At 40.9% G+C, this 135686-nt stretch overlaps 1 protein-coding gene across 1 annotated transcript; it reads left to right on the forward strand.

Annotated features, from left to right (window-relative positions):
- The first annotated feature begins 13602 nt into the window (after positions 1 to 13602).
- olfml3b (olfactomedin-like 3b) lies at positions 13603 to 44963 on the forward strand. Its single transcript, XM_039747287.1, has 3 exons — positions 13603 to 13794; positions 40165 to 40450; positions 43794 to 44963. Exons 1-3 carry the CDS (start codon positions 13690 to 13692, stop codon positions 44576 to 44578), a joined length of 1176 nt encoding a protein of 391 aa, XP_039603221.1. The 5' UTR covers positions 13603 to 13689; the 3' UTR covers positions 44579 to 44963.
- Positions 44964 to 135686: the final 90723 nt, after the last annotated feature.

Consider the following 135686-nt stretch of genomic DNA (forward strand, 5'->3'; position numbering starts at 1 on the left):
AGCACATCCATAGTGTAATGCGGCCACCTCCATGCTTCACCATATGGATGGTATAAGACAGGTGATGAGCACTGCCTGGTCTTTGTGGCACATGTGGCTCTGCCATAAACATGTGATTGATGGAGTGCTGTTAAGATGTTTGATCTTCTGATAGGTTCTCCAATCTCAGCAGAGGATTTCTGAAGCTCTTTTAAAGTGACCATTGGGTTCACAGTTTGGCAGCCAACTCTAGGAAGAATTCTGGTTGTTCCAGACTTCATCCATTTTACAGTTATTTAGGCCATGTTGTTCCTGGATACACTCAAAGCTTTAGAAATGGTTTTATCCTTTTGCTCTGATCTACTGTATGTCTCACCACAATTTTATCAGAGAGATCAACAGAGAGTTCCTGAACTTTATCGCTTGTTTTTGTCCTGATATGCAGTTTAAAAAGCGGGACATTGCCTTCACAGGTGTGTGCCTTTCTATATGATGCCCAATCAATTCAATTCAGACTGCCACAGGTGGAATTCAATCAAGTTCTAGATACATCTCAGGGAAAACAAACAGGATGTGCTTGACCATAACTTGGAGTACCAGAGTAAAGGGTCTAAATACTTGAATGAGTGATTGATTTCAGTTTCTGATTTTTATTCAATTTGCAAAGTTTTACACTTTGTCATTATAGGCTATTTATTATAGGCTTATGAGCAAAAAATGTCAAATTTATCTATTTAAAATAAAATATATATGACTCAATAAAGTGTGCAGTAAGTAAAGATGTTTGAATACTTTCTGTATCCACTATATTAACACCCTTCTTGGCATCCTGATTTGTTCTTAAAAGACTCTTCATTTATTCATTTATTCAGTTTTCAGTCATGACAAGGTGCCATTCAAGTATACTATGCAAATATCTAGGCCAAAGTCAACTGAATTTGACACATCAAACAAAATTGCTAAACTAAAATCAAGTGAGAAAGCTTCTTCTTCTTCCTCTTCATTTTTTCCCACATCTATGTAAAGCATAGCGGGCGGAGTGGTGGTAATCGGAAGGTTGCTGGTTCAAATCCTGTAAATGCCAAAAGTGACTCTACTTAATTGGGACCTAGAGCAAGGCCCTTAACCTGCAATTGCTCTGTCCTAGGGTATGACGTTAATCTGCATCCAGCCCTGCATACCTGCAGGAAAAACCTGGGGGTTTGTAGCAGAATTGGCACTCCAGGCACCATTAAAAGACTCACACTATTCCACTCCATCTGAACTAGTGTGGTGCTGAGGTGTCACCTGCCACATGGCTGCACTCGGTCCTAATCTGGGATCCTGAGTTGGTTTGTCATGTAGTGGGTGCGGCAAGGCACTGTATCGGCGCATGCTCCTAACCTTTCCTCTATGCCATGCTTGCCATGTACTTGATCAATCTTCTCCAAACAGCTTGGTCCTGCATCTCTTCTCCAGTCAGACCCTTTTCCTTCAAATCTTCTGTTACTTTATCCACTTTAACCTTTTTCTTCCCTTGCACATCCATTCCCCTCACTCTTTTGCCCACGTATTCATTGGCTCTCCTCAGCACATGTCCATACGACTTCACCTTTTTTCCTGTACTTTTTTAGATATCTCTCCCACTTTCTTTGTACTTTTGATGGTCTAGTTTCTTTTTTCTGTCCTTTTTTCTTTGTAGCTCCATACATCTTCTCAACATTCACATTTCAGCCACATCTAACTTCTTCTCCTGTGCTTCCTTTACTGGTCATACATTATTGCTGGTCTCACCACTGTATTAAAAACCTTACCTTTAACAATCAAAGAATCATAATCAGAATGCACAAGCAGCAAATTCTGCAAACAGTTTGATGCAGGATCAATAGTGCAAGAAACATTTAGAGGTTTAATCCACAGAGTTGGAAGAAGTGAATCCCTAGGTTATCTGGGCTATAGAGGCTCACAACCTCTGGGGGACATGCTCATAGCAACCGAACAATGTGTCCCTGACAACAGAAACAAACAAAAAAAAAAAATGGCACCATAAAATAAACAAATCATGATGTTAATGAAATTGAATAAAGCTTGGAATAACTAAAGAGCACAACTTAATGATAATTCCAAACCTGCATTATTTTTATGTTAGGAAGTATACCTCAGAATGTATAGAAAGAATTATTTAAAGCACAAAATGGTCATAACCTGCCATGTTATAACATATGCCAGGTATTTACATTAAATGTCAAATATCCAACTTATGTTTCTAATGTTTGGATATTTTAAGTTTAAGTTGGATATACACAATGTGTGTAAGTGAAACTTTTGTCAAGTAATTTGGAAATTAGCCATATAAGAGATACATTTGTGATATAAGCTGGCTATTTTATATTTATTTATTGCTATTTACTCTGAACATATGGCATATAAGTATGTCATTTGTCACTAGAGCTGGATATGTATCATTTAACTTGGTTCTTTGTCATTTAAAGTGAGCAATCTTTCAAGTTTGATATTTGATATATATTATGAGGCTCTGCAGAGAGTGGTGTTGGTCAGCAGAACAAATCACAGCGTGTGCACTCAGTAACTTCTAGGGCATCTACACAAAGCGATGGTGAACCAGGGCTAGGAAACCTATCCATGGCACCAGCCATCTTAACAATACCTCTTTGCTGTTAAATGGTCAGGCCCGCTGCCTAAAGTCCTTAGAGACTGAGGAGGAGCTTCTGTCCACAGTCCATCCACATGTGGAATACAGAAAGTATGCACCCCTAAGGTGGCACAGGTGGAAATTCCAAACCATACAGCTAGAGATAGGTGGGTCATGGTCACTCAAGTTAAAGGGTGCACACTGTCTGGTGTGGGGTGTCTGGTTAAAAGTTTCTGGGACTTTTTGGGGCATTCTGAAAGTTCCCTGAGAGTCCCGTATGTAAGCACAGGTGTCCACAGACCTAACTTGCCATGCTATTGTGGGGACTTTTAATTGCTGACAGAAAAATATTTGCCTGTTTGCTCATGTAATCTTTTGGGAAAAGTGCCCCTGACATGGTTTCCATAATCATTATGTTGGTAGTGCTTAGCGTAGTTGGATGAGGTACATTGGCTAATAGAAACTTTATGTATTTCATGTGCTTATTTGATTTTATCGTTATATTTAATTCATTAGCTGATACATTAGTTGAGTCTAATAAGAAGACATATAACAAAGTTTACGTCAGCTTCTTGTGGTTTAACAAGTACATTGAAATAGACTTGCAGAATTTTCAAGGCCTGAAAAATGCCTGTTCACTCACCATCTCTATGCAGCCTGACAGACCTTGACCAGTTTTTCAAAGTACAATGGGAAAAAAGAATGTAACATTAAAATTAGCAAAGCTGACGGAGACCTGTGCATAGAGTGACTTAAGATGTCTGATACTGTCAACAATGCAGTTACTAAATACTGACTTGAACAGACTGAATAATTAAGTGACCTACTGTTCTCTGTTTTATATTTGTAATTAGTTTGATCACTTCACAGAGACTTGACAATAAAGAGTCTTCTTTTCTGTTGATTAGTGTCAAGAAAGCCAAATGAAACCCACTGTAATTCAATATTGTACATCAAAAAAATGGGGATGAATTCTTTTTATGTGTGCTGAACTTTTTCTCTAATGATTTTGGGCATACCTGGCTAAAAATACCAGTGGCTGTCCTACAAGAGAATGGAGAGAAGAGCATTTATTTTCCTTCTCCGCCCTGACGGTACTTTTCGAAGTCCCAAATACAGTAGCTTCCTGGATCAATTAAAAACATCTCTGCTGCAGCATCAGACAGAAGAGAATAAAACAATGTATTATAGCAAACAGTAGTGCATTGTTATGGTATTAATGTGTGCTTTTTGCTCACTCCCAAACCAAAAGTAAAACATTTTGGAACACACCCAGACCTACAAAAAAATAAGTTATGAAACTGATCCGAGAAACATATTTTTGGGTGGTCTTCAGCTGGAACCCTGGGTACCTGATCTGATGTTGGGGTGAGTAAATGTTGATGTAACAAGAATAATTCATTGATTAATGTTAATCAATCAGTTAATTAATAATCAATTTTGTCTTTGGCAATGGCAGTAATCCACCTTAATAAAAGGATAAGTGTCCGTGTGTCTGTCAGAGTGTCTCTCTCTGTTTTTTACGTTGCTGCCATTTCAAAAGATGGTGCATCACAAACATTAGCACTGTTTTTATGAAACCCATACCCAAATGAAGACGACAGGGGACACCCGGACGGCTTCCGGGTGCGCAGCGGCACTTCCGCCACACTGGGCGTGGCTACGGAGGAATGCCGGGAAGCAGCTGGAGCCCATCCGGGTTCCTATTTAAGGGACCGCCTCCCTCCAGTCATTGGAGGAAGTTGGGTGGAAGAGAGACGGAGCTGGAGAGAGGATTGGAGGCGGCCAGAGAGGCAATTTGACTGTGAGCCCTGGACTTTGGGGGAACGGTGCTGGAGGCACTGGGAAGTGCACTAATTGTAAATATATTGTTAATAAATGTGTGTTGGGTGAACTTACGATGTCCGCCTGTGTGTGTCCGGGCCAGCGTTCACAGTGGCGTAGTCGGCAGGATGCTCCACCTGGGACAAGGTGGGGACCTGCGAGAAAAAAAAATAATTCTGTGGACGGCCCGGCGCAGCAGCGGACCCCACACACTTGGCGCGGGAGCGGCACGTCGCACAACCCCGCGGGAGCGGTTCACCCCACGGACCGCTGCCGGTCCGCATTATGGCCAAGCTTCCCAGGTGCGGAGGAAGGATAATGGGCGTTGCTGGAGTGCAACGGGCTCCTGCGAGCACGTCGCGGCAGAAGGTGCCCGGGACGGCAGGCCACCTAGCGAGGCCATGCCGGGGACGTTTCCCCGGACAGACAGGACCCGGGAGGTAAGTTCCCTGCTTTCTGGCAAAGGGCCATGTGGGCCCGTGTGTGTTTTTTCTTCGACAGGCTGGGGCTACCCGGATCCTTGTCGTTGGCAGGCGCCTGTCGAACCGCTGCACCTCATTAACGCAGCAGCAGCTGGGAGAGCTGCTGAGAGGGAGACGCTGCAACCCGAAGAGCCAGCATGCCGCCGCACTGGGGAGGAAAGAGCCAAAATGGTTGCGGACCCGATGTCCCTCCCGCTGACAGGCACGGGATTGGCCGGTGTGTCTTGTGTGCCTGCCAATGACGGTACAGAGGCGGGACCAAAGAACGCCAGTCTCGTGCCGAGGAGAGACCCGATTGGGCCAGAGGGAGTGGCCCACAGGAGGCAGACGACGAGTGGGGCTGATCGACAGGTAAGCCCACCGATGTCTGTCTCTCTGTTTTCGCCAGCGGCTCGGCGTGAGCCGGAGGAGTCCCTTCAGCCCGCCGAGCCGCCTTTGTTGCAGTTGCTGGGTGCTCTTGTCATCCGGTTGGAGCAGCTGAAGGGGAAGGCAGTGGCATCGGGAGAGACGCCGTGTGAGACGGAGGATCAGCACGACGCTGGAGCCTTTGGCCGACAGGACACCGCGGGGAAGGTAGGTTATCCCATCCCCGTAAAGCATAAGGGGGGATTTGCCGAACATGGCCGTGACTGTGTTAAGGAAGACCGGCGACGAGTAGGCGATTTCCCAACAGCGGACGTGGCGGTGCAGACTGCCGGTGGAGCGAGGAGAGCGAGTACACAGGGACTGGCAAAACAGTGGCTGTTAAGTGCCCTGGGTCCTAGCGCCCTGCGCTCCAAGCCCGCGGCAGTCTCCCGTCGCTCTGCAGGGACGCAGACGGGGCCGGATTTCAGCTGTTGCCATGCTCAGACCCAGACCGTCAAGGCGTCCAAGAGGAGAAGGAGGAACCGAGGGGTGAATGCCGGTTCCTCCGACAGGAGAGGACGCGACGCTGGGTGCGCGCGTCCGGTGAAGGGCCGTCCTCTGTGGAGGCAGAGGGAAAGCCCTGGGCAGCTGGACGAGCCGCCCGCGAGAGCGGTTCTACTAACACCAAGAGGATGGGCATGGAACCTACGGTGGAGGAACCAAACAGGCAAGTCGTGGGCTGTCGGTGGGGGGAAGAGCGCTGCCGGTACGGAAACCGGTGGGACGCTCGGTGCGAGTGTCCCGGCAGTGCTACTGGCCCTCCCTTTCTCTTTCACAGGACCGAAGCCCCGACGAGCGCTGGGACCGACGCCGTGTGGAACCTGCCCTCCTGGCAGATCCGTGGGAGGGATCCCCGCCGGGAGGCCGATGGTGCCCTGGCTGGCAGGGACGGTGGGGGCGAGAGCGGCGCAGACCAAGGGGCACGTTGGCGTCGGAGGGGATGCCGAAATAAGATGTCCCAGGGTGCCGTGTTGGACCCTGGGGACATAGTAGGACCCTCTCTGGGAATGTGCTGCCCTTTCGGGAAGTGCTGCTCTGACCCAAGTGTCTTTGCTAGCGGTGGGGCACTGTGGCACCGGGGCGGGAGCCCAGCCGGGATGCCCAGGAGGACCGGAGGAGGGCTTGTGCCTCCACCAGACCGCGAGGGGGCGTCCGCCCTGGTTATGTTGGGGGCCTCAGGTAAAGGGCTTGGAAGCCCAGCCCTGTAGGGACCCATGGCTACTGCCAGGCGGCGCCCCGGTGCCTGTAGAAGTCTGGAGCCCAGCACTTCCGCCACACCAGGAAGTGCTGGGGGGAAGAAGACAGGGGACACCCGGAGGGCTTCCGGGTGCGCAGACGGCATTTCGGCCACACTGGGGTGTGTCTTCAGAGGAGTGCCGGGAAGCAGCTGGAGCCCATCCGGGTTCCTATTTAAGGGACCGCCTCCATCCAGTCATTGGCGAAAGTCGGGTGGAAGAGGACGGAGCTGGAGAGGGGACTGGAGACGGCCAGGAGAAAGGCACAAGAAACTGTGAGGCCTGGACTTTGGGGGAACGGTGCAAGAGGCACTGGGACGTGCACTGACATTATTGTAAATAGTGTGGAAAATAAACGTGTGTTGGGTGTATATAAGATGTCTGTCTGTCTGTGTCCGGGTTCAAGTCCACAATATGTATTGACATTTAAGACAGGACACAAGAAAGATCAACATATAACACAGAAGAAGCTGGATGCTTACTGGCTATTTGACACAGATAATTAGTTTTATGATACCAAGGCTCTAAAGTTGTACAGTGCTGTGTGGAGTTGAATGTGCTTGCTCCTAGTTCAAGTGGACAAGTCTTCTTGTGTTGAAGTGCACTCTTGTTGTTTGCTACATGGCTCTTTGTCTGTCTGTGGTGGGGTTGCCTTCCTTCCTCCTCACTGTGGCCTCTTCAACTTCATAGAAAAAAAGAGTTCATCATTCTGGCACAAGAGTACAGGCACTGAAATTCACGTCTTGTAGTAACGCTGCTTCTCAGACCGGATTCAGTCTCTGGATGCCCTAAAAAAAACTTTCCAGAAGCGGTGTCACTTTATATATCTGGCTGAACACAATGTCTAATTTCTTTGGTTAAACAAACCAATCACTCCAGGTAGCTGGTTCCTTCCCAGTTTACAGTATAAGTGCTATGTCATTGGGCTCTTACGTTATGAGAAAAATATAACTACACATATTGTTATAAGCCAAATAACTGATCACCACCCCTACCCTAACCTCCAAACATGCAAGAAGCTCCCTATTAGTCAGCAATGCTTCTCTACAACAGCCAGTCAGTATTGGTTCCAGAAGAATCTAGTCACCATATTTATAGACATAGTGAGTTCAACACAAGTGTTTAGAAATTGAATTATTGCCACTTTTTTGTTCTTTATTTCACCTTATACAGTTTCTTGTACTGTATTAGGAATTTGTTTGTTTTCTCATAACCCTTGGGGTCAGCCATTGTACTGCACCCCTGGAGTACTTGCAGGTTAAGGGCCTTACTCAAGGGCTCAGCGGAGTAGGATCCCCTTTGGCAGCAATAGGAATTTGAACTGGGAATCTTCCGAATACCAGCACAGATCTTTAGCCTCAGAGCCATTACTTTACACAAGAAGAAAATCAAAAAATTGAACAACACTTAACTGTGGGAAACTTCTTGGGCAGAGTTACTTGTGTCAGCAGCAAAAAACATCCTGCCAAGTGGAAAGCAGAGAGACAACTGATTGCTGTGGAGTTTGATAACACAAATACACAAGGCTTTATCATATTAGATTAGACTAGATTATACTTTATCTGTCCTCAAAAAGAAACAAAAAAGAAGTGAATATATATTGTAAAAATGACAAAGACAATATCATAAAGGTTTGGGGTTTATTGCCCCGTATACTGTAATAAAAACCAAGGTCAAATATTTCAACAAAATCATAACACATGGAAGGGCGGGTAGGTGGACAATTTAGGAAGTTGGACCAGAAATTAAGAACTTGGGATGCTGGGAAAACGTGGTGCTGGATGGGTGGATGAGGTCATCAGATGGGGACCAGAGGAGAGAAAGGGACCCAGAAGTGTTGCATTTCTTGGAGTTGTCCGGGGAGGTTTATGGTGGCAGTGCTTCTTCTTTTCTATGAAAACAGAGAGAGAGACAGAGAGAGAGGTTAGTACCCGCCATTGTCCCCTGGCACGACTTGTTGCATTGTGCGTCATGTCCTTAAGCTGCTCCCTATGCGCTCGTGCGTAACAATATATATAATAACACAAATAGCAACAACCTAAAACACACAAAGTAATCATTTCAGTTGCTGAGTCAGCCACAGTGATGTAACTTACTTTGGTGGGCAGTAATATACATTTCAATATCTTGATCAAACATTTTAGTTTTAATTGTATTGTGCTCGCTTTTTTGCCATTGCACATTCACAAAAATTTCCAGTGCCCCTCTTGCTTTTTCTGCTCATACTGATGAATGCCATCCAGCACTAAAATAGCATCCTTCTATATAAAATCGGTCGGGATTGTCCTTCCGTCCGGAGTTTCACACACCATTTTGCAATGCACGATGGGATTTGTAGTTTCGTTTTTCCAGGTAAAAGATGATTTTCTACTCCAGACTGTGCGATATCTTCTTCCTCTTTCTTACTATATAAAAGCGGTCGGGATTGTCCTTCCGTCCCATGAGTGGAAAGCGTAGCGGTATTCTGCTTATCACAGACTTACTACTTGCAGCTTGCGGTACGAAGCAACATGATGTGAGCAGAGTTCTGGTGCTCCCATCGTTCTCATTATGTCTCTGGAAATAATTAATGTTTATGGAGTACAAATGCCTCACCGTGTAGTAAATATCAGGGGGGTTTAAAAGGGCGACCTCAATATAGAAAAAAAGGTTAAATTTCATCACAAAAAAACAGAAACTACGAGTATTAAAGTAATACCGCTCAAATGCAATATAACCAAATTAATGAGTTTGTATAAAATATCAAATTGATCTACATATTGAATTGCCTTAAGAAGTGGTCAACTTAAAAGTCGGTCGCCTTAAAAGGCGGGTCAGCCTAGTCTGAAATAAGAGGTGTAAGCCAGCTCTGCTCAGTACCCAAAATGGCACAGTACCTGAACTTTCTATGACTCGCTTTGATATATAACAGTTCAAAGAACTTATGTTAATAGAACATTTCTCATTATAGGAAGTCAGGACAGGTCTGAATCCTTTCCACCTTACTTTTATGTTTGCTCCTGATCTTCACCTCTTTCATCTCCAGACAAGCTTGTAACTTTTATCCTTGCTCCGGATATTCGCCCTTTCACCCTTTTCATTTTCGGATGAGCAGCTCTTCTGATCAGGTGCAACAGGCCTCTTTAGTGTTACCAGGTGAATAAGGGAATGTTTAATATAACCCACTTTATATTCTTTAGATCTCTTATATTCTCAGATGTTATATATGTAGGCAGCCATCAGATCTTTTATGCTTACCATTTGACATTTCTCAAGTGTGCAGCTTGTCTTAGAGGCAATTGAGGTAGGCCGGTGCATGGGTCTGCATTGACAGCAGTATCTCTTCTGCTTATGTTTAAAAATTAATGTAGAAATGTAGGATAACACACCAGATGCCAAATCTTGACATTATTAATTAATAACAATTAAGTACATTAAAAACATTAATAATTCTAAATAAAAAAGAGAGCTTGTGTAAAGGCTGCTGCTTGGCATGATAGATATATGCATAAAAATGGGGCACAAAGTACAGAGAACAGAGTACAGTGGAACCTCGATTCACGAACGTCTCGGTACACGTACAAATCGTTTTACGACCAAAAAGTTCGCCAAACTTTTGCCTTGGTTCAGGACCACACACTCGGTATACGAACAAGCCAGTTTCTCTTTCAGTTTGTACATGTTCAGTCTCTCCCTGTGCATTTCCTGTGCAGTGAGCGAGCAAGAGAGTACGACACACACACACAGGTACGGGAGATAGAGACACACACACACAGGCGTGCGAGAGAGGCACCCACACACAAAGGTGCGCGAGAGAGAGGCACCCACACACACAGGTGTGCGAGAGAGAGGCACACACACACAGGCACTCCAGGCCCGTGAAAGAGAGACACATGCACACACGAAAGAGAGAGCAAGCGAGCGAGATAGAGGGAGGGCTGGATGCATAAGGTAGAAAAGGCTTGTTTTTGTTTTCAGTTCTGTTTACAGCGATCGGTTCATTGCGTGCATTGTGGCAATGTTACTTTTCTTGGTGGTTTATTAAATTACGGATTTTTTAAATGTTCATTTTTTTCCCTGTGCTTAAAACTTATTAAAAAACTGTTTTTAGCGAGCAGTTCCTAACACTATAGCGTGAACTATTGCAATGTTTAGTTTTCTCTGTTGTTCAAGGTTTTCTCAGTGTTATTCAATGTTTTTACATTTAGTTTACTATTACGCTGTGCATTCTATGGCATAATTAACTATATTTGTGCTTAAAAACTAAAAAAATATATATTTACATACAGTTTGTATGGTCTGGAACGGATTAATTGTATCTACATATTTACAATCCTATGGTGGAAATTGCTTCGGTTCACAACCAAATCGGTTTACGACCAGAGTTTTGGAACAAATTATGGTCGTGAACCGAGGTTCCACTGTATATCTTTCAAAAGACATTAAAGTAATAATTATTAGTACATGATGTAAGCAGCAAAAAGCTTTTGTTTACAGTTCTATCAATTGTTTATTGATTAGTAGATTATAATAATAAAATATTCTAATAAAAAAAATCCTGCGACGAGACAAGACTTTTTGGAAGTCCTGCAAGTTGAGACTTTGGCCATGAGATGTTTTCAAGTCATGTCCTCCTCGCATCCATCCATAGAAAACCATGCACACGGTACTCTCACCTCTCATTTGTGTGAATGCTTTTGACAGACACAATTCTTGCTCCGACGAGATTAGACATTTCATCATGAAGGGTTATCAACAGTAAAAATGAGTACACGGGCAATCCTAGAACCGAGAAATGATGAAGTCAAACCAATGATGATCAAAAATGATGATTGGTTACACTGCAAATTGGTTAAATGTGTATCAATAGACTATGATGAAACAGTTGGTGGTGATCGTGTGGAAGATGAAAGCATCAACTTACAATATTCCAAAGAATATCTACAACCAATAACACTGTCCTGTCTTACACTGCCCAAATTACTGTTGAAAGAAGGATGTATCCAAGAAAGGTAATGTAGTAAATCTTCCCTGGACAACATTAGACCACAAAGGAGATCTTGAGATGCCATTTGTATTAAAACGTTAACAGTTTCCCGTTAGAGTAGCTTTTGTAAAGACAATTTACAAATCTCAGAGCCAAACATTTGAAAAATTTGTTTTATTTAATACAGAGAAAGAAACAAAATTCAATCACGTGCAGTTATACGTGGCATTGTCTTGATGAAAGTCCAAACACAGAATCACAATTCAATGCGATATTGCTGAAAATTTAATAAAAAAATAGTTTTTACTTAAGTTTTACAGTAAAAGTATAAGTTTAAGCATGTTAATTTCAAAGCCAAACATAACAAAATTGTATTACGCAACGAATAACTATCGCAACATGAAACATAATTTACATTTAAATGATTGCGTTTTAATATTTTTTAATATGGTTAATTACTTGCTGTAATGTAAAATAGTTAGTAAATTGTACATCTGCATTCCCATATGTGAGCGACAAAACTGCAAAGAGGCTAGCACGGAGTACAAGCACGGGAGTTGGCGAGTGAAGAGAGCAGGGGGCAAAGCCACCTAGTTGCGGTTAAAAAAAGTATTATTGCTGAAGTAATAAGACTAAATTGATTTAAACTGAGGTATTTATGGTTTTCCTTCGTCTTGGCTTTCTCATCATATATTTTTCTGTAAGCACTTACAGATGGACATGTGAGAAGCACATCTCTTAAAATAAAAGCATTATCCATCTTTGCATTTTGCACCTACTTGTCCAGTTTAGTATTGTGGGAAGCCAGTGCCTTTTTCAGCTAAAGTGAGTGCAAGTTGGAAGCTGGAAGAGACACCAGTACATTGCATGGCATATTCACATACACACACGTACACACACCCCTGCACACTTGGAGGTTACAGTATGCTTATGTTTCATAACACACTAATGAAGCCTCACCTGGAGTACTCAATGCAGGTTTGGTCTCCAGGCTGCAAAAAAGAAACAGAAATATTAGAATAACTTTCAGAGGAGAGCGACTAAACTGATTACGGAACTACAAAGTGTGAAGAGAGAATGAAGGGGGAAAACCTCACTTTAAGCAAATAAATGTAAATAGATGCCTTGATTAAAGCAAGAACACTGGGACATAGTTGGAGACTGGTTAGGGGGTAAAATACATACAAACATTAGAAAGCTTTTCTTCACACAGAGAAACAGAGATGCATGAAATAAATTATCAAGTTATGTGGTAGATAGTAGCACTTTAGGTACCTTCGATTTGTTTCACTAGGTGAATAGGATTGACAATCTTTGTTGGGCCGATCAGTCTGTTCTTGTTATAATTTTTCTAATGTTCTACTGATGGCATCCTAATGGCGTTGGTGCAAACCATCGTCTATCTGTACTCCAGAATAACCTAATATAGTAAAAATGCTCATGAGAAATATTCCAGTGAAGTATTCCCCTTAAAAATGACATCAAAGATTATTGCATATTTTTCTGAGGGACACATACTAGCAGGGCTGAAAGTGAGTAAAAGAAGCCAAATGGCTGACAAGCTGAACTGCCAGTTACAAAAGTGAAGATTCATCTTCTAGCTCATCCCCTTGATGATACTACACAAGGCACATAACTGCATGGCATTTTGTGTTGATTATAGAAACATGCATCCTGTGTTTGCTCACATGAGTTGTTGGCATGAAAGGTACTATATACTGTAAAGATTGGAGATTGTCAAAACATCTCTGTCCATGTATACTAACGCATAATTTATAGCCCCTCTCACTTTTCCCTCTGAGTATTCCTTCACTTTATGAAGTTTATTTCCTCTTTAGTTTTGTTTATTCGCAATTGAACATCTTCTGGGACTCCATTAGCTGCATTCTTTCTGTGTGGCGTCAAGGAGGCAGCCAAGTCAAGAAAAACAAATCCACCATGGCCCAGGACCTGCCCACTGCTCAAAAATAAAGCTGGGCAGCAATGCCAGATGTTATAGCCGCTCCGCCTCTTCCTAGGAGCAGATGTGACCTCAACAGGAGGAGGAGGAGGAGAAGGAGGAGGAGTAAGAGGTCTAACTTACGGACAGCCAGCCCAGAACATACTGTGGCCTGTTTCTGACTGACCGACTGACTGTTCTCCTCTTCCATCACTGAGCTCAGCACCATGGCGCTAAAGCAGGCCTTCTTCCTTATCACCTTCTTGACTCTGACCCATGGCCAGCAGCAAGCACTGCTTGATTATTTGGAGAGGCGATTGCTAGCTATTGAGGTAAGTCCGGTCGGTCCTGCATAGAGGGTTGGCATGAAATCTCATGTGTAGTCCCCAGAGGACTAACTCTAAAAGCTGCGTAGCATGGTTCACTGTGAGGCCAGCGTCACTCAGTACCGGTACTTTGAGACTTCACAGATTTTTTGAATTTGTTTGTTGGTCTGCTGCAGGGTCATTCATAATGACTCGTCTCAGTTTCCATGGATTCCTACTGCGCCATAGACTACAATCTCCCCCACCATTGTCTTTCTGGAGGTTTGCATGTGGCTCTCATCATTTAATCACATGACTTGCCAAGCTAAACGGTATCATGTTGCACCTCTGGTGAGGAATGCACCTTACTATTGCCTGACTTCTTCTGGTTTTGATTACTGGACTTTCATCTGAGAAGTAAGGCATATTTTGCTCAGTACTGCATTCTGTTGGAGCATGGCAGGAAGGGGTGGGGGAGGCAGCTAAATTCCAGTCAAATTGCTTTGAATAAAAAAGAAATGCAAGCAAGCCAGATTACTTGTTCCTCTTGCCACCCCTTCTGTATCTGTTAATCTAATGAAATGCCTGTCATGCCATCATACACATATGGAAACAGACAAACATGTTGAAGAGCACTCTAACGCTTTAGCATGGAAGATCTGTGGTAGGTAGACACTCTAGAGGTACATATGGACACCATTCATCCACCCATCTATCCATCCATCACTTTTCTAGGCTGTTCAACAAGCTCAGGGTGATGTTGGCAACAAGTTACATAGAACAGACCAAACTTTTCCCCTAGAAAACTCTCACATGTCTCTTATGGCATTTCAACTCATTCCAAGATCATCTGCATAATTTGCTCCCTCTTTATGATGTCTCCTTCCAGCTGGCCATGTTGGGTAAAAACTGGAAGATGCCCAGGGCAGTGGTTCTCAACCAGAACTCCGTAACTAACTAGGGAGCCTAAGTAAACTTTCAGGGAGCCACAAAATGACTGAAATATTTATAAATTGTTACAAAATTTCAAATCATTAAAAATCAAGCTATAGAAGGTTAAATTTATCTTTTTAAATTGTACCACTTCATCAGTATCCAAAATATATTACACACAGCACACCATGACTGTTTGTTTTGCCAAAGACCCCCTTTAACATAGACTTCATACATTCACCGGTCACTTTATTAGCACCAGGTTGGACCTCTTTTGCCTTCAGAACTGGCATAATTCTTTATGGCATAGATTCAACAAGATGTTGGAAACATTCCTTAGGGATTTTGGTCTGTATCGACATAATACCATCACGCTGTTGCTGCAGATTTGTCACATGCACATTCATGAAGGTGGCGCAGTGGGTAGCGCTGCTGCCTCACAGTTAGGAGACCTGGGTTCGCTGGCTGGGTCCTCCCTGCGTGGAGTTTGCATGTTCTCCCCATGTCTGCGTGGGTTTCCTCCGGGTGCTCTGGTTTCCTTCCACAGTCCAAAGACATGCAGATTAGGTGAATTGGTGATTCTAAATTGTCCTTAGTGTGTGCTTGGTGTGTGTTTGTGCCCTGCAGTGGGCTGGCACCCTGCCGTGGGTTTGTTCCTGTCTTGTGCCCTGTGTTGGCGGGATTGGCTCCAGCAGACCCCTGTGACCCTGTAGTTAGGATATAGCAGGTTGGATAATGGATGGATGGACATCCATGATGTGAATTTCCCATTCCACCAAATCGCAAAGGTGCTCTGTTGGATTAAGATCTGGTGACTGTGGGGGCCATTTGAGTAGAGTGAACTCATTGCCAGGTTTGAGATGATTTAATCTTAACATGGAGCGTTATCCGGCTGGAAGTAGCCATCAAAAGATCAGTACACTGAGGTCATAAACATATAAACATGGTCAGAATCAATACTCATGTAGTCTGTGGTATTTAAACAATGTTCAGTTGGTACTAAGGGGACTAAAATGTGCCACAGCATTATGCCACCACCACCAGCCTGAACTGTTGAAACAAGAGAGGATAGATCCATGCTTTCATGTTGTTGATGCTAAATTCTGACCCTACCACCCGAATATCACAGCAGAAAATGAGACTCATCAGACCAGGCAATGTTTTTCCAATTTTCTGTTGTCCAATTCTGTTGATCCTGTGCCAATGGTAGCCTCGGCTGCCTGTTGCCTGGGAATGTCACAAAAGTGTGGTCTCCTGCACCTATAGCCCATTTGCTTCAAGGCTCAACATGTTGTGCCTTCAGAGATGCTCTTCTGCATACTTCAGTTGTAACGTGTGGTTATTTGAGTTACTGTTGCCTTTTTATCAACTTGAACCTTTCTGGCCATACTCACACAGTGAACTGCTGGTCACTGGAGATTTTCCCTTTTTGGACCATTCTCTGTAAACCCTAGAGATGGTTGTGCATGAAAATCCCAGTAGGTCAGCAGTTTCTAAAATCCTCGAACCAGCCCGTCCGGCACCAACATCCATGCCACATTCAAAGTCACTGAAATCACCTTTCTTCCCCATTTTGATGTTGTTTGAACTTCAGCAGGTCATCTTGACAATGTCTACATACCTAAATGCACTGAGTTGCTGCCATGTGATTAACTAATTAGATATTTGCATTAACAAGGACTTGAACATGTGTACCTAATAAAGTGGCCAATGAGTGTAGGTTGTATCTGTATGAAGTATAATTTAGCTGGAATATATTTACACCTGCCATGAAAATGTTTCTCTGGTGTTTGCTCACGTTTATCTGCACAACACAGTGCACTGCAGCTACTAGCCTGTAGTTAAATGGCACCAAACGTACAAGGGGGTAAATATCATGATCTGTGTATTGGAGTCCTCACATATTCTCAAAGTCCACTGGGGTACCATGGAGAAATATAGATCAAGAGCCACTGGCCTACAATACATTCTTTAACTGATGCCTATATTATAGTTATTACACATGGATGGAACAACTTCTTTCCCCCTAGATCTCCCCAGTTTATCTGGACCACTCCTAGCTCTCATTGAACATTTTCTGGACCAGGGTATCATCTCTGAAAATATCTTAGATGTAGTCTACTTTACCTGTTCATGTTTTTTTTTTTTAATTTGTATTAGAGCAGTTCCTGAAGGGTTCGCCTCCATCTTAAAATCATAATTGTCATTTCCTGGCAATGACAATTATTTTGGAGTTACCTGAGGCCATTCAAGCCTAACCATTAGTACAGAAAGACAGTAATTGCAACACACATCTTTTTAGTAATATTAAAAAGGGAAGTTTACAAGGGGATGTTATAGTCATGGGGTACTTTAACTACTTGCAAATGGCAGAGCATAAGACCAGGAATTTTTAGAAGAGATCAGTAACTGTTTTTTTAGCACAGTATGTTAAACCTCCAATGCTAGGTTAAACCTGTCTAGATTTAGTTTTTGGTAATAATCAGGGTGTAGAGGTGATTGAACCACTAGGGTCAAGTGACTATAATATAATTAAATTCACATTGTACATTGTTTTATAAGAGAACAGATGCAAAGACTAAAATTGTTAAGTTTATCTTTGATAGGGCAAATTTTTAGCAAATGAGGAAATGTCTAAGGAGGATAAACTGGGATAAGCTTTTAAGTGTGCAGACAGTCAAGGAGCATTGGAACAGGATTAAAAATGTTTTACACATAATGCAGGGCAGGTACATACATAAAGTTGGAATTAATTGGAAATTTAAAAAACTGCAGTTGGTTAATAAAGAGTTAAAAAAGAAGCTGCAAAAGAAAAAAAAACAGCTGTATAAAGTGTATAAGACTAATAACTCCAAAGTGAATCATTGTGCGAATGAGAACATGAGGGCAACCATTAAGATGGATATCAGGGAGGCTAAAAGATAGTTGCAGAGGAATAAAGCAAATAAGGCAAAAGATAACCCTAAGAGATTCTTACAGCATTTTAGTAGTAAAAGAACAGTCAAAGAGGACGTGAAGTGCATCATGAATAGTAAAGGGGAATTAAAAGATACAGACAGTGAAATAGCGGACACTCTAAACTTGCATTTTTCTGAGGTCTTCACAAGTGAGGAAATGGATAACCTCTCAGTGGTAAATGGGACTACAAAAAAGGTTCTAAGTGATTTAGAAATTTTAGAGGGAGAAGTACTGCTCAGATTAAATAGGCTGAAATCAAACAAATCTCCAGGACCAGATAATATTTCTCCTTGAGTTCTTAAGAAGGCTAATGAGTACATATATAAACCTAAACAGTACACTGGAGAAATTCAGAAAGACTGGAAAATGACAAGTATTCAGATCCAAGCAATTATAGGCCAGTAAGCTTAATATGTATCACAGGACTATTAATGGAAGGAATTATTAAGGATAAAATTGAAAAGCACATGGCAATAAGTTCAGAAGAAGCAACAAAAGAATATGGTCAAAGTGGAGTTTATGATATTATTTATGTTGACTTTCCGAAGGCACCTGATAAGGTGCTTCAAACTAAAAGTAGTGGGGGTTCAGGGTGATGTTTTTAGATGGGTGCAGAATTGGCTCAGACACAGGAAGCAGAGGGTGATGGTGCGAGGAACCTCATCAGAACTGGCCGATGTTAAGAGTGGTGTTCCACAGGGGTCAGTGCTAGGGCCGCTGCTGTTTTTAATAAATATAAATGATTTAGATAGGAATATAAGTAAGAAGTTGGTTAAGTTTGCAGGTGATACCAAGATGGGTGGATTGGCAGATAATTTGGAATCTGTTATATCATTACAGAAGGACTTGGATGAAATATAATGTCAGTAAATGTAAAGTTGTATTATCGTGGTATTTCCCTCCACTTGCCCTTTTACCTGTTTCCTCAAGGGTAAGGATCCTCGTCAAGTTCGTTATCGAGTTTGGTCTACTGTTGCACTTTAAGATGAACACACACACACACATAGATAAACACACACACAGACCCTAACCACAACAGTGCTCCATGAATGACACACACACGCTGATTAACCCTTAGCACTTTAAACCACACAAGTGCTATAGGAATAACAGCCTGTCATTCAGCACTTCAAGAGACTTACTTATTTTCGGCACGAACAACAATACGATGTTTTAGTGATATCTCAGACCTAAATATTACTTTTGGTCTACAAGAATACATTTAAACATACAAAGACTCTGCACTCTTGACTATAGGCCATTCATCAGCCAAGAATACCTTCTTTCTCATATTTGTTCCTTCTGTTGAGTATAACGCTCTCACTCTCAGCCATATAAACCTCGCAGCACAGAAATAATGGCAAAAATCCGGCTGTCACCAAGTGCTCAAAGAAATCTAACTTATTACTTCAATCACTTTAGACATTAAGACAAAGCATTGAAAGTTAAAAGCAGCATGGTATTTATTACAAGAATAATAATAATACCACAAGAACAAAGAATACTAGAAAATAGGTAGTGATAGGAAAGTCTGAATATATATAGTCTTTAGAAAAAGCTTACGAAAAAGTTACAGATGACAAGGATGAATGTCCAAGGGAGGTGTTTGATTTAGCAATCGATGTTCACGATGCCTTTCTGACGACCAGGGCCGTCTTCGTCCGTTCCTCTTCTTCTTCTCACTTCTTCGCCCTTTGCTTCTCTCTTCTTGCTTTCCAAACCAAGGCATATTTATTATGAAATATCAAGCCTTGGTTTCACAACACATGCACCTGATTGGCTGGCTGTCCAAATGATTGATGAATTAATTCACTGTCCGTTTTCCCACACAACAAAATCTTTGATGTGCTCTGAGGTATCAGTAGTTCTTCCTGTCCCAGGCTATAAAGCAAATTGTTGTTCCAGATGTCCATCCATAAAGTAATCACTAGCCTGAGGTATCAGCTCAGCATCCTTTCCCAGGCTATAAAACCAAATTAGCACGAAGCTATGAACAAGGTTTATAAAAGTAAGGTGTAAGGGAAGAAAACCTGCTTTAATTTGTCATAGTTCATCTGTTGTCTTGTCTTGAACAAAATATAATGGAAACCAAAATGTACAGATTTTATACACCATAACAAAAGTATTACACATAGGAAGTAAAAATGTTAGGTTTGAATACACAATGGGAGGCCTGAAAATCGGGAGTATGCCTTATGAGAAGGATTTAGGAGTTGTAGTGGAATGTATGATGTCAACTTCTAGGCAGTGTTCAGAAGCCATTAAGAAGGTAAACAGAATGTTAGATTATATAGCACAATGTGTGAAGTACAAGTCCAAGGAGGTTATCCTCAAGCTTTATAACACACTGGTAAGGCCTCATCTTGAGTACTGTGTGAAGTTTTCGTCTCCAGGTTACAAAAAAGGACATAGCAGCACCAGAAAAAGTCCAGAGAAGAGCGACTAGGCTGATTTCAGGGCTACAGGGGATGAATTATGAAGAAAGATTAAAAGAGCCAAGCCTTTTTAGTTTAAGCAAAAGAAGATTAAGAGGTGACATGATTGAAGTGTTTAAAATTATGAAGGGAATTAGTACAGTGGCTTGAGAACGTTATTTTAAAATGAGTTTATCAAGAGCTCATGAACACACTTAGAAACTTGTTAAAGGTAAATTTAGAACAAACCTTGGGACGTTTTTCTTTACACAGAGATCCAAAGACACTTGAAATAAGCTAATAAGTTCTGTATGGTACATAGTAGGACTTTAGGGTCTTTCAAAACTAGACAATGTTTTTTCAGAAGAATGAAGTGGACTGGACTGGTGAGCATTGTCAGGCTGAATAGCCTATTCTCATCTAGTTTGTTCTAATATTCTGAAGGTCTAATATGACAGGATGCCTTTTGTACTTGTTAATTTCCTGATCATTGTGAGTCACCACAAACATACAGGGCTGGGCCCAAAAAAAGAAATCCCAACATGAACACTGGCCGCTCCAGAATCCAATAAGAGTCAGGGAAATTATGAAATGACTTTGCCATGGAGAGTCTGTCCCAACTCAGTAAAAGTCTATGTAGAATTATATATAGTCCATCTATGTCTTGCGGTACTAGTAGGAGTGTGTATCTGAAGGTGTCTTCTAATGGACTGATTTCCATTCAGGGTTAACTTTTCCTTGTAGCTGGTTCTTCTGTGATAGACTCCAACTCCGCATAGCCCTATAATGGAGTTAACAGGCTCAGTTTAGAATATGTATGGAGATTAGCCACACATGTACTGCATATATTTCTAACTCTACTGTAAGAGAAGTCTAGGCAACAGAGGTGAACTAAACAATTCACAAAAAATTGAATTTCCAGCAAAATTCAGTGTTTTGCTTCACAAAAAAGTTTGCAGAATAAATTACATTTCACTTACAGCAAAATTCATGCCACTCACACAAGACAAAGTGCTTCAATGCATTAATTCCACAAATGTCTGCCTGTCATGTAGAATTTAAATAACAATTTCTAATGGAAAAAACAAATCAGCAAGCATTTATTTCTTCAACTAGGAAAAGCGGATAGGTAATGGCGGTTGTCAGCAGTGGTGACTTTTTGCGTACTGAATTTGCCTGTAGAGAAAACTCAGTAATGTGCACAAAGGTGTTTTGGTGTGTCTTCATGTGGAAAATATAAAGCATCTCACATTTTTAAAAAAAAGAACTGTACTCTTCCATGGTGATATGAACAGGATGCATGCAAAAAAATGCAATTTACCAATGGAATTAAAAGAACACAAGTGAACACAGAAGTGTGAACAAGGCTTTAGGGAGTAGTATATCTTTTTTGAACCCTAAAAAATGTAAAACCACCCAAAACTCTAGTAATTTTGTGATACTTTATGCATATTGACGCTCGGCTGTTCTACTACTCATCATTACTTGTCATTAAAGCTTCTAGATAGATAGATAGATAGATAGATAGATAGATAGATAGATAGATAGATAGATAGATACTTTATTAATCCCAAGGGAAAAATTCACATAATCCAGCAGCAGTATACTGATACAAAGAAACAATATTAAATTAAATAGTAATAAAAATGAAAAAATGAAAAAAATAGAAAAGCAGACAATAACTTTTGAGTAATGTTAGCATTTACTCCCCCTGGTGGAATTGAAGAGTTGCATAGTGTGGTGAAGGAACAATCTCCTCAGTCTGTCAGTGGAGCAGGACAGTGACAAAAGTCTGTCACTGAAGCTACTCCTCTGCCTGGAGATGACACTGTTCAGTGGATGCAGTGGATTATTCATGATTGACAGGAGTTTGCTTAGTGCCCGCTGCTCTGCCACAGATGTTAAACTGTCCAACTTTACTCCTACAATAGAGCCTGCCTTCTTAACAAGTTTGTCCAGGCGTGAGGCGTCTTTCATCTTTATGCTGCCACCCCAGCACACCACCGCGTAGAAGAGGGCACTCGCCACAACCATCTGGTAGAACATCTGCAGCATCTTACTGCAGATGTTGAAGGATGCCAACCTTCTCAGAAAGTATAGTCTGCTCTGACCTTTCTTACATAGAGCATCAGTATTGGCAGTCCAGTCCAATTTGTCATCCAGCTGCACTCCCAGATATTTATAGGTCTGCACCCTCTGCACACAGTCACCTCTGATGATCACAGGGTCCATGAGGGGCCTGGGCCTCCTAAAATCCACCACCAGCTCCTTGGTTTGCTGGTGTTAAGGTGTAAGTGGTTTGAGTCGCACCATTTAACAAAGTCTTTGATTAGCTTCTGTACTCCTCCTCCTGCCCACTCCTGATGCAGCCCACAATAGCAGTGTCATCAGCGAACTTTTGCACGTGGCAGGACTCGAGTCATATTGGAAGTCTGATGTATATAGATTGAACAGGACCGAGAAAGTACAGTCCCCTGTGGCCCCTGTATTGCTGAACACAATGTCAGACCTGCAGTTCCCAAGACGCACATATTGAGGTCTGTCTGTAAGATAGTCCACAATCCATGCCACCAGGTGTGAGTCTACTCCCATCTCAGTCAGCTTGTCTCTAAGGAGCAGAGGTTGGATGGTGTTGAAGGCGCTAGAGAAGTCCAAAACATAATTCTTACAGCACCACTGCCTCTGTCCAGGTGGGAGAGGGATCGTGTAGCATATAGATGATGGCATCCTCCCTCCCACCTTCTCCTGGTATGCGAACTGCAGAGGGTCGAGGGCGGCGGACCTGTGGCCTCAGGTGGTGAAGCAGCAGCCGCTCCATGGTCTTCATCAGATGTGACGTCAGAGCAACAGGCCGGAAGTCATTCAGCTCACTAGGACGTGATACCTTTGGGACAGGGTGATACAAGATGTTTTCCAAAGCCTTGGGACTCTCCCCTGTTCCAGGCTCAGGTTGAAGATGCGCTGTAGAGGACTCCCCAGTTCCAACGCACAGGCCTTCAGCAGTCGTGGCGATACACCATCTGGACCGCTGCTTTGCTGGCACAAAGTCTTTCAGCTCTCTGCTCACATGGGCTGCTGTAATTGTAGGTGGGGATGTCTCACCTATGCTGGTATCAGCAGAAGGATGGTTGGAGGATGCAGTACCGAGGTGAGAGTGGGTTAGTGATCAAACCTATTAAAGAAGTTGTTCATTTGGTTTGCTCTCTCCACGTCTGTCTCGATGGCTGCACCCGCTTCGAGCTGCAGCCAGTGATAATCTTCATCCCATCCCACACTTCCTTCATGCTGTTGTTCTGCAACTTCTGCTCCAGCTTTCTCCTGTACTGCTCTTTCACCGCCCTGAGCTGGACTCGAGTTCCTTCTGCACGCTTGAGCTCATGCTGATCACCACCTTTAAAAGCCCTTTTCTTCTGGTTCAAAAGGCCCTTGATGTCACTTGTAACCCATGGCTTGTTGTTAGCATAGCAGCGTACTGTTCTTACTGGAACTACAATGTCCATACAGAAGTTGATGTAATCAGTTGTGCATTCAACAGCCTCTTCAATGTTCTCACTATGTGACCCAAGCAATATATCCCAGTCTGTAGTTCCAAAGCAGTCTCTCAGAGCCTGCTCTGCCTCAGGGGACCACTTCCTGAATGAGCGTGTGGTTGTAGGTACGCCCTCACTCTTGGTTTGTAGTGAGGCTGAAGCAGAACCAGGTTATGATCTGCTTTCCCAAGCGCAGGCAGCGGGGTGGCGCTGTATGCGTCTTTAACGTTTGCATACAGTAAGTCGATAGTCCTGTTTCCCCGGATGTTACAATCCACATACTGGGAGAAGGCAGGTAATGTTTTGTCCAGCGTTACATGGTTAAAGTCTCCAGCGATTAGCACAAGTGCCTCAGGGTGCTGCGTTTGTAACTTAGCAACTGCGGAATGGATGATGTCACTCGCTATCTCCGCGTTCGCTTGAGGGGGGATGTAAACAATAACAACAATCACATGTCCAAACTCTCTGGGCAAGTAATAGGGACGCAGACTTACGGCCAACAGTTCGATGTCCCTGCAGCAAGTGGAGATTTTAACGTTTACATGTCCTGAGTTGCACCACTTTGTATTGACATAGAGAGCGAGTCCTCCTCCTTTCTTCTTCCCACAGGTACTTGCGTCTCTGTCCGCTCTAACTGTGCTAAACCCGTAAAAAATCCATGTCAAGTAGTAAAAATAGTAAAACGTGTCCAGGGAGCAATTCCACATAAAAGAAAGTGGTAGAAGTGATCAGTGAAATAGAGAAATAGAGAAAAAAAACAGATAAAAAGGTAAAAAGATAAAGTCATACACGGAGCTGCTGGAAAGGCTGCCACTCGGATGCGGCACCGGAAATGAGTATGAACTGCATTAACATTTAAGGGACAGACATACATATTTATGTAAAAAGAGGGATTAATGATAGAGAGACACTGGAGGCGACTGAAGGGTTGTAATGAAGATAACAATTTATGTTTTTTCAATTTATTAAATAAGATGTGTGATATTTGATTTGTTTGTATTTTATTTTAGGAAGATGTAGCTTTTGGGTAATGCACTGTATGTATTTAAACAGGAGTTTAGCAAAAAGGTTTGGAGGAAGGCAAATGCAGTCACAGGTAGCTCTGACTGACAGGATTAATGCCGTAGTGCTGTCCGGGGATGAGGGGAGAAACTGCAGAAGACAAGGTGCAAAAGCCAGCAAGAGAAGTAAAGTTTTAGAGCATGGGGTGGGCTAAGGTTGAGACCATTTTAGAAGAGGGGAAACGGAGAGGAGAAAAAGGGAACCATTAATCTGTTTTTCTTTTGAACAAGCAGCAAAACAAATTTGACGGGAATAACAATGTGTTTTTAGATTGTGGGACACATTTATGCATATAGATAAGAATTTTAGGAATGTTATCCAAATGTAAATCAAATGTAAAAAATGGAGCTCTGTCCTTTATTAGAATGTATATTTTTAAGCTCAGATAAACTAACCAGTGTGCATATACGTGAAAGATAATGTGATATAGGCATTTGGGAACTTTGTTAATTAGCTTAAAATGACTTTACCGACAGGCAGCGAGACCAAGGGAAATTCTCAGTTATTCATTTTTTGACTGATATCATCTTCCAAAAATAGCCTTCAAGCCAGGGTGTAAAAGAAATCACCTTTATTGGCTTGACACAGACTTAGTACAGCTTATAAAGGATAAATGCAGTGTGTTTTGGTTGGAGAACTGAGTGATATGAGAATTTTAAATAGCTATAATGGGGTGTACATGTACATAAAGAATAATAATTTAGCCATTTCCAGTATTAACATGTCCATAATTAAATAACGATCCTTAGAGGTGAAAGTGCCTTTTGTGAATACTTTTTCATGACAAAATAAGGGTGGGTGGCTGTGTGTTTTAATAGACAAACATCCGCTGTTTTAAGAGTGAAAATGACAGGCAGACATGAACACTGAAGGAGAGTATAGGGATGGTAACTTACATAAAGTCAGGATGAGAGACAGACATGCTGGGAAACTAAGGTGACTAGATTTTCACCAAAAGAATTTGGAATGGGTGTGAGGATTGTGTAAAGGGGACGACTGGGGTGTATCATGGTTTTACAAGACTATATACAAACACATTTACACTGGTCATGCATATGGCAACAGCAAAGGATAAAACCAATCCAATACGGCCTTCCACGCCACTCATATGATAAAGTATTATATTGTTTATGTACTTTAAACACCCCTTTGTGCAGTTGCTGGAAGCGTATTGCCATGTTGCAATACCATCTACAACTATTTTTACGCTGCTTGCACATACGATAACTCAATAGAATTAGAAAGCCATACACAGCCACTCAGATTGTCTGAAGTATTTTTTTTGCACTTCAGTCAACATTTTACACATGTCAAAAATAACAATGACACAGATTTTTATGTTAAATTCAGTTTGAGCTTTTACGGATTGTGTTACTGACAGCTGCAATGTGTTTTAGCAAGAATGAATTAAAAAATATTCTGACTTAGAAGGAAGTGCCTGGCTGGACGTCCACCGTCTAGTGGAGGAAGTTCTTTTATCACTTGATGCAATTTTATGCAGTGTGCGTTTATCCTGCTATAACTTCTCATGGAAATAACTGCGTTCAATTCCAAAATTAACATGGACAAATAACAATTCCGTCATTGGGGTAACACCCAAGCAAAAATGTTCTGGCTGTCATACACTATTCATTAACAAAAAGACACACTAAATTGGAACAGAAGTTCAAGGTAGATGCAAAACAACTGCATAGACTCAGATTGCATATTGAAACTTATAGTTTTCTTTTCAATTTCATGACAAACATCTGCACATTCATCAACAATGCCTATATTTTCTTTATTCTAGACAGAAATATAATGAATTATTTCTTTTTCATTAGCCCATTAATTAAATTGTGTTTTCATTAGCTACAGCTAGACAGGAGATTTTTGAATGGAAATGGTAAAAGGCCATGCCAGAATGCTTTTAGAAGACCCACTCCCACTTATGTGATTCCTCAAATGAACAGCTCCAGTGGTCCAGATATTTAACAAAGTTTGAATAAAAGCTCTTGACAGGACTGTAATATTCTTCTGTCATAATATTTCCACCCTTGATTAAAATATCCAACTGTACCTTTACACGGATGGTTGCAAACACTCTAAGGTTGTGAATAAGCAGTGTAACCTCTCTGTCAATTATGTCCTTTCACTGAATAATCTCCCCTACTTTGTGAAATGCTCTGTAACAAAAGAAATCCTTAATTTTACGCAAGGTTCACATGCCATTTTTTTTCTAAAACTGCGGGGCATTTGTCTTGAGAAAGAAAGTATGCTTTCTGTATATGTGAAATATTCATTCAAGAGTTGGTCTGAGAGAAAGAAATGGTGTACTGCCATACTACTGTATATATTTTTTACATTAGAGATGTTTATGGTCATATTCACTACAATAGCATAGTGAAATTCTTGTGACACAGTTGCAGTAATGTACAGTATAAATGAATACAGTAAATAAATAAGAGTAGCAGAACATAAATAAATAAACCAATAAACACACAGGAATTGTGCACAGTATAATTACACATAAATCAGCAGGTGGGTACAGTACTCAATGCAGGGCCGGTAGGGTCAGGTTATTAGGAGTTCAATGATCTCATGGCCTCTGGAAAGAATCTGCCCCTGAAGCAGGAGGAGTGAGTGGTGATGCTCCAGTAGCACTTCTCAGAAAGAAGAATGGAAAATAGAGGATGGGATGGATGGCTCTCATCAGAGATGATGGATCCAGCTCTCCTCAATCATAAGCTGTACTGACAGCCCTTTGGAGGAGTTTGCAATTCTGGCAAGTCTGGTTATGAATCCACATCGTGATGTATCCAGTCAGGATACTTTCAATAAGGCAGTAGTAAAAATTCACTTGTATTTTGGTTCCTACCCCAAAGCTCTTTAGCTTCCTTATGAAAAATAGCTTTTCCTGGGCCTTTTTGAGCAGGTTGGTGGTGTTGGCAAACTATGAAAGGCAATTGGTGATCTGGACACTCGGGAACCTGAAACTGCTAATTGTCTGGACAGGGGTACTGTTGATGAGGTCTTACACTCAACAATGACCTCCTTTGTTCTGTCGACATTCAGGGAACAGTTGTTGTTGTCGTATCATACAGCCAGGATTTTTACCTCCCTTCTGTAGGCAGCTACATCATTGTCACTAATGAGGCCAATCACAGTGGTGTTGTCCATACACTTAATGATGCTGTGGCCCTCATGCTTTGCTACACAGTCATAGGAGAATTGACTTATAGCAGTGGGCTCAAGCAGAAGACTTGTGGAATGCTAATGTTAATGAACAGCATGAAGGAGGTATTTTTGCCAGTCCTCACTGACTGAGATCTATTTCATAGGAAGTCAAACACCCAGCCACAGACAGGGATGCTCAGATCAAAGTCTCTGAGCTTTAGCATCAGGCTGGAGAGCACATTGGTGTTTAAAGAAGAGCTATAGTCAATGAACAGCATGCCGATATAGATGTTTTTCTTTTGCAGATGTCCCAGAGCACCGACCCAGACGAATCTTTAAAAATTACATACTCTACCTGCGTAAAACCACAGAGGCCTTTCAGTTCCTCAACATGAACAGTGTAGATAAGGAAATTCTGATTAAATTAAAACAGATTAACTATACTTTATTAATCTCAAGTGGAAATTCACATGCATGCAGCAGCAAAAACATAAAAATAAGAATACAGACTCACAGGAAAGATAATACAGGCAATCAATCACTCAATCAATTAATCAATCTCTAAATAAAAACAAACAAGCAAACAAACAAATAAATTAATAAATGTATATTGTTTAGATATTTCAAAATGGTATATCAAAATAAACTTAATGAGTGCCCTGGGAGGAAGCATTGAAATGTCTGATAACACTGGGCAGAAAAGACCCCCAGAGGCGCTTCTTAGCACACTATGGTGGAATGAGCCTGTGGCTAAAATTGCTCCAGGACAGTGCATCCTGGTAGGGATGGAGGGTATTTTTCATGACTTCATCCAATTTTGCCATCATCTTCTTTTCTCCAACTGCTTCCAGTGTGTCCAGGGTTCACCCTGTGATGGCAGTCTTTCCTGATAAGTTTATTCAGGCATTGTGCGTCTTTTGAGATTAAGTTGCTTCCCCTGGAGACTGCAGAATAGAACACCACACTGGCTACTATGGACTGGTAGAACATTTTCAGCAGCACATGTCAAAAGACCTGAGTCTCCTTAGGAAATGCAGTCTGTTGTTGCCCTTCTTAAACAGTGCCACTGTGTTGTCAGACCAATCCAGTTTGTTGTTTACATGGACCCCTAGGTACTTGTAGCTCGGCACCATTTCCATGTCCTTCCCATTGATGATGACTTGTCCCAGAGGCTCCTTCACGTGCCTAAAGTCCACCACCAGCTCTTTTGTCTTGCTGATGTTGAGTTGCAAATTATTGTTTCTGCACCACAAGACATTGTCCTCCACAGCCTTCCTGTACTCTGTCTGTCTCGTCTCCAATATTAATTCAGTCTATGATGGACATCTGAAAATTTTTGTAGATGGGAAGCGCTGGTATTGTGCTGGTAGTCCATTGTGTACAGGGTGAACAGGAGCGGTGACAGGACAGTTCCCTGAGGTGTTGCAGTATTACACACCATCATTTCTGACACACAGTCCCTCAGCCTCACAAACTGCTGTCTATTAGTCAGGTCCTCCATGACTGAGGAGATTGTGGGGACATCAAGATGCAAAGCCTTGAGCTTTTTACTCAGGCAATAAGGCAGAAAGGTGTTAAAAGCACTGGAAAAATCAAAGAGCATTATCCTGATTGTGGTGCCGGCTTTGTCCAAATGGGAGTACGCTCTGTGGAGCATATACCCTCTAGATGAGAACATCTTCCATGCCCATATGTATCTGATAGGCAAACTGCAGAGGATCCAAATGCTCTGAAACCAGGGGCTGTAGCTGTTTTAGGACCAGCCTCTTAAAGGTCATCATGATGTATGAAGTACGAGCAACTAATCTGAAGTGCTTGGGATCCTGGAATTAACTTTTTTTGGTACTGGGACCACACATGATGTTTTCCACAGCAGGGGAACTTTCTGCAAATTATGTATACTGTGTATCCACAACAAAATACTCCACATCAATTGGAAGACTCTCCATGGCTGTACTTATTTGGCTGACACCTTTATCCAAGGTGACTTACAACATTCATGATACAACTGGTTGCCTTTTGTTTGCTTTTCCATTTGGAGCACAGGCCAGTCAACTTGCTCAGGGTTCCACAGTGTCAGTAGAAGAATTTAAACACCCAACCTCAGGGTTTGAAGCCCAAAGCCTTAACCACTACATCACACTGCCTCCAAGACAGTTCTGTATAATGTGTGCAGCACAAACAACACTTTTTAAGTCTTTTCTCATCTTTTCCTGCTGTTTTTTCCAGGCATTATTCCATCCAGCTCGTCTCACCACATAAAATGGTCTTATCATTGTCTGCACAAAATCCTGCAATCTTTTCACTAATAGACAATTTCTCAATCGCTTTATATTCTTCTTGAAAATCTGTTGTTTCTTCAGTCAGAGCAGAACATTCCACTCAAGCTTCACTTGAAAGTAAAAAATAACGTAATAACAAATAACAGGAAAAAATGTAAAAGCCTTTCAGAAGATCAAAAGATTTTGTGCATTTGTACTAAGACTAACAAATGAATATCACTCTTAATATCAAAATACTCCTTTCACTGACATGTTAGTTAAAATATTGCAAATCATAGATTCCTATTTGGTACATGCAGAAGTAAACTTGGGATTGTAGACTTTTTGGATTAGTTTGGCCAAACAGTCACCAGATCTGAAGCTATGTCCTTGAGCCTTTGGATAGTTCCAAACAGAACATCCATTGCATACATTTTGATGGCTTCAGGATTATACTTTTTAAGAAAAAAACTTTTAGGTGGTGAAGGGGTGTGAGAGATAGTTGGCCAGTCAGGGACATAGGATGATTAGGGGGCCAGAATGACTAGGCCATTATGGGTAATTTAGCCCGGACGCCAGGAAACACTATACTCTTTATGAAGGATGCCCAGAGATCTTTTATGACCAGAGAGAATCAGGACTTCAGGTTGTATGTCTCATCTGAAGCAGGGCAACATATTTGCAGTACTGTGTTCCCATCACTGTGCTGGAGCATTGGGAGCCAGAAACAGATTACAGGGTAAGTGCGCACTGATGGCCACACCAACACCTGTTACAGCAGCAACCCTAGGTTTTCCATTATGATCTCCCATCTAAGCACTGTCCAGATTCGATATATATATATATATATATATTCATAAATTCAAATTCTTTCTGTAAGTTCTTCATTAAAAGAGCCCAAATATTTAGTTATATTAATAGACTAGCAAAATACCCACGCTTCGCAGCGGAGAAGTAGTGTGAGAGAAAGAAAAGGAAATATTTTAAAAAAACGTAACATGATTGTCAAAGTAATTGTTTTGTGACTGTTATGAGTGTTGCTGTCATCAAGTATTTGATTATCATTATTTCTTTCAATCAGGTTCGTATTTGGAGGATGTGTTGTGTTCAAGTTACATTCCGTGTTTGTCAACCGTTGTAAAGATAACAGGTTTCATTCATCGAAGTGTTCACTACCCAAAATACGGTACGGTACTCGTGAATCTACGATGTTTAACAGGCATTCCCGGTAATAAGTTGTGGATTTGCCTGCAAATATTTAGTGGCAGCGTGTCTATGAACTTGATTTAAACTTAAGCTTTATATTTGATATTTCTACAAAGGCTTGTTCAGCATCAGAGGGTTGTTCCTTTCTTACTGCATCAATAAACAGCTCGTCTTCCTCTTTATCTGAGACATCACACACTGCATGCATGTGTTTACCTTTCCCAGTCCTGCAACTTTAGTGAAGTGCTTCAATTTACCACATTTTTCCTTTAGCTGGACATTGACTTTTTCCACCGTGAGCTTTGTTTCTGCAGTAGCTGCACTTATGAATATGCTTGTATGCGTCACACGCTTCATATTCTTTTGCTGCCTTCTCAATTGTGTAATGCGTTTTTTGTTCAGCGCTCTTTGGAGCTCTTCCTTGTTCCCTGCGTACTGCGTTCACAGTCAGTTCACGTGAGCCGCTCGGAGTACATGCATAGAAGCTTCTCAGCTGTGCTTGTGCTATCTCATGCGATCTTGCGATGTCCACGGCTTTATTTAATGTTAGCTCAGACCTGGCACTTAAAAGTTTCTCTCGCACTTTTGCTGAGTTTGTGCCAAACACTATTCTATCCCTGACCATCTCATCTTCATTTGCATAAGCACAGTCCTTCACCAGCAATTTTAACTCTGTTACAAAGTGATGAAAAGTCTCGTTTACTCACTAAACTTGTATCTCAACAACAACAACAACAACATTTATTTATATAGCATATTTTCATACAAAAAATGTAGCTCAAAGTGCTTTACAAAATGAAGAATAGAAAAATAGAAGACACAATAAAAAATAAAAATAAGTCAACATTAATTAACATAGAATAAGTAAGGTCCAATGGCCAGGGTGGACAGAAAAAACAAAAAAAAAACTCCAGAGGCTGGAGAAAAAAAATAAAATCTGCAAGGATTCCAGACCAAGAGACCGCCCAGTCCCCTCTGGGCAGCGTGATCTCGCGAATATCGTATTCGTCTTAGGCATGACAAACGACTCTTAGCGGCAGCGTATCTATTGGATTGCTGCTGACAGACGGCCTTATATGGGCAGGCACTCAATTACGTGAGAGGCCTGGGTATGTGGGATGCAATATAGGCAGGCAGCCAACTACGTGGATTGCGTGGGATGGGGGACGCAACTCCGCCTCACACGGCGACTGAGCTGTAGGCTATGGCCATATATATGTACGTAAGTAGGATTCAGTTATGACCGTTACATGTAGAATTTCGAAATGAAACCTGATTAACTTTTGTAAGTAAGCTGTAAGGAATGAGCCTGCCAAATTTCAGCCTTCTACCTACACGGGAAGTTAGAGAATTAGTGATGAGTGAGTGAGTGAGTGAGTGAGTCAGTCAGTCAGTCAGTCAGTGAGGGCTTTGCCTTTTATTAGTATAGATTAAGCATGTGGATAAAGCAAGACATCTCAGGCACTTGCACAGTTTCCAAGTTTGGAAGCTTTGCTTAATAAATGCAGAATATCTGATTAGAATGGTATTTTTTGTTCCTAAAGCAATGTGTTCTTTCTTGAATGACATTCATGCTGCCCTGGCAGCATATGTCAGTGAACTGAGAAATAAGTTATATTTAAAATATGGAACAAATGAGTTGGGACACCAAGATTTGGCAAAAAATGTGGAACTGCCTTGGAAAATAAGAGACATCAGGTCACCCTAAGGGGAACCGATTTACACTCTTGTAAGGAGTGTAATGACAGGGTGACATGAACACAACATTAAAATAGAGGTTCAACTTCTGATATACTCTACATTTATGGTGTGGGATGTATGCTGGGTTAGACGGGTGTAAAGGGGGGCAAAAGTGTACACACTTACAAGGGGGACAGACAAGATCAATGAAGAAAGGAGAGCGGAGGGACATCAACTTACAGCACTTACACACAGTGCTGAGAAGCGTCAGCATATACAGACTTACTGGGGGACAGAAATACACACACACACACTTATAAGGGAACAGACAAACATGAACAATGAATGAAAAGAGAGTGGAGGGAAACTTACTTACCTGCAGTCTGGGTCGGTGGTGTTGGTGGAGGTGAATGTCAGACATACACACACACTTATAAAGGAAAGAAGGAGAAAGACGGACAAACATGAACAATTATGGAGAGAGATGAGGGACACTTACCCAGAAACACTGGGGGGCATGTAAGGATAGGAATAGACAGAAAAGCTGTACACAGACCTTCGAGTGGAGGAGCACAGGGGCAGCTATGTATCTAAACAGATGTTATTCACTTCAGTCATTTTTATATAGTGTTATTCCTAATGGACATTACTGCAGTATAATTTGTCTTGTTTATCCACAAGGTTTTTGCTCAATTATCTGATCTTTCATGCATGTTGAATAAATTAGATGGCACAAATACTGGGTCCCCTACTGCTTGTTAACAGGTCTTCCTTCAAGATCTCTAACAGGAAGGGGGGATGCAGACTGCTCTACTGATAACTGTCATTTTCTTTTTTCTTTTTCCTTGCACTTTTTCTACTTCTGCTAACAAACAAATCTCCAATTAGTTCTCCTTATTACCTGCAATTTGTCCTTCAGAATTTCTAGGCAGAATCCCGTTGTCTGTCTCATCTTGAAAATAAATATTGCATTAATTATATGGATAATTGTTTCAATTAGTCATAAAAATGAATGCATATGAGATCATTTTTGAAATTCTGCGTTTTAATAGATTCTTGCTTATCATGCATGTTGGTCGGACATGCAAGTAAGAATTTCACTGTACTCTGCACATGTGTCAGTATTACTACTATGGCTACTACTGCTGCTGTTTAATATTGCATGAATGTATTATCCAATAATAGTTGATAAGAACAATGAAATTGTGAAATTCATTGGTCCATTTCCTGAACCCACCTGCTACGTGAGCTAAGCCAGAAATGTGAGCTTGCATAACATCGATCTATTATCCAACCCGCTACCTCCTAACTACAGGGTCACGGGTGTCTGCCGGAGCCAATCCCAGCCAACACAGGGTGCAAGGCAGGAAACCAACCCCAGGCAGGGTGCGCACACACACCAAGCACACACTAGGCATAATTTAGAATCAAAAATGCACCTAACCTTCATGTCTTTGGACTGTGGGAGGAAACCGGAGCACCGGAGGAAACCCATGCAGACACGGGGAGAACATGCAAAGTCCACGCAAGGAGGACCCGGGAAGCAAACCCGGGTCTCCTTACTGCGAGGCAGCGGCACTACCCACTGCTCCAGCATGCCACCCTTGCATAACATTCACGCATTTATTTCCAAGTCCACTAATTCCACCTCGAGTTCTCAAGGAGGCAAATCCCCTCCTGAATGGGCTCAGTCTTAGTAGTAGTGGGAAAACTTACAGTGGCCATTTTGTGCAAATTGTGTTAAATAGAATAAAAAAACATTGTGCACAGTTGTTGGACTGGAAGGTAACCCATTATCTGGAATACTGAGGCAGCTGATCCAGCCCAAAATATGCTACCATGACACCAATGTAAAAATTGTCTATTTTAAGATTCTCTCTAGAACATTGTTGTATTATGGAGGAGCAAAACATTTTCTGACAATAATGCGCTTAAGACAGGAGCTGACCCCAGACAGGAGGCCAGTCTGCTTTGAGAAATGCTTACAGTAAGTACACATCCACTGACAATATGACCTTATAAACCTATAAACACTGTGATAGAAGGCTAGTTTAATCAAACATGTTAAAGGAAATTGAAGTATGTGGGAATAATTCATGTGAACTTGAGGACAAAATGTACTGTTCATACAAACAGTGACAGGGTCAGGAATTGAACCCCTAATCCTTAATTAATGCTACACCATTGAACCATCCTTTCAAAACCAATACACAAATTCTATAAAAATATTTATAAAATTATATTAAAATAACAGTCCTGCGGTGGGTTGGCACCCTGCCCAGGATTGGTTCCTGCCTTGTGCCCTGTGTTGGCTGGGATTGGCTCCAGCAGACCCCCGTGACCCTGTGTTCAGATTCAGCGGGTTGGAAAATGGACGGATGGATATTAAAATAACATCACATTATTCAAAACTAAAATTCTTGCAAAAATACTGTGCATTGAAATTGTGAGTGAGCAGAGATGGAAGGAATACTTTATACTTACAATTGCTCACAGAGTCCAAGTCTGAATGCTTCTTGCTGTTTGTCTCTAATAGCACATAATGCACTTAATTACTATTTTTAGGTGCCTTTTGTTGCTGACAAGGGGAGGTGCCCATTAGAGTCTACAAAAGCACCCATAATGCACATGCCTATGAAAGTCCACAAGTCATCCTGCTGCATCGTCCATCTTACTCCCTCATAAGAGTCCACAAGAGCACTCTGCTGCGATATCCTTTGTTCGTACTCCACAATGCCCCAAACATCCCAAAGCTATATTTATGCATCATGACTGATGAGACTCTACAATACTCTTTGCTGTATTATTCTGCATACACAATGCCATGAGTGTCTACAAAACACTGTGCTGTACTGTTTGTCCTGCACCCTTGTGGGCACTTGAAGCTCACTGCTGCATTATCAGTCCTACAGCCTTAAACTGAAACACAAATTATCCTGCTGCACCGTCTGTCCTGCACATCTGTATGAGTTTTTGTGCCTGCAACATCGACTGGCTTCTCTACTAACACCTACTACAGGATGGCATGGAGCTGCCAAGGAGCAGTTTTGCCACCTGCCAGTCTTCATGCCTCAGTGATATTCTGGTCCTGGCCAGGGCTTAACTACACACAATTGCAAGTCATAAATGGACACAATAAATTGATAAGTTGAATGATCAATTAATTGGTTAACTAATTTTATTTAAACTAATCTCTCTCTATATAAAAACCAACGTCTGTCTGTCTGTCTGTCTGTCCGTCCGTCTGTCTTTCTGTATGTATGTCCGCTTTTCACGAGAGAACTACTTAACGGTTTTAGATTGGGAATTTTCTATAATTTGCTTGAACATTCCGTTTTAATGTTGTGACCTCTGTCATTGTGCTAAGTATCATAGTTCTTTTGCGGTCCCGATTTATTTGTGCAAATTTGAGAGCGATGCAGCGGGCTGCGGGGCCCTCCCCACTCACGCGCCAGCCTCAGGGCGTACCTTACATCCGCTTAGCTAGCAAACAAGAGAACTACTTAACGGATTTAGATCAGGCTTTTTCTATAATATGCTTGAACATTCCAGTTGATATTGTGACTTCTCTCATCACGCTAAGAATCGTAGTTCACTTGCAGGAGCGATATATTTCCGCTAATCTGAGAGAGAGGCTGTGGGCAGAGGGGAGAGGGAAGCCTGACATCAGGAGTAGGGAGTTGGTCTACCTTTGTGTTTTGGAGCATAACTTTCCTCCGCTTAGCTAGCGATACCTTTTTGTTTATTGATTTTTAAAGTTTGTCCTGCTTCACTACTATCCTGGTGGAGCCGTGAGAAACGGCTAGTATAAAATAAATGAGTGGAGTCAGCAGAGACATTTTGAACAGATGAACCTGTGTGTCTTCTCTTATCTCAATCTGATTTCCTCATGTCTGCTCTTAAGTGCGCATTTCTGTTTCTTTATATTTTTGTCTTTCCCCTATTTATAATCTTTTCCCTCTTTCCAAGCTACAGATCATATCAGATATCCTTTGTCTCTCCAATTAGAGATGCATTAAGTAGTCATATTGTGGAGGTAATCAAAGAAATAAAGAAACCTGTTCCTTTAATTAGGGTGATTATTCATTTGCACAGACATAACTATCCCCACATACTCAAAAAGAAAGCCTCAGCCATATAGTTATATACTATAGACCCTCAGGGTTACAGAGTAGGGTGGGCTTGGACACTGAAAGCAGATAAAAAAACTAAAGATACTTCTGGTCAGTTCTGCAGTTAAGAAGTACATCATATCCATCAGTACAAAGTTTCTTTCAAGTTTAGGACTCAGAAGCACATAATTTACAAGAAATATAACTAAACCTGGGTAGAAGAATAATGAGCAATAGTAAAAATTAGACAGAAGAATTAATTTAGATCGATAGAGAGTGTAGGAGGCATACGGGATGGACATGCATCCCAGCAGGGATTTGGGAAGATGCCTGGGATGTCCTGAGGATAGAGAATGGTATCCCAGCCAAGAGAAGGAAGGAGCTCACACCCAAACAAGGCTGCCCTAGGGGATGGATGAACATTCCAGCAGGACGTGGTTCCAGCACCTTCCCAGGATGGGAGGAAAGGGAAGGACAGGGAAAGTCTGTCACAGAGATAGATATCTAGTTCCTCCAGATGCTAGATGGCAGTAGCCCTCCATGATGGCACCCATTCAGGAATCAGCAAGGAATGCTGGTAGATGTAGTCTGGCAATACAGCCCTACTGAGAACCATGGGTGCTACAAGGAGGCGCTGTAGAGAGATGCACTCCCTAATATATGGGACTGTCATGTGACCAGGCAGTACTTCCGACAGGCAGTGCCCCGGTACCGGAAGTATTCCTGAGTCATTAATAAAAGGGACCGCACTACGTTATCCAGGTGAGTTGGAGCTGGCAGGAAGGAAGGCAACAATCGACTGGAGCAGGGCAGTCCACTGGTAGAGGAAATGAAAGGAGAGAGAGTATTGAAAGAGAGAGAAGGAAAACCTGTATTTGTGCTTGTGCTACTTTTGGAGGATTTTTGGTAAATAAACTTTACATTATTTGAACCTGGGACTGTGATAGATAGATAGATAGTGTAATAGAATAGGGCTTCTCGCACCCTTGTACCCTCAGACTATACGTCAGACACCAGGTAAAAATCCAATGATGATATTTATTATAATAATAAAGTGCACAAAGCACGCTCCTCTCCACAATTCTCAATACTCCAATAACAATAATAATAATAAACCAATCCTCCACTCCCAGACGCTTAGCCACCCTGCCTCCCAACTCAGCTCATCGTCTGTGAGTTCCCATAATCCTTTTATACCTCTTGACCCGGAAGTGTTTCTGCCCAATAGTCAACAAGTCCTTATTCCTTTCGGGTCAGGGTAAATAGTCCTTTTCTTCAACCCGGGAGTACGTCATTTCTTCCTGTCACGTGACCGTGACGCACTCCCGGTTTATAGGGCACATAAGAGCCTACGAGCCCCCCTACAGCGACGCCTGGTGGCCCCCAAGGTATCCAGCAGGGCTGTGTACAAACACTACATAGTCCATGATGCCCTGCTGAAACTCGGGGCATGATCATGCTGTCGGGAGAGCTCCTCCTGGCGGCCTGGGGTTGAGGGCCAGAGTGAAATGCCGGCAATCCACCACAATAGATAGATAGATAGATAGATAGATAGATAGATAGATAGATAGATAGATAGATAGATAGATAGATAGATAGATAGATAGATAGATAGATAGATAGATAGATAGATAGATAGAATTTTATTTGTCCCCCTGGTTATTTACCAGAATAAAATGCACTTCTGTTAAGCTTCACAAAATTTTCAGGCTAAGGCCTCTTGCCTGACATCTGTCAGCTGAGAAGGTTAAAGTACACTCTTAAAAATAATGTTCTTTCATGGCACTATGTGGTTCTTTACTGGATTGTATGGTTTCTCATGGAACTATTGCTTGACAAAGCACCATTTCATTCTGGGGTAGGCTGTTTGCAAATGTAGTTCTTTCTGCTTTGAAAAACTTCCTAATATGTATATAAAACTTGATATGTTGGACTAGCTTGTAGAACACTAACAGATTAGGAAAACCTGGAGTTAGCCTGTGTTATTGTATGCAGGTACTGTCCTTTTAAAATCATGTTCTATTGAGATTTTACAAATCTGTTGCCATCCATTCATGGTTATTTACAGTATGGAGCCTGTTATGGATCTAAATAAGTAAAGGTTCTCTCTGGGACCTTCATGCAGATAGGTCTTTCAGGAACCAAAAATAGTTCCCCTATGGCAGAGATCTGAAGAACCACCTTTATTTTTAAGAGTGTGTACCTCCATATAGTTGTCAAATCTAAATTGTCTCAGTGAGAGTCAGTGATATTATGCTTGTCATGGGAATCACCTTCATCACACCAAAACACAGTCAGTAAAGGAGTTAACAAGTTGCTGTTTAATGTAAAGCCTGGACCAGAGAGCACACCATCATGAATTTCTTTAAAAACTAAAGAAGGGTTATGTTATATTATGTTACTCTGTGCTGAATGAAGTCTCTATGCTGAATTATGTCTGGGACTGGAATCTTCTTAAAATAAACAGAGAGAGACAGGAAAAGGTTTAGGGTAGCCACCCTGTATAGTTGAAAAGATGAGGGTGGATAAAAGGCAAAAAAGCATAGTATGTCTTTACAAACTTGAGTCCAAAACAGAGGTATAATGACAAACATGGCCACTATATAGCTAACTGATAGGAAGAGGTGGGACTGGAAGTGGAAATGATGTCATAGTGAGGCAGGAGTGGAAGTGATGTTTTTTATGAGGCAGGTTCTTCTGATTTTCTGAGAAGGAAAGAGGAAAAAGAGTTAGAGAACAGCGCCAACCCCTTGTCCGGAGGAGAAACACATTTATTTGAGCCCTTGAACTGTCTCCCATGCACATGTGTGTGACAATGTAAAAGACAATTTTTATTTTATATATCACCCTTTATTGAGTAATGAGCACACTTTGTTAATCAAGAGTTACATCACATTGCTCCATATTGAATTATATTTGAAAATCTTAATTTTGCTAAAATCAGTTAGTCTTTATTTTCACATAACACCCTTTACATAGTACACCTCATGTGGACAAGAACATGATACAAAGTTTGAAGTTAAACTGGCAGATTACTCAGACAGAAAACAAACAATTCAGACTCACACCCCCTTTCTTTTTGTAGGACCGCATTTCAGTGTGGCACGATCAGACCAATCGATACGCGACGGAACTGAGGGACTTCAAACAGCAAATTGTTGGTGTCTTAGAGAACGTAGAGAAAGAACGAGAGACGCTGCGTTCTGATATGGAAAATGTCAACACCCGTGTTGATCGCATGGAGAGGGAGATGGACTACCTGGAGACCCAAAACCCTGCCCCACCATGTGTGGAAGTGGATGACAAGCTTGTTGAACAGCAGGTCACTAGAGTGAAGGAGAAGAACAAGGGCAAGTACGAGAAACTAACAGGTAGGTGAGCTGGTAAGGTGCTGTTTGGTTTGCCATAATGCTGTAGACTCGAGGTGTCCACATACATTTACTGATTTACACCATAGATCAGTCTTCTGACTATTGAATGTCTTTGTTTTGTCCAAGCAGGAGCATGTTAACAGAACAAGCCTCTAGTGTCTGATTACGAGGCAACTGCCAACATCTATAGAGCAACATTTGCGAACTTATTTGTATGCGCGTATCTAACTCCATGAGTGTAATTTTCATTATGTGCATTACTGGTTATCTAAATGTTGGTGCATATGAGGCAAATTAGCACATTTGTGTTTCTTTCAATGTATATGCTACATCAACAACATTCTGTGGGTGTTTCTGCCTTGGTACATATATATACAGTGGTACCTTGAGATACGAGTGCCCCAATGTACAAGTTTTTTGAGATACGAGCCATCACTAGTTCGATTTTTTGCCTTGAGTTACCAGACAAAATTCGAAATACGAGCCATCAAAGAGCTTGTTGTTGCACATTCCGAAGAACTGATGACAGAGAAGTTGATGGAACAGACGCAGCAACATACAGAGGTTCTCATTTCAGAGACATTCTAAAGGGGAGGACTAAACAAAGCTCCTTGGACAGGTTTCTATTGAAACGCCCTGCGAATGAAAGTGACGAAAGCGTGGCAAAAAAGAAAAAAACTAGTGAAGAAGAAAACTAAGTTAACCAAAAGTGAAGTAAAAGAAAAAACACATTACAATACGCTAATTGGCTTCGCCAACATCTGTTTATTTCTTTATATTCTCTTTTATGTATTAGGTTTTATTTTGTTCGTATACAATATTTGTTCATTATAAATACATTTTTCTTATGTTGAAAACATTTAACAAAAAATTGGGGTGGTTTTCTGGGGGCTGGCACGAGTTAATCTCATTTCAATTAATTTCAATGGGGAAAATTGATTTGAGATACGAGCATTTTGACTTACGAGCTCGGTCACGGAACGTAATTAAACTCATATCTCAGGGTATCACTGCATATCAGTAATGGCGCAATGCACGATAACATGCAGTGAATACACTTGACTTGAGCATTCCTAGTTTTCATCCTCTTTCTCTGTACGTTTAGCATTTGTTTGCTCAGAGGTTGATGTGCTTGCTGCTTCCTGGGCAGCTCTTCTTTTCTCCACCCTAGTGGCCCGCTTCTTCTCTTCTTTCGTCGGCATCTTTACACGTTAAAACTGATTAAGTCAGTGTTTGTGTTGCAATTACTTAGTACGTTTTCTTTAATTTTTCACTTAAGCTGGCACTTAAGTCTTCAATCTGCCTCAAGAATGATTTAAGATATGAAAAGGTAGGGGAAGTGATGACGAAGGTGGTAGGGATGAGAATGGCGCCCATTGGCTGCCCCCGAGAGTTGATTCTACAACAAAATGAAATAAATATAAAAAGAAGATTAACCTTGGAGGTCAATCATCACCCCGAAAGTGGATAGTAGATGTCATGTAGTGTATGTGCACCAATTTTCAGGTCAATAGTTCAAACGGTTTGTAAGCTACAAGTGAGTTAAAATCCTGGACAGACAAACGGACAGCCATGGTAGCTTATTATATAAGATTTTTTTGTAATTATTTGGACATACTATACCTAGATGTGTAAATTCTGGATGCATTGTAAAGCATCTTGTGAAGTGTGCTATGTACAGTACAATACATTTTACATATTTATTTATTATATTTTAGTGAAATTAAAATGCTTTCTGTCTTAAGTGTCCTGTACATTGTGTATTTACGCTTCTCTTTGTGCCCTTGTTCAGTTCAATGGTTTTGCCACCCAAAGCTACACAAGTATGTTTCTTTTCTTCTCTTAGTATGAAATTAATTACTCACCAATTTTACTAAAGTATAACTCTTTTCCTATGGCTCCATTGGTATTCTTTTGGGTCCTCCCATATCATAAAGAAATACAGGCTACATTAATTGGTGACTCTAAATTGGTCTGGTGTAAGTGAGTGTGCCATGTATGAAATGCCTTAATTCAAAGATTAGCCCTAAAAACTCCAAATAGACCTCATAGCTCCAACCAGGCCTGACCCTAAAACTCTCTCTATATATAGTGACCACCAGGGTGCACTGCAGAACCCCAAACCCCAGACACAATCTCACATACACAAGTCCTGGTATTAATAAAAGCGTTGTTAAGAATAATACCTTGCACAAAGGCCTCAAAGGTGGCAAAAAACAAATATAATTCTTCTCTCCTTGTCCCTCCTTCACACTTACCAGACGAGCTTTGTCTGCCCTCCACACCAAACTCCAACTTGCTTGGATGAATGGCTTTTTTATGTTTGACCTGGGAGTCCTTCTGGTGCTAGGGCACAGCCCAATGGAAGCACTTCCAGATCAATTGGAAGTCCCACAAAGTAGGGAGTGTAACTCCTGGCATCACCCCCTTGCAGCTCCCACGGATCAAAATCGGGCTACCCCACTGGACTCTTATTCCCATCATTCCCTGCAGGTTTCTGAACAGGTACCAAAGCCCAGGGATGCTGCCGTCTAGCAGGCTTGGGGGGTTTGAAGGTTTCATTTAGCTTTACATCGAAGTTTCCCAAGATAATTATGTTATATTGCCCTCCCTGATAGGAATTTTTGTAAATTTAGTAAAAGTAAAAAAATGAAAAGTCCCATTAATGCAAGTATTCATACTCTTCCCTCGGTACTTAGTTGAAGCCCCTTTTCCAGCTAGTACAGCCTGAGGTCCCCACACTTTGAGTTGGTGATGTTCTACCATTTATCTCTGCAGATCCTCTCAAGCTCTGTCAGGCTGGGTGGAGACCATTGGTGAACAGCTATTTTCAGGTCTCTTCAGAAATGTTCAATTAGGTTCAAGCCTGAGCGCTGTCTGGGCAACTGAAGAACATTCCCAGAGTCGTCCCTAAGTCATTTGTTTGCTTAGGATCATTGTTCTGTTAGAAGGTGAACTTAATGTCAAACAAGAACACAACTAGATGAGTAAATAACCTGTGTTGGTTGAGGCTAGGGGTGCATTCAGTCAGTCAGTCATTTTTAAACCAGTCTAATCCAACTCAGAATCAGGCAGACTATCGCAGCAGCTCCTTGCATAGGGTAGGAAATAGACACAGAGAGGGTACCAGTCCATCGGGGGGTCAAGAAATACATAAACACAGCATAATCTTAAATATGGCAGTTTCCCACAATTGTATTTATCTTAAATTCTCTAGGACATCTGGTCTTAAACATGGTTATGTGGTCTTTTGCCACAAAGTTTAATTTTTAAATTAGTTTCCTCTTTTATAATGTTCATGCAAATACCTTTTCATTCTTCACTGTTGTTGTCTTCATTATAGATTGCAGAGATATGATCTCTAGCATCAAGGCCATGAAGATTGTCAAGAGGATAGGTGGACCTATAGGACTATGGACAAAAGACCCAGTGGCTGAATCAGATAAAGTCTATGTTTTCAACAGCTCACACGGACAAGTCATCTATGAATTTGCCACAATACGTGAACTTACCTCATCCTTGGGATTGACACGCGCCAGGAAAATCAAGTTGCCCTTCCCATGGGCTGGCTCTGGGCACACTATATATGACGGCTATGCTTACTATATCAAAGAAGGCCAGGAGTTTCAAGTGATTAAGTTTGACCTGAAGAATGAGAGTGTGGTGGACAGTGCTGTGTTCCCTTCTGAGGAGCAGGTGCCAGTCTATGGCCTCTCCCCTCAGACCTACATTGACCTCGCAGCAGATGAAGAAGGCTTGTGGGCTATTTATGCCACCAAGGAGAATGAGAAAAACATCTGTTTGGCAAAGATGGACCCCAAGACTTTAGATATTGAACAGATGTGGGACACACCTTGCCCCCGGGAGAATGCAGAGTCTGCCTTTGTAATCTGTGGCACTGTCTATGTGGTTTATAACACCAAGTTGCCCAGCCGCTCTCGAGTGCAATGTGTTTTTGATGTCAGTGATATGGTGACCAGCGAAGATGCCCCCCTTGTCTACTTCCCCAAGCGTTATGGCTCTCACTCAAGCCTGAAGTACAACCCCAATGAAAAACAGATCTATGCTTGGGATGATGGCTACCAGATTCTCTACAAGCTATCCATGAAACAGAAGCTGGATGTGTGAGGACCACAGACTACAGCAAGATCCATTCATCAGTTTAGCAGAAAAACAGAAAGGGACCACCAAAATCATTACCCCATCATCCCCCTTTGTGGTGTGCCACTCACCCAAGGTAGTGCTGGTGAGGGTACAGGTACCATTTGGTTTTGTCTGTAATTGAGGCTACATATCAAAAATGATGATCTTTCTGTTCATTTTGTGTCATTTCTTTGCCAATGCTTATTGTTATATTAAACTTTAACAGTAATTATTCATTACCTTTTGCACCAGTTAGTTTATTATTTCCCCAGATCTGTTTTTCTGTTACTCATTAAATGCTAATATCAGTATCCTTACATTTTGCTCGCATTGTTTTCAATAATAAAGTTTGTATCTTGCTGATTGGTCACTTTGTTGGTTTTACTTGTCCCTGGGCTCCATTTAGCTTGACTAGCCTGTTAATTTGTTTCTTCTGCTGCTCATCTTCTTGCTGAATCCATTACCATAAATCACACTGCTGCTCCATTGAATCCGAAGTACAGCATACTAGAATCCTCTACCCAAAAACATCTTGTCAACATTGCTTCTGTTTTTTAAATAAACCAGTTTCCAGTAGCCTATAGTTGACTGATCCTCCTTGTTTTTACTGCAAGGCTGTGCACTATGTGGCAATGCAGCCCAATAAGCACAACAGTAGTCAGCTAGCTAGAACGAAAACGTTTTTGTACACGGACATAATGTAAAGAACTGGATGTGAACTGAAATGGAAATTTGAAATGAATTGCATAAATTGTATTATTACTTCCATCTAAATTCATGCCATTCACACAAGATGGAAGACAATTAGATACTCAGATAATGCGAAAACAACAAAGTTAACATTGGCCAACATCCCAGTGCTGCACTGTGGGCACCTTGTTGAATTCATAGTAAATTGAAAATCCAAATAATAAATCATGTCAACACTAGGTAAGTGAAACTAACAATGTGGCAACTCACTACTGTTATTTATTGTAGAGGGTCACACAGAGAGTGCTCTGACTGAAAAAGGAATTTTACAGCTTGTCTAGAATGAAGGACTCTGAAGTGATCTCTCAGTTTCACCTGCATCGACAGTCGCCCAGTCCGTCACTGTGGCACATTCTGAATGGATATATGAACCCAGAAAAAGAAGTGGATAAGGCCAGAGACCCAAACAGGCTTACCTGAGAAAACATTAAGCGATTCACTGAACGAAATAACAGAAGGCTAGCACATAGGGTAACAACAAAGAAAACAACAAATTGCGCTTCTTGCTCCTAGACACATGCAAAGTTGCCCTTATGTGGCATCTACAGTCTACTCCTTCTCACCTCCATCCTTCATCATCTACTTTAGCCTACTGCTTCTATTCCCCATGAGAGAAGCCCTTTCCAAACAATCCTACCGACTCCGAGCTCACTGTTTGAAAGTCCTGAGGCTCTTTTAAGGCATGACATAGGAACACTTTCTGTGCAACAATTGCTTATGGCAGAAAATCACTTTTGGAACCTCACAGAGTTTAAGATGGAACTTTACTGAAGTGCTGTCTTGATTTGATGTATTATTGCTGTCTAGTATTGATGCCTATGATGACTGTCTTCCAGGCAACTTCACGGAAGCCTGAATAATGGCACGCCATATTGTTGCTGCCTTCTAACAGATTGAAGAACTAATTGAGAATATCACCACTTGTCATTTCTTTATTATTTTATCTATCAGCCCACTGGGATGCTGAACTCTGTACAGCTTGACCATTTTTATTACAATTTTTATTTTGCAAAACTTCAAACTAGTCTTCTTCTTCCATGTGTGGAAGATCAGCCTCGACACAGACAGACACGGACTCCAGATGTCAAAAAGCACACACGTTTTATTCCTGGGCACACAACACAACACAACCTAACACAATACTCGGCCCAATACAGCTCACAGTCCTTTAGACTCCTCCTGTCGCAAGCTCCATCCTCTTCCACCCGACTCCAGCTCCCCAAATGAAGTGAGGTGGCCCCTTTTATGGCACACCCAGATGTGCTCCAGGTACTCCCTGATGATCTTCTGGTTGAAGTGCTGCCCTTGCACCTGGAACCACTCCGGGTGTATCTGGTTCCTGTTCAGGCAGCACTTCCTGGTGTGGCAGAAGTGCTGCGGTCCATGGATCGGGAACCATCCAGGCCCCCCATGGTGGCGCCATGGACCCAGTCAGGGATGGGCTTCCCAGCTCTGTATCTGTGGCCCTGATAGAATCCAGGGAGGCTGTCCTCTTGAGTCCAGGGGAATATATTGCCCCTCTCCCAGTCCTTCCTTTTTCCAGGCGTCCCAGTGGTGCAAGGTCCCTGGTTGTCTGCCACACATATTACACAGTACAATTTCTTTTTGTATTACTTTTTCTTCCTTTACTTCTCTCAGACAAGCTTTGTCCATCTCTCTTGACTCCGACACTGGGGAGTAGCTTCAGTACTCAGTCTCTGCATCTAAGAAACAGTTCTTGGTCAACTAGAATCACCCCAAGAGACAGAGCACTCACCTTCCATTAGCTCTCCCTGGCAGCATCTGTGGAACCCAAAAGGGCAGCACTACAGAACATAAGTCCTGTGTTGCATTGCAGGTACAAAAATATGGATCCACCAGAGGGAAGGCTGTACCTCAATGTATGGGGCAGTGACATGAGCACAAGAGGCACCCTCTCAGTGCTTGCCATTCACTCATCCTGGCATACTAGCCAGGAAAGGCAACACTAGCTATCCTGGCCAGGATGCCCCCATAGTGTCCATCTGTTATACTGGCCTCCTGGTCAGGTAAGAAACTTCACTTATCCTTGCCAGGTCCCTATTCTGGCCACATTTTCTATTCCACCACCTCTAGTGGAATGCCCATCCATACAGTACCATACCAGGACCTACAATAAAAGGGATGCTGAATGGAGAGGCAGCAGTTCACTTCTGGATGTGCAAGGAGGAACTCCATCTTATGTGAGGTAACATTACTGTAACAATTACCCTAACCTTTAATAAAAGATTTGCCATTAAATATTTTAAAACAGTATTGGACAATGATCTTAAAGGGACTAAGGCTTAGAGACCATTAGAATAGTTGTCTACTGAATTTTCTTAATGTGGATTGACTTATTATGTCTTAATACATATAATCTACAACCATATGGTGTGTTGTGATTGCCTGTGTGCCCCCAGCAATAATATAAACAGTAAAAAATAAAGTCAATACAGCAAGCCACAAAAAAGAATTTTGTGACTATAGATGCAAATGAAGTTTAGAGGCCAGAACAAGGTCCTTTATATTTATGCCATTAATTTCTGTTGAATTACCTAAGGCATTGGGTTTAATATAACAGGATCGCATTTCTGAAATTGAATGAGGCACAGCATGGCTTTTACTCAAATATATGTACGAATATTTAGACAATATATATGTCTGCCTGAATGCTGTTCACTATAGAAGTCACTTTGTAGTATGTGCTTTCTTATTTTGAATATTTATTAAAAATCAACACACACATGATAACCAAGAAACAGCTGTCATCATGTGTTATTTGAAAAAAATCTTCCTGTTTTCCATGTGTGTGCTTGCTGTCCAAGTACATAAAATTACAAGGTATTCGATTTCAGCTTTTAGCTTGCCTCCTCTCACTTCCTTTGGATATGCTTACTTTGTGGTGACATCTGCACTCCATTTGAGGGGTCGAACAAAGAAATGCTTGTTGATTTCAATTGCCTGCCGTGCTTCTTTAATGATGGTTGGCATTCTGACCCTGCTTTGATTTAATAGTTTCAGATTTAGCATATTTATATGTGAGCACATGCCCAGCAGGTGGCAATGTAACATTAGGAGCAATGGTACAGTATATCTGTACTGAATAAAGAGTATTAATGAATCTCATTGTATCAGAATAGATGGGTCTATATAACAATGTTATGTGGGGTCTTTTACTATCTATCTATCTATCTTAAAGTGCATCTTCCATTTATCTATGGGAGATGGTGGACGTCATATCCCAGGTCTGGAATGAACTGTGGCAGATGTTAAATGTACGATGCCTGATCTCAGGTTAGTAAATCATTAGTTTGTCTGAGTACCTGTGTCTACAGCACACATCAGTTGCCACTTTATCTGTTATTTCAGTTGTCTCTGAGTTGGCACTATAATTCAATTTATGGCCTCCTCCCCAGTGCTTTAAAGAGCCACAGCCATTGCCTAGTTGAAATGTGCCTTTTACTCTGCACACAGTAGGTGGGAGGCTAAAACTGCTTTCTATAAGAAGCATTTTACTTCACTGAAATATTTAGTGGCACTAAGTATATTCAATCCAACAACCCAGAATTAGATAAAGTATGTTTTATAATGGATGAACAGGTGATATTCAAGGCTTCTGGGCCAGAGAACTCTTTTGTATCTTTGGCAAACATTTTGAACTCAAATAATTGTTTCTAGACAATAAATACCTGGAAGTCACAAATGTACAATGCTACACAATGTCTAAATGTGTATTGTACATTAGAAGTAGAACATCAGAGAAACTTTGACAAGAACAGGCCATTCAGCCCACCAAAGCTCACAAATCTTAACTACCTACTTCCTCTAAAACAATATCAAGTTGAGCCTGAATGTCCCTAAAAGTAACTTATTCTCTGAGTGATTGGTGTTCTATTGAAAGAAAAAAACTGTAATGTTTGCATGAAATTTACCCTTACAAAGTGTCAATCTGTGTCCCTTTGCAATAACAAGATGCACAATATGAATTCTTTTCACGATTTTAGATACTTCAATCATGTCACATCTTTATTTCTATTTGCTTAAACTGAAAAGGTTCAACTCCTTCAGTCTTTCCTCATAAGTCATACCTCTCAGTCATCAAATCAGCCTGGTCACACTTCACTGGACTTTATCTAGTTCAGTTATGTTTTTTTAAGGTAATGCACGAAGCACCCATTGGGACAGTCATGTCTGTCTGTCCACATGAAATAACTTGGCCCTGGTGGACCAGTTTTGTTAAAATGGCACACTTATTCTTCATGAACGTTTCTCAAGGCAGTGAAATTTTCATTGGGATATCGTGAACAGATCATGGTGTACATAGTTTTACAATTTCAAAATCTTGATTGAAAAGCATTAGCGAATTTGTCAACTTGTCATTCTGAAAACAGAGAAACATTCTGTGTGACTTCAGCTGTTTCAATTTTACCTTGACAGTGGTTATACCACTTGTATATTTTGTAGATTTTCCTCGTTTTCACCTTCAATAGCCCCTACAGATGGCAAAGAGATCCCCAGTACAAGTTAATGAAACACCAATGGACTGTGTGCATGTGGTAGGAACACTCTGCCGCTGGCTGATTGACAGCAACTCTCTATCAGCATGTCACACTCAGTGCTTGCAGGAACCACTGCGTCCATCTTCAAATTCCCTGATGCTTTAAGTCATAAGAGGTAAGATAATTGTACTAACCTGTAAAAGTATAGAATGCAAGCAAGAGAAACAAAGGGCTATCTAGGATCGAATGAAGTACACGTGGCGTGTAAACTGCTGTGCACTGGGCAAATAAATATTTAGTCAGCTCTATTTAACTTACACAAAACCAAGCTTGAAGTTCCATTAACTGCAGATTATAATGATTTACTATTTCACTGTCACTATATACTGCGGGGGGCTGGCACCCTGCCCGGGGTTTGTTTCCTGCCTAGTACCCTGTGTTTGCTGGGATTGGCTCCAGCAGACCCCCGGTACCCTGTAGTTAGGATATAGCGGGTTGGATAATGGATGGATGGACTGTCACTATATGTAATTTACTGTAGTGGCCAGATATACAGGTGACAGGAACATTTCCAATTTCAGGCTATACACAAACAACTGAAGAATATCAAAATATGCCCATTTTAGCAAACTGCCCATCTAAGAGAATATTGCTCAGGCAAAATATCCTTATCTCATAGCTATAACAGCGTGTACAAAAGACTGCCTCAAAACTCCAATGAGAAGAGGTTGATTAAAAACAGCATCATGAGGATGATGAAGAAGCTGACAAAAATAGACAGTACTGCCATTTATTTGTTTCCACTTCAAGCACTGTGTGGAATCATAGAAGTTCATTTGAGGAAGTGTTTTTGCTCTTATTTGTTTCCATGGCCTGAACCATTGCTGTTGATGATAGCATAAAGGAGCCTCTAAGCCAACAAGGATGGGCTTTATGTGTGGGTATAAATGCTACACAAGAGTTCTAGTTTGGCACTTTGAAAATCTGGTCACCCCATAATTTACCATCAGAGCGCCATATTTACGTGATATCCATAATGGTCACTGGATGTAATAAAGCTTGCCTTTTCCTTCTGTCATTCCCTAAAATTTTTACTGAACAGCTTTATAATCCATTTCATGAAAATTACTATGACCAGGCATGCTCAAGCACAGATGGAATTAACAAGAAGGTTTTATTTATTTATTTAGGTTATGTTAATTGGTCAGTTCATATTCAGTCAATGTCTAGAGCCAGCCCTTTGTGTGGATATGTACTAATGTGTGTCTGAATGAAGGTGGTCTTTGTGATGGCACTGAATCCTGTCCAGGCCAGTTTTCAGTGTTTTGTCCAATCTTGGTGAGATAGTCTTTGCCTCCCACCACCCTGAAATGAATCAAGAAGATTCTAGAATCTACCTACTGAACTCAGTCTATTGATGGCAAGAGTGACTGCACAGACCTTGAATACACATGAATTTTATTCCAAATGTTTCCAACTTGCTGTAAAATGGAGAACAAAACTGAATACAGTACTGTGGCAGAGGCCTCACTAGTGCATTTTGTATGTCCAGGGAGCAACACTTTGTGTTGTTTAACTTAATATTCTGTTAGTCTCCTAAATGGCTTCTGTACACTGGATGCAGAGAGTGGCAAGTCCACTACATTTCCTAAGTCCTTCTCTTAGGGGATATTTTCAAGTTGAAGACATCCTATTGTGTAAAGCATTTTGACTTCCTATGTGTAATACTTTACATTTAAATTTAATATCACCTGCCACAAATCTGCCCAAGCCTGTATGCTGCCCAAGTCCCTCTACGATGATTTGGCTGATTCTACATTATCTGCCATTCCACCTAGGTTGGTATCACCCGCAAACTTAACCATCTATAGATATATATGTATTGTAAACAAGCGCTTTATAGCGCCCGACCCGGCATAGAATACGCAGAGGCACGTGTTCACACTCAAAGGCTTTTTATTTTTCTTCAGCTGTGTGACACGTCTTCCCCGTGCCACAAAGCCCAAACACAGTCCAAAGCACAAACACACAAAAAACCAAACTTTCCTGCTCCACCACTCCTCCCAGGCAACCTCGTCCTCTTCCTCCCGATTCTGGCCTCGATTGCTGGGAGGCAGGCCCTTTTATGCCCCACCCAGAAGTGATCCAGGTGCCTGACCAGCTGGTCTTAATTGCAGTTCCGGGTGGGGCTGATAAACCGTCCAGTGTGGTGGCTGGATCTCTGCAGCACCCCCTAGCGGCCACCCCATCTCCCAACTGGGCTGCTGTGGTGGACTCCATGTCCCATGGAGCCACGGGGGAGATTGAGGAGGAATCCACTGCCAGGGAGACTGCCCCCAAGCGCCCCGGGGGAGGTATTGCAAAGTCCATGATGGCTCCCCCGGGATGTATGCATCAGAGGCGTCCCAGCCGGGCATGGGACCCGGCTGTCCGTCACAGTATATATATATATATATATATGTACACACAAACATATACAGGGTGAGTCAAAATAAATGTTAACACTAATGGTACTGCTATATATATACTTATATATAATTTATGTGCCATGTATGATGGCGAACAGGTTGAGACATTCCTGTAAATCATCTTGCACGTATAAAGTATGTTTTGTGAATAAATTGTTTCTGCCATTCAAAAGTTATAATTTTGACTCAGCCTGTAGATAGCTAATCTACTCTCTATATATAAAATCCTAAGCTTACAAGTGCTACAATTTTATGTGACATTTTTATGTCACTTTTTTGGCACCCTTTAAATCGGGCTTTTTTTTTTTAAAACCTACATACATATACAGTATTTGGTATAATTCTTTTCAGAATTTATTGAACTTTAATGTGATGTTGTTAGATTTGCAGAACCTTATTCCATTTTTTAATGATAAACTAAAAAATATCAAGAAGTCATGTCCCACGAGACAAAACTTTGTGCCAAGAGATTTCACCACACCCGGGCCGGAAATAAAAGAAAAAGAGTAGGACAGCTGCTGTACAGGCTTTTAAATGTTCAAAGCACTGTACAGGATGCAGATCAAGCAAAGAGGAGGTAAAAAAAAGAAAACTGTATTTGTTTCCCATTGTTTCTCACTGTTTAAGAGGGGGTTTCGGGGGAGCAACCACGTCTCCTTGGGGTGCATTCAGACCCCCTCTTCACAACACGAGAGGCAGAGGCGCGAAGTGGCTGGCACATAGCGCAGCCTAGGGGGTTTGGTGAGTGAAGCAAGCTGGTGGCGAACCCCCTAGCACATATATATATCACGTATTAAAAGTAGCAGCAGCCCTAGCTGTGACCCCTGAGAGACACTACTTTTAACATCACTTACCGGTAATTCTGATAAGAATTGCTCCATAACCCTTGTTCCAGATGTTTAAGCTCATTTTGTGCCCACCTTTTCACCACACCTTAAACTCACACCTCTTTTGTTTGATGCCAACCTCTTATGTGGTACCTTAATGAATGCTTTCAACATAAAAAAATTAATATTTACCACTCTTATCACATAATTTTGTTCCTTCCTCACAATAAGGGGTGTCCAAATCTGATCCTGGAGGGTTAAAGTGGCTACAGGTTTTCACTCAAACCCTTTTCTTAATTAGTGACCAGTTTTTGTTAATTAACTTCTTTTGTCATAATTTGAATTGACTTGCTATTTAAGATTCTTTTAATTATTTTATTTCCTTACTTAGCAGCCAAACAATAATGAAATACAAAATTGGATAACACATGAGCAGCTATCCTTATCCATCATACAATACCTGAAAATTAAGAAAGGTGAAGGTCTCAGTAATGTTGATCTGGTCAGGTGCACAAAACATTTTGACTGTGCGCTTAAAAAAGGTCAATCAACAGTTTTAGAAATTTCTGCTGTGGCAAAATGAGAGACCAACAAGCCATGGAATTAAATAATGGGTTTAATTAACAACAAGACTCAACTTCTAATTAAGACACTGATTAGAGTGAAATTGGTTTGAGTTCCAAGCCCTAACTTAGCTGGTCATCTGTTGGCTGAATTCACATCTTATTTTTGTTTGGTTGCTATTTAAGGAAAAAAGAATCAATTCAGAGAACTGAGTCTTAAAAGAAAAGGCAATTAAAATTAAGGGAAAAGAAGTCAATTAACAGCAGAAATTGGTCATCGATGAAGAAAATGTCAGGAAGAAAAACCTGCAGCCACTGTAGCCCTGAAGGATTGGACTTGGGCACCCCTAGTCATAGAATTCCAGCATATTATTTAAACACAACCTTTTCAGTCTAAATTCATGCTGACTGCTCACCTGCTCTTGCCATGTGCTGCGCAATCTTCTTAATAATTCTTTCTGTTAATTTACCTGTGATGCATGTTAAGCTTACTGGCCTATAATTTTCATATAATGGGATAATAATTGTTACCTTCCAGTCCTTATGAATGTGCTTAGTGTGCAGTAACTTTTAAAAAATGTGCATCAAGGGTTTAATTTAAGTAATTTAATTATTACACTCCCTAAATATTATCAGGTCCTGGAGGTTTGTTTAAAGCACTACTTCTCTCTTTTCTTCTTCTTCTTAATCCTTTCCTATTTCTATGTGAGGTTGTGGGCCTGATCAACCTTCTCTTTGCAGCTTGGTCCTACACCTCCTCCCCAGTCTTATTTCTCATTTGGCTGACACCTACAATTGGTTACATTTCTTTTATTTTTTCCAATTGGAGCACAAGGCAGGTGAAATGTCTTGCTCATAATCCCATACGGTCAATAGCAGCATTTGAAACCATAACCTCAGGGTTTGAAGTCCTAAGTCCAAGCACTTAACCACTACACCACACTGCTTGCCCAAATTCTTCGATGTCAAATTCTTTTCTTTCAAATCGTTTTTTATTTTATCAACACATCCTTTTTGGTATCCCTCGCTTTCTCTTCCCATGTACTGTCATTCCCATCACACTTTTGTTCACATTGTCTTCCCTCATGACGTGTCCATACCACTTCAACCTACTTTCTTGAAATTTCTTAAATATCCATCCCACTTTTGTTGAAACTCTGACTGTTTTATTTGTTGTTCCTATGCTTTGCAACTCTACAAATCCACACAGCATTCTCACTTATGACATTTTCAACTTATAACCATATCCTGTGCTCCCATTAGCCTCAAATGCATACATCATTAGTAGTCTTACGTCTACAAGTAAGTGCCTCCTTAGTAGTCCCTGTTACTTCTGGGAGATTATCCACTTCTTCACATGTGAAAACTTCAGAAAAATTCAATTTTCACTTTATTTTGTAATTCTACCTTAGTGCTCTTAATACACTTCTTGACAGTTCTTTTACTACAATAATGATGAAAGACTCTGCTTGGGTCATCTTTTGCCTTTTCCACAATTTTCCTCTGTAACTGCCTTTTAGACTTCGTAATGTCTTTTTTAACCGTTGCTCTTCTGCTCTAATATACATTATGGTTTGGCTGCCCCATTGTATCAAGGGTGTCGTTATTTCCCAGTTTCTTTGAAAAGTTGTGTATACAAAGGTCAGAGTTGCTGTAAATATACACATATTCCCCAGTCAAGTTTTATTTTATAAATTCCAGTATTTGCATGGGAAGTTATCTACGCATATTTTGAGGCTCTTTTCATGTGTACACAAGCTTTATAAATAAGGCCCCTGTTCTAGTAATTGCAAGGTTTCTACAGTTAATAATCAGACATTAAAATCCCCCATGATAGTAATATCCCACTGTAAGCTTTTCTTTTTAATATTTTTCAAAAGATACACATTGAAAATACTGTCTGCATTAGGGGGTCTATAGTACACTCCTAGATTTTAGACCTCTATCCCTTATGCTTTATTGTGGAATCCAGACGTCCTCACTAAGATGTGGCTCATCATCCAGCTGAAAAACCTGCACATTTAAACTCTGTTTTACACAGGGGAAGTGAAGAATTCCAGGATTTTTATTATTTTATTATTACCATGCTTATTTTAACTTTAACTTCAACTGTGTGTTGCCAGGCGGCACAGTGGCGCAGTGGGTAGTGCTTCTGCCTTGCAGTTAGGAGACCCAGGTTCACTTCCTGGGTCCTCCCTGCGTGGAGTTTGCATGTTCTCCCTGTGTCTGCATGGGTTTCCTCCCACAGTCCAAAGACATGCAGGTGAGGTGCATTGACAATCCTAAATTGTCCCTAGTGTGTACTTGGGGAGTGTGTGTGTGTGTGCGCTCCCTGTGGTGAGCTGGCACCCCGCCCAGGGTTTGTTTACTGTCTTGCGCCCTGTCTTGGCTGGGATTGGCTCCAGCAGACCCCTGTGACCCTGTAGTTAGGATATAGACGGGTTGGATAATAGATCGATGTTATGCAAGCTCTCATTTCTGGCTTAGCTCACGTAGCAGGTGGGTTCAGGAAATGGATCAATGAATTTCACAATTTCATTGTTCTTATCAACTATTATTGGATAATACATTCATGCAATATTAAACAGCAGCAGTAGTAGCCATAGTAGTAATACTGACACATGTGCAGAGTACAGTGAAATTCTTACTTGCATGTCCGACCAACATGCATGATAAGTAAGAATCTATTAAAACGCAGAATTTCAAAAATGATCTCATATGCATTCATTTTTATGACTAATTGAAACAATTACCCATATAATTAATGCAATATTTATTTTCAAGATGAGACAGACAATGGGATTCTGCCAACAGTGCATAACTTAAATCAATAAATAATTATTCTCTAAAATCATGCTTTTCAAAAACAGTGTCCTTAAGTATTCCATAAATATCCTATAAATAAATGCTGTTCAGATACAAAACACTCTTTCCTGATATATTCTTCTTGCCTATGTTAAGGCAGGCATCATCTTGGATTTCTCATTGCATAGCCTGCTGCATCCTGGTCTGCCACCTCAATAAGTGCCCCGCAGACCTGAACTGCTACCTCAGTCGGTCACCTCAGCTCAACATGACACCTTCTTCCCAAAAACATTCCACCACACACTGGATCTCTTAAGTCAGCCTACAGACTCAAACACAGTCACTCCCTGAAACCTCCACAGCAGCCAACTGCCTTCCTACCTTTACTTGCATCAGCAGAGCAGGTGCTGTCTGTCCTTTCCTTTCCACCTGCAATACTTGTCAATCCAAACTCATCTTCCCATGAACAATCACTCTTTCATTGCCATCTCATTCAATTCTCTTCTGTTCTTCCCCCCTCTAGCACTAAATCACTTCTCTTTTATCTTGTGGCCACCCCAGCTGACACTAGTTAATTACGACACAACTCTTCACCTTTAGTTTACTAAACCCGTGTGATGAAATGTATTCACGTTCGAACCACTTATCAGTAATTTAAGCACCCAGGCCGTGTTTAAAAACCATTAAAATCACTAATAAAAGAATCCATTTTAAATAAAAAACTTTGATTTGTCTTACTAAAGCACAACGGAGGCAAACCTCAGCTGCTGTGCCTTCCACGGTATATACAAGATACTGAATTGGGATGCACTATTAGCCTGTGAGCATCCTTGTAAACACCAAGAAGGATGAATTTCAACCAACAAGCCATAATCAAAGACATGTTTGAGTACCCATCTTAAGTTCTAAATATATACTGATTAAAACATACTTTTTAAAAACCACGCTTAAGTTTAAAAGTGTACTAAAAAGTAAAAAATAAGTCTCTCGTACATCACTCATAAAATAAAAGGTGGTTGCTTTTGCTAAGATTTTAAGAAGAGTTTTTTGAATGTTGATTGATGAAAAGCGCCCACGCTTTTATTTTACAAGTGATGTATGAGAGACTTATTCTTTACTTTTTAGTACACTTTTTAACTTAATATAGGCATGGTTTTTAAAAAGTATTTATATATATATATATTATTTTCAACTTTTTAGTCTTGAGTTTATTTTAGTATAATTTTGTAATCAATATTCTAACACTTTCTTTAATATTTCTATCTGTTACTAGCACCATCTATTGATGAACTCTTCTTCATATGAACATTTCATTTCTTAATTAACATGGCTTAATTGATCAATTAGTGAAACTGATTATTGATTCATGTATTGTTTTTGGAAGTGAGTAAGTGTGCAAAATTTCAAGTCATTTGGACAATAGGAACCATTGGAGAAGCACTGGTCCAGAACTGAACCCAGCCACTTTGACCTTTATGGGGAGTCTTGAAATTAACAATAAATTCACATATTTCACATGTGGAAAATAACCAGACCAGAACTCCACCACATCTGTTTCTCCAAGGCTGGTGTCACCCTCAGCACCCTAACCTTCAATGCAGACTCCAATGGCAGGCCCAAAGATGGAGCTCAGGCTTTAAAAAAATCCAAAATTTCCACAGATAGAACATGTAAGCTCCATACAAACATGGCCAGTTTGCAATTCAAACCCAGGACACTGGAGTGTGAGGCATGCTCATCTTGTCACCTTTATTAACTGTATATGTATCATAAATTACAAGGGAGGTGTAGCAATTTGCCCTTATATCACTGATAACCAGTGTTCTCTGTTTGATTGTGCAGATGGAGTTTACACAATTTGGACATTTTTCTGTGGGTTTCCTTCCTGGTACTTTTCCCACGTCCTTGTGGACATTTTAGTTAGGTTAACAGGCAAGTCTAAATCAACCCCATGTCTATGAGTGGAGCTGGGTGAGCTATCCACATCTAGATCTTACTTTTAGCCCATTGCTACCTAGGCTAGATTTTTCCTCACTGCAACCCTGAATTGGGTTATTTCAGTTTTTGAAGGGTCCGTTCCATTATCCTGGTAATCCATTGCTGTACTTTCATCTGGTACGGAGGATTGTATATATATATGTGTGTGTGTGTTTTATGGATTGTTAATTGATTAATTAATGAATTATTTGTCTTATATGTTGTCACACACGTGATTGGGAGGCAGTTAGAGAGCCTAAATAATAGTAGTACCATGCTAGACCAGGGGGAGGTGAGCTGCACTGACTTTCTCTCTCAATCCTCTGCAGACCATCCATGGGAAATCCCACTAGGTTCAGGTGCCTTTGATGATGTCACTTATGACACCAGTGCCATTGATAATGTTACTTCCGGTTCCAGTGCTACTGATGACATCATTTCCTGTCCCGGACTTTAAAGCCACCATATTTTCCTTTTCAATTCAGTTCTGTTTTGGACTCAAACCTTTAAACATCTCTTCAAAATTACTCAATTGCATCCAGAGCATAATAGATGGATGGCTGCCCCAAACCTTTTCAATGTCTTTGATGTGTTATTGTGACAATGTATATATTTTCCTGTTATTTGGTTACATATGTGCCATCAGTGTTTTTAAATGGCAGTATGTTCCATGAGTTTTGTGGGTGTTCTTCCAAGAGGTGAGCCTCCTGCCATTCACCACCAGGACCTTCCCATAGCCCTAAATAAGCCTCCCACAGCTGCTGGTGGTTCATTTTGAATGAACTCTGGAGTTGGTGAGTTCTTGTGCTTTTGTAATTTCCTTATGCTCCTGAATTTTCAAACCTGTTTTTTGACTTTACTTTGGATTTGTCATTTGGACTTGTTCACCTTAGATTGCCTTGGTTTTAGGCAACTTCTTTCATGTCTTCCACAGAGCTTCATATTATGTCTGAACATTTTTATTAAGAATAAACCTTTAACGTTTGTAACAATTCTATGAGGCTCTGTCTGGCCTGGGTTTTTGATGGTGTTTTCCCCCCTAGTGGGCATTTTTGGAAGTGCTTTTGGGATTTTGGGACTGCTAGTTCAAAACTCCATAATATTGCAGACAACAGCAAATGTTATTAGATCTTAAATCAAAAACTAATACTACATAAAAGAGTCTCTAAGTAAAAAAATATCACAACTGTGCAGGTTATGTATTTACTAAAGAGAATTATGGAACATGGATGACACACTAGTGCAGTGGGTAATGTTATTTTCTCATGGCTTCAGGAGAGTGGAATTTTAATCTGCAATCAGTTGTCATTGTGTGGTGTCTGCAGATTCCTTCAGGGCTGGGATTTGAATCCAGGACATTTAAATGTGAAGCATGCCACCCTTCTCAATTTCCTGTCACTATTGATTAACTACATATTAAAAAATAACTACAAATTATAGGGACAGTATTTAGTTGTTCTACTACATGGATTTAGCATGCTGGGTTTGGCATGAATTTCCCACACCTGTGTGGATTTTTATCCCAGTACTCTGGTTTTCTACCCACATTAGCCAAAGGTGTGTGTGTTCACTTAACCAGCGACTCTAACCTGATCCTAATGTGGGTGTGAGCATGTGTGAATGTGCGTTCATGTTCTTATTAATAATCTAGAGTTTTGGTCTCTTCAGTAGTTCCCCATTTTTAACCCTTGTCTTCTCATGAACATTGTTTTGAGACTTGATGCACAATTTTATGCTTTGCTCTTGAAAAGGTTTTTTGGGGAAGGCTTCTTAATTGTTTAAAGGTTTGAATTAGGTTAGGTTAGCTTAGGCTATGCTTCAAACAGATTAACAGGCACGAGATGCTTTATACTATGAAAATGTGCCAACATCAATAAAGGAAAATGAAAGAGCATCTCAAACTCTGAGATATTTTTGTTCACACATGCAGCTGTTTTTATGTGAACCAGATCATATCTGTGTCTAGAGACTCCATGATCTTTGAATTAGCTGAATAAAGTGATGTTTGTGTGTGACAACCAGTCACTATCATACGGCGTCTGAAGGGTGAAAACCAATTTGGTGCCTCTGTGACACAAGACCCACGTATAGCCCTTTCCCCAATCACAAGCAGTAATGTCTCATGAAAAAAAAAGTACAGTCTGAATAATTAATGGGGCAGAACGGCACATATTGATTGGCCGCACATCACAGCTGGAGGTACAGAGGCAACTATTTTTGTTCATCCCTCTTGGATACTCATCTTCGGTGCTCCAGCGGGACCTGCTCCCATTCTTTTGTGTGGACATCGCTGAGGTATTTTTAAATGAGTGCCGCTAGATTCTGTGAGAGTTCTCCATCAATTTAAAACTTGAAAACCCATTAACAGCACTTGCTTCTAGTGCCTCAGACCTTTAATTTTTTATAAGCCTCTAAAAGTCACTTTGGAATAGTTGTTTGATTTTTGAGCGTGTTTTTCGGTGCTTGACGCTATTATAAGAGGGCCATTGGGGTTTAGGAGTTATTGGCTGGTTGGCCTGACAGAGATTATCTTGATGAATATGATGAAGAAAGGGGATGAGATGGCCTGGTCATACAGTAGGAGGAGAAGAAGGCGGAGGAGAAGGAAGAGGAAGATGACATATCTAGGAAGAAGGGTGTGGAGTTACAAATGACCTATGGGGCAAGATGGGAGCTTACAGCTAGGGAAGAATGTGACTTCAGTAGGAGTGGGAAATGTCCCTAGAAGTGAGGGCAATTTAAAGAGGCAGAGTAGTGAGGATCATTCCATAAATGAGATGAAACAGTTAAACCAAATGACCTATACTTTAAATAGTGCCCTTTCTGTATAAGCAACATACCAAGGTACTTTATATAGTACTACATAACATAATATTCTCAAACCCAACTAATCCAATTCAGGGTTACAGGGGCAGGAGCCGATCTTAGCAGTTCAGGTTACAAGGATTAAGTAAATTCACACATTTAGGATGTGTAAACCTGTTGGTGCAGTGCTTCGTGTAGCTGTGTGACCTGGGATAAATTTGAGATAGCAGGGCTTGTCATTACTGAGAGGTGAAGTACATCTTGAGATCACAACATCCCCAGACTTTCTCTGAATTTTTCATAATTCCATTTCATTTAAATTATTTTATGTTGGGTAACAGGTAAGTGGGATGGACCCAGAAAACCAAATGTTGGTTGGTAGTACATTACATCTGTGGAGAAATAGGAGACAGAACTCACTGCAAAATACTGGCTTTAGTTGGACTCCCCTCTCTGCAAACCATTGGTTCTTGGATGACACTTATTGAGCAAAGATAGTCTTTGTCTCTCTGGAGCTGCCTAATGGGAGAGCTACTAGACTGTATTGGCAAACACTCTAACCCCCAGTTCGGTGCTGGACAATTGGAGCTTGTTCCAGTGCAATAGGGGGTCACCTTAATATGACTTCATGATACAGAGAGGAAAAGTCAGACTGCTGTTTGTGTGCATGCAACAAATAATTATTCACCATATTCTGCTTTTTTACAGGCATCGGTTTCAGTGATTTAATGAGTAACCTCTTCTGACCCTATAGTCCTATGAGGAGGCTTCTTCACTCATGTGAGGAATGACAGTGATCTCTGGAATGCTATAATTGGAAGGAATGGCCTTCATGATCTGAATCAGAACAGTCAATGCATTTCTGTGCTAGTCATGAATTGTCTGTAACAAACCCCACATTCAGACACAAGGATGCTGATACGTATACCTAGTGTTCTTGCTCAGCAGGTTAAATAACCTGTTTAAACAAAGTAGTCTTGGTGCGATCTAATGGTCTCAGTCCCTCATGTTTATGTTAGGTTGTTATGATGATTGTTCTGAACCCTTTGTAAGTATTTTTCTTACTCAGCACACATTAGTCGATAGATCCTGTAATCTTGTAATTGGAGCTGCACAGCTGCACAAGGCCTGATAACAAATCAAATCAATCCTTTGTGTAATCTCTTTCAAAAGTAATGTCTGTAAGTAACAATGTTAATGGCATGCCTGATGAAAGCTGTACAGATGAACTGTTATGCCTTTAACATTCTTTACTTTTCAGCATTGAAACCACCTTTAAATTTTTTTTCTCTGCAGACACAAGCTGACACAACCCTAAGCTAACTACATGTTAATAATAGGTTTGTGTTTTTCTATTTGTTTTAATATTTATGGCAAATATTAATATTAATTCATAAAAAAGCTCAGACATCATTGTAAATAGTTCTACAGGCCATTGTGATGTTGTGCTTAACTATTTTCTGTCATTTTTTTGATAGGAATTCTTTACCTATTTAAAATAAACTATGCTCTCTAGTTAGGATTTTTTAACCCAAGGAATCCAAATATGTGTGAATTTCCCCTTGGGATTAATAAAGTATCTATCTATCTATCTATCTATCTATCTATCTATCTATCTATCTATCTATCTATCTATCTATCTATCTATCTATCTATCTATCTATCTATCTATCTATGATGTTAGCTAACAAGAAACAGAAATGATTCAGTTATCAGAACCTTAATGATAAAATATTCTGACTCTGGAATGGTGTGGACCAGGTGAACCAGGTGAACTCTTGAAGCAATAATGACAGTCTTCCATCAGTATGTGTCATGTTCCATTCATAGACACATAAGCTAGACCTGCTTTGTTTAAAGGTTAGATATATTTAAATGTAAATCTGTGGCAAAACTAGGTAGATTTGACCACGATCTGAGCCATCTTACTCCCAACTACATGCCTGTTATTAGAGAGCAGCAGCTTGTTATCATTAGCCAAGCCCAAAGTTCTTGAGTGCATTTGGTGGGGTTGTTGTTTGTTATCTTACCTATCTTTTTTTGAGCTTCTGTAATTTTTAAATGTCCCCTTGGAGACAAATAAAGTATCTATCTATCTATCTATCTTTTGTCATATACGTGAGCAAGGGAGGAAACTTGAGGGCTCTGATAATGGTAATTACCTGCTGAACTAGGGGCTGGAGTTGTGTATTGCCTTCTCTTTTCCTTTGACAATCATTCCACCACTGATGTCACTTCCATTTTTTGACCTCCTGGACTTTCCCCTTCCTGTATGAATCCCTTATGACCAGAAGGTTGGCCATGGTTGACTTAGTTCTGCTTTGGAAAATCTTTGTAAGAAAATCATTTCTTTATTTGATTTATTTTCATTTTATGGGGCCATGAACATGCCCAAAATCTTTTTTGTGTATACTTCTTATCTATCTATCTATCCTGATGGAACCAGCCTGTCAGCAAGCCCCAAACACAATTACATGAACGCAGTCCAAATAAATAGATATATTGTGTTTATTCCAACACAATATCTTGAAAGTAACACACAAACACAAGCACAGGTTTTCTCTCTCTCTTTTCAGAACACACTCTCCTCTCACCACAGCACTGCCCTCCTCCAGTCGAATGTTGCCATCCTTTCTCCCAGCTCCAACTTGCCTGGATAAGGGAGTGTGGTACCTTTTATTGAGGACCAGGGAGTACTTCCAGTGAAATCCCATAAATTGGGGAGCATGTCCCCCTGCAACCCCCTTTCAGCACCCATGGACCCCAGCAAGTATATGCTGCCGGACTACAACTCCTGGCATTCCCTGCTAGTTCCCGATTGGGCTCTTGGGTTGAGGGCTGCTGCCATCTAACACCTAGGGGATTAAGCATCCCCCAGAGACGGTCCTTCCCTGTTCTCTTCTGTTATCGTGGCCAGGGAAGGTATTACACCCATGTCCCTTTGGGACACCAAACCATTTATCTGGGGTTTCCCACCGGGGTAGGGAACCATTAGTTTTGTTTTGAATGTCTGACCATTCATTAGGGCCGCCTAGTCCAGGTGTGACCTCCTTCCCTCTTCACCGCTGATGTCAACTAGCAGGTTGGCCATGTTTGAGTTAGTTCTGCATTGGACAATCTTTGTAAGAAGATCATTTCTTTATTTGATTTATTTTCATTATTTGGAGTCATGAACATGCCTGAACTCTGTATGTTAACTGTTAAATCATCAAAAACGATGGTATTAAGTATGATCCATCACACCTTTTCATTTTATTTATTTGGTTGACACCTTTTTATCCAAGGCAGCTTACAACATTTGAGACAGAGTTGATTTGTGACGATGTGGGTTCTGGCTCCACACTCCCATAGGTTTTCGGGAGCCCTTCAACCCAACACCGTCGGTAATGTTACCGATGAGCTAGTCAGTGGAGGCAATAAACATCTGAGCAAGGGGATGGTTGAAAGTGAAACAGTGCTTTTATTTAAAATCCAACAAAACAGTGTTCAATAAATAAAGTGCAGTGTTTTCATAATTCCATAAATAATCCCATAAAAGAAATGTGGAGGTTAAAACCATTAGAAAAACAATCCTTTTAAAATGAGGTTAAAACGATCAGGAAGCAGTCTTAAAAACAAACAATTGACAAACCCGATGCCTTCATTTAAAACTAGCATCCCTCTTGCTTCACCCATCAGGGCCCGGCAACAAGTGAGACACTCACTCTGCAGCTGACCATCTTCCTACTACTGCTACTGCTAGTTGCCTCACCGGTCCTTGGCTCCGGTCGGCTCCTCTGGACAGCGACTTGGGAATCCCTTAACGGCCAAGGCTCTCACGTTAGGGACACCGCGTCCCAAGTCCCGACTCCTGCTAACTACCGCGGAGAGTCCTGCACCTTCCCAGTCACTCCCGCCTTACAAAACAATCTTCTGCGGGGGCGAACACAACCACTTCTCCCGTCAGCTGCCTGCGAGTGTTCGCTCACCTGCTTCCTCCTTCCTTCTAACCTCCGTTCTCTTCCTTCTCCTTCGTTCTTTTTCCTCCCCCTTTTTCTTTCCTTTTTCTCTCCCTTTTTCTTTCCTTTCTCCTCTTCTGACCGACTCGTGCTTCTTTTAAATGGAGAAGGACCATGACAGCTGTAACGTATTAGCCACGGGAGCAGTCACGGATGTGGGCAGTTCCTCACCTGTGCACTCGCTGAGAAACGCCCACACCCCGAGCGTCCCGCGGCTCGTCATGGCCCAACGCCCTCTCGCTATGCCCACCGGGAGAGCGGGGATTATTTATTTAAAAATGAATGGTCTTTGCTCAGTGAGCTGTGGACCCGATATAACATGATTACATTTCTTTTTTTGCTTTTCCAATTGGAGCACAGAAAAGTGAAGTGGTTTGCTCATCGTCATATAGTGGCATTAGTGGAATTTGGCCCCAGAACCTCAGGGTTTGATGTCTAAAGTTTAGGCACTACACCACACTGCTGCATTCCACTTACACATTAACTGAGATTTGCAGTGGTAGCGCTGGTAGGAGATCATGGGTTTGCGTCCCAGGTCCTCCCTGTGTGGTAGCACTTTGAGTTATATAAATGTAATAATAATGAATTATTAATATTATTATTATTGTGATCGACTCTGCTATTGAAAACTTGTTTCAATGTGTTATTGTTGGTATATATGACTTTTCCGTCTGGCTAACGACTTTAATAATAACAATAATTCTTTACATTTATATAGCACTTTTCTCACTACTCAAAGCTCTTTGCCAGCTCCATACAGAGAGGACCCAGGACACAAACTCATGTTCTCCTTAGTGTGTTAACTTTTGCTATATTTCTTAAGTGAAAAAATGCTGTCCTAGTAATTTGATTAATATGTGATTTAACATTTAGGTCAGAATCAATAATTACCCCTAAATTCTTTACCTCTGGCTTGACTTTTAAGCCTAATGGATCAAGTTTATTTCTAATACCCTCATTATATCCATTTTGCCAATCACTAAAATTTCTGTTTTCTCCTTATTTAGTTTAAAGTGAAAATTAGCACACCACCATGATTAAACTTCCTGCAGGCAGTGAGAGAGGGAAGAAGGTGGAAGAGTGAAATTAGGCTTAGTAGCCAGATAGAGTTGGGAGTGAAATTAACATTAGATTTCCAAAAGATATGACTAAGAGGAAGGAGATAAATAATAAATAGAAGCGGGCCCATAGCAGAGCCCTGGTGAACACCACTCACCACTGGGCAAACTTGTGATCTGAAATTTTTTAATTGTACAAACTTTGTATGATCCAAGAGATAAGATTTAAACCAGGAATATGGAGTGTCAATAAAAAACAATCTATTTTAATGTCTCAAGGAGAAGATCAAGAGAGATTATATTTCGAATGCAGAGCTCAGATCAAGAAGCACAAGTATGGTTATCAGCCCAGAGTCAGCTGCTATCAGCAGATCATTAGTGATTTTCACCAGGGCTGTCTCTGTACTATGAAATGGACGACAGCCATACTGAAATTGTTCAAACAAATGATTGTCAGTAAGGTAAGAGTCGACCTGAGCAGCTACAGTGTTTTCAAGTGTTTTTGAAAGGAAAGGTAAATTTGAGATTGGACAATAATTATTTAAGTTGTAGGGATCCACAGCAGATGTTTTGAGAATTGGAGTCATTACAGCCATTTTAAAAGATAAAGGAACAAGACCAGAGATAAGGTAAGAATGTATGATGTTAGTTATTAGAGAGGAAAGAGAAGATAAGCAGGATTTAACCCTATATGTAGGAAGTGGGTGAAGCTGATAGGTAGAGGGCTGGGATTTTCTAATAACACCAAATATTTCCTTCACAGTTGGGGGTTTAAAACTAGTAAGAAAAGATGAAGGGGGTTCATAAAATGTTCCATGTACAGAGTTTCCTAAAGAAGTCAACTGCTGGTGGATATTTCCAACCTTCATATTAAAAAAGGTCATAAAAAATTTAATTGGTCAGTGCAGTAAAACTAAAAGGTGGAAGATTGTCAGGTGACTGCAGAATATTGTTTTATTGAAAATTTGAAAATAAAGCCTTAGTATTCAATTCAGCTGACCCATTTAGTGTTGCATAATATGTAGTTTTTGCTGCAGACAAAACATTATTAGTAGCAGATGTTCATCATTCATATTCTTATGGACAGCAAAGCCCATCTTTTTATAAAGGTGTTCCAGACATCGGCCCTTAGCTTTAAGATGGCATCATTTCGGGGTAAACCAGGGGGCAAACTGGGTGAAAGAGACAGGAGACAGGAGTAAAATTATCTAAAAGGTTGCATACTCCATTGTTACAGTGGGAAACTAGCTCATCTGGGGTAAATAAATAATCACTACTGGGAAGGCTCTCAGCTCCATTGGAGGAGGCAATTAAATTAATATTCTTAATGTTGCGAAATGTAGAATGTAATGGATTTGATGGTCCTTTTGACACCCACTGCATGCCCAACCTACCTGGAAAGGGGTCTCTCTTTGAACTGCCTTTCCCAAGGTTTCTTCCATTTTTCCCTACTGGGGTTTTTTGGGAGTTTTTCCTTGTCTTCTTAGAGAGTCAAGGCTGGGGGGCTGTCAAGAGGCAGGGTCTGTTAAAGCCCATTGCGGTACTCCTTGTGTGATTTTGGGCTATACAAAAATAAATTGTATTGTATTGTATTTCAGATAATATTAAATGACACCAGTTTGTTGTCAGATATCAACAGGTCAGATGCTGCACAATTATAAGGAGTAAAACTAGAACAACAAATAAGATCAAGAATATGGCCTTTTGAGTGTGTAGAAAAGTCTATAAATTGCTGCAAACCTATACTATTGAGGCATGATGTAAAATCCTTTATAGGATTATTAGTAACAGTGTCCATATGTATATTAAAATCACTCTTCAAAATAACATTAGAAGACTTAAAACAAAGGTAATTTACAAAATGAATGTAAAAAGTCCTTATTCAGTTTAGGTGGTTGATAAATAGTGGCAAGTATAGTGGGAGTAGGTCCATTAATTTGTGAAACAATGGATTCAAAAGAGGCATACTGAGGCATGGTTTTAGATGATACTTTCAACTTCCCGCTGTAGTACACTGCGAGACTGTCACTACAACCAGAGGCATGGGGTTGGCAAATGTAAACAAACCCAGGGAGGACAGCTTAATTAAGCTGTGAAAAATCACTGGGTTTGCTACCAGGTCTCAGCTAAAGAAAGAAAATCAAACTTATGGTCAGTTAACTGATCATAGAGTAGAGGCTCCTTACTGGTGAGTGAACGGACATTGAACAGCCCAAAGTCAAGTTTGATTTTCCCACGTGTTAAAATAGATGACCTTGCTAGGTTAGCTACCATGTTATGGTCAACAGTCCATCCAGATCTCCATGAAGGTCGAGGAACAGTAGACCAAGAAGATTGTACTGGCTTTTGGTCATGAAGTTCCTTCGAGACCTGCGGTGAATATATTTCCAATGATAAAGACAGAGAATATCCCTGTGATGACACAATACCAAAGATGGTCCAGAGGGGAAGTTCTGCTACCGCATACTTGAAAATCAATGTCACTGATATCATTGAATAAAACATGAAAAACAGGACAATCCAGGCAAACACACTCCATAGAAGTAGCCTTTCAATCTGCACCATGAATAAGCTTCCAACCAGAGAAAGCAGATTACCAGCAACCAAGTAAACACTGGATTTATCAAATGCCGTTGAAAACAACCAAATGAAACTCCAGCAGATAATGACAAAATATAGCAACTATTGTCACTTAAACAAAGACAGTAGATTAGCTGCTAAAATGTAACTAATAGAAACTTAACTAACCAAATTCAACACTCACCACAGAGCAGTGGCTGCCAGTACCGCCAGCGTTTGCTCACCCGGACGTTCCCCTCACTCACCTGGAAATTCCAGTAGTATTGATTCCGACTTTTAAAAAAGTACACTCTTAAAAATAAAGGTTCCAGAGTGATTCTTCAGGAAGGAAACACTATTAATTCCCAGAAGATCCATCCACTTGAAGGTTCCAGAAAGAATCTTTATTTCTTTAGATCCAAATTGTGAATAACCATGCATAGATGGTAACATATTTGTGAAATATTAATGGTTTTAAAAAGATCTTGCTGCAAACAGTCTTATAGGCAAAGTCCATGTTTTCTTAATCTGTTAAGCATACATTAAAGATTTCATGTTTTTCTTCTACATATTACAAAATTTTTCAACGCATAAAGAACCAACTTCATATGTAAAATCCATCCAAAAATGATTTCGTTCTATAAGGAACCACATAACCTAATTAAGCACCATACAGTGCTAATAACGAATTATTATTTTTAAGAGTGGAAGATAAGTAGTGTTCATATTGCAGAGAGGTCACACTCCTCAGCCTCCTTGAGAAAACCTTCACTTGACGTATTGGAATGGAGACACCATTTGAAAGTTCAATCTCAGATACAGTAGGAATAGAATGGATTCTGTTATAACCATTGAACAGTGCAAAAGCCCTTTTCCTTTGTACAAATACTTAAGAGGTCTGGGGAATTTGCCAATTCTCTGCACTTGTGTTTTGTGGATTTCAAAAATGATTATGACTGTGTAATCTGTTGTATGTTGTGGACGGTGCTACAAGCGTATGGGTTTTTTTGGCTGCTATAGTGTGCCAGTTGGTGCCTGTATTTGTGAAGTGAGAATTATGTTTGTAGGTTGTAATCAGAATATAAGTTTAATGTCACTGTGCTCTGTACAAAAATTATTTTATAAATCCATTCACATGTACAGGCCAGGGGCTCTCAGCATTTAGAACTGCTAGGCAAGCATTTGAAGAGAGAATGGGACAACTATGAAAATGGACATTGTACTATTTCTGTATGTTAGAGATGAAATTCAATCCTAGCCTTGCCTTGTTTGGAACCTAAGTAAGGGCCTGCACGTGGAGAAAGCAGTATAAAAAGACTTGGACAGCAGCCAAATACCTTGAAGCCGACGGACGGATGGGGGATATTGTCATTCATCCTGAAAAGCCTTCCAGCATAGCGATAGAAAATGGCAGACTGTATACATCAAGATCCCACCTTGGTAATTGTCTTGCCATTTGGCTGCCTCCGTCTGTAATGCTGTGTAAATCGTCATCAAAGAAAGCTAAGTTATTTTCTCTTATGTGATTTCTTACCGCCATATCAGTATGGGAGAGGTATCGTGTTTTAATATTATATCTGCTTAGTTTTGGGTTACTTAAGACGCCACAATTACAAAAGAACTTATTCCAACTAGGGAGCCAGCGACCCCCAGAGGAAATGCAGGTTAGGGTTATGGAATGTTTTTTTTCTTCTCTCCTGTTCATTATTTATATGGACAGGATATCAAGAAACAGTCAACGTTTGGAGGGTATCCAGTTTGGAAACCTATGGATTTAATCTCCTGGTGGATGGTATTGTTCTCTTTGCCACATCAGGTTGTAGTCTCTTGTAAGTACTCAATAGTTTTCAGCTTAAGGCCATGCCACAATAGAGAACTTATCCAGCAATTTTCAGTCAGATCCTTCATTTACATAATCTTATAGAGTCAAAGGCAGTCAGCGGCACACTCCTGTGAAGGCCAGTCACATAGTCTAACATACCCAATGGCTCAGTTCAGCTAGTCTGTGACTTGCTCCACCAAAATCAAACAAGCCTGATTTTGTCTTTTGTCATTAGGAAGGGCTCTGTGTGCATGACAGCCGACAAGCAATGAATGCTCATACAGAAGTACAAGGCATAGAAAGCAGTGATGTGGAATAAGGAATGTGGGTGTTTTTGACCTCACATGTTTCATGTTTTGCATAGACAACTGAATGGGGAAAATAAAGAAGTGCTGAGATTGTGGCAGACATGTCATGGCAGCATTTTAATACATTGTATATGCATATACCACAATGCTAAATAAAATCTATTTTTGATTGTTATGCCATATAGCAATAGTTAAGATGACAGAAAAATATCAGAGCAAACTGAAGCAGTGTCTCACATGTGTGTAGCCGTGGTGAGCTTCACTTAATGTTCACGTCAAACACCAGAATGGAGTAAAAATGTGATCTCAGTATTTTGACCATGGCATGATTGCTGCTGCCAGATGGGCTGGTTTGAGTATTCATTCAGTATTAGCTGATCTACTGAGACAATCACACAAATCAGTCTCCAGAGATTACTCAGAATAGTGCAAAAACAACACACATCCAAACAGCAGCAGCTCTACGGATGGAAATACCTTGTTGATCAGGGATGTTAGAGGAGAAAAGCCAAACTGGCTCGAGCTGACAGAAAGGCTACAGAAACTCAGATAACCACTCTGCCTATCTGTGGTGAACAGAAAAGCACCTCAGAATGCACAAGGCATTGAACCTTGAGGCAGAAGGGCTACAACAGCAGAAGACCACTTGGGTTTCACTCCTGTCAGCCAAGAACAGAAAGCTGAAGTTGAAGTGGGCACAGGCTCTCCAAAACTGGACAGTTAAAGGCTGTGGAAAAATGTAGCCTTGTCTGATGAATCTCGATTTCTGCTGAGGCATAGATAGATAGATAGATAGATAGATAGAAGATAGATAGATAGATAGATAGATAGATAGATAGATAGATAGATAGATAGATAGACAGATAGATTATGCTTTATTTGTTGATTAATACAGTATTTCAAATTTATTGTTTCCTCTTGGTTATGTGATCTCTGTTACAGAAGGTCTTTAAATAAATAAATATATAAATATATCCATCCATCCATTATCCAGCCCGCTATATCCTAACTACAGGATCTGCTGGAGCCAATCCCAGGGCGCAAGGCAGGAACTAAACCCCGGGCAGGGCGCCAGCCCACTGCAGGGCACACACACTCACACACCAAGGACAATTTAGAATCGCCAATGCACCTAATCTGCATGTCTTTGGACTGTGGGAGGAAACCCAAGCAGACACGGGGAGAACATGCAAACTCCATGCAGGGAGGACCCGGGAAGTTAACTTGGGTCTCCTAACTGCGAGGCAGCAGTGCTACCCACTGCGCCACCGTGCCACCCACGTAAACATATAGATAGGTAAATATATATATATATATATATATATATATATATATATATATATATATATTTGAGGCTTTACATGCCAGAATGTTGTTAAATAGGCTTTTTTCCCATTAGGGTGGGGTCCAGGGCGAATGTCCCCCTACCTGGTGCTGGCTCCTCCACTGTTCATGGCATACTTGTAAGCTGATCTGAGTCAAATAGAAGGGTCCATCTTTATTTATCTAAATGATGTATGCTTGGTTGCAGCAGACATCCGCTACTTGCTCAGAATCACAAAGAAGCGCTCCTGCTCGACAAGTCTTCTTTAGCCACTCCTTTTCCCATATGTATGTTGTATCCATGGTAACGGGTTGGTCCTGGCATTATGCATTTATTAGTTTACCTGGGAAAGAAAAAGCTCAGAGAGCAAAAAAATGCAAAGAAGAGAGCAACGACTCTCAATGGGGTTTAAGCCGCTGCAACAGAAATAAAAATGAAGAAGGAATGCCATCATAAACAAGCAAGCAACAGACAGAAAGCAAAACAGCAGTGTAGGCAGAGGTTATAATACAATGGCACCAACAGATTTTCAAGATGACTGCAATGCAATGTGGGCAAGAAACTTGTTGCTGTTATAACTGACTTTCCAAAAAGCTCAGAAGAAGCAGGGCAGATTTTGTAGAGCAAAAATCTGAAACATTCATCAGGAAACTGAAAGCATCACACTGAAAAGAAATGATTTTATGCTTTTGTGTTTTCCAAACACCTGGCCTTAAATTATTCCCTCTAGTCTCTGATGTGTGACGAGTAAGATGAAATACTGTCATAATGCTGGCTGATTGCCGACCAGTGCTATGTTTGTGTATCTTCTAGGTAGCTGGTGACATGGAAATGATTTTCATACCACTTTCAGTGGTAAAATAATGCAAATGGAATCGCCTAAAGAAAATCCAAGGAAAAGGAGTCAAAATCCTTAAAAACAAGAGCAAGTTCTAAGAAAACAAAAGCAATAATTGAAGAAGTCAGAAAAATCAATACTCACAATAAAACAAAGCACACTCCAATCAACTATAAACCACCAGAGGACCTGCTCTCAGCTTTGGAATATAAGGGCTAAGAGTGGCCCTTCAGCAGCAGTGATTAGTGGACCTCACAGAGTTCGCTTTGCCATGAGCTCAGTGAGATCACGGAAATGTTTGCAGACTTTAATGAACTCCATGAAATGCAATGCCGTCAATGGGGAAGAAGGAACTGAACTAGTTTTGAGTCAATTATAATGGTGCAATAATCTTCTGAGTGTCTCAGAGAGCTAAGTAAAGTCGGCCAACTATGCCTGGCTGATCATTTGGTTAAATACGTGATCTGAGCTAAGAGGCAGCAGTGCTAACCTCTGTGCCACCGAAACTCTAACAACAAAAGATGAAGGTGGAAGGAACACCACAAAGACAATATAACAAACAGCCACAAAACAGCAGTAAGTAAATAAAACACAGATCTTTGCACTTTGGCCGTTTCACTAAGTGGTAGTGTGGGAACGACTTGTGCCATTGTCTGACAGTTCAGGGCACAGCTAGAATGTCTTTAGAACATCAGAACAATCTAGTCGAGAACAGGCCATTCAGCCCAACAAAGCTTGCCAATCCTATCCACTTAATAATCTTAATAAAAAAACATCAAGTCTAGTTTTTACTGTCTACCACTCTACTTGGTAGCTTATTCCAAGTGTCTTAAGGTTCTCTGTGTAAAGAAAAACTTCCTAATATTTGTGCAAAATTGACCTTTAACAAGATTCCAACTGTGTCCCCGTGATCTTGATGAACTCATTTTAAACTAACACTCTCGATCCACTGTGCTAATTCCCTTCATAATTTGAAACACTTCAGTCATGTCTCCTCTTAATTTTCTTTTGCTTAAACTGAGAAGGATCAGCTCTTTTAATCTTTTTTCATAATTTATTCCCTGTAGCCCTGAAATGAGCCTAGTTGCTCTTCTCTGGACCTTTTCTAGCACTGCTATGTAATTTTTGTAGTCTGGAGACCAGAACTGCACACAATACTCCAGATGAGGCCTCACCAATGCATTATAAAGGTTGAGCAGAACCTCCTTGGACTTGTACTTCACACATCAGGTCACTATATAACCTGACATTCTGTTAGCCTTCTTAATGGCTTTTGAACACTGTCGGGAAGTTGATAGTGTTGAGTCCACTACGATTCCGAAATCCTTCTCATAAGGTGTACTCTCGATTTCAGACCTCCCATTGTGTATTCAAACCTAACATTTTTATTTCCTATGTAGAAAACTTTACATTTACTGACATTAAACTTCATCTGCTACAAATATCCTTAAGAATATATGCTGTCCAAGTCCCACCATAATGGATTTAAGATTATCTGCCAATCTACCTATGTTGGTATCATCTGCAAACTTAAGCAGCTTGTTACTTATATTTCTATCCAAATCATTTATATTGCCACACACATGCGAGTAGGAGGCAGCTAAATGGCTTGAGTAATGGCAATACCATATCAGACCAGGGGGCGGCAGGGTGTGCTGATTGTCTTTCTCAGTTCCTTGCAGACCGTTCCCAGGAAATCCCACCAGGTTCCGGCGCCTTTGACGACATCACTTCTTGTTCCGGCACTTTTGATGACATCACTTCTGGCTCCGATGACATCACTTCCAGTTCTGGCACCTTTGATGATGTCACTTCCAGTCACGATGATGGCACTTCCACTCCAGGTCTTTAAAGCCGCCATCTTACCTCCAGTCTGGCAGTTCTGTTTTGGACCCAGTCTTGTGAACATCTCTGTTCAGTTATTTCTAAACTTTTGCAGCCAGGATATAATATACCGGTGGCTGCCCCAAACCTTTATAATGTCTGGAGTTTATCCCTTGTCGCAATATATATTAAAAACAACAGCAGCCATACCACTGAACCTTGTGGAACACCACTCTTAACATCAGCCAGTTCTGATGAGGTTCCTCACACCATCACCCTCTGTTTCCTGTGTCTGAGCCAGTTCTGTACCCATCTAAAAACATCACCCTGAACTCCCACTTAGAGAGAAAGGGGAAATTCACATACTCCAGCAGCAGCATACTGATAAAAAACAATATTAAATTAAAGAGTGATAAAAATGCAGGTATAACAGACAATTACTTTGTATAATGTTAATGTTTACCCCCCCGGTGGAACTGAATAGTCGCATAGTGTTTTATGGTTGCGGGCGGGAACGATCTCCTCAGTCTGTCAGTGGAGCAGGACAGTGACAGCAGTTTATCGCTGAAGCTGATCCTTTGTCTGGTGATGATCCTGTTCAGTGGATGCAGTGGATTCTCCATGATTGACAGGAGCCTGCTCAGCGCCCATCGCTCTCCCACAGATGTCAAACTGTCCAGCTCCATGCCTACAATAGAGCCTGCCTTCCTCACTAGTTTGCCCAGGCGTGAGGTGTCCCTCTTCTTTATGCTGCCTCCCCAGCACACCACCGCGTAGAAGAGGGCACTCGCCAAAAACCGTCTGATAGAACATCTGCATCATCTTATTGTAGATGTTGATGGACGCCTGTCTTCTAAGGAAGTATAGTCGGCTGTCGTCTCTTGCACAGAGCATCAGTATTGGCAGTCCAGTCCAATTTAGCATCCAGCTGCACTCCCAGGTATTGATAGGTCTGTACCCTCTGCACACAGTCACCTGTGATAATCACGGGGTCCATGAGGGGCCTGGGTCTCTTAAAATCTACCATCAGCTCCTTGGTTTTGCTGGTGTACAGGTGTAGGTAGTTTGAGTCACACCATTTAACAAAGTCCTTGATTAGGTTCCTATACTCCTCCTCCTGCCCACTCCTGATGCAGTCCACGATAGCAGCGTCGTCAGCGAACTTTTGCATGTAGCAGGACTCCAAGTTGTATTGGAAGTCTAATGTACCCTGTATATAGGCTGAACAGGACCGGAGAAAGTACAGTCCCCTGCAGCACTCCTGTGTTGCTGACCACAATGTCAGACCTGCAGTTCCAGAGACGCACATACTGAGGTCTGTCTGTAAGATAGTCCACGATCCATGCCACCAGGTATGAATCTACTCCTATCTCTGTCAGCTTGTCCCTAAGGAGCAAAGGTTGGATGGTGTTGAAGGCGCTAGAGAAGTCCAGAAACATAGTTCTTATAGCACCGCTGCATCTGTCCAAGTGGCAGAGGCATCGGTGTAACATATAGATGATGGCATCCGCTCCCACCTTCTCCTGGTATGCAAACTGAAGAGGGTCGAGGGCGTGGTGGACCTGTGGCCTCAGGTGGTGAAGCAGCAGCCGCTCCATGGTCTTCATCACATGTGAAGTCAGAGCGACAGGCCGGAAGTCATTCAGCTCACTAGGACGTGATACTTCTTTACTTTGATGCCCAACCTCTCATATGGCACCTTATCAAATGTTTTCTTAAAGTTCAGATAAATAATATCCTTTGCTCCACTTTGAATAAACCCTTTTGCTGCTTCCTCATAGAATGCCAGGATGACCTCTTTCTACTGAACCCATGTCAACTGTTCAGAAAAACTCCTGTACTTGCCATGTGTTGCTCAATCTTATTTTTAATAATTCCTTCCATTAATTTTCCTGTGATGCACGTTAAGCCTACTGGCCTATAGTTGCTTGGATCTTCCCGGCTGCCATTTTTATATAATGGTATAATATTTGCCATTTTTCAGTCCTTCAGAACCGCCCCAGTGCGCAGTGACTTCCTAAAAATATGTGTCAAAGGGTTACTCAAGGGTAAATATTATCTGGTCCTGGGGATTTGTTTGATTTCATCTTATTTAATCTGAGCAGTTCTTCTCCCTTCTTTGTAGTCCCATTTACCTCTGGGAGGTTATTCACTTCCGCACTTGTGAAGACCTCAGAAAAATGCTTAGTTAGAACGTCTGCTAACAGCAAAGTGTTTATATTTTAAATTGCCTTTTACTCTTCCTGTTCTTTTACTACTAAAATACTGAAATAACCTCTTGTGTCTTCTTTCGCCTTATGTGCTATATTCCTCTCCAACTGTCTTTTAGCCTCTCTGATATCCTTCATAATGGTTGCCCTAATGATTCACATTGGAGTTATTAATATTATAAACCTTATACAGCTGTTTGTTTCCTTTGCAACTTCATTTTTAAATCTTTAGTAATCCACTGCAGATATTTTTTAAATTCCCTATGAATTCCAAATTTAGGTATGTACCTGTCCTGCATTACATGTGAAACATTTTTAAACCTGTTCCACTGCTCCTCAGCTGTCTCCATTGTAACAAAGGCGCTATATAGGCGCCTGACCCAACACAGAAAGACACGGAGGCACATATAAAAAGTACAAAGACTTTTATTTTCTTCAGCTGTGGGACACGTCATTCCCGTGCCACACAGCCCAAACACAGTCCCAAAGCACAAAACACAAAACACAATTTTTTACCTCGCTCCACCACTCCTCCCAGGCAAGCTTCGTCTTCTTCCTCCCAACTCTGGCTCTCCGCAGCACCCCCTAGCGGCCACCCCATCTCCCAACTGGGCTGTGGTGGACTCCATGTCCCATGGAGCCACGGGGGAGACTGAGGAAGGACCCACGGCTAGGGAGGCTGCCCCCAGGTGCCCCGGGGGAGGCATTGCACTGTCCATGGTGGCTCCTCCGGGACGTATGCAGCAGAGGACCCGGCTGTCTGTCACACCATACTTAACAACTTATCCCAAATGATCCTACTTAGACTTGTATTGTATTATACTGTATTTGCTCAAAATTTGCCCCACCAAAGTTAAACTTAATAGTTTCGTTTTCCATCCACACTTCTTCTATTTTAGTTCTGATTTATCAGCATAGATACTTGCATCAGGAAGTAAGAAACACCTTGTAAATAGTAATAAATCTTTAGCTTTTATTCATTTATAGCATGCCCTGGTGCCTCTTCTAAGGCTTACTTTGGGATCCTAGCTGGGCACATGGCTAATCTACTTGCATAATTAGCCATGAGGTGCTGAGCTGCCAACATAGGGATCAGTGTCATATACTGTATCTGATGGCAGTTCTTCATAATATTCTAATTATGGTCAGCTAATGTACCCCTCAAATGAAAATATTGTAAGTTTAATTTATTTTTTTAAATGCATGGAAATATGGAAACTACTGGGAGTAGAAGAGTGGGGATTTCCTTTTGTCAAATGAGTGTGGTTTGAGACAGAGAAAACATCAAACATCATGTACTTGCATCCTTGCGACAGTCATATCTGCAAAGATTTTATAGTAAACATATGTGAGAGTTCTGTGCATGAATGCTATAGTTCTGTGATGTCATGTTGGCCCTGCAAAGCATCACAGGCTGAAAAAAATGTTCACCTAAGCCAGCTGCACGCCGAAGTTCTAGGAAAATATTTGGAGAACAAGGTTACCGATGAATACCGCATATTTGCTGTGAAAATCGCTTTGCTGCATTTTGCCGATCAAAACTATTCAGCAGTGATATGAGGATGGCTCCACCTCTTGTGGTTCTAACCACTAAAATACAAAGAACACAAGAGAAAACCGGAGAATACTATTCTCTTTTAGCGTCTTGCTGGGATTTGTTATTCACTGTTGCTAACTCTGTTGCTTCTTTGTGACAAAAAGAAGTCATGATGTACAACGTCACTGTGGTCCCAGTATAAAGGCAATCGTTGTGAATTTCCCAGTTGTTCAAGATTTTGGATAATAACAAAACTTTTTGTAGTGCTTAGTTGTGTTCTAAAACATTTTCAAGGCTTAGCATGTTTTTCTGACTTTGACTTTTTGGTTCTGCATTTGACTTTGGTAATCGTTATATTCTGTCTCCTGTTGACAGTTCTTTGCAGCCCCTTTTTGACTAAAAATGGAATAATGAGGGTATGAGAAATAAACTTGATCCCTCAGCATTAAAAGCAAAGTGGGATCCTACCCCTTCCTGTGTTTTGGAGTTCCTCTTCCCATACACTTCAAGTCATAACCTTAGATCTTCTGATAGTGGTCGGTTTATAATTCCAAGAGCCAAGCTTAAAAGAAGTGGTGAGGCAACTGTTCGCTGTTGTGCACCCAAAATCTGGAATACTTTACCAAAAGAGATACACAAGTCTAATACTGTGGAACATTAAAAAAAAGAAACTGCTAAAAACCCACTTTTGTAATTTGGCTTTTTCATAGCTAAATTTTAGTTGATCTCTTAATAGACTACATAGGCAAATAATTATTATATTCTTTAGGGATATGCAGTCTTCACTAGTTTCTACTTTTCTCTGCTTTCTTTCAAAATGCCACAACCACCTGATCAAAGTCCGGTGCGGCTACCTGTGATCCTGAATTGCAGGGTAATGTCCCAGCTGTCCATGAGACCAACTGCATCAAATTCTCTGAGACAAAGGCTGGAAACAATAAGTACTTTTACGTTAGGTAGAATGCCCAGTGAGCGGTTGGCAGTCCTTTGGCCTTGGAACCCCTGCAGATTTTTTTTCTCCACTTAAGTCTGTTTTTTTTTTGTCCTCCCAGCAAGTCTGACCTTACAATATATTGCATACAAGGATGCTACTTTTTCTACTAATTAAATATATATGTTTTATAAACTCACATGGATTTATGTATTTTATTTATTTAATCTGTTACTACTTATTTATTAATATTGTTTTTCTTTTCTTGTAACTTGCACTTTGACATCTTGTAAAGCACTTTGACCTACATTTTTTATATGAAAATGTGTTGAAAAAATAAATGTTGTTGCACCTCTGAATGGTCCAGTGTAAGTGAATGCACATTGGCACAACATGGTGCCCTGTTCAAAGGTGGTTCCTGCCTTGTGTACAGTGCTGCCAAGACAGACCCTGGCCTTTTGAAACTCTGGATTAGCAGGTGTGGTCCATGGCCGGCCTTTTATCCTGGCCAATACCCCCAGGCCGCCAGAGGAAGCCATCCCTACGACATGGAGATGCTTCAGATTCCAGCAGGGCATCATGGACTATGGAGTTTTCCTGTTAAGCCCTGCTGGACTACATCGGGACCACCAGGGATTGCTCCAGGGAGAACCAGGGACTGCTATTTGCCCTACGCCCCGGGGGTATTTCCAAGTCACATGAACGGAAGAAATGATGTACTTCCGGGGTGAAAAAAAAGGAATTTTTATCTGACCCGGAAGTGATAAGGAATAATGGACTGAAGGATGAGAAACACTTCCGGGTCAGGAACTATATAAGAACTTTGGGAACTCCAAGACAATAAGCTGAGCTGGGAGGAAGAATGGCTAAGTGTCTGGGAGTTGGAGGATTGATTATTATTATTGTATTGATTAGTTAATGAGTAGTGTGGAGTTGAAGGTGCTTGGTGCACATAATTATTATAATAAAAAGAGGAATTATTGCACTTTTACCTGGTGTTTGGTGTGGTACCTGAGGGTTCAAGGGAGCAATAGCGCCCCCTACTGCCACATAGGTTAGAAAATGGCGGAATGAATATTTATAGTATTGTTACATTATAACATTGGAAAAATAAACCACCAAAATAAATACATTAGATTATTGAAGCCCTGTAATACCTGACCATGAATACTCATGATAGGCTTTGTATGGTGAGTGAGTTTAAGTATGCTGGGTTGTAGCCTGGTACAACAGTCTATGGTAAAACCAGAATAACTTATTATTTAAAATGTCACTTACAAATATTCATGCTTTTAATGGGTGCTCTCCTGCATGGTCTGTCTTGACCATGACAAAAGTTTATTAGCATTGCATCTTAATCTGACATTTTTACTTAATTGGTTGCTTCTGTGCTTTTGCTCAAAAAATTTAATTTAGTGGGCATCGCTATTTAGAGACCTTTGTAGCTGCAGGTGCTTGAATGTTATCAAAAGGTCTCATCTAGAACATAAATAATAGCATCATTCTTTTATATTTTGTTAGCTAGACAAATTGCACCAAAACAAAGCTGATGTAATTCCATTCAATATGTTTTAATAAATTGTAGAGATGCTATCTGAGTCTTCAAGCCTGATCAGTATTGCCTCTGGAATAGAAAGGTGAGGTGAGGCAAATTGAGCAGGCTCCTTTAGTACTATTGTGTTGATGGGACACAAATTAAATTTGTAGCATAAATGTTCATAAGATGCAGCAACATTATCTGCATACAAATCTCTAAGAGTTTTAATCATGGACGTTTTCAAAACATTAAATACTGTATAGATTTAAGAGGGTAGAAAGAAGTGATTAAATTGCTCCTTGAGATCTGGTGTGGTTCCATCGTATTTTAAACATGCTGTAATTCAACCTTTGTTGAAAAAATCTAATTCCAATCCCTCTATTTTGAGTAATTACAGGCCAATTTCAAAACTGCCTTTTATTGCCAAAGTTTTTGAAAAGGTGTTTGAACAGCAACTTTGTGCCTTCTTAGAAAAGCAGGGGTTCTTTGATTCTTTTCAATCTGGTTTTCGGAGGTGAAATTCTACAGAAACAGCTCTTCTAAAAGTTTTTAATGATCTTTTAATTGCTGCTGATGCAGGCAGGTGCTCTGTGCTTGTACTGTTAGATCTTACCACAGCTTTTGATACGGTGGACCATCGGATCTTAATTAATAGATTAGAGCTGTTAGGTGTCTCTGGCTCTGCTTTGGACTGGTTCTCCTCTTATTTGTCAAATAGGAGTTTCTCAGTCGGTGTGACTGGCTTTTCATCTGACTCTGCTCCTTTGACATGTGGAGTGCCATAGGGCTCGGTTCTTGGACTTATACTTTTCTATTTATATATTCTTCCCCTATCACAGATTTTTAACTCTTTCAAGGACATCTCATATCTTCTATATGCAGATAATATACAACTTGATTTTTCATTTAAGCCTAACCAAATTAATACTTTGGTCACATTGGTTGATTGTCTGTCTCAGGTTAACGACAGGCTCAGTAGTAATTACCTGCAGTTGAATTCAGGAAAAACTGAGGTACTAATTGTTGCTCCTCCTGTTCTTCATTCTTAGATCAGTTTAAAATTATCTTCTGTCTCTCCTGTTATTAAGTCAAGTCTATGTAACCTTGGGGTTATTTTTGACCAGTCCCTGACGCTTGATGAATATGTAAGGTCAGTCAGCCGCTGATGTTTCCTTCATTTATTAAATCTTTCTAAATCAAGTAATGCTGCTTCAAAGTCAGAATTGGAGATGCTTGTTCATTCTGTTATTTCCTCATGGCTTGATTACTGTAATGCTCTCTTTACAGGTTTGAGCAAGTCCTCTCTCTCACGCCTACAGTTAGTTCAAAATGCAGCTGCCAGGCTCCTATCTCGCGCTAGCCGGAGTGATCATATCACCCCCATTTTGTACACACTGCACTGGCTCCCAGTGTGTTATAGAATTCATTTTAAAGTTTTGGTGCTTACTTTCAGAACTTTGCATGGACAAGCTCCTGAGTACCTAACCAGCCTGCTCCAACGCCATACAGCTTGCCAGACTCTCAGATCTGGGCAACAGGGCCTTTTCGTTGTCCCACGCACTCGGCTAAAAAGCCGTGGGGTATCGTGCCTTTCAGTCTGTGGTACCAAGACTACGGAATAGCCTGCCTTGTGGTCTGCATGGAGTTGAGTCTGTTGATTCTTTTAAAAAAACAACTAAAAACATTTCTTTTTAAACAAGCTTTTAATCAGTGCTGAATAGTTCCAGTTTGTTTATTTACTGTTTTTATTGGCTTTGTTTATATTTTGTTTTAACTGTGTGATAGATGGCTGGCCGTTCATCCCGGCCTATACCCCCACGCTGCCAGGTGGAGCCCTCCCTGCTGCATGGAGGTGCCCCGAATGCCAGCAGGGAATCCTGGACATTGGAGTTTTTATATACAGCCCTGCTGGATACCCTGGGGGCCACTAGGAGATGCTGCAGGGAGGAACAATGGTTATTTGCCTTACGCCCCGGAAGTACGTCCGAGTCACACGGACAAGGGGAATGACGTGCTTCCAGGGTGAAGAAAATGACTTTTTATCTGACCCGGAAGTGATAGGAGATCACATGGACTGGGGATTGGAACACTTCCGGGTCAGGGAATTTAACGGGATTGTGGGAGCTCCCAGATAGGGAGCTGAGCTGGGTGGTAGGAGGGCAACACGTCTGGGAGTGGTGGAGAGTTTATTGTTATTGTATTGGTGAATTGAATGAGTATTGTGGAGGAGAGGGTGCTTTGTGCACTGTTGCATATAAATAAAGTCAACTTTTGGACTTTTACTTGGTGTCTGGAGTCTTGGACAAGGGTTCAAGGGAGCGATAGCGCCCCCTATCTGTCACAACTGTTGTATTGATACTGTATTTGCTGTTCAGCATTCTGTGACTTTTGTCTGTGAAGGGTGCTATATAAATAAAACTACTACTATCATGGAAAAGTGCAACAGACAAGAGGCTCTCTTTCTCAAAGTGCTTCCTGCATTGTTTCCATATAGTGAGTGATGGGACAGCTGGATTATCAGTATATTGACATTAACTTGTATTTACTGGATCACAAAGTGGGCATATAAATAAGTAATACAATATTTTATGTCAATTACAGTCCTTGATTGTATATATTCAGCAATTTGTGTCGATGTCCAGGTCTTTATAGCTTGTATATTTGCTGCACGGTAATAAAATTCAAAGTTAGGTAGTGCCATGCCACCTTCTGCTTTAGGTTTTTGTAGAGTTGCCCTTGGTGTGGATGTTTCAAATTCAAATAAACAATGTTATAATTGAGTCTAATTTCTTAAAGAATGATGTAAATAGGGATGCTATGAAATAGAAATAGAAGCTTGAGGAATATGTTCATCTTCACATTATTAATTTTCCTTGCTAATGTGAGACGGGGGTAGACCATCTGTTTACCTCTTGTTTAGTTTTTTTTCCACACAGATAGGAAAATTTCATTGAAAAAGATCTTTATATTTACTTGTGATGTTTACCCGTAGGTATTTAAACTGATCTGCTAAAATAAATGGGCAGATGTGAAGTCTAATACTGTGTACTAGAGAATTCACTAAAAAAAGCACACTTTTATTCAACTTAATTTTGAGTCCAGATATCTTTTGAAAATCTGCTAGTACATTGATGACTGCTGGTAGTGAACTCTGTAGGTCTGATATATACAGTACCATATGATCTGCATATAGTGATATTTTCTGATCAAGTCCTTCTTTTGTAATTCCCTTTATTTTTGATACATTTCAAAAGTGAATGGCCAATGGCTGAATGGCGATTAGTGATAGGGGGCATCCTCGTCAAGTACCACGTTCTAGTTTGAAGTAGTTTGAAACAATGTTGTTAATACAATTACAGAATTCTGGGCTTGAACAGAATAGTTTGATTAATGCACATATATTTGGGCAAAACCCAAATTTGTGCAATGTGGTGCAGCGCCTCCACCCCCGGAAGGATCGGGGGAGCAAACATAGCCAGAGCGTTACCTCCCCCAGAGCGCTAGATGACAGCCCCCCTGGGATGCGGTAGTGCCTAGGACTCCCTCAGGGCTTCATGGAAGTTGGAGTTTTGTGCAGACCTGTTGGGATCTGTGGGTGCCAGGGTGAGCTGCAGCTGTTCCTAAGACTTGGAGATCAGCTCTTCTGCCACACCCAGAAGTGCTGCCGGAAATTAGGTCAACCAGCACTTGGAGAACTTCCAGGTGCCTTATAAAAGGAGCCAGAGTCAGGACAAGGGAGACGAAGCTTGCCGAGGTGGAGTGGAGGAAAAGAGAGAGGAAACAAATATAAAGAGAAGAAAAGAATGAGAGTATGGTGCTTTTGAGACTGTGTTGTTGTGCTTGTGGGAGATGGGGAAGACGTGTGCTTGGACTTGTGCCCCCTGTCTGTGTCGGGTTGGGTGGCTTGTATGTTACCTACTGGTATCACAATAGGTAGTCTCAACCATTTTAAAGCCTTTTTCTGCATTCAAAATAATAAGAATCTTTGGTGTGTTTGATTTTTGGGTGAGTATATTACATTAAAAAAACATCAAAGATTAGAAGCTAAGAGTCTGCCTTTAATAAATCTGGTTTAGTCATGTGATATTATGGAGGGAAGCACTTTCTCAATCCCTCAAGCTAGAACTTTGGAGAGTATCTTAACATCATTATTCAAAAGTGAAATTGGCCTTTATAATGTACATTGTAATAAGTCATTTTTTGTTACAAAGAGGGTAATTAATGCTTGGTGAAAAATTTAAGGTAGAATTTTATTGTCTATAGCTTCTATAAACATTGCTAGTAGTAGTGGATCTAACTTATTTGAACAATTTTTATAAAATTCCACTGGGTATCCATCAGGGATTGCTGCTTTCTCTCACTGGAGTGAGTTTAAGGCATCTAGTAATTCTGAGAGTGTCAGAGGTTTGTCCAGTTCCTGTGCACTAAGAGTATCTAGCTTTGATATTTGTCTTCTGTAAACTGAGTAGAATATAAGGACTTATAATAGATTCTAAATGTGCATATTTTTATGGTCAATGATTTTATCTCCATCCTGCCAATCATCGAGAATTCGCTAAACAGTATCATCTCCAGACAGAGGAGCGGCTTCATTGACAGACTGCTGTCACTGTCCTGCTCCACTGACAGACTGAGGAGATCGTTCCTCCCCCATGCTATGCGACTCTTCAATTCCACCCCAAACATTAACATTATACAAAGTTACTGTCTGTTATACCTGCATTTTTATCACTCAATTAATGTAATATTGTTTTTTATCAGTATGCTGCTTCTGTAGTATGCGAATTTCCCCTTGGGATTAATAAAGTATCTATCTATCTATCTATCTATCTATCTAATTTCTGTTATTGTGTTGTGAACTTCCTAAGCTAAGATCGTATCTGTCTTCTCTCCATGTTTATAGTAATGATGTCACAATTTAAAGATGAACTGTTCTGTTTCTTTGTCAAGAGGTTAAATTCTGATTGTAAAGCCTGATTTTCCCCATAAAGTGCCTCATTTGGAGACCTGGCATATTATTGATTTATTTTGAGGAAAAAGATATGAAATAATTTGTCCTCTTAAAAAAGGCTTCAGAGTTTCCCATAGTATTCCTGCAGAGCCCTCTGAGGATAAAAAATAAAAAATTACCAGTTTGCTTGGAGAAGAATTCTGTATGATTCTCATCAGCTAATGACAGGGTGTTAAGATGCCAACTACAAGATGAGTGTGTAGGGCATAGTGATTTAACTTCCATGATCAGAGGGGTGTGATCGGAAATAACAGTAGCGTCATTCTTACAAAATTTAGTAGTGGACAATAAATTATTGTCAACTAGCTGTCCCATGCAGCTCCGCCCACGTAGTAGTGAAACAGAACAGTGAGAAGGGCCTTGCCTGACTTCCCACTCCTGATGTCATGTTTCCCACTCCCCTTGGCCTGCAGTATTTTCCTCGGATTAGCACGAATATATTGCTCCTATGATTCTTAACGAGATGAGAGAAGTCACAAAATCAACCAGAATGTTCAAGCAAATTATAGACAAAAAACCCAATCTAAATTTGTTACATAGTTCTGTCATTCGCCCCACCTCCCTCCCCTCAGCCTGCGATACCAATTTGGGTTGGTGGCTGATACCTTGATATTTGGCTGTTGGGTGGTTGTAGATTCTCTAGGACACTCAGTGGTGGCATTAGAAGCAAACACATCACTAAACTGATATGTTGAGTCCACGGCTCGAAATGAAAGGCCAGTTTTAAAATAATCCATTTGGCCGTGTCAGTCTCCGTGGGAGTAATCTTTCAACCGCGGGGAATTGATAAGGTACATGTGAGTGCGATCATTCTCAATTGCTTAAGCGGTTTCCTGCGGTGCGTGATTGATCCACTGCACCGATGGAGCCGTATAAGTAGGGCCTGGCACAGGAGATCGGGAAGAAAAGAATTGGGAAAAAAAGAAAGCAAGAGAGAAAGAAAAAGAGATAAAGAAAGAAAGGAAGGCTTGTGGAGCAAGAGAGCGACATTGAGGGAAATGAAAATGTGCAGATGATCCAGATAGCTGATGAGAGAGGTCAGCACGGTCAGGGTTCTCATGCGGAGTGAAGGATCAGCGCTCAAGGGATGGATCACGCCCACTGATAAGGTGGAAGAATGGGTTTGATCGTGGAGGAGTCCGCCCTAGGGATCCAAGGGATGACTATGTATGTGAGAAGGAAGACGAGAGGACAACCACGAGCGGTCTGGCATACGCTGCCAGAGGCAGCCAAGACTGGGATCGGTTGTGTGAGAACCACGGCGGATAAAGTCTCTCTAACTGAGTAAGCCTTGGGTGAGCTGGAGAGTCTGGGAAGGAGCTGTGCTTAGCTGGTGTGGCTCCAATGAGTGCTGCAGGTTTTTAGTCTCGTTTTAGCCTTGTTTTAAATGTTTGTGATTTTAATCTTTTTATGGAGTATTTATTTATTTATGGACATTTTGATGCACTGCACTTTATTTGATTTCTCCCCATCAGACAGCTCATCCGGTTACATTACCAACGGTGTTGGGAAGAGGGAGTATGGAGCAGGACCAGCACCATCACAACTGTTCACAGTTTATTTTTTAAGGACTTATTTGATACATTACTGGGCAGCGGTGCAATTCTGCATTATCATATTTTATATATTTGTGTTGTGCAAAGTATATTTCATTACTACTGTATATAATGTTGTGATGATGTCATGTACCGCATATTGTATTGTTTAATTGTATTTACCTTGTAATATGTATGGACAATAAAAGAATTACTAGCAACTGAGCTGCCTGGCAATAAAGTTCAATTTCTTCATTAATTAGAAAAGCAGAACCATGAAAATTTGGCCGAGTGCACTGCACATATGAATTAACTTAAATTGTTATTATTTTATAGATTTGGCTGACACCTTTATCCAAGGTTAGTTACAAGGCTGGGCTACATTGTAACTGTTTAATGCATTTAACTCAAGTTTAATGTAAGTGTCTTGCTCACACAATGAAAAAGTCCAGTGTTTTAGTCACTATTCAATTCAATTAATTTCAGTTTATTTTTGTACAGCACTCCTTACTGAACGCAATTTGGAGCACTGTAAAAAATTTGCAGGCAAATGCAATTACAAACTTTACAAATTGCTACATAATGAGGACACATATTTGTTTAAACAGACAGGAAAACAAAGCAGTTTGAAAACGATTAACATAAATGGAACCTAAAAATATCTGTCCATTAATTAATACACAGTGAACGATCTGCCAAACAAAAAACAGGGAACATATGAAAATGACTAAAAATGTCTGATGATATTGAAATGCACTAATAATTTAATTTATCTTCTTACAACTGAATGAGTATCACCTGCCATAGTCACATGTTTATACTGTAGGTCCATGTGAGAGAATAGCTGACAAGGACATGTCTTCTTGAAGGAATCTGATAAAAAGTTGAGCATGAAAAGCACCCAGGCTTCAAAACTGTTAACTGTCAAGGGTCATGTTGTCACTGCACTGTAACAGGCTGCTGTGTCAGCCATTATTACAGCATTTCGAATAAGTCTAAGAATGTAAAAAAACACTGACGTCTTGCAATCTCACAAAGCTTTTCTGAAATAGATATGATTATTGGATGGAAATCATTTATTGAAAACTACAATCAAGGATAGAAAAATATTAGTATTATTATTTAGCAGATTCTTTTATCCAAGGTTACTTACTAAGCAAGTAATGCATACAAGAATGATTAGAAGGTATCAAAAGCAATAGACAAGAAGATAAAAAACTGAGCAAGAGGAAGTAGTACTGTAGCTGTGTTTACCCAAAATTACAAAAGTTCTGCAGCTTTAGTTTGCTTCATGGGATTTTGGCAATAGCTTCATGTGTTGAAATGATTCCAGAGACAAAATATCTTTGTTTTTAAAAACTTTAGTAGAAATTCAAGGTTAAACAGTTCACACAAAAATAGAAAAACAATTGATATAGCAAAGAAAAGTAAAGTTCTTGTTTAAGAAAAGTTCTGTTTAAAGCTTGTAGCGGGTCCCACATGTGCTATTGTCCTGTTTTCAGTTTGCGTCTCTTTAGGGTGCACATCAAGAAATGGGTTACTGAAAGTTCACCAAAATTGGAGAAATGCGCCTTTAAGGGGAAGACACAACACAGACAGGATGGTTGAGGTTGAAGACCCTTTAACCAGAAAAGAAGGAGGAGAGAGAGACATCGAGTGGTAGAGCAAGGAGAAGCAATGAGTTAGCACCAAGAATACACCTGCTGGAAGAAGGTTTGTTTTAACTCAGTGATACAAGGGAGACGTGTCTCTGAAGACTAATTTTTTTGGTTTCACCGGGGCAATCAACTTTTTGGGACTGGTAGGACAGAACCTTTTTTGTTATTGGCTCAGCTTCCAACATTACACGTTTCTCGGGAACTTTAAGGACAGTGAACCAATTTGGAATCAGGGTTACCTCAGGCGTGAACATCTCGCCCCCTAATCTGTGGAAGGTTGTTTTTGATTTTTGTTATTATACTTGTTTGTTGGGTGAAATGCTTAAACTGTTTTTACTGTCAATATGTAAATATATTTTTTCCTGTTTTCCTTTCATTGTTGTAATGCTTATTGTCTTATGCTGATCTGGGGCATGTGGTGTGGGGGTCAAAAATAAGGACGAGCATTGGTCACATTACACTGAAAGATTTTAATAATGAACTGCTTTTCTCTAGTGGTATTTTGATCGTGTAGCGACCCGAGGTTTAGGTGTTCTACCGGGGTGGCAGTACAAGCTTATATACCTTGTTTGATTCTTTAAGTTTGCTCATACAGTTAAACCATTTCTAAACGGTCAGAAAACTGTATGCCTATCTCATTTTCTAACTAGTCCATGCTAGCTATAAGCCTATTCCAAACACACTGACTTAATTAACACACTGTATTACCGATATAGCTAAGAAAGTTCTGTCTCACTTCCAGGGGGTGGAAGGCTATACCATAATCTATAGCTATGAAAGAAAATTATATTCTATTCAAATTAAGCAAACACTAATATTAGTTTAACTTAAAGCATTAACATTCTAAGATTGGCTCTTACAAGTACTATTACATAATTATACCTGCACCCAGACTAAAACAAATATTCCATGCCATACACCCTTTATCATTACAACAGCAGCTACCATGTAGAAGAAAAACTAAGCAGTTCTAAAATATTTAATGAAAACATGCATCTTCAGATGATGCCTATTAAGAAGTGAAATGGATGTAGTTCAAATAGACAAAGGGAGATCATTCAACAGCTTTGGACCAAGAACAGAGAAGCGTTTTCCATTCTGGCAAGAGGCAGAGGGACAATAGAGAATTCTTAAGAGGGACATATGAGGAGACCAAAGACTGGAGAATCTGAGGAACAGAAACATTTAGTGAACTGGAAGTCAAAATAAGAGTTTTGAACTGGATCTCTGTGGCAACAGGAAGCCAGTGAAGAGACTGAAGCATAACAGTAGTAGGAGTGAAATGAAGATCAGAAGTCACCAGTGGAGCTGCTGCATTCTGGAGGAGCTGGAAAGGTTAGACAGCAGTTGAAGGAAACCCCACCAGGATAGTGTTGCAGTAGTCAAGCTGAGAAAGATTCAGTGCATTAACAAAGGGTTGCGCGGTATAATTAGTGAGGAAGGGTTGAATCTTCTGAATATTATGAAGAAAGAAATGAAAGGATATTTGACACTGAAAAGTTATGTTAAAGCTGATGGACATTTATCCATGATTAGATGGTAGTGAGGCAGATGGAGATCTGGGCTGAAATCTGTGGGTTGTAGGAAGAAAATGAAAAGAAGATCTGTGCATCATCAGCACAGAGGTGGTAGGAGAAGCTAAGAAAAGAAACAACATTACTTGAACGAATGCAGAGAGAAAGGAGAAGTGGGCGCATCACTGATCCATGAGGCAAACATCTGGAGACTTTGGAAGAAGAAGACAATGAACTAGAACAGGAGACACAAAAAGGATCAGTCAGAAAGGTAGGAGATGAAACAGTCCAAAGCAGAACCACTGATTCCAAAGTTATTGAGAGAAGAGAAGGTGCGGTTAATGGTATCTAAAACTGACAAATGGTTGAGAAGGATAAACAAGGAGGAAAAGAGGAAAAAGAAGCAGCTCAAGCGGGTCAAAGAACATTTGTGACTGAAAGCAGTGTAGTCTTGGTAGAGTGATCCTTGTGAAATCTGGACTTAAGAGGATCTAGTAGATTGTTTTCAGTGAAAAGTGAAGAGTTGTTTGTGGACTATGCATTCTAGAGTCTTGGACGGGAATGGCAGAAGTGAGACAGGATGGTGATTTTCCAATAACAGATGGGTTGAGAGAGGAGTTCTTGTGACTAGGGATCACATGAGACTTCTTGAAACCAGTAGGAAGATACCACCAGAGGTCAATAAGGCATTCAAAAGAGAAGAGACATAAGGAATAGAGGAAGAAGAGATGTGAAGATGAGCAGATGTGAAAGAAAGTTGTGCAGTGCAAAGGTGGTGGATCTGTGGTTATTGAGCAGGTCTGAAATGTCAGTCAGTTACAGGAGAGAAGGAGAAAAGAGAACAACACAGTGGTGAGTCTGAGGATTTTGGAGCATTGAACTTTGGAGGTTAGAGACTTTGAAAGTGAAGAAGGAACCAAAATCAGGAGGAGAGCTAGATGATGGTTTTTGAGCAGCAGGCGGACTTACTTAATTTTGTAGAGACATAGGTACGTGTATCGCCACTCATTTTGGGCTCTAATTAATGTTGCTTATGTGAGGCTGTTCTGCAGATGCAATATAAATAGCTGGTGATTACAGCTTGTCTGCAGAATGGCACACATACAGCAAATGCTTCATTTTATCCTTATATAAAAGGAAATGAATTAGGGTGCCACTTAAGATTGAGAGGACCAATAAAAGTGTTGCCATGTTTACTTTGATTAGGGCAGACATTATTGTAATTATTGTGCTGACGTTTGAGTAAAATATTTATATTAGTCAGCAAAGTCAATGACCCATTCAATTTGCTTCATTAAGGCTGGTGCTGACTGTTTCTTAAATACCTCAGTTTTACTGGGATACACAAACGTCCCCCTTGTGGTGTTTTATTGCCAAGAAAGACCACCAACATAATGTGAAACTGACATTCCTTTAGTTTCTCAACCAGTTCGTTTATGTGTAACTTAGAAAGCAATTCCTGAATAATTTAATTTTCATTTCAGTTACTCACTATGTTGCCTATACAGATTGGCACATAAATCCTAAATAAGCCCCTCTTATTAATGATTATAATTCCAATGGTCAATAAACTTTTTGGATAACGCTGACATTAGTGAGACAGCAACTATTGAGACACCAGCAAAACAATCTTCAGAACTGTGCAAACACTTGGAAAATGCAATTTATTGTAGGAAAAAAGAAAGGCCAATTATAAATACAAGATGGGTGATGCTGCTCTACAGAAAGCAACCATCCTGAAAAAGATTTAAGAGTTTAGACCAATAAAATGTTAGGGAATATTGTGAAAACTGTTGTAAAATATAAATCAGGAGTCTTTATACTCACACTGTATAATGCACTAGTGACATGACATCTGGAGTGTGCAGCTCTGGTCACCACGGTACTAAAAAGACTGACTGATGCCAACAGACTTTGTTTTATAGAGATGGCAATCTTAAAAACCAGGAGTCATGTGGCAGTAATTTACTTTAGAGCACAAGGGATAGTCTTCAGGAAATGTAGATCTTTATCTGTCGCCACTTCTTTGTTATGGATATTTAATTGGTAGAATTTAGTGATCGGCAATCATTTAACTTCAATTTAGAATTAGTCAGTTTATGCAGATTTGATTTTGACTGCCACTTCATTTGGTTTATGGTTTTATTATCTGTACACATTTAAAGAGGTAAAAAAATTGGATAGAGGCACTGGGCTATAAGTCTTAGTACTGTGCTGGTTCAATCCTCAGTTAAACAACACCCCCTCAGGTCTAGCCACACATTTTTACATTGTTTTAAGAAGACCTCCAAACTTTATATCAACATCATGAATGACAGAGGTGAATAGAGAAACAGAGAAAGAGAGGACCAAGGACCATCTTGCTTCATGGTATGCAAGAGAAAGACATTAAGTGCAGTTCCTCTTAGAGCACTGCTCTTCCCCCTCAAATAGTTAGATAGATGTGAAAGGCAATATATAAAGTACACGTGATAGATAGATAGATAGATAGATAGATAGATAGATAGATAGACACTCTATGGTCTGAACACACCCCAGAATGACTAAAAAGGAAGACAGTTTAAAAAGAAAGACAACATCTGGCTTGGCAGTCACAGTCACAGTGAGGCATTATGCAGAAAAAATGTTGTTGGTATAAAGGAGCCCCAGTAGCATTTCTAGACACACTTCTGCTGAATAATTTGTTGCCTGAAAGTCCTCAGTGTTACTATGTCAGACAGAGGATGTATAGCATTAGTCATAATAACACTCCATTTTATTTTAATTCTACTACTTCCAGGGGATCAAGAGATTACATCTCTCAGCCACCCTGAAAATGTTACAAAGGGCTGGTCTCCAAATGAAAACAAATATATTTTTGGCAAATGTGTTCAAATTGTGGTAAGTTATAGATTGATTGATTGATTCACACACGACATCCCATGATTGATAAGCTGTTATGTCAGCAAGTTGACAAGGATTATTTGAACAAACCAGGAGATGAATGTCTTTTCAAACGCAAAAGTCCAAACAGGGAGATCTAACATATGATCGACAGAACCAAAATGAAAGGCAAAAGTTTTAATCAAAAATTTTTTTAACAGTCAAACCCAGAAGGACATTGCATAAAAGAAGATCATAACAAAGTGCTTTTAAAAAGGGTTTTGCTATCTTCAGCTTGGAGGTGGAAGTGACAATTTGGCTGACCCTTTAACCTGTTGGGTGATCAAAGAAATCACAACCTTCAAGAACACACCACTGAGAACATGGAGCATTACTCTAATGATGGGAAACAACAAAGACGATGATCTTGAAATTTGAAAATGTCACCTGAAACGCACCAAAATAATAAATAACGTCAAAAGTAATGGTGATTTCCAAAATAAGCATCAAAATCATACTCTATATCCTCAAAAACCCTAAAATGAGTGCCAGATCTCAGAAAACGATGCAGAGAAAAAATTAAAAAATAGAAATAGATACAAGCTCATAACACAAACTGACTGAAGAGTTTCTCAAATGGGTTGGTTATTATGAAACATTCACATACCTTCTTTCTTCACACAATCTTTTTTCCTTTTTTGGATTTATCCTTTTCAATTCACCCTTAACTGTGTGTTTCGTTTACTTACTTGGTGATGCTCTTTTGTAGTTAACAGACCTGCCTCAGGTGCTGCAGCAGTTAGCAATGCAGTCACCTAAGTGAGACTTTATGTTCTGGCTTCGCCTGACAGTTCCTAGCTGTGGTGTTTTGCTTTAACTGCTCCTTCTCTTTCTCAGGCTTCTTTTTATTTATAATCTTAATTCTTTGGATTATTGTTTTTTGGTTTCATGTTTTTTTTATATTAATGAATTTTAATTCAGGTTTACAATTTGGATTTGAAGATTCAAACTGTATTTTTTTCTGTTTTACTCAATAATTAGAGTCTAGATTCATTATTGATTGGGTTCAGGGACTGTTTTGTTTTTTCTTGTTTTTTATAATTTAAATTGAAACCTTTCATTTAATTATTTGTTTTCCCATGAACTATTACATCTGAATCAGTTTTCTCACTGTTTATTTTGTTCTTTTTCAATATTAATTTTATTCTGCAAGAGGACAGAAAGGGAGTCATTTTTTTAAAATAAGGAACCAAGATAGAAGACAAGAATCAGAATACAAAAGCAATTTTTCAATGCCAGGAAGTCAAAAATGACATTTTTCTTAGGATTTTACTAATTAGATAATCATTTGCAAAATCTTTTTATTTTTCCCATAAACTTGAATAGTCAGAAAGTGCACAATGCTAACCTTAATACATTCACAAAGGTGACGTCACACGCCACTCACTTCTAATGATTTTCCTTGGCAGCGCATCACAGAATGTCAGCACTTGCTCAAAACAAAATAGCTTTAAGAATTATTACAAATCTCTCTATATATAAAATCCAACGTCTGTCTGTCTGTATGTCTGTTCGCTTTTCACGAGAGAACTACTTAACGGATTTAGATCTGTTTTTTTCTATAATTTGCTTGAACATTCTGGTTGATTTTGGGTGACTTCTCTCATCTCGCTATGTATCATAGTTCACTTGTGGTGCTGATTTATTTGTACGAATCCGAGAGAGACGCAGCAGGCCAAGGGGAGGGGGCCGGGGCATACCTTACATCCACTTAGCTAGCAAATGAGAGAACTACTTAACGGATTTAGATCTGGTTTTTTCTATAATTTGCTTGAACATTCTGATTGATTTTGCGACTTCACTCATTGTGGTAAGAATCATAGTTTGTATGTAGGAGCGATATATTCGCACTAATCTGAGACAGAGGTTGTGGGCTGAGGGAAGGAGGAAATGTGACGTTAGGAGTGGGGAGTTGGTCTACCTCTATGTTTTGAAGTGTAACTTACCTCTGCTTAACTGCCAAAACATTTTTGTTTATTGATTTTTAAAGTTTGTCCTGTTTCACTACTACGTGGGCAGAGACGCGGGGAATGGCTAGTTTTATAATAAATACCAGCAAAATACCCGCGCTTCACAGTGGCAAAGTACTGCCTTAAAATTTTTATTAAGAAGAAAATTAAACCTTTTTAAACTGAGGGAAAATATACCAATAATTATTTGTTAAGGATCTCTTTGTATGCCACATTGTCAGTTTGGCCCTCCGGTTGTAATATGACCAAGCTGTGCACTGAGCTTACTCTTGAGGATGCAATGTACAGTTGGCCATATGAAAAGTAATCTTGCCTCAAATCTCACAGCTTGGATTGCTGCTGTCATAATCGGTTTGAGTTTCATGGTTTGTTTCAATTTCGACAGTATTTGCAGGACTTGTGCTGAAGTGACATTCGGCATCTGTCAAGTGTTGCAAGTATACAACCAGTTTCATCGATAACTTCACATCCAGCTTTTGAGAGTTTAAACATTCATAAACATCAAAGTGTCCACTACTCAAATCGTCACCTGTCAATCTAAGATGTCTAAGAGGCATTGGTGGTTGTAGGAAGGTGTAAAATATTTGGTAATTTCGGTACACTTGAAAGCGACAACCGAACAATTCAGCGGCAGCCATCAACTCACATGCAAAACCATAGGTGAAGGGCTTAAGCATTTCATTCTTCTAGTGTTCCTGTGTAGTATAATTATCTCCTGTACCGTCATGAGTCCACACCTTGAACCTGTCCCAGTCATTCAATACATAAGACACAATGTTCCTCCGGATATCAAGAGTGAGCCTGATATGGCCGTGCAATATGTAACACAGAGAATAGAAAGGCAGGTGTCATCTCCGGGCATGGAAACCACTCAGTAAGTGACAGTTCTTTGATCGATGGTGATCACCTCGATAGACATGTTAATGGGGGTACGGTTGGAACGATAAAGGAAATGGGTACCTGAACAATGTAAAGTAAGTCTAAAATACCTACGCAATAACTATAATCGTAATAAATGAACAATAAAACAGCAGATAAGCCGTGGATTAAATAAAAAGGCTGCAGTTATCAGCAGGGAGACGTGAATCCCGTGGGAGAGACCGGAGCGATGGAAAGCTTTATATAGGCAGGCAGCCAACAACGTGGGAGGTGTTGGGATGGGGGACCCAACACCTCCTCACACAGTGACCGAGCTGAAGGCTATGAACGTATATATGTACGTAAGTAGGATTCAGTTAGTGTTAGGAACCCACATACCAAATTTCTTAAGGATGGCCATATAAGTAATATGGCAGCCGACAGTGGTGTCATATCACTGAAATAAGTATGTACATTGGTTTCGGTTAGCGCAGGGAAGCCGCCTACCAAATTTTGTGAAGATGGGGCCATAAATAAGAAAGTTCAACATGGCGGATGTTGTTGACTGTTATGACCGTTATGCGTAGAATTTCGAAATGAAACCTGCTGAACTTTTGTAAGTAAGCTGTAAGGAATGGCCCTGCCAAATTTTACCTACATGCGAAGTTGGAGAATTAGTGATGTTTGGAAAATTCAATATGCCGGCCGACAGTGGCGTCATGCCACCGAAATAAGTACGTACATTGGTTTTGGTTAGCGCAGGGAAGCCACCTACCAAATTTCATGAAGATGGGGTCAGCCTTCTACCTACACGGGATGTTGGAAAATTAGTGACGTGGGAAAGTTCAATATGGCGGCCGACAGTGGCGTCATACCATCGAAATAAGTATGTACATCAGTTTCGGTTAGCGCAGGGAAGTTCAACATGGCGGACGTTGTTGACTGTTATGACCGTTATGCGTAGAATTTCGAAATGAAACCTGCTGAACTTTTGTAAGTAAGCTGTAAGGAATGGCCCTGCCAAATTTCAGCCTTCTACCTACACGGGAAGTTGGAGAATTAGTGATGTTTGGAAAATTCAATATGCCGGCCGACAGTGGCGTCATGCCACCGAAATAAGTACGTATATTGGTTTTGGTTAGCGCAGGGAAGCCACCTACCAAATTTCATGAAGATGGGGTCAGCCTTCTACCTACACGGGATGTTGGAAAATTAGTGACGTTGGAAAGTTCAATATGGCGGCCGACAGTGGCGTCATACCATCGAAATAAGTACGTACATCAGTTTTGGTTAGCACAGGGAAGTCGCCTACCAAATTTCGTGAAGATGGGGCCATAAATAAGAAAGTTCAACATGGCGGACGTTGTCGACCGTTATCGACCGTTATAACTGTTACACATAGTATTTTGAAATAAAACGTGCTTAACCTTTGTAAGTAAGCTGTAAGGAATAAGCCTGCCAAATTTCAGCCTTCTACCTACACGGGAAGTTGAAGAATTAGTGATGAGTCAGTGAGTGAGTCAGTCAGTAAGGGCTTTGCCTTTTATTAGTATAGATAAGTTTATACAAGCACTGAAAATGTTGGAAAAACAGCAGAAAATGCCAGAAACTCTCTAAACTTTAAGTACTCCATAACATTGGTTTGGTTAATTTTTCTGCTTCTTTTCTTATGTTCTTTTGCTTATTTTTAAAATTATTTTCCCAATTTCATATTTATTCTGATTGTCAAAATAGACAGCATTTGTTGTGACTGTCACTGTTAAATTATGTTCAGGATTTCTGAGCCTTATTTACATTTTTTTATTGTGGTAATGATATTTTTCTATGAAGTACCTTTGGGCAAGAATTCTGGGAGTATTTTCTCTCTCTCATAAAAGATTATTTTTATTTTGTATTATGTTCCTTATTTATAGCATTATAGCAATATTTTGTGAATTGGTTGTCAAGATATTAGCGACCCAGCTTCTATTTTGGAGCCTTTCCCAAACTGAAATAAATGGAGAGGTTTGGCGTCAGGAAAGGCATCTGGCCATAAAAATCATGCAGAAACCTCCATTGGAGAACTGTAGTTAAAAACAAACAGTGATCGTGTATGAAAATGGAAATAGCTACAGAAGAAAAAGAAGAAGAAGAAGTTGCCAAGACGTTAGCCCAGGTTGTGCTTTTGAGCAACGCGTAATATAATGTCATCATTACCATGTCATGTTACAGTCAGGCCCATCAGTATTTAGACAGTGACTCAATTCTCATCATTTTGGCTCTATACACCACCACAATGGATTTGTAACAAAGTAATCAGTATGTGATTGAAGTATATACTTTGATTCAAGTGGTTTAATAAAAATATTGTATAAGCTATTTAGAAAAGACACATTTTTATACATGGTCACCCTATTTTCAGGGTCTCAAAAGTATATGGACAAACTAACAAAATCATAAATCTTCAATATTTGAAAATCCTTAACATTCAATGACATTCAAAATCTGGAACCCATGGCCATCTCCAAGTGCTGGGTTTCCACCCTAGTGATGCTTTGCCAGGCCTTTACAGCAGCTGTCTTCAGTTGCTGCTTGTTAGTTGAATGTTCTGCCATCAGTTTTGTCTTCAGCAAGTGAAATGCATGTCCAGTTCGGGCGAGGTCAGTTAATTGACTTGGCCACTGAAGAATATTCCACTTCATTGCGTTGAAAAGCTCTTGGTTTGCTTCTGCAGTATGATTTGGCTCATTCTTCATCTGTATTATGAAGCATCGTCCTACCAGTTTGTAGTATTTGTCTGGATCTCAGCAGATAGTATAGTCCTTTACACTTCAGAATTCATCCTGTTACTTTTGTTAGCAGTCATATCATCAATAAACATCAGTGACTGGCTTCCATTTGCAGCTATGCATGATCATAACTTAAAACTGCTTCCACCAAGTTTTACAGATGATGTGGTATTCATTGGATCATGAGCCATTTCCTCTCTTTTCCATACTATTCTCTTCCAACCTTCTGGTCTATATTGATCTTAGTTTCCTTTGTCCAAAGAAAATTGTTGCAGAACAGGACAGGCTTTTAAAAATTGTTTTCTGACAAAGTCTAATCTGTCCTTCCTTTACTTGATGCAATGATAGGTTTCCCTCCTGGAGAGTGCTGTTGGTTTGCCTAAATGTCACGAAGAGGTTCTTCTTCTCCAAGGACATAATTCTGCAATCATCCAGCACAGCTGTCTTCTGTGGTTTTCCAAATCTTCTAGTGTTGCTGAGTTCACTGGTGTGTTGATTTGACCATGCCTTGTGTTTCTGCTATCTCTCTACAGGGTTTGTTTTGTTTCATCAACCTAATGATGGACTGTTTTTTCTTGCATGGACAGCTCTATGGACGTTATATTGAAAGTTCACAATGACAGCTTCCAAATTTAAATTCCACACTCCAGACCTTCTACCTGCTTAATAATTAGTGAAATAATGAGGGAACTGCTCTCATCTGGCTATGGAACAACTTGTCAGTCAAATGTCCAAATGCTTTTGAAACCTTGAAAATATGGGGGGCCATGTATAAGAATGGCTGTCATTCCTAAACAACTCATCAGTTTTACCAGATAGATGCTCAGTAGTTGATTTGCATAATGCATGTCTACTATAAAGGAAGCCGTTTTGTCAGTTTTTTGTAGGATTCAAACTAGGAGAGATGGATCCTTTTAGTTTCAAAACCTATGGAGAAAATTAAATGATTTATAAGGCTACAGAAAAGGGACACAACCAGCTTGGTCTGTTTCCAAACTGTATATGGCTAGATTGCTGTCTATACCAAAAGTGACACGTGAGGATACTGGAGAGGCAGCTGTCTAGTTTTATGTACTGAATGTCATAAACTGTATTATTTTGCCTTGCAAATGAGGTTTTGTGAGATATTTTGTATAAATATCTAATTTTATGAGCACTTTATTTTTATCATTGTTTTGGTAATGTCATTACACTGCCATTTTGCAGTGTCTTCTGTTTACTGTTGCTAGGATGAATGCCGTTACATGATTGATGCCATCACCACACAAAAAGTCGGCTGTTTGACACCATCACATGGTGTCATTAGCGAGTAACTATTTAGGCCAGTAGTGCCGTCCTTTTTGTATTCTAGCCTTGGGATAACTTTAAAAAAGCAAGAAGAGAACAAATCACTGGCATTGCTTTCACTTACGTATAGCCAGTGTTCATTTCTTTGTTCAAATTTCTTTTCTTTTTATTTTATCTTTTTCTGTTTGTCAGTTTATTATTTACTAAGTATCAAGCCTTTGTGCACTAAAGTGTTTTGCCATTGTTGTACCTAAATTATGTGCCCCAATCTGTCAGCTATCACTGTCCCAAGTTTAGATGTAATACGCCACAGCACATCAAAGTTATACTGTTTGGCACAAGGTGTCCCCCTGTTTGGAAACATTTAGTCTCTTGCGCCTAAACAATCTCTCAAAAAATAAATATTGCTGTAGCATAGTTATAATCCATTTTGGAAAACACAAACTGTAACATGAGAGAATGGAGATATCAACTTGTTATAAAATGAAGTTAAAATAAAAGGGAAGCCCTTAAACCAAAAGATTCGTAGAAATCTTTGTGAAAGCCACCATTGTAATCCTGCATAACATAACCTTTTTTTTCTTTAAATAAATTAGTTTTTAATCAAATAGACATAGACTTGTGCTTTTTTCCTGTTACTACATTATCAAGAATCTTTAATAATCAGGTGTATTTTAACATTTCAGTCAATGTACAGTGGATATTGAAAAGATTTACCCTCTGTGATAATATTTACCTTTTGTTGCTTTACGAACTTAAATGTAAACACACAAAAAATATTTCAGCTTTATTTACTCAATACATCCTATAACATCCAACTCAATCATATGATAGCAACAGTTTGGAAAAATTGTAATAAATAAAAAACAAGAATCAGTGAACAGAAACGACATCCGTGATGGAACAGCCATCAATCTTTCATTCTGCAGCCCCTGGTTTGGCGGGTAGTTATTATCACCAGAGCCCCTAAGTTGTCTCCATGCACATGCTAGTTATAACCACAAACTCGGATAAAGATAAAGAGAGACGTGACACTGGTTTAAACAACTTGTGCAGCAACCTCTGGGACTGCACTCTTTTCATTGCAGTATTTCCAAAAGGTCATCTAAATCTTAATGATAGAAGACAAAGAAGGTAAAACAGAGTTCTACAAGATTCTAAACCTACAAAAGATAGTCAAGTCCCAGAAAAAAATGTATAAAGCCTTACGAAAATGTATAACGTTACAACATTGTATCAGTCATGTATGATTGGCCAAAGAGAAGTGAGAGGAAGAACTGAAAAAACATGGCAGTGAAGAAGAGAGCTTCATCATCCTGGACTTTCTTCTTTTAGATTTTTCACTACAAAATAATATACAAACTGCTAAGATAGGTGATGGGGTGAGGATGTGCCCAATAATGTTTTGTAGTATTTACAACAAAGTTTTAAAGGCTGCATGTCCTTCCTGATAGCGGTGATCATATTCTAGTTCCAGATTACAGGTGTTGGCGTTGTTGAAAGCTCGAGTTTCTTTTTTATGTACCCTTTTATGATCTGAGGCATGGTCAGTGCATGTTGCCGACTTACACCACCTCAGTTGTTGAAAACAGAGGCTGTCGTACACCCTGCTGAGTTGATCTCATCCATGTTGGAGCAAAATATTCCCAGAAACTGAAATAGTGGTATCCTTTGCAGTTCACAGGGGTTGCAGACAGAGGACCCCTGCAAATGCAGTAATCCACAAATCTGTTCTGGGCCCATGATTACTGTATATTCTAAGTTTATCGCACTAAATAAGATGCAAAACGTTGCAAGAAATGCACAATGGAATAATCAACGTGCAAGCGAATCACATGCCTGGGGCTATCTGCCGAGACAAAGGTACAGGGCATCCCCCCAGACAAAGTGCATAGTTCAGCAGTTCTTTAGTGAACTCTTAACTTTTTACAAATTGAAACTTATTTATAACTCTGTGTGTGTGTATTTATGGTAATGAATGACAAAAATGATTAATATAACAGATACAAATGAAATCCAACAAAATGATAAAAACTCATGGCACATTTGAGTTTCGCAGTTGCAGAGGATGGTGGTATAGTTCTTATAAAAGGCCTCATGAAAGTTATGTAAACTTTTGTGCTCCCATGATGCTGATGTAGATTTCTAGTGGTTGAGAATTACCCAGCAGCCCTCAAAGTAACCACTGAAGCTGCCCAATGAAACAGAACTCCTGTGGGGTTGCTAGGATTTGCAGTCCATATAAGTACAGTATTGATTCCACAAAACTTGCAAAATAATGTTCAGAGGCTGACATGTATTTCTAGTTTAACCCCCCAGATTTATTTATATTAAAATCTGATCATTTTTTCATCCATTTTTTTGTTTTATTGCAGTTTACAGGTAACTAAATAAAAAATAAGTAAATGAGGGAAACAAATTATAACAAAAGCAGGTTTCTCAACACAGGTAATAAGCAGTTACCATTCCCACAGGCTTAATGTTCAATTGTTTGTTCATTAAAGTGTTAATTTACTTAATCTTATTATTTTGTCAGCATAAAAGTTTCAAACCTGTTTAATCAAATTTTTGATCATTGCCGGAGCTGCACTCTATCCCAGTAGGATGTGCAGGCACCAGCCCTGAAACATACGCCGGCAGATCACCCAGTGCTCAAGTTACTGCGTTAACTTACCCGCATGTCCTTGGGAGGAAAACCTACACAGGTAGCACCTAAGATGGGATTCAGACTTGTCTGTGAGGCAACAGAGCTAACATCTGCCCTGCCATGCTGACTTGGTTTAGGTCCGCTGGTGTTCCTGAGAGAGTCAGGGAAATGTTCTGTGTACACAGTATAATAATACTTTTTTTTTTATATATTTTTAACAATATTTACCTGCAACGGGAAAAAAAGGTGGTGAATACAATGTTGTGCATATCATGTGTATATGCATAGATATGTGTGTGTGTATATATATATATATATATATATATAGTGGAACTGGACCTGGACACAGACAGACGGACATCGTTTGTTCACCCAACACACTCATTTATTATACAAATATTTACAGTTAGTCAGTGCAAACCCAGTGCCTCCAGCACCGATCCCCCAAAGTCCAGGCCTCACAGTCTCTAGTGCCTTTCCTTCTGGCCACCTCTTCCACCCGACTCTTGCTACTGAATGAAGGGAGGCAGCCACTTATATAACAGACCGGATGAGCTCCATCTGCTCCCCGGCAATCTTCTGCGGATACACCCCCATGTGGCGGAAGTGTCGGCTGCGCACCCGGAAGCCCTCTGGGTGTCCCTAGTCTTCTTCCCCCCAGCACTTCCTAGTGTGGCGGAAGTGCTGAGGTCCAGGGTTCTTCAGGCACCGGGGTGCCGGCCATGGCCCCCAACACAACCAGGGTGGTCGCCCCCTCGTGGTCTGGAGGAGGCACAAGCCCTCCTCTGGTCCTCCTGGGCGTCCCGGCTGGGCTCCTCCTCTGAATGGCCGAAGAAAAACAAAATGAAGACTTTGGAGTGGCCTAGTCAAAGTCCTGACCTGAATCCAATTGAGATGCTATGGCATGACCTTAAAAAGACAGTTCATGCTAGAAAACCCTCAAATAAAGCTGAATTACAACAATTCTGCAAAGATGAGTGGGCCAAAATTCCTCCAGAGCTGTAAAGACTCATTGCAAGTTATTGCAAACGCTTGATTGCAGTTATTGCTGCTAAGGGTGGCCCAACCAATTATTATGTTCAGGGGGCAATTACTTTTTCACACAGGGCCATGTAGGTTTGGATTTTGTTTTCTCCCTAAATAATAAAAACCATCATTTAAAAACTGCATTTTGTGTTTACTTGTGTTATATTTGACTAATGGTTAAATGTGTTTGATGATCAGAAACATTTTGTGTGACAAACATGCAAAAGAATAAGAAATCAGGAAGGGGGCAAATAGTTTTTCACACCACTGTATGTATATATATATATATATATATATTGTAGTGGACAGCCGGGTCCCATAACCACACCCCTTCAACATATGTTGAACCATGGGCAGCTCAATACCTTCCCCAGGACACTTGGTGGCAGCCTCCCTGGCTGACGGTGGTGCCTCAACTTCCACAGCCTATTTGGGATCTGGGGAGGCCACCAGGGGCGCTGCATGGGTTCCTGAGCCTGGCTGGATGAGTCTTTATCCCCACCCGGAAGTACAACCGGAAACAGGTGATCAAGTACCTGGAGCACTTCTGGGTGGGCTATAAAATGAGCCAGCAACCACCACTCAACGGCCAGAGTTGGGTGGAGGAAGACAAGGTTGCCTTGGAGGAATGGTGGTGCAGAAGAAGAGTATTTTAATGTGTTTGTTGGTGCTTTGGCATTGTGTTGAAGAAATAAAAATGTATTTATTTTATACGTGTGCCTCCGTGTCCAGTCTGCGCGTACAGCTGTCCTAACCTCAATGCAGACAGGCAGGACACAAGTTTTAGTCCACACAGCACATGGTTTATTAACACTGTTGTCTTACAGCACACAAGGCACAGAGCACAACACAGTCCCTTCTGCCGCCGGTCCATCTGCCTCCACTCGCCCTCAAGTGCTTTGTCTTCTTCTTCCTGACGCCAGCCACTGAGTGGTGGTGACTGCCTCCTTTTATAGGTGCCCAACACAGGCCCCAACAGGGTTCAGCTTCTAAGTTCATGACCCGTGGCCCCGCTGTAAACCAAGGGGGCTGCACTCTATCGGTCTGGGGGGAAACACTGTCCTGTAAGTACTCTCTTCCCTGTTCCTTACATTCTCAGGGCGTCTCGACCGGGTAAAGGCTCCCAGCCATCTGCCATACTGCTCCTCCCCAAGCTGAGCTTTGATGGGGCTAAGCATCCTGTCCCACAAGGGCTTTTCTGTTAGATGGGGAGCTACTCTCATCCAGGCCATGGTTCCATCCTGCAAAATATGAAGCAAAGGGGAACGGGGAGGAACTGCGCTGATGCCCTGATGCAGGTGTCTATCGAAGCCTCATTGGGACCACCTCCACTCGTGGGATGATTCTGTGGCACTTGTAACAGCGGCACTCCCCACCTTGCTTCCGTGCCATCCAGAGACAGAAACATTGCGGGAACACCTGCTCTGCTTTATGCTCAGCATGGGCTCACATGCAGCAGTGTTTGGAGATCTGGGGCCTCATGCATAACGCCGTGGAAAGAATTCACACTATAACATGGCATATGGACAAAAGCGGAAATGTTTGTTTACACAAAAAAATCCAGATGCATAAATCTTTGCATTCGCCAACTTCCACGTTCTTCTGCTCCATAAATCCCAGTCAGTGTGAAAAGTAATGCATGTGCCTGCTGCCACTCCCAGACAGCTCCCAGAATTACGCGTCTTTGAATATGGAAATCAATATAAATATCCCTTAAGCTCAGCGTTCTGTGAAAAAGCAATGGCAAAAGCACGGGGAAAATAGAAGTTTAGCAAATACCAAGTGGAGGCAAGGAAAAACATATTATATGTTGGTTTAAACAGTGGTATAAACAAAAAAAGGAAGTCGATCAAGTGACATAGAGTGTCGGAGAAACTCGAAAGCTTGAGTTCACAAAGTTGCACAGTGCCTGAAATAAACATATCCAAGTTAAAAACACTGATTCTTAAAAACTTTTAGGGAACATTGAAATAACTTCGTAGTACGTGTTTAATTATTCTATCCATTTATCCTTCCAGTGTCACACCAGTCTCAGCAAGAATACAGCGTGAGGCAGGAACAATCCGTGAATGGAGCGCCAGTGGCTCGCTAGCGCTGCGGCACTGTGTCCTCACATGTTTAATTATTAACAATATAGCTTATTTAAATTAAGTTAAAGTTTTATCTGTATAATATAATAAACATATTTTGCTGCATTTCCTATTAAAAATGATGTCGTCATCATATGTAAATATGCGCTTTATAAAGTGGCTCAGGTTGTGCAATATTATAACTGTATAGCAAGTTTACAGTGAGGTGATTGTACTAATAAGTACAAGCAGTTCTACAAGGAGCACATGATGGACTGATTGAATGTGTTTAGAGTTCTTGGGATGAAACTGTTTCTGAACCTCAAGGTCCGTACAGGAAAGGTTTGAAGCGTTTGCCATGTGAGTGCAATTCAATAGACAGCATGATGAGGCAGCGTGTGCTTGATGCTGTACAGTAATCCCTCCTCGATCGCGGGGGTTGCGTTCCAGACCCCCCCGCGATAGGTGAAAATCCGCGAAGTAGAAACCATATGTTTGTATGGTTATTTTTATATATTTTAAGCCCTTATAAACTCTCCCACACTGTTTATAAATATTCCCCGCACAGTTATACAGCATAATCCCTTTGTATTCTCTTAGATATTAGGTAAGATTCATTGAAATTATGTATACATCCATCCATCCATCCATTTTCCAACCCGCTGAATCCAAATACAGGGTCACGGGGGTCTGCTGGAGCCAATCCCAGCCAACACAGGGCACAAGGCGGGAACCAATCCTGGGCAGGGTGCCAACCCACCGCAGGACACACACAAACACACCCACACACCAAGCACACACTAGGGCCAATTTAGAATCGCCAATCCACCTAACCTGCATGTCTTTGGATTGTGGGAGGAAACCGGAGTGCCGGAGGAAACCCACGCAGACACGGGGAGAACATGCAAACTCCACGCAGGGAGGACCCGGGAAGTGAACCCGGGTCTCCTAACTGCGAGGCAGCAGCGCTACCACTGCGCCACCGTGCCGCCCATGTATACAAACACACTGTTTATATACAGTAAAACCTAAATATTATTTTAAAGATATTGAGTGTCTCCGATATCACATGTTACAGCCATTACGATAGACATGCCACCAGCAATAAATACGTACAATGCAACAAAAATAGTATACAGTAAATGTGTGTGTACAGTGACACTAAACGTACGTACATGTACTAAGTACTGTAAGTAGAAAATTCATTATGGTTACTCACCAACAATGACACGATGACTTGTCCGATAACAATGAGTTTTATTTTACTGCACAACAAAGGAGGGCGTTACAGCCCTTAAAGGAGCCACTTCAGGCAACTGTGTAGCACTGCCGTTGTTCTTCTTCTGGCAGTCTTCAATCCAAATCCCTAAAGCAGATTCCATCCAGACTACTGCCTTATTACATCCACTTACAACTGGTTAAAAGGGCACTGCGGCCGTAGGTCTTATATTCCTTTCCTACTTTTTAAATAAAAAGAATCGTAGCCTTCAACAAATCCAAAACGTTTACCTTTTCGGCAATCGTTAACATCTTCCGTTTGCGCTTGGGCACGGCACCTGAAGCAGTAGCAGATCGTTTTGGAGCCATAATGAAGGGCTTGACTATGCACAAAGATAAACACAAAAGAGCACAACTCTTTACACAGCGAAACACGTTGATGCTGAATGAGCGAGACGAGACTTCCTGGTTAACTCTGCATTCAGCAAGCAGGAACTTAACTGCGTGCTCTGATTGGTTAGCTTCTCAGTCAGGAGAACTTAACTGCGTGCTCTGATTGGTTAGCTTCTCAGTCATCCGCCAATAGCGTCCCTTGTATGAAATCAACTGGGCAAACCAACTGAGGAAGCATGTACAGGAAGTAAAAAGACACATTGTCCGCAGAACCCGCGAAGCAGCGAAAAATCCGCATTATATATTTAGTTATGCTTTCATATAAAATCCGCGATAGAGCGAAACCGCGAAAGTCAAAGCGCGATATAGCGAGGGATTACTGTATACCGATAATGCTCTTTCTGATCAGCTGCTGTACAGCTGTGATTCACACTCAGATACAGTGATATAAATACTCTGAGTGGTGCAGTGAGAGTAATATGGAAAAAGATGATCCGTTGTGGCAACCCCTAAAGGGAGCAGCTGAAAGAAGAAGAAGAAGGTGCAGTGAGAGTAACAATGCTAAAGCAGCTATGGTATTTAGAATAATTTGACCATTCTGTGGACCATTATATTGTTACAGGTTAATTACAATCAGATGCATTAAACTAATAAACAGTATGCGGTTAAATTCATTGTATTTATGAAGCCAGGTCAAGGGATGTGGATCTAAAAAAGAAAGGGAAACCACAGTGGAACAGTAGCACTGCTTTGACGCTGGGTGCCGCCAGTCTGCAAAACCGAGTGCAGAACCTGCGTACGCCAGGGTATGAGCTACCGTGGATTTGAACATTCGTACGCAACATTTTTGTGCGTACGCACCGTTTATACATGAGGGCCCTGGTCTTTTCTTTCCAGGTCCTCCTTATAATCTGGGGTGCAGCGACAGTCTGAGTCTCTCTATGGGACAAAAAGAGGTCCCGTGCTGTCTGCACCCCTTTCAACTTGTGTGAGACTGCCACCGGTAGTTAGGGCAGGGTGCTTTGGGTGCCGGCACATACAAGCCTCTTTTGCGCCTTGTTTCTTCCCCGCTGCGCAATTGGTCATCACACCATAATCCATTGTTGGACCCTGGCTACTCGCCTTCCCTCAGGTTTTGGATCAGAAGGTACCACTCACTAATTCTTCATGACATAGATTCTACAAGGTGCTGAGGGATTTTGGTCATACTGACATGACAGCATCACACAGTTGCTACAGATTTGTTGGCTGCACATCAATGATGTGAAATTTCCATTCTGCCACATCCCAAATGTACTCTATTGGATTGAGATCTGTTAACCATGAAGGCTATTTGAGTACAGTAAACTCGTCATGTTCAGGATTCCAGTTTGAGATGATCTGAGCTTTGTGACATGGTGTGTTATCCCGCTGGAAGTAGCCATCATAAGAGGGATGGACATGGTCAGCAATAATACTCAGGTAGACTGTAGCATTTAAATGATGTTCATTTAGTACTAAGAGGCCCAAAGTGTGCCAAGAAAATATTCCACACACCATTACACTACCACCACCATCCTGAACCGTTCAATAAATCCATATTTTTATGTTGTTGACGCCAAATTCTTTTTTTTTAATTTTTTTTTTATTTGAAGAAAACAACATTACATGCAATCATGTCAAACTTAACAAATCATAATTTAACCCTTGCCCAAGAGAAAGAAAAGAGATACTACAATATAAGCAAATCTTTAAAAACAACAAAGAAAGGAGAATGCCCTTTTCCTGATATAAATGCTTATTCTAAGATTTGATTAATTAACCTTTAAAAAGATTTTGACCCTCCTTTTGTAATTTTTTTTGAAATTTGGAGTATTTATTCTTTGAGCCTTTACCCTTTTGTAGTGTGATTAGGCCAAAGCCTTATTTTAGTCGTGACTCAAGAGACAGTAATATTATTTAGTGAATAATGGGATCGATATGAGATGAGATATCGTCAAAAAAACAGAGAAGAGATGAAACCAGAAAAGACAGCCAGCCAGTTGTCAAGTTTAAAATTCTAAGAAAGACTTCTAACCAGAAAAATGTTAGTTCATAACTAGAAAGAGAGAAATCAAAATAAGCAATGCACACCAACACACAAATTCTCCGGAATTGAAAGTGCCAAATGCTCCCAGGGGATTCTGGGAAAAATCACCATGGTAACGGTTGATACTCTATTATAAATAATAAGATGGCATAGATCCATCCATCCATTACCCAACCCCCTATATCCCAACTTCATGGTCACGGGGGTCTGCTGGAGCCAATCCCAGCCAACACAGGGCGCAAGGCAGGAAACAAACCCCGGGCAGGGCGCCAGCCCACTGCAGGGCATCAATATTACACTTTGCAAATCTTGCATAATTTAATAAATGAATGTGAAAATGATAATCCTTGGGGTTCAAAGCCCCATATTTCATGTACTACATGTGCTCAGATCTCATAGGGAAGGCAACAAAAAATTAAAAAACTCGCACATTACAACACTTTTGAGTTTGGGGAACAAATATATTGGTTTTGAAGCTTTAGAGACGAGTGAGTCTAAATTGTGCACATTTAGAACCTGAGTGAAATAACAGGGCTATGTTGAAAGATGGGTTCCAGAATATTTACTTGGATTCCTAATGTGAGGCTCGGTCTCTCCCTTTGACAGGTTTACTGTATTTCTATATTTTGTTATTGGCTCCAGTTTCACTACGACAGAACTCAAGATAAAGCAGATCTGGAGGAGCCAATCTCAGAAAGTTAATGTTAATGTTAAATTCACGTACGTGTCTGCTTAATTTCAATGAAATATCAGTTTCTAGTAGTTACTTGGATTATTGTGTAATTATTTTCCCCCTATACGTTATCAGGAAATATAACATTCTTAGCTATTCCTGTAAAAACAAAGTGTTAATTAAGCCAGTTAAGAAATTGTCTCACTACTAGCATAGACTGTTAGATTAGTTTACAATGTGACTGTATGACCAAACACGGAGAGAAATGAAGCATGATCAGTAAGATTTAAACAGAACTTTAATTTTCTTTGGTAATATCATTTTTTTCTCTATTTTTGTGTAAATTATTTGCTTTGAATTTTACCAAAAGTAGAGGGCTCTGCCCCCTTCTTGCTTTGCTCGCCCACCCCCGTGTTTGGTTTACCGGATATACAATACAATACAATTTATTTTTTGTTTAGCCCAAAATCACACAAGAAGTGCTGCAATGGGCATCTTGACAGCCCCCCCAGCCTTGACTCTTTAAGAAGACAAGGAAAAACTTCCAAAAAAACCCCAGTAGGGAAAAAATTGAAGAAACCTTGGGAAAGGCAGTTCAAAGAGAGACCCCTTTCCAGGTAGGTTAGGTGCAGTGGGTGTCAAAAAGAAGGGGGTCAATACAATACAATACAATACACAAAACAGAACAAATCCTCAATACAGTATAAAAATAAAAATTCTAGAAGTATGGAGTACAATTTCACATTAGATGATATCACATAAAATGATTTGGATTTGTTTTAAGTCCTGGAGACTTCATTCATCAAGCTGCCTCCCCCATTTGGCCATTCCACATCAGAAATAGCGCTAATCCGATGAATGGACCCCTCTTTCCCATGATTCCTGTGATCCTCCATCAGGGATGCCTTTACCTTAAGCAGACAAAATACAATTTAAAGAGATTGTTATTTTCTTGGGAATTGTTACATATGCATTATTGTCACTTTTACTTTAAAAACTTTTGTAAAAACAATACTTGTCCTTTATTTCCGGCCTTGTACGTGGTTACATCTCATTCTTGCCAGACGTATAATGCTGCTCGTGTTGTGAGGGAGGTTGCGGCTGAACGCACGCTAAGGATATGTCTTTGGATCATTTGCTGTCTTTTTGCTGCTTACGAGCTGCCTGATCTGCTTGTCGTATGTCGTTGTTTTAAGAGCTGGGAGCACATGATGCTTCTCTGCCACAAGCAATCCAGTAACTGCTAGGTTAGATGTCTGTGGACTTGTTTTAAATGATGGCTCACTGTCTTGCCTCATGTGACATTGTAAAAACAATACTTGTCCTTTATTTACGGCCCCGGGCGTGGTTAAATTCTTTCTTGCAGGACATATAACGCTGCTCACGTTGTCGGGTGGGGGCTGCTGTCACGCTGACTTTCGATCTTTTTAAAGCCTGTCCAGCTACTGTCCTTTTTGCTACTTTGTGTCTGTGCTGCTCTCGTTGTGATCACTTCTCTGTGATTATAAATATACACCTGACCAAATTGTGTTTTCTTTGAAGTTAAACTTGTCGTTGCCATAAATGTTGCGGGTCCACAGATTCTCATAGCGTATGTTCCATTATTATGTAAATCTACATTTTGTGCATTGAATGATGCAAATGCGAAAATACTTTGTTTTTTGCTCTTTTCCTTTTATTTCTGACCTCACTTTGTCCTGCTATTTTTTCAATTACACCTAGTCCTGATGATTAATTCTCTTTTTTTTGCGCTAATGCTATCTTTTATTCATCAACGTTTCATTTATAACATATTGTCCTTTATAGGCTTTATATGCACTAAGACACCTGTATCTGTGTGTGCTGCTTCCCTTTACACTACAGATTTTTTTTTTGCTCATTCTCTTTCGTCTCGCGGTTCTTTTATTTGTCTGTCATGATCTTAACGTGAAGATCACGTATCGGCTCCTAGTCATTCATTCCACAGGATTTTTTTTTTATAATAGAGAGACTTTTAAAACAAAGATATTTATTCTGTGGAATTATTTGAACACACATCACCCTATTGCCTGAACTGTTGTATAAAGTAAACTAAAAGCTGCAGAGCTTTGGTAATTTTGGACAGACGCAGCTACAGGGTCTGGAAGATGAAAGGATGGATGGATGATTTTCTTGTCTTATTTTAAAACATTTTGAGCTGCACATAATAAACCTGGCAAAAGAAAAAAAAAACAAAGTAAATGTTAATTACAGTATGTGATTGACCTACTTAAAGACTAAACAACAAAGTAACTGAGCAAAGGGAACAGCAACTGACCCTACAAGGGAAAAGTTAATGAACAGTGAAATGAAATCACACAGCTAGTAACTAATAAAGCGTCTGAGCCACTAGAGGTATGTGTTGTGCCAGGCTGTTCAGTCAAAACCTGACAACGCAACAACAAGCCAGCAGTGAGTTCCCATGTGCTTTCAGGTTTAATCTGCCAAGCTAACAATAGTCAGTGTATGGCTTTCAGCCCAGGTTCCCACTTGCTTCCAGTTTCACATGCAATAACCTCCAATTAGCTTCTGGGTTGATATTCATGAATCCTCCAAACTGATAAAAAAGCTGTCTGAAGGAGTTGTTGTCAGACACAAATTTGCTCAGTGCCAGTGAAGTTAATGCTGTTATCAGGCTGAGTAGCTTATGAAGTTGAGCTGGGAATTCAAAGGGACACCTACCACCAGCCATGTCGCAGTAATCATGGTAACGATGGAGCCATCACGATTATAAGAGACTTCCCATATCTTTCCACAGGATGGAGATGTGAATTTAGCAGTACATCACAAATTTTCATCATTGTTACTGTGGACTGAGCTTATTGAAAAACAATAATAAAAAATGAGTGTTTTTAAGCATGTTCTCACTCTCCAGTTTTAGGAAGAGTGACAGAGAAGTCCAGACTTTTTAGATAGTGTATCAGAAATATTGTCAGTTGTAGCTGAGGTAAATGATTAAGATATCACGTAACCAAGAGGAAACAGTAAATGTGAAATACCGTATTAATCAACAAATAAAGTATAATCTATCTATCTATCTATCTATCTATCTATCTATCTATCTATCTATCTATCTATCTATCTATCTATTGTCACGCACGAGTGCTTGGGGAACAGCGGATCGACCCGGTTTGTTACGGAAAACGTACCGCGAGGGGTCTATGACAGGATACTAACTCGTCTTTCTTTCCTTCTTCAGAAAGCATGAGGCCTCACAGACATAAACAAACGCCAAGACGGCTATAGGAAGCACGCACTTCCGGGTCTATTTAATCCCTCTGATGACCCCTTGATGACATCACAGTTCCCAGAATCCATCACGAATTCCCAGCATCCTTCACATCAATCTCCGGTCCGCCTACATAAAAAATCTGTCCTTTCTCCCCTCATTGTCTTTTTGCTTTCTGATGTTTGTAAAGCGACTGGCTGCTATTTTTTTGGTTACAGTATGCAGAGCTAAACACCCCAAAACTTGCAACGTGTCTTGTCTTGTATTACACTATCTATCTATCTGTTATATAGTGCCTTTCATATCTATCTATCTATCTATCTATCTATCTATCTATCTATCTATCTATCTATCTATCTATCTATCGGCACACATGTCCATATGGAGGACAGATTAAACTCTCTGGTGGTGGTAATTCCTTGCTGATCCACAGGGTGGCCCTGTGTACTAACACCTCTTCTCTTCCTCCCTCTGCAGAACAGATGATTGAAAACCTTGCCACCTCTGATGTCACTTCTGTGTGTCCATTCACCTAGACCCGCCTCTTCCTGCCTGGCCTGTATTTAACAGGAAGTGTCACCATCTTGGAAAGTCTAATTTTAGACTTGTGTTTTCAGAGATGTTTTGTTGCTCAAAAGCACTTTATTATTTTTTTATTTTTTATCTCCTCTTTGTCTTCTTTTACATTATCTATCTATCTATCTATCTATCTATCTATCTATCTATCTATCTATCTATCTATCTATCTATCTATCTATCTATAACTGAGGACTGAGATTTTTCTTTATTGGAACAAAGTCCCAGCTCTGCTTTAGCTGTGCAGCCTTCTTATATAACATACTGTAGCTGCCATGATGTCATGGGGCCAAGTGGCATGGGTGTCATGTACCTAGCAACAGTGTAGAATCATAGCACAACAGATTTATAAAATGTTGGCAGTTGTGAAAAAATAGAAATATAAAATAATGCTAACAGTACAAACTGTCAGACACATGAGTCTAGGGAGCATTTGGGAGGTTCTGTCCAGGTAAGAAATAGTGGAATCATAAAAGGGGCCCATCAGTCGTTAACTTTCTTTCCCACTGTATCCATAGAGTGGAGGAGGATGCCTAGGAGGACATCTGATGTCATTTCCACTTAAACTCCGGAAGTCCTACCCCTTCTGGTCCATAAACTATTTAAGAAGTGCCCAGAATGGAAGTCACTGTTCATTGATGAACTTTCTGCTGGAGAGCACAGTTTCTCATACCAGGGAGGAAATCAATACAGGCTGAAGAAGCCATATTTTAAACTCAACTGTCCTTTGATTTTTCTTGACATTTTGAATTTTTGTTTCTTTACGCTAGGTTAAATAAGGCAGTTCTGTTTCTATTTGTTACAAAACAAATACACAAATAACACAGATGATGATATTATATCTAAAAATCATATTATTAAAACAAAATAAGACTCTATATGTTGTGTTCTGGATGAATGTGGTTTGTAAGCCTAATTGTGTTATCCAAAATATCCATCTCTCCATTCTAAAACACACTCCGATTCAGGATTTTTGGGACTGTGAATATCTGGGTGGGCTCAATATAAAAGAAAAGCACAGGAGATGGTAAGAGTTACAAGGTTCCAGGTAGAAATCCCCATTTAGTGCTCAATTGGACTGAATTGTGTAAGCAAGCTAGTAGCAGCTACTCATTTACATGATAATTGATGGAGTTAAGAATTGCTTTCATCCAGTCTAGTGAAAGATCAGAGATTCCTCTGTATAAAAGACTTCCAGACTGTGGAGAAGACAGACACACACGTTACTCCAGAAAATCAAGGTACAAGCATTGCCTGTATTCCTATTAAACTGATCCTTGTGAATTCAGCAGAATGATCATGTTTCTGACATGCAAATGCTCTTGGGTTGGGGTGCGATCTAATTTGAGGCTCTCAATACAAGAAAAAGCATCTGCATTGTCATGGAGAGTCCATTTTTTAAGGCCACCTTCGATGGAAATAATTATAGGTCAAGGAACATTATTGGTGTTCCATGGTTAGAGTCTTTGTGAAATAAGATCCACTCAACTGAGGCATGATCAGTGACTAATATTAATTCTGTTTTTAATAAATCATGAGGTTGAAAAATGGCTCACATAATAGCAAGGACTTGAACCTCCACATCAGCAGTCCTCTTTTCCTGATTCAACAGCTTTGTACACCTACATTACAGTGTACTCTTCTTCATGATGTCACATACATGTGTGCAGAGGACATCTTAAAGGCACCAATGACTCCAAGACTACCACCCCAGACTGAGAGAGGGCGCTGTTCCTGACTGAATGTTCCAGTTTAATGGCAGTTCTGAAGCTTATTCCAGAGAGAACCAGTGACCCATTTCCGCCTCCTTACAGGAGCTCCATCCCTTTTAGCCTGATGCCACACAAATCACCAAAAAAGCAGGAACGCCAATGTTCATGCTAAACCTATTTTTGCTTTTAAAGAATCCATCAGAGGTGTCTGCTAATAAACTTTAGTCATGTCTTTGTTACTTAAGAAATTAAAGGCTCCTTTAAGTTCAGTTTTTGGCATAGGGTACTCATCGTGTCAAGAAAACTGGTTGGGTTTCCTAAAGTCATTATAAGATTGACAGTGTGTGGTATAAGCACAATAGGACTAGACCAGGGACTATGTGTTATGACGTTCAAAGTGTTGAGGATTACTGTGAGCAAAAGGAAAAGGGGGAATGATGGGAAAGCCGAACATCTTACTCAAAAAGGATAAGCACCTTACACTAGGGCCCACCTTTTAAGAAGCTAACTATCAATTAATGACAAGAGTTTTTTTTTATCCACTAAGGGATAACCTGAATGTAGGATCGCTACCATATTTATATTTAGTGACATGTAATGTCACAAGATCGACAATGTGGTCACAGGACCAATACCAAGGTGTCAAGTACAAAATGAAAATCACTGTAAAACCGATGACCTATTGATTTTAATGCAAAATCAATAAAAACCTTTATAAATGGAAAAATAAATGCATAGAAATGTGTGTATACTACATGTAGATGTGTTTATTGAAGATTTCCAAAATACCAGAAGGGTTTGAGAAATTAGGTTGACTCATGTACAAAAATTACACAGCCCAAGCTCCTTAAGGGTCCATGTACTTTTTGGCATTTGAAATTTCGTTCCAGAAAATATAATTTAAAAAATAAAAAGAGACATTTATTTGATTTTCAACTTAAAAGGGAAAAATGAAAAACGCAAAACAATTACTTTTTTCTTTTTTCAGTAAAGAACAATGCAAGAAAAGAGGACGAGAAAACGCCTTTTATTTATTTTGTCTGAACTGGAAGTTTTTGTAATAATTAATTCTTTGCATTTATATGCCGCTTTTCTCACTACTCAAAGCAGTCAACAATTGCAGGTTAAGGGCTTCGCTCAAGGGCCCAACAGAGCAGAGTCCCTTTTTGGTATTTACAGGATTCGAACCGGCAGCCTTCCAAGTGCCAGTGAAGATCCCTAGCCTCAGAGCCACCACTCCGCCAACAGGTCAACAACCTGGTCAGGTAATGTGCCACTTGCAGCAAACACTGGTCACTGGTGTGAAGACTGGTTTGCAAAGCTTGTGTTGTTACCTGAAAGATGCCACTCAGTTTTTCTGCAGTCATGTCCTTGTCCCAGATTGTCACTCTTTGACTCTTCCGAAAAACACATAATGGTCCATCCTCTGCTGATGCCAGTTGTCAGGGATGCCAGGGGCCATGACCCGGCCGGGGCGTCATGAGGGACAGGATGTGGGTCTGTGCCCACCCTGGATCACGTGGGGGTTGCCTTCCGGGTTGCTTTGGGGGCCACGGGTACAGGGCATGGAAGCTCCACCCTGTAGGGGCCCATGGTCACCGCCAGGAGGCGCCCCAATGCCTTGGGGAAATGTTACCCCAGCACTTCCGCCACACCGGGAAGTGCTGGGGGGAAGATTTAGGACGGCGCCCGGAGAGCAGCCGGGAGGACAGCCGGCACTTCTGCCACACTGGGGCGTGGCCAGAGGAGGAATGCCAGGAACACCTGGTGCTCATCCGGGAACCATATAAAAGGGGCCGTCTCCATTCATTTGAGGCTAGAGTCGGGAGGTGGAAGGACGAAGCTCAGGAGAGCTGTGGAGGCGGCCCGAAGAAAAGGCATTGTGGCCAGGACTGTGTGTGATTGGGGTAATTGTGCACGTGACTGGGGTCTGAGTGACCAATTGACTGGGGTCTTTGTGACCAGTATTGTAAATAGTCTGTGCAAATAAACGTGTGTTGGTGTTTTAACAACATGTCCGCCTGTCTGTGTCCGGGCCGGGTTCACACAGTGTAACTTCAAGGCCATCGATCGATGTGTTGTGAGGAGGACTGTTCGCACGTGTCATCAAAAATCGTGCAGAAGAAGTACTTCTGGTTTCAGACATTGAAAATGTGTCTGTTTTGTTGTCTTTGAGCGATTACACTTTCATTATGTGAATCACAAATAAATCCAGAAAAGTACATGTAATTTTATGACTGATATTTGTTACCATAGAATTAAAAAATACCTTATTTCCCTCATTTTATTCTTTAATCAAAAGTCAAAATCTGAAAATTCCTTTAATTTTTGTTTTTTCGTTCTTGCTTCTAAAATGAAATTTCAAACACCAAAATGTATACGGACTAGGGAATCCATTCCCCGAGCCTGGGATTCCTGGACATTTTTCATTCCCGCATTCCCGGGAAGGAAACTGCTGTAATTTCTGGGAAACCGGGAACAGTCAAGCTCGCATATATAGCGTGTAAAAGTGAAAAAATCGATCAAGAAATAACAGAGCTGTAGATGAAAATAATTAAATGGCACATTTTTTTGGCCCACGGTGTAGTGTGTTGTCGATTAATTCAGTCAACAACAGACCAGCAGCAGTCAGTCTCCCGGCTCCCACTAAGACTGAGCACAGTTGACTGGGAAGACTCTGCAATCTGCAGCTCACGAATGCTGGGACGGGGTAGACTTCATTGACGTCTGTCAGACAACAGCTTTGAACAGCAACTTGAAATTGCAATGCGTCAGTCTGTTGCATCCGCATCTGTCCCAAGAAACGTGCCATCACAGAATGATGACAAGAAACTGGATGCATCAGTAAAAGCTGAAATGGCAGTGTTTCAGAGCAACGGCAAGTGCGTGCGTTGTTTAGAACAAGTGTATCAGTATCTGATGACTGTGCCGCCTACTTCAGTGGAGGCAGAGCGTGCTTTCTCAGCGGCTGGCGTACTCTACATGAAGGTATGCTCTTACCTGGACGACCACACGCTGGACACGTTGTGCTTTCTACGCTCTTATTACCACAACTAACTAGATACATGTACTTACATGACAGCATGAACTGCTTGTAGATAAAGTTAGTCTTTTATTGGCTTCAACATATTGCAGTAGTTTTATTAAAAATAAGTGTCGGTCGTTCTAAAACCGTTCACATGTGAAATGCCTGTGCACTGTGTCATCCCTGGGTGCCCGGGATGGATTCCCTAACATGGACCATTAGGTTTAAAAGTTTTAGTGACATTCAAAACAAACAGTTCACACAAAAAATAAAGAAGAAAGTTTATATTACACACAAAATAAAAGAAAAAAACATCTTCTTGTCTATAAGGTTTCATGTAAGGCTGAAGTATTTTGGTTACATTTCTTAAAGATTCTATATGTTATCGCATACACTAAGATCTAGGTGTAACATATGTACATACTATAATGTAAGCATGACCAGAAAACTATACGACTTTCTAGCTTTCTAACACTTCATGTCTATATCTGCAATAGATGTCTATCTGCAATCTCAGATCATTCTAATGTCGAAGCAGAGGCCCAGAAGAACATTAAGAGCATTCCATTAACATGTTAGAAAACACGATCTTAGGTTATCTATGTTGTTTTGTGACATTCTATTCAAATTAAGCAAATACATATTGAGAAAGAAAAAAAGACTTACAACATTATTAGCTTGCATTTCTTTATGAGGAAAGACTGACCTTTGATACTATCAGAAGACCCTGTGAAGATTGTAAGATCTTTTTAGACTATAAGAATGTTTAAATTGATTCTAAGTGTGTGAAATAGAAGGGTGTATTCCTTAGGAATGCAAATGGCTGTTTATTTCATGTTTTAGGACATTCCAGTATGTCATAAATTAAGATTTATGTATAACCTCAGAATGAACTGCTAGGGTTTTTTTTCTCTTTTCTAGGATATAAAAGAGAGAACGGGTTTTCTTTAGGGATTCTGCTAAAACCCAAATCAGTCGACTGAGTTGGAAAGAGGCAGTCTCACATTTTTTCTACTCACCAAGAATTAAGAATAAAGAAATTATTTTTACTTTAATTGGGTTTGAGTTCTTCCGTTGTTTCCGACTTCAGCGCTCACAGTTTTGGCTAGCCCGTGGGGCAGAGACGGCCAAGTGACTCCTTGAGCGCGATCGTCCAGAGGACCGGTGAAGGACCGATTCCGGCCGGGTCGGTAGGACCAGATCCGCAAAAAGTTAGGACTGGCCTGCCTCTGCCGAGTCCCGCTTGAAGAGCCCTTGTCCTCCTCTGATTTTGCTGAAGTCGAGTGAACTGGGAACTTCCAGACGGGAGGAAAATTCTTGGTGAGTACCTGGGGTTTTCTTAACTGGGAAAGATAGACTTAGCGGATTAAGGCGCTTCCGGACGGAAATAAAAAGTGCCAGAATAGTTAGTGAGTACGCCCTTGGAATTGAAAGAATTATTAAAGGAAAGGAGGGTGGAAGAAGAGAAAACTAGAAAGGAGCACCTTTTGATCTGGGCGAATAAGTGAGGTGTTGAGAAGGCTTAGTTAGTACGCTTCCTGAAACGGACGGAGTCTTATACCGCTCGGAAAAATAAATAAAAGGCAGGGAGTGGGAAGAATAGATAAAAGGGAAAACACCTCACGGGCGGGACAACAAAGCACTGGTGGGAGGGCGAGACTCTTTTGCCTCTATAGTCTGGTCATATTCCTGCTCCAACGGGTTAATCTGTTGTGGACACCATAAGCGCTAACTAGTTGTTAGACGACTGGAAAGGGGGTTGGCACTGAACTGTCAAAACCCCAGACTCAGTGGTCAATAAAACTGTTAGTCCGCTAAAACCACGAAGCAGCAGATAGTGATCCGGGAAACGGAAGGGACTGGAGGCAGAAAACTGCAGGGGCTGTACCTCATATTTTGTAGTATTAGCGCTATCCAAAATGGGAAAAACAAATAGTAAACCAGTCAAGATCCCTTTAGGAATTCAAAAGTCTTTGTTGGAAGGATTGTTTTCGGAAGACTTACCACACCCCAGTATGAGTCCGAAGGGAGGATCACCTAGAAAATTAGTGGAAAAGACAACAGGGCTAGACTTTAAAAAAGCGTGTAAGAAATGGAATAAACAAAGCAGTGGTAGATGGCCAGTTGAGGGAACTGGGGATATTTTCGAAATACAAGAAATTAGAAAAATCCTCTGTAGAAACATGCAAAGCTGCTGGAAAATGGGTCCCTATAGGATGGATATGTTTGATAGATGGGAACTAGTAATTAAAGATCGAGCAATTGAGGCGATGCGAAGCGAAATGAGACGCTTTCTGGAAATTAAGACCGAAAAGAAAAAGAGGAGATGTTACTAGCATTACAAAAGAATAAGACAGAGACAGAGCCAGAAAATAGGCGAAAGAAATCGGATAAAAAGAATCCTCTTTACCCAATCATTCACACCCCACCTCCTTATCAACCCCTACCACCTCTTCCTCCTGCTCCAAATGCCCCACCGGCTCCTCTTGTAGCCGATGATTTACCCGGAGCAGATTCACAGTTTCACTATGACTCGTCTTCTCATTCAGACCCGGATGACGAAGACCGAGACGCCCGCTTGGAGATAATACTAAATCCCAGCCACATGCTTCACTCCAATCCCTATTTCTAGTCATACAAGAAGCCGAACATTACAATCACACCAAAACCCCAATTGGGATGCAGCTTTACTTCCCTAAAGCCGCAGAATTCTGGAGCCAATTTTCATGTCCCTTAATACAAGTCCCAAATCCCAGGCACAACCCCAATCAACCGCAGGAGCTAATAATCCCACCACTGTTATGATACATCGAAATTGGGACATCCAAGAATTAAAAGATGTGGTGTCAGAACTGCCAGATCCAAAGGGAGTCGGGCTTAAAATTTGTTGAATCACTTCAGCAGCTGGATGACATGTATAAACCAAATGCTGTGGAGTGGACGAGGTGCTGCGCCAAAGCTAGGCACCACCTGGGCAACAGTAAATCATGGAACCAGAGGGATGGAAATGCTTGGAGATGGGATGAGTCCTTGAATCGTGATAATCAGGAGCCCCAATTTTTAGAACAATGGGAATTATTAAAGACTGCAATTGCAGGAAAATACAAAAAGGAACAGATTGGTCACTTATATCAGCTGCCAAGCAGCGGAAAGATGAGACGGTTGATGAATGGGCCCAAAGGATTCAAGACCTAATGGCTAATCATTCTGGTTTGCGAGATAACGAAGATCGAAACCGCTACCGTTCCCCTTTTGTTTCGGGTTTAAGAAGTGACATACAGAATAAAGTCAGAACGTCTTGCATAGGCTGGGAAAGTGCTACTTTTGAGGAAGTGAAACGCCATGCTGAGCATGCTGAGAGACAATCCAAACAAAAAGAATATGATACACAAACTAAATTGATAGCGGCACAGCTTCAATATTACACCGGGGGAACGGGTAGGGGCAGAGGATTTCAAGGTCGTGGTCGTGGCAACTCCTTCAGATGGAGAGGAAGTGGAAAGGGAAGAAGACTCCAACCCTCCATGCCTACTGACCAGTTCACCCAGATACCTAAATCATCAGAACAATTTCACACACCTTACACCTGCTACAACTGCGGTGAAGCTGGCCATTTCAGACGTAATTGCCCAAACAAGCGTTCACCTCCACCACTTCCACTCCAGGAACCCAGTGATATTCCCTGGTCATAGGAATTAGCAGGGACCCCAGCCATTTTTTCCAGTTTCCCTTGCTCACTCATCATGCTGATGCAGACCCTTTACTAACTTTGATAGTAAATGGTAAGGAAACTGTTTTCCTTGTGGACACTGGAGCTACCGCTCAACTTTATCATTGTTGGAGGTCCCTGCCTCGAAAGACACTGTGAAGGTCCTCACTGCCTCAGGACAACCTCATACTTTATCAGTATCCAAGCCTCTTCAAGTTCAACTGTCCACTGATAGTTCAATTTTGACACATCGATTCCTGTTAAATCATCTGTGTCCAGTTAACTTATTGGGAAGAGATCTCATGACTAAACTGTCTGTTTCAATCTCCTTATCTGAACAAGGATTCTATTGCTCCATTCCTAAGCTCCTGTGCCAAACTCTCCAACCATCTCGACCTTCTTTTGCTGCCTGGACCCTAAACATTTCCCCACAAAAACTCCTTCTTAATGCCCTCCATGCTTTCCCGTCCTGTAATTTTCCCCACCTCCAAGTCCCTGACACTCTTCACTGTACTGCCCAATATTTCCACACTGAAGTTGATATCCCTTGGTTTGAATCTTTTCTCTCCTCAGCCCCTTGTCCAGAGAGTCTTCACATCCCTTGTATTTTCATCTCTCCCACTAAAGCTGCTGCTTCAGTTCACCTTACACACTTACAAAACACTTTCTATTTAGAAGGTGCAGTCCCCCATGTTTCCCTGGCAAAATCTAACACTGCTCGTTGGGTAGAAATTGGGGACTGGGTTGAACAATGTCAAAATAGGACTGATTGGACATACATTGCACCAGGAATTTTTGTCACCCTTGATCACCTGGTTACTAAGGTGATAATCCAAATCGACCTGCCAGTTGTTCGTTCCCTGTGTCACCCGTCTCCTTCTCTGTATTCCTTGCAAAGAGACTCTTTCCTTGGCTATCTACAATTCCTGACATTCTGTGGTCTCAGGGAAAAAACGATTTTGGCAGAATCGCAAATTGTGAACCTTTAGTGGTCTTCCCAAAGTCATCCTTCCGGCCTCGTCGTGCACAATATCCTCTTTCTCCCGAGGCTGAACTTGGAATTGCTGCTGTACACAAAGACTTAGTTGAACGGGGAGCTATAATTCCTATTCAGTATTCTCCTGTTAACTCTCCCATTCTGCCAATAAAGAAAGCGGATGGATCTTGGCGCTTCGTCCAAGACCTTAGACAAGTCAATTCTGCTATCTTTCCTAGAGCACCGATCGTACCTAATCCTTCCACTATTCTGTCTACTATCCCTCCTTCTGCATGTTATTTCTCCGTTATTGACCTTGCAAATGCTTTCTTTTCTATTCCTGTACACGCTGATTCACAATTCTGGTTTGCTTTTACTTTTCAAAATCGCCGCTGGACCTGGACCGTTATGCCACAAGGTTATACGGAAGCTCCTTGTATATACGGACAGGCGCTTGCTCAAAACCTGGAAGGCTTCTGGCCTAACAGGGAAGTGTATTAATACAGTACGTTGACGACTTATTGCTCTGTAGTGAAACAGAGGAAGCATGCGCGCAAGATACGGAATTATTATTAAGATATCTTGGGAAAATGGCCACAAAGTCTCTAAAGCAAAGCTGCAGCTAATTAAAACCACTGTCAAGTACTTGGGGCATGACATCACTTGTGGTACCAGAGCTCTGTCGAAAGACCGCATAACTACCATCCAAAATCTTCCCAGACCGGTCACAAAGCAACAGGTAATGTCTATATTGGGCATTCTTGGTTATTGTCGACATTGGATCCTAAATTTTTCCGAAAGAGCACAGCCCTTACAAATTCTAGCTAACACTGTCGACCTTCCTCTTACAGGTCGTGTACAGTGGAATGAGCAGGCTGAGAAGGCTCTGTGTGATTTAAAAAGTGCATTATTTTCTCGCCTGCTTTAGGACTCCTGACTATTCTCGTCCATTCACTCTCTTCGTGGACGAAAAGGGGGGATATATGAATGCAGTATTAACACAGCTCCATGGAGAAAAACAGAGGCCAGTAGCTTATTTTTCAAAAAAACTAGATCCAGTGGCTACAGGACTTCCGACTTGTCTTAGAGCAGTTGCAGCAACAACGGAGGCTGTGCTGGCAAGCACGGATATTGTGCTCATGAGTCCCCTGACAGTGAAAGTGCCTCACGCTGTTCACTCCATTTTAGTCCAGGCCAAAACCTCACACCTCACTACTGCAAGGGCAATCCATTATCAAAATGTACTCTGTACCCTGTCAAATGTTACTATTGAAAGATGCTCAACTCTGAATCCGGCTACCCTACTTCCCACTGAGGGAGAGGGGGAACCACACAACTGCCATAAAGAAATCACAAAGGTCCTGAAACCCAGGCCAGATCTCCAGGAAACTCCATTAGAAACAGGAGAAGTACTTTATGTGGACGGTTGTTCCTTGAGATTGGACGATGGGACACTCTCCACCAGTTATGCAGTGGTCAAAGGAGATCACTTACTTGAAGCAAATCGAATCTCTTCAAACTTAAGTGCACAAGCAGCTGAGTTAATAGCTCTCACCCGAGCTTGTCAGTTGTCCAAAGGGAAGGTCATAACTATTTACACGATTCCAGATATGCCTTTGGAGTTTGCCATGATCATGGGGCATTATGGAAATTAAGGGGATTCAAAACCAGTACTGGTAAGCCCATACAACACCAGAAATTAGTGGAATCCCTTCTCGAAGCTATAACAGAACCATCAAAACTAGCAATAGTTAAATGCCAAGCCCATACTGGGAAACAAAACCCAGTCAGCCAAGGAAATGAATTGGCTGACCATTTTGCTAAACAGGCCGCTTATAATATTACACCAGTCTCTTTATTCCAACAGGAAGATGACAAAGACCCTGATAATCAAATTATTTCTTTACAGAGCTGCCACTGACCGAGAAAGAATAAAGTGGTCCCGAGAAGGATCTCTCTCTGCTGGGGTCTGGATCCATAAGCAAACTAACAAACCTTTCCTCCCAAAAGCTTCTTTTCCAGGAATGGCAAAAATCGCACACGGCCTGGATCATGCAGGGAAAGACACTATGACTCAGGATGTCGAGCGGCATTGGGAAACCACAGGGTTTTCTACATATGCTGAACAATTCTGCCGACGATGTGCACTATGCCAAAGGTTTAATGTAGGTAAAGGTACTCAGGTAAGCCCCGTCGTCACTTCTAACCCAATGGGTCCCTTTGAACACCTCCAAATGGATTTCATTGAGTTAACACCGTCTAAAGGCTACCGTTATTGCTTGGTAATTGTTGATGTGTTCTCCGATGGGTGGAAGCTTTCCCTTCTAAACATGCAGATGCCAAAACTGTGGCTAAAGCTCTAATAAAAGAAATTATTCCAAGATGGGGAATACCACAGAAACTGCAGACCGATAATGGAACCCATTTTGTGAATTCTGTAATAAATGAGCTGACTACTTGGCTCCAGATAAATGTGCATCATTACTGCAAATACCATCCCCAAAGTGGAGGTATTGTAGAAAGATGCAATGGTACCCTAAAATCAAAATTGGCAAAAATCTGTGAGCAGACAAACTTAACCTGGCCAGATGCTCTACCCTTGGCCTTGATGGGGTTGAGAGGAAGAACACATCGGCAGTTGGGACTATCACCATTTGAAATTTTAACTGACGCCCATGCCTGTTGGCATGGTTATCGAAATGTTACTCTGCATACTGTGGACAATGATCTTCTTTCTAGTCTTGCAGGTCTCCGAGCCTCCCTGAAAGAAGTCCACGAACAAGTTAACAAGGCTTGGCGGACGGTCCCCACCAACGGAGTTCAAGATCCCCTTGGAACCTGGATACTGGTCAGAGACACCCAAGGAAACATTGGCATCAACCTCGCTGGAGGGACCATTCCAGGTGCTATTATCTACACCTCACGCTGTTAAAGTCGAAGGACTTCCTGCCTGGATCCACATCTCACATTGCAAAGAATGGCATTCTTAGTTCTATTATTAATAACTTCTTTTGTCCCCTTGAACATGGGACAGCGAACTTATGGGGACCTTCCCACACTAACTTTCCAAGTAGGGAAGACTACCTCACTCCAGATTGACTTTTGTACTGTTGCTCCTTGTGGAACCGGCAGCCATGAACAATGGACTAAGGCTGAAAAATATGTGTGTGTGACTACTGACTCCACTCATTATGGTAGTAATTGTGAAAATGGCAGTGGGTATTTGCCAATACAGGTACCTATGACTGGGGTTATCAGCCCTGGAAGGCTCAGCAACATGATCTCAAGACAAGGTTCTCTATCATTAAGGGACATACTAGCAGAACATGTTTACATGATAATTGTAATCCGTTAATTATCACTTTAAAAGATCCGTCACCTTATGATGGGGTATTTACATATTAGGGGCAGATGTCTCTGGAAAAGATCCTCTTGGAAAATTCGTTATTCGAGTCACAGCACCAACACCCGATTCTGTCACCCCTACCTCTTTAACCTTCCCTACCACTGTCCTTCCTGATGACTCTCCATCGCACCCTGTGCAGTATTTAAATATTACCTCCTTGTCCTCTACTTTCGCAGTTGAGACTGGATATGGGGACCAGAACCGATGGCTTCAGTGGGTAATTTACTCTGCTAAACAGGTGAACCAATCAAATTGTTATGCCTGTGCTATGGCCCGACCACATCTGGCCACTACCCCTTTCCCTTAACAGACCTATTGCACCCTGCAGGTCTCTGTTGTGTGTTGCAGCTATTTTCCTCCCCGACTCCCCCTAAGGACCCCTTATGTACATCTCTACACCATCTATTCCCTCCTTTTCCCCCTATGACCCCGCCAATGTACCGTTCATACAAGGCCAATTATACTTGTTTTTTCGCGAAACGACCCTGATTCCTTGAACTTCGTTGGTAAACTACCACCTGAATGGTGTCATCGGACCTATAATGTCTCCCTCGGCTCAAGCACTCATGAAAATCTTTCTCATTCCTGGTTTTCCTCCCATAATTCCCCACGTGCGATATATGGTGGATGTGTAAAAAGAACATGTTACTCTCAATCCTTCCCCCTGACTGGAGTGGCCGTTGCGCCCTAATCCAATTACTTATGCCTTTCTACCTCTTACCTCTGCACCCTTCTGAGTCAGGTCACCCAGGTAAATCCCGGAAACGTCGTTCTACCCTTGAAATGTTTGATTCTAATGTATATATAGATGGTATTGGAGTCCCCAGAGGAGTTCCAAACCAATACAAAGCACGTGATCAAGTGGCTGCTGGATTTGAATCAATTATATTCTGGTGGTCAACAATAAATAAAAATGTAGATTGGATAAATTATCTTTATTACAATCAACAGCGATTTCTAAATTTTACTCGTGAAGCCATCGAGGGCATCCATGAACAACTAGACAAAACTTCTCTCATGACCTGGCAAAACCGGATAGCACTTGATATGCTTTTAGCTGAGAAAGGCGGTGTATGTGCCATGTTTGGGGACAATTGCTGTACCTTCATCCCTAATAACACTGCTCCTGATGGCTCAGTATCTCGTGCACTTGCTGGTCTTACTGCCCTTTCTGTAGAACTTGCAGAAAATTCTGGTATCTCCAATCCCCTTGATGAACTATTTGAACGGTGGTTCGGAATTTGGGCCGGATGGTGTAAAACTATTTTCACCACTGTCCTCATTTCCCTTGCAATCATGGTTATTTGTGGTTGCTGCCTCATCCCCTGTATTCGTGGCCTTCTTCAGAGGCTTATTGACACCTCTCTCACAAAAGCCTATTTTCTTTATGCTGACAGTTCCCAAAACCCTGATTACAACCCTTTGCTTTCGGAACTTTCTCCCTCTTCTGAATATGATGATATTGTTCCCGATGATTGGGTCTGATCATTCACATGTGCACATTTTTTGTGCAAAAGGGGGGAACTGAGAAAGAAAAAACTTAAACATTATTAACTTGCATTCCTTTATGAGGAAAGGCTGACCTCTGATACTATCAGAAGACCCTGAAGAATGTAAGATCTTTTTAGACTATAAGAATGTTTAAATTGATTCTAAGTGTGTAGAAATAGAAGGGTGTATTCCTTAGGAATGCAAATGGCTGTTTATTTAATGGTTTAGGACATTCCAGTATGTCATAAATTAGAGTTAATTAACTATGTATAACCTCAGAATGAACTGCTAGGGTTTTTTTTCTCTTTTCTAGGATATAAAAGAGAGAACGGGTTTTCTTTAGGGATTCTGCTAAAACCCAAATCAGTCGACTGAGTTGGAAAGAGGCAGTCTCACATTTTTTCTACTCACCAAGAATTAAGAATAAAGAAATTATTTTTACTTTAATTGGGTTTGAGTTCTTCCGTTGTTTCCGACTTCAGCGCTCACAATATCTGAATTTACCATTAACAGTAAATTAAATGACTCTTACACTCTACTAGGTCTATCTTCAATAACTCCTAATTCTTGAAATTTAGTTATAATCACCAGTCCCAAGTATTCCCATTTTGCTCTGGAATGTTCTCTAAACACCAGACCAGTGCTAATATCCCACTAGCCTACATGCTAATTTGTGTTGATATTTATCTGCATTAGTATTGCAATTATTCTTGGTTTTATTTCACAAACCTAAGTTTTCAACATGTCCTGATTTAACCTGCTTCACTTTTGATTTTTTTTTACTATTGTCAGTTTGTTATAAATTTTTATTGCTGTTGTGAGCCAAGTCAGCCAGCAGATTTGTAGTGCTTGTCATTACTGAACCACTATCACCGATGAAGAAAACCTCCTTTTTACAGTTTTGTCAAACTAACTCTGAAATTCATTTTACATGTGAGTTTGCAATTTTTTTTAATGTTTGGTGGGTGGAAAAAAGGAATATTGCTTTCTAAACGCCCATTCGTACATCAATTCTTTCCTGCATTTTTAGGCAACTGTGTAATGCAGGTAATCCACAGCATGCGAGTCAAAATGATTCTCTTTTATTGCCTTCGCTCCTTTACTGTGGAGGAGCACAGAGTGCCATGTCATTTGTCATTTTCTAACACGCTTAATCCACACCAGGGTTTTGGGGGGAGCACAGTTAGCATAGGGCATAAGGCATGAATAAACTCTGGCTAGGGTGCCAGGTAGTGTTTTATTTTTGTTTAAATGTGATATGCTACAATATTTCTACACAAAGGTAAGGCAAAACATACCATTGTGTACGTTTCTGTATTTTCTGTGCCGGAGAATGGAGTATTTAGCAAACCGCCTTTTTCTGTTTCTTGGTTCATGCAGAATCATGTGGTGTGGAGCTTTGAGTGTTGGTTCTATCGCTGATGCACCTTTAGGATTACACGAACATTGTAATTATTATTGGCAATGTGGGAATTAGATCTTCATAACAAACATAACACTAAACGTCTACCTCTAACAGGAAATGAGCCCAGTGATTTTTTTCTCAGTAGAGAACTTTATGTAAAAGTTAAATGACAGACTCTAACAGCTAATGTGTGGTGAGCTTGCTAATGTAAAAATGGCTGCCGTCGCATCATCCAGGAAGATGCTACACATCGGTGGTGGTTGAAGTGGCTTCCCACTCACTGAAGCACTTTGGGAAGTGAAAAAATCCATCCATCCATCCATCCATCCATTATCCAACCTGCTATATCCTAACACAGGGTCACGGGGTCTGCTGGAGCCAATCTCAGCCAACACAGGGCACATGGCAGGAACAAATCCCCAGGCAGGGCTCCAGCCCATCGCAGTACACACATACCAAGCACACACTAGGGACAATTTTGGATTGCCAATGCACCTAACCTGCATGTCTTTGGACTGTGGGAGGAAACCGGAGCACCCGGAGGAAACCCACGCAGACCGACATGCAAACTCCACACAGGGAGGACTTGGGAAGCAAACCCAGGTCTCCTTTTTGCGAGGCAGAAGTGAGAAAAGCATTATATAAATGTAAATAATTATTAGTTATTATTATTATAATCAGGAAAATATTTAGGCGTGAATTGGTCCTTAATAACCTCAGTGTTGATACTGGGAAAACTGTTTCAGTAGGGCTGTCATTCTTGACACACATGTTCCCATAGAACAAGCACTCTCCTGTAGATGCCAGCTCTGTGGTCATCTCTCTCATTCTGTTTTGCTTATTCATAACAATTTTATCACCCCTAAAGTTTAATTTTCAGTGGGGGGCTTTGGGAACTGTATACAGAAAAGGAAAGAATAGGATGACAGGGCCGAGGCATCGCCCGACAAGACCAAATATAAAATGGACTGCATGCAATAACTGATATCATTTGTGTCATCCTGCCAGTGCCAAAAGAGGGTCACCACCAGTAAATCTGTTCTGAGGATTGCCACCTAGAGAATCAGCTAGAAAAGGGCACCCTTTAAGGAATGGTCAATATTCTGCTACGGCCCTGGATGGCAGCAGGTTCTACCAGTCACTGAGACTTAGTCTAACAAGAGATTACAGTAAGGAGATGTGACCTTCTAAAGGTGCCTTACAGCTCAGAAGTGCAAAGACACCAGAGGCTAGTAAAAGTACTCTAAGCTAGGGTCCATATTGCAAAAGCATAATTGGTTCTCTCTGTAGAATTAATTTCTGCATTTCACCACTTGAGCCTGTAAACATACTGAGCTCAGAGTCGAAAAATAAGTTGGGTCAGGGTGTCAAATGGTATGCAGTAGAAACAGAAAAGAAAGAGCGGGTGGAAGGCTGGGAGTAAGGGATGGTGGTGAGAAATGGGAGTCCTTGATGCTCCTTTGGTGGGAGACACCTGAGAGACAAGGGTCAACAGTCTGTTGCAGCCTGCAGGGGGGTGTACCAAGCCCCAAACCCCAGACACAACTACCAGACCCACAATTCTGAGTTGAAATCCTTTGTTTTTAATTTGAAAATGAATTGTACCTTTGATTGGGCTTCTTGCAGTAGTGCTGTAAAAAGGCTCCAACAGAACAACACAGAACTCAGTTCTTTAAATTCTCCAACTCCTTCTGTCCTCTTCCACCTCTCCCAAGCGAGTGTTGTCCACTTCCTCTCCCGACTCACACTTGCTGGGTGACGTGGAAAGTCCTCTTTTAGCACTTGACCCAAGAGTACTTTTAGTGCTCAATCTATTGACACTGTGAAGCACTTCTGCATCAGAAAGGACCAAAGCAGTCCTTATATAGTCAACATCTGACAGCTACCAGTGACAGCCCCACAGAACCCAACAGGGCATCCCCTTGGGCCCACATCTCCCATGTTGTCTGGCAGGCTCGCCAGATAGGACACTGCCACCCAGTGTATGGAGGAACACTCTTTCCATAGCAGATAGTCACCCAGTGTCCTATCTTTCCTGCCTCTTAAGCCTACTGTATCTATTGTGTCTCACCATGGTTGCTGGGATGCTGCCCCCAGTGTAGCTGCTGCATCAGTGTAATTCCGTGTCCAGGGGATTATCACAGCTCCCTTCCTGAAATCCTTAATAATGGCTTCCTAACCAGGAAAAGGAGCAGGGTCCATACTGATTGGGACGCTGGTCCGTCCATCACACTGTATAGCTGGACCCATACATGCTGAATTGAAATGTTAATTTGCTACTTGGATTTACTGCATCCCTCCTTCTGTTTAGTTATTTCATACATCATCTGTTTTTGATTTCCTGGCCTCCTATGGCTGTCTTTTGTGCACCACATTTAATGAATTTATCTGACTCTTTTGTTTCCTGTTGTTCTCTACATCGATGGTGACGGTGAATTGACTGGCCATTCACTTTTTGGAATTCTGTTTTTCAATTATAGGGTCATTGAGAGCCAGCTCTGGTTGGGGCTGTCAGTCTATCACAGTAAAACTCATGAAAATCAGGTTAATTTAGAGTGGTCATTCAACATAACATACATGGCTTTGGGATGATCAAGAAAAGTGGGAGATAATTGAGAAAAGTGAAAGAGTTTGCAAAAAACACCCAAGCAATGATGAGACCAGAATTTGAACCCAGACCCCTGTAATGGTGACACAGTGGCAATCATTACATCATCATACAATATATTTAAGCCTTGTTTTTCAATTTTTCTTGATTAAAATGCTTTTCTCACATCAGATTTAAACCTCTATTTGACTCCCCAGGCACACTCCAGCCTGGATTTATTTCAGGACCAAGCTAATTGATTTGGATTCTTTTGGGCTGCTGGTCTTCTGCCATGATTACTCCATCAGTGTTGCAGTGTAAGGAAAACAATGTCAAGTCCACCACTTTTGTATTTTAGATAATAAGAATGGGTTGGTGGATGGAATAGATCCCAGACACTGACTAATCAAAAGGGGCCTGTCTCTGCCTTAGTCACACACACAGAAAAACACAAAGTGACGAGAATAAAGAAAGAAAAAGAAAACTGTGGCCTTTTCTTACCCCACAGAGAAGGAGAGAGCCTGGTCACCTTGCTCTAATTATCTGGCAACAGCTGCAGGCTAAAATGAAAAATAATAACCACGTGGCTCTCCTGGATGCTGGAGCCAATTAAACTGGTGAGAAAGGAGACATGGAAGTTAAGCAGCATGTCAGTTATTCAGGGCAACAAAAATGGAAAATAAAGGAAGATGCGGTCTCAGGAAAAAAGGAGAATGGGAGACTCCTGTACTTGTCATCATGCCTTTAGTGTGCCTTCTCTAATGACAATCTAAATCACTGACTGCACAATAAAGACTTGGTCATCCGAGTAGACTTCAGTACTCTTCCTAACCACACAGAAGAGACCCGTTCATCAGGATGAACTGCGTGTCCTCTCACTTGTCACACATTGGAAATTTGATCACCAGAGAGGACTTCATATCCTCTCGCTGACCACAGAATGAAAACTAAGTCATCCGAGTGCACTTCAAGTCCCTTCACTGACCACACAGAAGAGGCCTGTTCATCAGGATGAACTTCTTTTCTCCTTGCTGACAAGAACACTGAAAGTAAGCCAACTGGGCCAACTAGCTCTTCTTTTTCAGACAAACAGGGACAAGCTTGGGTCAACATAGAGGCCATTATTTACTATCACTGACCAAACAGTTAAGATTATGGTATTAGTATGGAGTTACTGTATGTCTTCTCACTGACAACACAGTAGAAACTCAGGCCAGGTACAGAAAGATTCACTTGAAAGAGGCCCAGAATATTCTGTAATAACTCTCGCTAGGACAAAACAACAAGCAATGTACTCCTCAGTATATGGAGCTTCAAACAAACTGGGATGCCCCTGGACAGCTGTCACAATGTTTAACCTCCATTTGCAAGTTCTGGGAGCATACTGTGTGAACCAACTGGGTCACCAATTCGTGTAAGCAATGTCAGAATCAACTGGATGATTGTGAGTTAACGGAAGGTTACATCCAGCAAGATAAAGCAATGTATCACACATTAGCAACGAGCATGGCAGAATTTGAGTCCTCCTTCGGCAACAGTGTAATTTCCAAGTGGCTTTGGCCTCCATGGTCGCCAGATATGACACCACCAGACTTCCTCCATTGGGGTATACTCAAAGGAGAAGTCTATCGGAACAAACCTTGCACTGTGGAAGATTTGAAGGAAAACATCCAATGTGAAATTGCTGCTATTCCCCCTAAGACGCTTGCCAATACATTCAGGAACAGGTAGTGCCACATCAAAATGTGTCTGGCAGAAAACGGAAACCACTTTCAGCATTGCATGTAATGCAATCGATTACACATACATCAAGGTATATAGCGTATTTTTTTGGTTCGGATTGCTTCACCCTAACGGGAGTTACAACAGAATATTCAGGGCCTCTTTTGAATGAATCTCTCCTGTACTTAACTTCATGTCTTCTGACTGATCCGAAGGGAAAGAGACAGCAGTCTGGACTTGAAGTTCCCTTACAATACATCCCATAGTGTAAAAACCTGGGGCAGCATGGAGGACATTTCCTCCCACTGCCCACATAACTGAGACTGTGGTATCAGTGTGGATTGCATCTCCTCGTAGAGTGTGGACTGCTTGTCCGCCAAAGCAGAATCTTGGGTAGCAGCATGGGTTTCATATACCTTGCAGCACAAATTAATGCAAACAGGTAAGTATCATTTCCTGACACAAATCACAAAACAGAAGCTGTAAAATTCACCTCTTCTTGCTGAACAGGAATCTGAATGGCAGCTGTGTGCACTTACAGACTAGGGTAAATGTCTGGACATCATCTGTGACATCACCGTGGACTTCATCATCCTAAAGGTGATCACATAGTACAGATTTGAACCAATTCAGTGCTACCAACTGACCCCATGGTGGAAACTGAAGCAGCGTTAAGGACATCTTCTCTCAGATACCTGAAGGATAAGACTTGAGAAGCTCTATGAGCTAAATGTCCTTCCAACACCCACAATACCTAAACTAATGTTACTTTACAGTAGGACTGAAGCTGCGGGGCCCTGCATTCAGAAGCCATGCCACTGTTTGAATTGATTTTTCATTTTGTCAATTGTCAATTATCTGAGCCACTCACTTCCAAGGGGACCATTCCTTAAAAAACTTACATTGATCATGAATGAATCGAGTCGTACTGAACTTCAAGAGAAGACCGTAGATCAATTGTCAATGAATCAAGCCACTCT

Source organism: Polypterus senegalus, chromosome 3, assembly GCF_016835505.1.
Source record: "Polypterus senegalus isolate Bchr_013 chromosome 3, ASM1683550v1, whole genome shotgun sequence".
Classification (NCBI taxonomy): Eukaryota; Metazoa; Chordata; class Cladistia; order Polypteriformes; family Polypteridae; genus Polypterus; species Polypterus senegalus.

Coding starts and splice junctions, on each gene's coding strand:
- olfml3b (XM_039747287.1), top strand. CDS start 13,690: ATGGCGCTAAAGCAGGCCTTCTTCCTTATCACCTTCTTGACTCTGACC. Junction 13,795..40,164: donor GGCGATTGCTAGCTATTGAG/GTAAGTCCGGTC, acceptor TTCTTTTTGTAG/GACCGCATTTCAGTGTGGCA. Junction 40,451..43,793: donor CAAGTACGAGAAACTAACAG/GTAGGTGAGCTG, acceptor TCTTCATTATAG/ATTGCAGAGATATGATCTCT.